At 38.4% G+C, this 144,179-nt stretch overlaps 1 protein-coding gene and 1 pseudogene across 2 annotated transcripts; both read left to right on the forward strand.

The window, feature by feature from the left end:
- The first annotated feature begins 7,625 nt into the window (after nucleotides 1-7,625).
- Nucleotides 7,626-117,239, forward strand: LOC114085489 (broad substrate specificity ATP-binding cassette transporter ABCG2-like). 2 transcript variants are annotated; one of them, XM_027926640.3, is made up of 16 exons: nucleotides 7,626-8,020; nucleotides 82,798-83,019; nucleotides 89,750-89,809; nucleotides 90,446-90,560; nucleotides 91,125-91,277; nucleotides 93,944-94,101; nucleotides 99,296-99,447; nucleotides 100,049-100,153; nucleotides 101,448-101,698; nucleotides 106,027-106,109; nucleotides 109,372-109,461; nucleotides 110,688-110,812; nucleotides 111,862-112,016; nucleotides 114,086-114,175; nucleotides 115,283-115,371; nucleotides 117,027-117,239. In XM_027926640.3, exons 2-16 carry the CDS (start codon nucleotides 82,817-82,819, stop codon nucleotides 117,172-117,174), a joined length of 1,977 nt encoding a protein of 658 aa, XP_027782441.1. In that variant the 5' UTR covers nucleotides 7,626-8,020; nucleotides 82,798-82,816; the 3' UTR covers nucleotides 117,175-117,239. The 2 variants fall into 2 exon arrangements, with proteins under 2 accessions (XP_027782441.1, XP_027782440.1); XM_027926639.2 differs by lacking the exon at nucleotides 7,626-8,020 and adding an exon at nucleotides 72,940-73,398.
- On the forward strand, nucleotides 28,845-30,737 carry LOC114085454 (zinc finger protein 134-like; annotated as a pseudogene).
- Nucleotides 117,240-144,179: the final 26,940 nt, after the last annotated feature.

Genomic DNA, 144,179 nt, shown 5'->3' on the forward strand with positions numbered 1-144,179 from the left:
GGGCGTGCAGTCTTCAGCCGCCTAGTCGCACGGGGAGCGGGCTGGCTGTTGCTGGCGGGCGGGTGGTCCCCAGCTGCCCAGTCGCGCTGGCAGCCAGCGGGCGATTGATCGCCGGCGGGCATGCGGTTTCCAGCTGCTCAGTCGCAGGGGCAATGGGCCAGCTGTCGCTGGTGGGCGGGCGATCTCTAGCTGCCCAGTCGTGCGGTCGGTCAAAGGCGGGGGGAGGACTCCAGCCACCTAGTCTCGCGGGCAGCAGGCGTGCGTTCTGCAGCCGCCCAGTCGTGAGGGCCTGGCCTCTAGTCCCCTGGTTTCTCCTGCTAGTCCTGGTTTCTCCTGCTAGACCAGTTTTCCCCTGAGTGATGCCTCTCGGCAGTTCAAACTGTACTCTGGGCCTGCCGTTTGTTGGGCGTGGAGGGTGGCTATTGAAACCCCCCCCCACTCTATTGTTTTGATTTTTTTCTGCTTACCCCTCCCCCCACGCTGGCAATACAGGTTTCGTTTTCCCCGCTGATGGGAGGGGGAGTTGAAGGTCGGGTGTCTCTAGTTCTCCCCGCGTCTTTATGAAGGTTTGCTCTGATAATCCCTCCCCCGGAGAGCCTAGGAGAGATTTTATGCGAATTCCCGGCTGTATGGGAGAGGAGCTGAGTAAAACGCACCTGTTTTATTGTTGCAATCTGTCGGAGAGTGGCGGTGGTTACTTCAGCTCTCCAAGATGGTGGCCGCTGGTTTCCTTGGTGGAGTTTCCATTGTGGGGGATAGAGCTGTCCCGCTTCCTTCCCTGTCTGAAATCCCGAACTCAGCCCAGGGCTCCGTGAGTGCTCAGGCGGCAGGATTCCACAGAATCTGCAGGAATCTCCCTGCTTGCTGGTCGCTCCTCGGCGGCTCCCTGCTGTCTGTAGCCGTGGGGCGGGCCGCGCAGATCAGTCAGCCCGGATCTCTGGTCGCACAGTTGGCTCGTGTATGAGACTCAATTACCGGACCTCGGTGCTGGAAATCCTTCCTCTAGGTTTCGGTGCACCCCCATTTTGCTGTAAGTTCCTAACAAGATAGTTTTTTGTTGTTCTAACTCGTTATTCACCTGCGCAGTGGCACGGTACACGGGGTGTGATGCACTCTATTCGTGGCCATCTTGGGACATCCTCAGGAAACTACTTTCTTAATAGAAACTCTAAAGCTCAGGAAATAATGCTGAGAGTTAATAAATGGATGGCATCAAATTAAAAAGCTTCTGCACAGCAAAAAACAAAACAACAAACAAACAAACAAAACCATGAAGAAAGAACTTATAGAACAGAAGAAAATCTTTGCTAGTTGTTACTCTTCTGACAGAGGATTAGTGTGTCTAGAATATATATATTAGTATCTAGAATATATATATATATATACATATATATATATATATATATATATATATATATATATATACACACACACACACACAAATGAATGAAACAGATATTTCTCAAAAGAAGGAATACAAATGTCAAGAAAATATATGAAAAAATATTCAAAATCTTTAGCAATTAGGGAAATGCAAATCAAAACTAGACTGAGATTTTAATCTCACACCAGTCAGAATAACAGTCATGGAGAATACAAATAATAGCAGGGCACAGTGGCACCTGCCTATAGTCCCAGCAACTACGAAGCTGAGGCAGGAGGATCACAATTTTGAGACCAGCTTCAGCAACTTAGTGAGGCCCTAAGTAACTTACTGAGACCCTGTCTTGAAATAAAAAAATGGAAGTGTCTGGGGGTATAGCTCCGAGGTTAACTGCCTTTAAGCTCAATCTGCAGAACGAAACAACTAAAACAAACAAACAAACAAAAAACAAATAATAATAAGTGGATGTGGAAAAAAAGGAAAACTTTTGCATGTTGGTGGGGTTGTAAGTTAGTACAACCACTATGGAAATCAGGATATATGTTTCTCAAAAGACTGGGAACGGAACAAGCATATGATCCAACTATACCACTCCTTGATATTTATCCTAAAGAATTAAGGTTATCATACTATAGTGATACATGTGTACCCATGTTTATAGCAGCACAATTCACAATAACCAAACTATGGAACCAGCCTAGATTTTCATCAGTGGATAAATAAAGAAAACGTGGTACATATACACATTCGGTAAATATACATGTATATACATATATACCAAAATGTGGTACATGTACACATATACACATATGTACTACATTTTCTTTATTCATCCATAAAGAAAAATAAAGTTATGTTGTTTGTAGGAAAATGGATGGAACTGGAGATTATTAGGTTAAGACCAATAAGCCAAACTTAGAAGGTCAAGGGTGGTATGTTTTCTCTCATATGTGGAAGCTAGAGAAGAAAAAGAAAGGTGAGTTGGTGGTGGAAATCTCATAAAAATCAAAGGGAGATCAACCAAGGAGAGGTGGAAAGAGATGCAGGAGGTTTAGGGGATGTGCTGGGGAGTGATGTTGGGAAAATCGTTTTGTTATATTTTGTGCATGAATGAATATGTAACAATAAATCCCATCATATGTACAATTTTAATGTACCAATAAAAGATGTGGAAAGAGAAAAAAAAGTATATTTGCATTTTCACATTCCAGATGCTTCATAGAGATTATTGCCACTTTGGAAATTGTCTTTACTGAGGTTTTTGTATGTAATTACATACATAAATGAGTGCATAAAGAATACATAGTTTTGTTTCATGAAGGTGTTGTTATGTGTGTCTTTGTTCTTGGTGCTTTGACAATACAGTGCCTACCTTTCTTTCTGTTGTAATGCTGGTGATCAAGCCCAGGGCCTTGTGCATGCTAGGCAAGCGGTCTGGTCTGCCGCTGAGCTACATACCAGCCCCAGATGCATAATGTTCTTTTGTAAGCATTTGCTGCATTTGGTTAACCTACCCATACTGGTAAACTTGTAGGTTCTAGTCTCCCTCCCTTCTTTCTTCCCTTCTTTCCATATTGAATTACAATTGTCTTAATCATATATTTAATATCATAGAATTATATGTTACATTTGTTGGTGAGGAAAAAATTTCTCAATCATCTTAGCTTTTCTGGCTGGGCCTAGGAATTAAAATGACATAAGACAGACTAACAGGAGAAGAACATGAAGATGATGGTGGCACAATATGGTGAACATAATTAATGCCATTGAATCAAACACTTAAAATGGTTAAAATGGAAAATTCTATGCTATATATATTTTAACCAGAATATAAGAAATGTATAAAAATAGATAAGTGGAATTTCTTTTCTTTCGTAAGAGGTTTCATGTATTTATTAGAGAACCAATCTACAAGTGCAAAGCAGAGAAGGAAACACGTCCAACTGCCTAGCCGGTGGCGACCTTTTCAGCTTGACATGGTAGGATGATCATGACCTTGATACAGCACAAATGTGGGCCACCTCAGGTGCAATTCCTTACAGATGCAGCTTGGTTCTCTTCAAATATCTCCTTTGGCGTACTACCTGAGTTTACTATCAGTTTTCATCTGGATTGATCCAGGGGTGGGCAATTTTGCTTTTGTTTTTTGCCCAGGAATCACTTGATCCTGAAAGTCTGGTGGGAAGACACTGGGAGAAAAATTCAAGCACACACTGTGCTACAGTGAAGCAAAGGCCAAGAGGCAGCAAGTGATAGAATACGTTTAGAAGGTGCTACCCAGGGCAGAGCTTAGGAGGTCACACCCAGTCTTGCCCACCGTGAATGCAAGTGTGTCTTGTGGGTGTGTCTTGGAATTTACTTAATTTTTACTTTATTTTTATTCTAATAAATATGCATTGAAGGCCAACTTTGTCCCAGGTACTGTACAACAGAATGATCAGGATGGTGACTTACAGCATGGCAAATTCAGTAAGAGGTGTCTCCTAAATTGCATGAAATCATCGTGACAACTGTAATGCACGGCTTATCTTTCCCCTCTTTCATGGTTGGGAAGGTTTGGATTCAAACCTTAACTTCATCAGTGAAGAGTGTATTCAGAAGTTCTTAGTAAATATCATATTTTTTCACTTGCTATTTCTCATGTTTTAAGAATATGAAATGCTTATTTAATACGGTGATTAAACTTTTTTTTGACATCAAAAGGTCTCTGAGTTAAAGGGTATATTAAGCTGTTACCCAAAAATAAAAGCTGCTGGTAGCTTAAGTAATTTGTCCTGGTATAATTTATTTTTATATAAAATATTTATTTTTTAGTTGTATTGGACACAATACTTTTATTTTATTTATTTTTATGTGGTGCTGAGGGTTGAACCCGGGGCCTTGCAAGTGCTAGGCGGAGTATTCTATTGCTGAGCCACAACCCCAACCCAGGACAAATTATTTTTATTTTTGGTACTGGGGGTTGAACCCAGAGGTACTTTACCACTAAGCCACATCTCCAGCCCTTTTTAAAATTTGTTTTTATTTTCAGGCAGGGTCTTGCTAAATTGCTGAGACTAGCTTTGAACTTACAATCCTCTGAACTCAGCCTCCTGAGAATTTCTAGGATTACAGGTATGTACCACCAAAAAATATTGAAATTAAGACATTCCACTCCTATATTTTTATATGGCTATTTTATTGTGGAAAATAAATATTTAGTATAAAATTTGTCCTTTTAACCATTTTTAAGAATTCCATTCAGTGGTGTTCTTATTACATTCACAATTTTGCCCTGGAACAAATTTTCTAAGCTCACAGCAGCATGGCCAGATAATAGTTGAAGAAATGCCCACCAGATCTAAGGAGTCAGGGTACAATATAATGAAAATATGAGCAGAAGAAAACAAATTGAATTGAATTTATGTTGACTACAGATAGGAGGGGCAGGACAGCCAGGCACTATGGCACCAGACTGTAATCCTAGCAACTTGGGAGGCTTAGACAAGTGGATGATAAGTTTGAGGCCGCCTCAGTAACTTAGGGAGACCCTGTCTCAAAAATTTTTTAAAAACTTAAATAAATGAATAAATAGGGCTAGGATATATAGCTCAGTGGTAGAGCTGGGTTTAATTCCCAATTCCAAAAAAAAAAGCAAGCAAAGTCTTGGGATGGAAAGTTAAGATAGAGATAGGGGTTTGGTATATAAAGAAAAGTTTTGCTGCATCTAGGTTGGTTAGTTCTAAAAGCAGAATTGATGTGGCCTTGATGGCTAATCTTCAACTTACAGGGAGAGAATGTGGAGCTGTTCTCTTTTTCTTTATTGATTTAGTTTGAAGTCAAACTTTATTGATTTAGCTGTGAATCAAAATAAACGTGTCTTATTTCACTGTTTTCTTTTTTCTTTCTTTGATGCTGGGGATTTGACCCAGGGGAGCTCTACCAGTATGCTACATCCCTAGTTCTTTTTGTTTTATATTGAGACAGGATCTCGTCCAGTCTGGCCTCAAACTTGGCAATCCTCCTGCCTCAGCCTCTGTGGTGAATGAACTATGCCATTAAAACAGACCAAACATATTTGTGTCTTTCCACAATGTCCAAATTTATTGAATAACTATAAATTCACATGCTACACAATTTTCAGTGATTGTAGTTCACCAAATACTCAAATACTTGTGGGTAAACTTATAGTAATAAGCAGGGCAATCACAGATTCTTCAATCTTAACTACTAATATTTGTTACATTCAAGTCACATATCATACTTTACACAAACAGATATATTTTATATATATATATGTATATATATACACACATATACATATACATACATACATATACACACACACACACACACACACACACACACAGTCACAAAGGTGAAGAAAAGGTGAGTTAATGTTTCCACAGGAATTTGAAGGATGAACTGAGAGCAAAGGCAGAGAGCAGGTGAATGCAGTCACTGTAGATGGTCAAATGAGATTAGGAACAAGCCAACCGGTCAAAGAACTTGTTCAGGGTCTAGAGGTGTCAAAACACAGAAACTTTTTCTAGGCCAGAATCCAGACAGACAGCAATATCAGAGTATTAGCTTGGAACAAACAGGCTGTCCATGATCAATACCAGCAGTAGAAATCATGCTATGCAGAAGCCCTAGGAGTGTTTTGGAGGTTTGGTGCTGTGATAGTTTTCTTGGGCAAGGCTGGTGAAGAGTGACCAGGTGATGGGGGCAGTATGTTGCTCTGTCCAGTCTTGGGGTGCTTCTTGTTTTATGGGCCTTGTGTGGGGAGGTCGCCTCATTCGTTGTTCTGGTGTGTTCAATAATCTCATGGGCTGGCTTTTCTTCTTCTTCTTCTTCTTCTTCTTCTTATTATTATTATTTGATATAGCCATGCATCCAAGTGCTTAAGATTAACTTGGTAAGTTCACAGGTGGTTATTTTTATTAGCATGATTAATTTTTAAAAATATTTTTAGTTGTAGACAGACAAAATACCTTTATTTTATTTATTTATATGTGGTGCTGAGGATGGAACCCAGTGCCTCACACATCCTAGGCAAGTGCTCTACCACTAAGCCACAGCCCCAGTGCTGATTAATTTTTTTTTTTTTTTATCAGTTTGTGCCTTTTGGTTGTGCTAGGCATATGCTTGTTTACTTGTACAAACAAGGTGTAGAATCATTCTATCTCAGCATTTATACTCAAAATGGAGTAACTCATGGCAAACTACTGCTTTATAAAATGAAGTAACTCAGGGTTAGGCACAGTCTGAAAACTACTATTCTGTACATCACAGAATAACTCAGAGCTGGGCACAGCCTGCTCTCCACAGTGTCCTAAGTAGCTGGGATTACAGACATGCATCACCACACACGGCAACATTTCCAAATTTTAATGCTGTCCATTATTTGAAAGCTTAGGTAGAACACTTGCTTTGTATTAAAGCTCCTGTGCATCCTGTGTACATGTAAAACCAAACTAACCAAATTTTTGTTAGTGAGCATGTATATTTCTTATAGATAACTTGGTGATTTGCACAGGTTTGAGGATGCTGTGCTAATTTTCACTGGTTACAAGAATTCTATACCTTCCAAAGCTGATGCTAGAGACTTACTAAAGATTTATTAACCATATTAAACATTTTTTTCCTTTGCTTTTGACCCCGTGTATAGCTATGATGCCAGGTTAGAATTATAGCAGCTTTAAGTTGTATAAAATGATATTTTGCTTTCTGTAATATGGTTATAAAATATAGCCTGTTTATTCTCTAAATATTAAAAAAATTCCTCTTTCCTATTTCTTACCTTCTTTTCTGGCCTATAATTTAATTTAGGATAGGTTAGAATTCTTCTCTTATCACAGTTCTGTTGTATTTCTGATTTAGGAAAGGACAGCATGTTCTAAGTGCAGCTTCTCTTTCCTGTTTAGTCTTTGGTGGGCCTTTGCAGTGAAACCTAACTCTGTTTGTGCTTTGGTTTCATTTGCTTCCCTTTTCGAATCAGTGTCATCTTCCTGCTTGTATTTTTTTTTTCCTTCTAGAGGGCAGGGCCTAGGGAAGGAGACCCCCCACTTACTTTACAGATAGCAAAAAATCGGAAGCTTACAGAACAATACCATTGCTAGGATTGTTTTTGATCCTTCCATTTCCAAAATAAAGTTGCCGTTAGTGCTGGAGATGCTGTCGTCAGGATTCATTCCACAAAGAGCAAGATATAAAAATATCTCTCTGACAAGGATTTCCTCCTTTTCCCATCCTCTTGGCATGAACACCAGGAGAGGATCCCAGGCTGATTGGAGGCGTCATGCTGTCGTCAGTTTGAATCCCAGTGGTGGAGAAAGAAATGTGAATTACAACCAGCTAATGGTGGAGAAAAAGAGACTCAGGGAGATGCAAAAGCTCTTTGTGTTTTCTAGATGTTTCCTGAAGGCTGGCTTGTTTGGAAAGACTCATCACTCTGGGAGCAGCTGCATGGTTCACGCTGGAGCTGAGAAGTTTCATCTCAGATTCTTCCTCTTGCCCTGAGAACTAGCAGGAAGGGTCACTCCTGGATGGACATTTGTCTGAGTAGCAGGTTTGGATCCTAGTTAATTAAGTCTCTCAGTCACCGTTGTCCCTGTGCTGAGGTTGGACTGCTTTCCCTCCGACATCTCAATTGGGGTGAGTTTTCTATATTTGTTATTTTATTGTATTTCATTGCTGGGGATCAAACTCAGGGTCTTACATGTGCTATACAAGTGCTCAGCGCTATTTTAGTTTGTTTGTCTTCATGCTAAGTAGAAAATCTTAATTCTTTTTTGATTTCTGCCTTAACAAATGTGTTACTTAAATGAGTACTTCTTATATTTTAACATACGTATGAATCACCTGGAGATTTATTAAACAAACAAAAAAACAATAACAACAAAACAAGGTCGGGGTTGCAGCTCCGCGGTAGATTTCTTGTTTAACATGTGCAAGCGCCTCCATCTGATCCCCAGCACTATAAACAAACAAAAACAAAAACACCAAAAATCCAGCCTGGAGTGGGCCTGAGATTCCCACAGCCTTTCAGATGACCTCCATTCGGTGGCCTATGTTGATGTTTCGATTTCTAGAAGGTGTTGAAAGATGTGGGTGGAATGCAGGAATCTGGCTGAAAACATGATGTATGTCGAGCACTTGAGAAGAAATCAGAAAACATTCCTGCCTTGGTTGTACCTGCCTGGATGGACTGTCTCGAAGTTTTGAAGTTTCAATTCCTAGATGTAGTAAGACAGGTCACTTTAAATGAGAGATGATGTAGAGCTTTTCCTTAGATTATATGGACTACTTTAGGCAAAGTCAGAAATCTCTTTGTAATTTTAGGATTACCTGTCCGTATCACGCTTCATCTGGTGTGGCTGCTGATCACTTTGTACATTTTGGTTTCTATTAAAAATAACGCATGTGCAGGGTGGCTCGGGAGGCTGAAGCAGAAGGATCATGAGTTCAAAGCCAGCCTCAGCAATTTAGCCTGGCCCTAAGCAACTCAGACCCTGTTTCAAAATAAAATACAAAAAAGAAAAAGAGCTGGGGATGTGGCTCACTGACATTTGCAAGAACATGGGTAGAACTAAGGACCATCATGTTAAGTGATATAAGTCAAACTCAGACGATTAAGGCTCCTATGTGTTCTCTCACATGTGGAAGCTAGAAAGGTAAAAGGAAGACAAAGGTGGGGGTGGATCTAAGAATTAAAGGGAGATCAGTAGAGGAAAGGTGGGAGGCCAGGTGGGAAGGGAGAAATGTTGGGGGAGTGATTTTGGCCAAATTATATTGTTGGATTGTGTAACAACAAGTCCCATCAATATGTACACATATAATGCACCAATTAAAAGTGTGGAAAAAAATAATGCATGCTGGAAAAATAACTGGTTTCTTCCCCCTATTATTTGGAATTGTAAGGCATATGAATCTATTATATTTATAAAAATCAATTTGAGTAAAGGTAAAACGAATCTGTTCTGTCTGAGGCCCAAGAACACTGTTTTCTTTTTTTTTTTTTTTAAATCTGAGTAATTCCCTGTCCTGAACAATATATGTACTTATCTGAAAGTTGCCTTTAACACAAGGCAAGAGAGGAAAAATGGATAGGTAGGATGTGTACCTGTTCTGTCTCTAGTTGAGGAAGAATATAGAAATGGTAACAAAAAGGGGAAAGAAAGGAGAATAGTGGTTGGGAGTCCACAGGAGACGGAGCTGCATAAAATGAATAAAAGAAAACTTAGCCTGAAATAGAATCTTTGACATTCCATTCTAGAGCAGTAGTTTGTGTCTTCCTTACTTGGAGAAATGTACTGGGGATGGTAGGTAAGTTTGTTTCTCCCGTGAACTTGCTGAAGCCATTTGTCACTCTGTTCTGGAATCAAAGGTCAAAAGTATGAACAGGTCTGGTGAGGCCTAATATGACTGTACTGAACCATTTCAAAAAGATAGGAGTCTCAGCTTTTGAACTAAGCTTCTAATAACATTCCCCTCTTTCATGGGGTATAACCACAGGAGTTACTAAAAACCGAGGGGCTGGGATGCAACCCAGTGGTAGAATATGTGCTTAGTATATGTAAGGCTCTGGGTGCCATCCCCAGCACCAAAATAACAATAATAATAAAAGTCTAAAGAACCTGATAACACAAGTATCGACCAAGCAGAACTCAAGATGGCTGTAAGTAATTAATTCAATAGCCCATGGCTGATAGGTGTTAAGCAGGTACCTAAAAGCCTCAGTGACCCTAGGTTTAAACTTTTTGAGGCATTGTAAAGCTACAGGTGATTTGAAACTTACACTCAGGTTTCTACGGCCATCTGCCCAACACTCTGGCCGCAATCTCCCAGGTCAGGCCACTTCCTTTTCAGCCCATCTCTTTATTCCAGCTACCTCCTCAACCCACACTACAAAAAAGAGAGTTCTCCTGAGTCAGAAATCATGGTAGTCTGCTTTCGATCACTGTGACCTGAGAAAATCAACTTAGAGGAAGAAAAATTTGTTTCACAGGTTCAGAGGTGTCAGTGTATGGTCACTCAGCTCGGTTGATTCTGGCTGGTGGTGAGGCAGAACATCATGGCATGTGTGGGCCAGGAAGCAGACAGAGAGGTAGAAGCCAGGGTCCCAGCCCCCAGTGACCTACTTCTTCCATGTAGGCCCCACCTCCTAAAGTTTCTATCGCTTCCCAGCACGGTCACCAGCTAAGGACCAAACTTTCAACACCAGAGCTTTGGGAGGGCATTCCAAATCCAAACTGTAACAAGGTATTTGTTCTTTTGAAAAGAGTTGAAACAGAAAATGAAACTTGATCACCACACTATCCCACCTGCCATAGAAAATACTGTCACCGGTCACCATTTCCCACTTGAGTTTTCACAACCATCCAGGAGTGTGGGTCAAGGAGGTGTTATTTTAACATTTGAATAAAGAAATGGAGGCTCCTCTTAACGAATTTGCCAAAAGGTACACAGCTGGTCAGTGGGTGTGCTGGGATTTAAACATAGGCCTATTTGCTCTAACTTTACATGTTTACTGTATTTTTCTTTCTTTCGCGTCTTTTCAAGATCTGTGATGACCTATATTGTTCTGGACTAAGGTTTGTTTTATTTACATTGTGGTTTAAGACCTATACATTAAAAAGAATCCTAATTCTACTTCTTTTGTTAAAATTATTTATATTTAGCTTTTAGTTTTAGAGCAGTGCTTCTCAAACTTTATCATGCTTAAAACTCACCTGGGAACCTGGCTAAAATTCAGGTCTTAAAAATTCTGATTCAGTAGGTCAGGCCTGAGGTCTGAGAATTTACATTTCTCATAAGCCCCCTGCTGATCTTGATGCTACAATCCAGAGGCCATGCTTCTGGAAGACAGGCACAACTCCACTCAATATCATATGGGACCACATTTATGGACTAGTGTGGGGGCTTAGTGTGTTTAATAACACAGATGATAGAGGCAGAAATCCTGGGTTTCAATATTGATACCATCACATGTGAGATCCTGGGGAAGTGAACCCTTCTATGCCTCAGTTTTGTCATTTGTAAGTTGAGAACAGCACATATTACCTACTTCATAAAGTATTTGTGAGGATTAAGTGATTTAACAGTTCTGGTCACAAAGCATCTCTATGTGAGTTTGTTGATGTTATGACTAAGTTTTTCTCAAGTCATAATTGTACTTTAGAAATACCAACAAGAAATCACACAGATGTCAAATACTCTTTGGTGGAGGTATGGAGGTATTAACCCACGTTTAATCTTGTTCTTGTTTGTGTGAGTAGGTGTCCTGGTCTGTCAGGTCTCACTTCTCATGAATGGGAGGGTCAGAAAATGATGCTGAGAAGTTGGCTAGGGTCTGATCGTGCAAGGTCTTACATATCATCCTAGAAGCTTAAACTTGACACTGACAGTGATGAAATAGTCATAGATACAGTAAGTTGGGCCGTTCAATCAGAATGCATTCTAGAAATGTCTCTTGCTGCAATGTGGAGGCTAGTTTGGAAGAAGGTGAAGCTGGTGACAGAAAACTGGGCTGTTGAAATAATCCTAGACAGAAATAATAAAGACCTGAAGTGAGGCGTTAAGGCAAAGGATTGAGCAGGAATCTCAGGGTTCAGGTGATGGAAGGAGAATATGCCATGACTCAAAAAAGAAATATGATACTGTATTTAAAATTTTATTCTTTTCAGTTCTGGGGATTGAACCACAGAATACACACACACACACACACACACACACACACACACACACACACACTTAGAAAGTGATCTAGAGCTACCACTGAGCTACATTCTCACCTCAAAACTTCTTAGTGTATTTTCCACATTGAAGACTTATGAGACCTAAGACTGAGCCTACTTGCTATGTAGTCCCAGCCCGCAGCTCCTTTTAGTTTTTTTTTTTTTTTAAGAAATAGATAGGGACTGGCTTGGGCTGAGGTCGTGGCTCAGCGGTTAAGCACTCGCCTAGCATATGCGCGGCCAGCATTCAATCCTCAGCACCACGTAAAAATAAATAAATAAAATAAAGATATTGTGTTCAACTACAACTAAAAAATAAATAATTAAAAAAAAAGAAATAGGAATTGGTTTTATTTATTTATTTACTCATTTTTTTTGGTACCGGGGATTGAACCCAGGGGCACTTAATCACTGAGCTATATCCCAGTCCTTTTTTATTTTATTTTGAGACAGTGTCTCACTAAGTTGCTTAGGGCCTTGCCAAGTTGCTGAGATTGGTCTTGAACTTGTGATTCTCATGCTTCATCCTCCCGAGCCACTGGGATTATAGTCATGCACCATTGCTCCTAGCTCCTTGTAGGTCCTTGATAGATATTTGGTGAGTGACAGGTGAAGCAGAATGAATCCAGTGCTCCTGTGGTCCACCACGGTCTGTGTGATCTGGTCCCTGCCTCTCTCCAACCTTGTCGCCTTCCACTCTCCTCCTTGTTCTTGTTGCACTAGCCTTCTTTCAAGCCTTTGAGAATGCCAAACTGTGACTTCTAATCCAGAGCTTGGCAATATACTGTCTGGGGGGCCAAACCTGTCCAGCCAGGTGTTTGTATGATTAGTTTTATTAGAGCAGAGCAAAGCCCATTTGTTCATGCACTGTCTACTGTGCACTGGTGCTGCAGTAGCAGGCCAGAGTCACGGGGACAGACCCTGCCCTGTGCCTGTGAATCTCAATGTAATTACATTTGATCCTTTACAGAAAACGTGTGCCATCCTTTGAAACTGCTGTGACATCTGATTTAAAACCCTACCTTAAACAGTGATAGTAAGGAAGACAGTGTGGTATGGACATACAGACACCCAGGCCAGTGGAATAGAGCCCTAAAATAAATTCCACATGTGTATTCAAAAGATTTTTCAATAAAGGTGTGAAGAACATTCATTGGGGGAAAGGATGGTATTTTCAATAAATGGTGCTAGAAAACCTGGATACCACATGCAGAAAAATGAAGTTTATTCTTACCTTATATCACATACTGAAATTGTCCAAGGCCCAAGTATATGAACTAACTATAAAATTATTTTTTTATTAACTTTTTAATTTATATATGACAGTGGAATGCATTACAATTCTTATTACACATATAGAGCACAATTTTTCATATCTCTGGTTGTATACAAAGTATATTTACACAAATTTGTATCTTCATACATGTACTTTGGATAATAATGTCCATTCCATTCCACCATCCCCATACCACCTCCTTTCCCCTCTGCCCTATCTAGAGTTCATGTCTTCCTCCCATGCTCCCCCTCCCTACCCCACTGTGAATCAGGCGCCTTATATCAGAGAAAACATTCAGCATTTGTTTTTTTGGGATTGGCTAACTTCACTTAGAATTATCTAATCTAACTCCATCCATTTACCTGCAAATGCCATGATTTTATTCTCTTTTATTGCTGAATAATATTCCATTGTGTATATATGCCACATTTTTTAAATCTATTCATCTATTGAAGGGTATCTAGGTTGGTTCCACAGTTTAGCTATTGTGAATTGTGTTGCTATAAACATTGATGTAGCTGTGTCCCCATAGTATGCTGTTTTAAGTCCATTTGGTATAGACCAAAGAGAGGGATAGCTTGGTCAGATGGTGGTTCCATTCCCAATTTTCCAAGAAATCTCCATACTGCTTTCCATATTGGCCGCACCAACTTGCAGTCCCACCAGCAATGTATGAGTGTACCATTATCCCCACATCTTTGCCAACATTTATTGTTGTTTGTATGCATAATAGCTGCCATTCCAACTGGAGTGAGATGAAATCTTAGAGTGGTTTTTATTTGCTTTTCTGTAATTGCTAGTGATGATGAACATTTTTTCATATATTTGTTGATTGATTGTATATCATCTTCTGAGAAGTGTCTGTTCAGGTCCTTGGCCCATTTATTGATTGGGTTATTTGTTTTTTTGGTGTTTAGTTTTTTGTGTTCTTTATATACCCTAGAGATTAGTGCTCTATCTGATGTGTGAGGGGTAAAGATTTGCTCCCAATATGTAGGCTCTCTATTCACCTCACAGATTGTTTCTTTTGCTGAGAAGAAATTTTTTAGTTTGAATCAATCCTATTTATTGATTCTTGATTTTAATTCTTGTGCCACAGGAGTCTTATTAAGGAAGTTGGGGCCTAATCCCACATGGTGGAGATTAGGGCCTATTTTTTCTTCTGTTAGACACAGGGTCTCTGGTTTTATTCCTAGGTCCTTGATTCATCTTGAGTTGGGTTTTGTGCATGGTGAGAGATAGGGGTTTAATTTCATTTTGTTGCATATGGATTTCCAGCTTTCCCAGCACTATTTGTTGAAGAGGCTATCTTTTCTCCAATATATGTTTTTGGCACCTTTGTCTAATACAAGATAATTGTAATTAAGACCTTAGAATGTGGAAAGATCTACCTTGCTCTTGGATAGGCAGAATTAATATTATCAAAATGACCATACTACCAAAAGCACTATACAGATTTAATGAAACTGCAATCAAAATCCCAATGACATTCCTCATAGAAATAGAAAAAAACAATCATGGAAAAATTCATTCATCTGGAAAAATAAGAGACGCAGAATAGCTAAAGCAATCCTTAGCAGGAAGAGTGAACAGGTGGCATCACTATACCAGACCTTAAACTATACTACAGAGCAAAAGTAACAAAAACAGTATGGTATTGGCACCAAAACAGACTGGTAGACCAATGGTACAGAATAGAGGACACAGAGACTAACCCACCAAATTACAATGATCTTATATTAGTGTAAAACTATTAAAGTAAAACAGAAAGGAAAGGATTCATGACTTTGAACTTAGCAATGAGTTCTTGGCTATGACACCAAAGCACAGGGAACAAATACCAAACCAAAGCAAAACAAAATGAAACCTAGGTAAATTGCACCTAACTAAAATTAAAATCTTTTGTGCATCAAAAGTTACTTTCAAGCCTTTGAAAATACTTTCAAGAAAGTTTAAAAAGGTACTGAAATTATAGCTCAGCGGTAGAGCACTTGCCTCGCACATGTGAGGCACTGGGTTCGATCCTCAGCACCACATAAAAATAAATAAAATAAAGAAAGATATTGTGTCCATCTTTTCTAAACTTTATATATGACAGCGGAATACATTACAATTCTTATTACACATATAGAACACAATTTTTCATATCTCTGGTTGTATACAAAGTATATTCACACCAATTTGTGTCCTCATACATGTACTTTGGGTAATAATGATCATCACATTCCACCATCATTTTATTCTATCCATCTTAAAAAAAAAGAGAGAGTTAAAAGATAATCCACAGACTGGGAAAAACTATTTGCAAATCAAATATTTGATAAGTGGCTAATATCCAGAATATATAAATAATTACAGTTCAATAATTTAAAAAATCCACTTAAAATGGGCAAAGGACTTGAATAGACAAATAAGATAAACAAATGGCAATAAGTTGACAAAAAGATGTTCAACATCACTAGGCATCAGGGAAATGCAAATCAAAACCACAATGAGATACCACTTCATACCCATTAAAACGACCCTTATTTTAAGAGAAGAAAACACACACACACACAAATGGAAAATATCATGTGTTTGTTAGGATGTGGAGAAATTAGAACATTTGTGCATTGCTGGTGGAAATGTAAAATGGTGCAGCTGCCATGGGAAAACACCATGGCAGGTCCTCAAAAAATTTAAACACAGATGGGGCTGGGATTGTGGCTCAGCGGTAGAGCGCTCGCCTAGCATGGATGGGACCCTGTTAGATCCTCAGCACCACATAAAAATAAAAGCATTGGGCTGGGGATGTGGCTCAAGTGGTAGCAAGCTTTCCTGGCATGTGCAGGGTGCTGGGTTCAATCCTCAACACCACATAAAAATAAAATAAAGATATTGTGTCCACCTAAAACTAAAAAATAAATATTAAAAAAAAAATAAAGGCATTGTGTTGTGTCCATCTTAAAAAAATTTAAACACAGAATTACCATATGATCCAGCAACTCCACTTTTGAGTATATACTTTAAAAGAATAAAGAAAAAAATAAAGGAAAACAGAACTTGGATGGATAGTTGTATACCCATCTTCATAGCAGCAATATTATTTACAACAACCCAAAGTGGAAGCAAGCCAGTATCTGTCAACAGACAGATGGGTAAGCAAAATGTGGTCTACACATAAAATGAAATAATATTTAGCCTTTAAAAGAAAGGAAATTCTGACATGTTATAATATGGATGAACCTTTAAGATATGAATAAGTTAATAAGCTAGTCACAAAATGGACAAGTACTGTATGGTTCCATTTGTATCTGGTACCTGGAATAATCACTTTCATTGAGACAGAAAGCAGAATGGTTGTCACTGGACAGAGGGAGGAGTAAGAAATTGTTGTTTAATGGGCCTGGAGTTTCGGTTTGGAAAAATGAAAGCAATTCGGAAGATGGATGGTGGTGATGGTTGCTCATCAAAGTGAATGTACTTAAAAAAAAAAAAGTACCATAAAACAGTACACTTAATGATGGCCAGAATGATCAATTTTATGTTACCAGTCTTTTACCACAACAGAAATAACTATCCTCGGGCATTAGCATCAACTGACTCCTACTCATTCATCAGTTTCCTGTATAAATAGTGTCTCCTCAGGGAAGCCCTCATATTACTCTATAATTCTATTATTTACACATCAGTGCATTTTTATCATGCTTTTTTCCATTAGAATATAAACTCCTTGCAGGGAAGATGGTGTAGCTCAGTGGTAGAGCACTGAGTGAGGCCAGCTTGTGTGAGGCCCTGGGTTAGATCCCCAGCACAATAAAAGAAAAAAAAATCTATATCCTAACACTTAGCTCTTTTTTTTTTTTTAATTTGTTCTTATTGGTTATACAGGACAGTAGAATGTATTTTGAGATATTATACATATATGGAGTTTAACTTCCCATTCTTCTGGTTGAAACAGTTCTCAAGAGCTTGTTTAGAGGTTCTAGCAGGGGCCACAGAGACTCCCTATTTTTGATAGAGAAGAAAGGTCCTCCCCTATTGGGGAAGGTCAGTCTTAGACCAGGCTGGCACCTGGAACTGTGAGGGAGGAAGGGAACACCCACCTAGCCAGCTAGATAAGCCGAATCAACCCTGAGGTGACATATGTCGCAGCCAGATTGCCCTCATAGCCCCAAAACTTAGTTCTTGGCACACAGTAGATGTGCAATAAGTAATTGTGGAATGAATGAAAGCAATTTGCTAAGGGCTCCCCCTGGAGGTTATATTAGTAAGTGTACATCCTGGGAATTTTACTGTACAATAGTCAGAAGGGAAAGTCAAACTGCAAATTTAACTTTAATAATATGAACTGTACTAGTGAAGGGAGAAGGGATGAAGAAAAATGTATCAAAAATATGTTTGCAAAATATTTTCTTCACCAACTTTCCACATCGGCTCCCTTTTCAGGCTCCCAGTTCCCAGGACCTCAGCAATCCATTTCTTTCCTCTCCAGGCTTCACCTGTTCATGCAGTACTGTCTGGGACTGCTTCGGTGCTTTCATGCTGGAGTAGAGTGGTCAAGACAGAGACTGCCTGGATTACAGGTTGGATAGTTACTATCTGATCTTTTTTTTTTTTAAATATGCTTAGATGACTTTATTTACATCTCAGTGTGGATGTTACAAATAATAATAGTCTGTTTGAGAAAAATCATAGTAATGTTATTAAAGAAGTTACATGTCTGTTAAGAGATCAGGCAGCCAAGGAGAAATTGTCATTTTAAGTCAAAGGAGAAGGGTTTCGCTAATTGTATTATATGGAAAGGAAATTTCAAGTTTAATTATTGATTTTTTTTGGTTTAAATAAGTAACCAAACTGAAGTAGCCTTGTGATTTAGAAACGGTTGATACCCCATCTCTGCAAAGAAAGAATACAAGCCAGAGAAAATCCTAAAGAGGTATTATGAGTATTTTAAATATGTTTAAAAGTTTTGGTAAAAAATGTCCTCTTCCTTACCCAGAGTAGACAAATTCATAGAGACAGAAAATGGTTACCAGGGCAGAGGGGAATAAAAAGTTACAGCTTTGTAAGTGTGGAGTTTCATTTTCGCAAGATGGAAAGTGTTCTAGAGATTAGAAGGTGGTAAGACAATGTGAATGTCCTTAACACTACAGAACTGTGCACTTAAAATGGTTAAATGGTAAATTTCATGTTACATGTCTTACCATAAAATTTTTTTAAAAATTCTTCTTTCATATCAGCTTTCTGATGTGTCACAGTATCTGTGGGTGTCATTATAACATGGATAGTTTGAGCACCTTGGGTGAAAGAATCACCATAACCCCAGCTGATGGTTCTTTAAGGTGGCAAACCCATAGTTTCTTTGTAGATTTCCTTGCTTTCCACATCTTAAAGAAGTTGTAGGTGTGCACACGTGTCAGCCAGCATCACTGATGTCTGGAATGGTCTCTGATCCCAGGCACTGAATGATTTCTTAGACCACAGTGATCAGTTCCGGAACCAAGGCAGGCTTCTCCTAGTGTGGAATGGACGACCGGTTGAGGAGAGGATCATATGGAGAAATTGCTGTTCTCACCAAGGTCCAGATGAGGGTAGAGTTTGAGAATCATGAGGATCACGCAGAGGATCAGGAAAATGATGACAAGTGATGGAATGTCAGGTCCTCATCAGGCTCTCCAGCTCCAGTGCATCCTCGTTTCGGCTGGCTACTATCTGATCTTTAACAGAGAAGTTTGCCCACCAGCTTACGATATAGGCAAATAGACTAGAGATTATGTTTACTCTTCTCCAATAACTTTCAGATGTTCATTCAAGTCCATCAACAAATATTTACTGATATCCAGGTGCAGTGGCGCATGCCTGTAATCCCAGTGGCTTGAGAGGCTGAGGCAGGAGGATCTCGAATTCAAAGCCAGCCTCAGCAAAAGCCAAGTGAACAAAAGCAACTCCGTGAGACCGTGTCTCTAAATAAAATACAAAGTAGGGCTGGGGATGTAACTTAATGGTGTAGTGCCCTGAGTTCAATCCCTGTACTGAAAAAAAAAAATTATTGAGCTCTGCTGTGACTCAGGCACTGTCTCAGGCACTGAGCATACAAGAGGGAGTAAAATAGGAATTCTTGCTCTTATGAAGCTCACCTTCTAGATAAGCATCTCTATGAATTTCTAGATAAGAAAAAAGAAGCAAATAAATAATATAGGATGTTAGTGGGTGAGAAGGGTTATAGAGAAAAACCTAGTAAGGTAAGGCAAAGGGAAGGTTTTTCAGATTTTTTTTTTTTTTTTTTTTTTTTTTTTTGCAGGGGGAGTGCCCAGGATTGAACTCAGGCACTTGACCACTTTGGTTTCTATCTGGCAGAACTAGATATTTTTCTACCCATTACATATCATTCCCAAGGATGCCATAATCAATTAGCTCTTGCCACAGAACACAGCAGGTCAAAGCAGACAGAGTACCTCTTGATTCTGGCTTATAGAGGTAGTTGTACCACATGGTGTACGACAGTGAAGTACTGCCAACTGTCCCTGAGCATGCTGTGATTCTCACTGAGATAATGGCACACATTTCCACTGCAGTTTCACCCAGGATGCCCTCTGACCTAGGGAGCTCTTCAGGGATGCAGTTGCCTGGCTCACTAATGCACTTCCCAATATCCCGATGAAAAGACCTTCCCAGAGGATCAAGTTAGTAGATGGCTGGTTAGGTGGAACATAACAGACCCTATCCCATTCCCTGAACTTTGTAGTCCTTTGTCTGCGTTGTTGGTGTTATGTCTACACCTCAGAATCTGCACACTTAGCTCCTCCCAGTCCTCTGCTGATGGAAGCTGGCAAAGCCACGCAATTCTCTTAGGGGCAGGAGGACTTCTCCCTCCTGGAGAAGGCCTGAGAGACTCTCTTGGGGTCTATTTATGTACTGCTGCCTAATGAATTCTCTAAATCCAAGAGGCTTCAAGCAGCCTCTTGTATTATTATGTCTCATCATTCCCATTGGAGTAGGTTTGAGAATGAGGGAGAGATTGGACCCGTGGAGCAGAGAATTCTTTTGAGGAATTTTGTTGTAAAAGAGAGCACATCAACAGAGCAGTAGTTGGAAAGGGGTTTAGGATAGAAATAAAAGAGAAATGTTGAAAATGAAATAAATAATGGCATGTATATGCTGTGGCAAATGATCTTAGGAGAAACTGCCATCAATGAGTAAAGAAAGAAATTGGGATTTAATAATAAGAAAAGAGATTGCTTAGGTTTTAGACAGGAACATGGACAGCTACTCTAGGTTAGAGTAATTGGGGAGAAGGTGGAGTATGCTGCTAGGGGGTCTGTGTGGAGACAGGGATTTGGAAGTTCCCTTTTGCTTGCTTCACTTTTCTCAGTAAAGCAAGAAATAATCTGAGAACAACTATGCATGAGAGAGAAGAAAATGTGGCAGTGTCAAAATAGGAAATTAGAAGAGTGAGTGGGCTGCAGGATTACGGTATGGGTTGCTAGGCACCCTGGAAGGTTATGGTATTGAAATTCTTGATTATGAACTTAAAATCAGATGAATTGTTATTTCTTTGTATTTATTCACCCACATTTAGCTCCAAGAGTGTAGGCAAAGAATGGGGGAGACACAAATCTAACTAGTTTGTTTTTTGCCAAGGTAGTGACAAATTAAAGGAGAGCAAAAGGTGCTGACGGTATTTGTAAGAGGATGATTATAAAGCATCATTGTGGAATTTAGCAGGCACAGAAGCCAAAGAAAACAGTGGGTAGGGTGTAGTGAAACTTTGGCGTAATTAATGGACTATGGGTCCTTGTGGGGGTCAAAGGCTTGCTGGAGTTGGGTTTCAGCGGGATCTAGGTGAGAAGTTGGAATATGGCGTGCAAAGAGTGAGATGTGTAAACTGGGATTGGCAATGACAGTCTCTGGCAGGAATTTGGGAGTGCATAGCTCAGGGAGAGAACGAGATATCTGGCAGAAAGATGTCCAAGGAAATCAAGGCCAGAGGGCTGGGAAGAGCATCTGGGTGTACACTGAATCACCAAGATTTAAGTCAGAAATAGTGAAAGTATACCAGGAGCTAAAATTACTGATAAAAGGGGGTCTTCTTGTAGTGACCATGAGAGGTGATTGGTGATAAAGTTTCATGACATGATAACATGAAATTCAAAGATGAGATCTTTGTGAAGTTAGTAGATTATCCACTTTGGGATGTGCACATTTTGTGGTGGTCCCTCTTCTCAGAAGAAGAAATATCAGCAAGTGAAATGTCACAAAGTAGAGAGAGCATCAAAGATTGTTTCCATAAAGACTTTAAATGCTTTAACCACAAGAGGGCACCAGAGTCCAGCAAAGAATTATTATTATTATTATTATTTAATCTAAAATTGGGATAATAGTGGAATGCATTACAATCATAATTATCCATTCACAGCACAATTTTTCATAACTCTGTATATATAGTATGTTCACGCCAAATTATGCCATTATACATGAGCTCTCTTATTTATTTTTGCATTACAATTCTTAATATACCTTTATACCACAATTTATCATATCTCTGTTTGTATGTAAGGTATGTTGACACCAAATTCACATCTTCATATATGTATTTTGTATAATGATGAGGCTCTTCCTCCACCATCCATGCTATTTGATTTCTAGAGGTGAAAAGTGATCCACTCTGACTTCAGCCATTTTCCTCCAAGCCAGTGAGGCCCATTCTCCAAGTTTTCATGCTGATCCTTTTGATGTTCAGGCCTGAACAGGGGATGACAACAGCTATGTCATGATTGCCCTCTGGCTACCTGGCCAAGTAATCATAGGATGCCATCTATTGGAAAGCTTATCCTGATTTTAATGATGTTAAAATTGGGGGTGGGGGTGCATTTTAGAATCAATTAAATACAGTAGAAGATTTTTGTTAAGACACAGGTCAATATCTTGCTTCTGTCTGCCCCAGGAAGCATGAAAACTTCCAAACTATGCAAAGTGTAAGTAAGTATGATAGTGAACCAATGAAAACCAAGGTAGAGAAGAGAGAGTCAGAGAATACTCAAAGGAAAAGGATCCTGTGCTCCACATGTTCATATTGCTGACCCTGTGAAGCCTTCACCCATCATCTCTGCCTAAGGGAAGGAGAGCAGGAGGAACATGGCTTTCAGTTCTGCTGCTTCCTAGCTCTTTCTCCTAGGAAAGTATACTAAACCTCTGTGATCATCAGCTTCCCCACCTGTAAAATGGGAAGAGTAGTGTTTACTTTCTCAGTCATTGTGAGCATTAAATAGAATTCTACCTCAACAGATTTCTTTTTCTCTTCCTATGAATAGTAACTTTGTGTGTATCACTCAAGAGGCAGATATTCTGCTTAGTAACTTTGTGTACATCTCTCTCTCCTCTTTTTGGCTTTATAAATTCCCTGAGAACAAGAACTGCCCCAACCTGCAGATGTATCACTGTAATGCTTTGTATACTGCAAATTCTAAAATACACTTGTTGAATCAAAGAGTTAAACATAGTTATATTAAGTGTAATATAATTATGTAATATAGGGTACCAAAATAATTTTTATGTATGAACAGTTATGTCTTGAGGTAGGCACTGAGTTGAAACTGGAATTCAGATTTACTTGATGCATTTGATGTGCTCACGGGACAGAAGATGACATAGTATTTGGGCATCAGCACAACTTCCTAGATAAGGTTGAACTCTAAGAAGACAGACCTCCAAGCAATAATGATCTGGTTTCAAGAGTGACCTGTGGGGGTCTTAGAGTGTGATACTGTAGAAATATAACTGGATTGGCATAACCATTATGGAAAATAGTATGGAGGTTCCTCAAAAAGTAAAAATAGAACTATCTGATGATCCAATGATTCCACATCTGCTATATCCACAAAACAAATGAAATTGGAATCTTTTTTCTTTTTTTTTAAGTACTGAGGATTGAACCCAGGGTTGCTTAACAAGAGAGTCATACCCTCAGTCCTCTTTTATATTTTATTTGGAGACAGGGTCTCATAAAGTTACTTAGGGTTTCACTAAGTTGCTGAGGCTGGCTTTGAACTCACAATCCTTCAGCCTCAGCCTCTGGACACACTGGGATTCCAGGCATGTGCCATCACATGGCTGAAATCAGAATCTTTTTTTTTTTTTTTTTAAATACCTTTATTTGTTTTTACTTGGTGCTGAGGATTGAACTCAGGGCCTCGCACGTGCTAGGTTGAGTGTTCTACCTCTGAACCACAACCCTAATCCCGAAATCAGAATCTTTAAGAGATATATGTACTTCCGTGTCCATTGGGACCTTATTCATAACAGTGAAGATATGGAAATAACCTAAGTGCACATTAACAGATGAATTGATAAAGAAATACGGTATATAGAGATAATGGAATATTATTCAGCATTAAAAAAGGAATGCAATCCTGCCGTTTGTTACATGGATGAACCTGGAGGACATTATGCTAAGTGAAATAAGCCAGACGCCAAAAACAAATACGGCGGGATCTCACTGATGGGTGGAAACTACACAGTTAAATTCACAAAGTAGACAGTAGAATGGTGGATACCAGGGACTGGGGGCGGGGAGGATGAAATGGGGTACAAAGTTTCAATTACACAAAAGTAAGTTTGGGCGATCTAAGGTACAGCAATGTGATTGAGTTAGGGATTTGGAATAAAGAGACAAATACATTGAGTCTGAAAGGAAATGCCCACGAGCCATTGAGATGCAGAAAGCACAGTTGTAAATCTCTCCGGCTGTGCCCTTGTAAAATGAGGGAAAAGCGCAAGCAAAGGAAAAACTGGCACAAAACTGTGCAGCACCACCCTGCCTCCACCTCCAGGCCAGCTTCTAGTGTCACCACTGTTTACCTTGCTTCCCCGAATGCTGAAGTGTAACACCAGAGAAGCACACAGGACATCAGAAAAGACTTCTCCCAGGAGGAAGAAGGTGGAATCCGTGGAAGGGGGAGGTCTTCCCTCTTTTATAGCTAAGGTCTTCTTTCAGCTCTCCCACATTCCTGTCCTGTGTTTTCTTACAGGTAGGAAGGCCCAAAGGGTGGGGGATAGGTGGGTTGAAGGAGTCATCTGGGCAGAAAGGGCCTGGGGCTGCTTTTGATTAGCATTTCCCTGTTTGCTGGGAGCTGCTTCCTTAACATTTCCTTAGGATGGGCTCTGGGCCTTGGGGACCTTAACATTTCACTTTCCCCAAGTGCTGCTCTGGTTTCCTGGACTCCATTCTCATTAATGGCCTCCATTTTATTTATCTTACTGGATATTAAACCCGATTTACCTAACTACACTAACTACTTATCTGTAAATCTGGCTTCACTAGCACCAGCCCTCTGTAAATATGAACACCCCACACCCATGGGTTGCTGTCTCTCCCTCTGGAGATAAAGGTTCATTCTCTGTTGAATGCCTACTGCGTGTCTCTTTTGAGACAGAACACATTGTTCCTTGAATGTTTATCTACTAAATAAGCCTCCGTCTATGCCTTTGACGGGCAGGTGCTGAAATTCTTTTCTGTATGCCAAGAACCCTGAGGGTCCTGAATCAAGTTCCCCCTTCTCTCTGGGAACTCCTCAGACTCTTCTTCAGAGACATTTCTTCTCCCATGACATGACTATAGTTCACAGTACTGTATTGTACACTTGAATTTTCTAATAGATCTTAAGTGTTTTTACAACAACAACAAAGAAGATGTTAAATATGAAAAGTAATGAATATATCTATATTCATTAGTTTGATTACTGTGATTAGCTCACAATACAATTTATAAATACACCAAATCATTAATTTTGACACTTAGATACATGAAGTCTTTATTTGTCAACTACACTATAATAAAGCTGAAAAAAAAAAAAACCCATACATTTAATCTTTGCCCTCAGATCTCGACACAGTGTCCAAAACTCTTGTGACTTCCTGAGTGATAGGGGTTATAGGAACATCTTTTGTTATTCTTTCTTTCTTCTTCTTTTTCTTCTTCTCCTTCTCTTTCTTATTCTTCCCCCCCCCCCCCCCCCCCCGCCCCACCCCAACACAGGGAATTGAACCCTGGGGCACTCTGCCACTGAGCCACATCTCCATTCCATTTATTTATTTGAGACAGAGTCTCAAGAAGTTACCTAGTCTGGCCTTGAACTTGGCACCGCCTGCCTCAGCCTCCAGACTTACTGGGATTACAGGTGCATGCCACCACGCCTGGTTTATCTTTTGTTATTCTTTACACCTTCCTTTCAACCACAACTTAATTTACGCTAATAAAGTGAGTCCTGGAGTGCCCCTAGATAGCTTCAGGGTGGGGACTGGTTGCCAGAGGAATTAATGAAGTGATTAGAGCGTGGGAAGTTTCAGCTTCCTCTGAGACTTCTGAGGAAATCTGATGGGCTGAGATGAGTTGACCACAAATGGACAGTATTTAGTAAATCATGTGTAAATAATGGAACTCTCACAAAACCCCTAATCAACACACTTCAGAAAGCTTCCAGGTTGGTGGACACAATGAAATGCTGGTGTAACAGAGGTCTACTTCAAGCTCTGAATTCGGTTCTTACAGTTCTGCCCCTGAGGCTTATGTTCCCTGTTTTCCTCCCTCTCTCAAATTAACAAGTGAATCACCATCCCCCTCCAGGGTACTCCTGAAATGTAGCCTTTGAAAAGCTTCTTTAAAAACCTCACGGGGCAGAATCACACCTTCTGGCATAGGAGTCTCTGGTGTTTCTCCTCTGCTTGTAAAGCAATAAAACTTCATTTTCCCTGTTTCTTAAAACTGAGTCCTCATTACTGAATTGGTATGAGGACAGGGACCAAGCTTTCGGTGACACTGGGCGGGTGATTGCCTGGAGAGGACAATATGCCCTTCCCCCACCTCTTGCCCGGTTATTGCTTCCATTTGGCTCTTCCTGAGCTGTATCTTTATAATTAACCAGTAATAGGAAGTGAGCAGTTTTTCTGCATTCTGTGAGCCATTCTGGCAAGGTATCTGAGGTGGGGAGTCACAGTGTGAAGTAGCTACTCAGCCATGAAGGGGTGAGTAGGGAAAAGACGTGAAGGGAGACTGAAAAACCACAGGGATCCTAACCCAACAGATAGGCACCTGGAAGATGGGGGTTTGGTATATTAAAATCTCCCCCAGGCTTAATTAAGAAAAGATACCTTTAGGACCCTGTCATCATTATTTCTTGTAACAAGGTCTCCAGAACTCTTCCTTTTCATGGAAACTATGTGAGGACCCCTAATCACCCTGACACCAAAACGTGTAGACCCTCACAAAGAAAGCTTGAGAGGGGTTATTCAAATGATAATAACTTGATTGAGAGGGCAGGAAATTTAGGCAAAACCAGGGGAATTGCATAACAAACCCATTTATAGGACAGGAAATAAAGACAAAAACAAGAGGATTTCGTTTCTTTAAAAACTCCTCTTCTGGGCTGCTGCGGATATAGCTCAGTTGGTAGAGTGCTTGCCTTGCATGCACAACCAAAAAAGAAAAAAAAAAAAAAAAAAACAACCCTATTCTATGAGTACCACACCATCTCTCTCTTAGAGGCTGTCCAAGCAGTTCCTATGCTGTCAGTCAAAATCAGAAGGTGGACTTGGGCAGGACTCTGGAAATTTCCCTGGGCCTCCCGATAAAACTAGAGGGCAGGAGGAGCATCCTATCCCTCTCCTTTCTGAGAGGACCCACTCTCCCTTGAGGGTATCCCTTTACCTTTTTCATATCACTTCTAATAAACTCTTGCCTATAACTTGAGCAATATGTCTGAAATCTTTCTTGCATGATTGCAAGAATGGGATTTGAAGGAAGGTCTCCATACTGCCTTAGTTTCCTGGAAGTCCCCAGCACTGTCACAATAGGAACCCTAGTTTATAGCTGGTTAGATGCAGGTGGCAATTGTGACTGGCATCTGAAGTGGGGGTAGTCTGGTGGGAGTAAGCCCTTTAACTTAACAGGTCTTCTGAGTTGAATTGTAGGACACCCAGTTGGTGTCCTGAGAATTGGAGAATTTGTTGTGCTGGGGGGTGGGAGGAAGGGAGTGCTGCATATTTAGTGTAAGAAGTGTTGGTAAATATGTAATGCCAGATTCGTGGAACCCCAATAGACCTCCAGGAACCAAATCCGATGCAATCACACAAGAATCTTTATTGCAAGCTCAATCCTGGACTCACAAACATTTCCGACGCAGCGGTCCCAGGGAGTGAATCCTGGTCCTTACTCAGTTCAGTGAGGATTTATAGGTTTTTTGGGGGATACTCTATGTGTCACAGCATCACACAGCAAATTATTTCACACTGCGGGAAAATCAAACAACAACTTTTAGCATTGATTAGTACATTCATTGGCGGGAACAAGTCGGGTAAGGGTAATTGGTTAGTTCAAGTGGTGGATACGTTTGAACTGATTGGTTTAAGCCTCGAGGGGTGTAGTGCTAAACTACATGGTTTCCTAACATGTTATCAATCTCAGGAAACTACTGGGAGAATCACCTGGCATTTCAGGTATTTTCCCTGTCTCATGCTGATTTTGTGGTTGCTAGGGGGTTGCTATGGATCTTCAGGGTCAGGCATTAGGCCCCCAGACATTCTTTGGTCTTTCCAAGAACTAGCATAACTGAGTCAGGGACACCTGGCTCCACAGATCTTCCTGTTATTTACAGACAAACAACTCAGCAGGGTGGGTATGAGCCTAGGAATCTCTGTTGGTTTTTCCAAGGACAAGGGTCATGCCCCCTCCCTTTGGACAGGCCTTGAGGTAGAAGTGGTTTTTCAAAAATGGAGTCACATCAGTTTCTCATTCCCCACTTTGTCTGGAAACTTGGGGACCAATCATGGTTCCCTAGTTGGGGTCTATTTGGGCAGGCCCTACATCTTGGTAGGATTCTCCTTCTGGGTCTAGGATTTGATAGTGGGTATGCAGAACCATCATCTGAACTGTTTACTCTGTCCTTGACGAAAGCCACTAGCTTGTTCAAGAGTGGTCCAACTAAGGTTGACATTAGGGTAACTTTAGAGTAAACAGTAACCCTCAGGGGACAGTTTTCAATTTCCCAGACTCACTCAAAATTGGCTTCCTAGATCCCACCTGACTTACCTATCTACACTAACTACCTGTCTAATTCTGGCTTCAAAAACAGTTCAGATGAGAGTCCTACTACTGTAGCCCCCACAGTGTTACAAACACAATGAGAATATAGACCTGTTCTGAAACCTAGGGGCATTCATTCAGACTTTGAAGCCCTGGAAAATAAGTGCCTCCTGCCAGGAAAAGTCAGTGTTTTCGAGAATGCCAGTTTCAGTTATGAAGAAGCACCTTTCGTGCTTTATGAGCATCAGACATTGAGGGAGCCACAGTGGAAAGTCCTTAGAAAATTTATGTCAGAATGTGATCCCATAAAATAGGTGAGAGTTTGAGCTCACGGAGATAAAGTTATGGATCAATTAAATTCAAAGAATCAGCACTGATCACCATGATCAAAGGGGATTTAGCCCAGGTATGCAAGGCTGGTTGAACATTCCAAAACCAATTGATGGCAGTGGACATCTCATAGGGGCCCACAGTGGAAACCGGCCTGCCGGTGCGCTCCACCCAGCGGGAAGCTGCCCTGTTGCTGGATGGCGAGCTGCGGGCCGGGAACCTCTGGGTTGTTGGTGCAAAGTGAAGGATGAAGAGGTGCCTTTGAAGCAGGTGATTTCTGTAGGAGTGTTGCGTACTCCGTACTTCTACAACAGGTCCATCCACCCAGGCAGCTCACCCTTGTGATATGTGGCCCCATCTTGAAAGATATTTTGCTCCTGGAGGAAACACACTGTGGACTTGAAACTCACACATGTGGAGCATATGGGAGACAGTTGTGGTTCACTGCAGACTTTAACTGGAACTTGAAACATTACAGTGTAAAGAAACCTTCACAAAGAGATGAAGGCAATACTTCATGAGGGAAGAATTGCAGAGTCGGTGAAGAACCTCACTTATTAGAACACCCCTTTACATGTGAGGTGGAGCAGGGGAACTTCCAGACTAGCTTGGGCCATTACCAACAAAAGATCAGCCATAATAAGAGCAAGACAGCCCAGAGAACTGCAAGCAGGGAGAGACTGCATATTGGACAAATGCATTATAAGTGCAGTGAATGGGGGAAAGCTTTCAGTCACAAAGATTCACTTGTCCAGCACCAGAGGATCCACACTGGAGAAAGGCCTTATGAGTGCAGAGAATGTGGAAATGTCTTTAGTCGAAAAGACAACCTTATTCAGCATAAAAGAATCCACCCAGGAGAAATGCCTTATAAGTGTTGTGAATGTGGAAAATACTTTAGCCATCACTCTAACCTAATTGTACACCAGAAAGTGCACAATGGAGCAAGGCCTCACAAGTGCAATGATTGTGGGAAAGTCTCCAGACACAAATCCACACTTTTTCAGCATGAAAGCATTCCTACAAGAGAAAATCCTTATGATTGCAGTGATTGTGGGAAATCCTTTGGCCACAAATACACTCTTATTAAACATCAGCAAATTCACACTGAGACAAAGCCTTTTGAGTGCACTGAATGTGGGAAATTCTTTAGTTGAAGCTCTGACTTAAATGCACACCAGAGGGATCACACAAAGGAAAGGTCTTTTGTGTGCAGTAAATGTGGGAAAGACTTCATCAGAACCTCCCACTTTGTTTGGCATCAGAAAGTACACACAGGAGAAAGGCCCAAGGAGTGCAGTTGAGTGTGGGAAGGCTACAGCTTAAGCTTCCACCTCATTTAGCACCAGAAAATACATGCTTCAGGGAGGCTTTAGCTGAGCTGTCCACACAGCAGGATTCATCAGTGAGATGTAAGGCCTCACATGAACATTCACACGGGGGGAGATACCTTGTGGGGCCAGGTATTCAGGAAGCTTTCCAAGGTTGTATTGCACTTCCTGACCTCCTCAAGTTTCTGTCAAAACCCATGGCTGAATTCATCTCAACTTTTCCAGCTTAGTTACCCAACATCTTCAGGGACAGCATGACTAGTACTCTCCAATGCCCAGGGTGAGCCCTGGGACATCTGAGTTCAGAGGGTCCTCATTCCCTTCTGTGTGACAGGGGTGGGTATGAATAGGACCCATCTCTGGTGGCTTACAGATGTTTTCTTTCTTCATGGACATTGTTGATCTATAAAAATTGATTTTTGTTTGAGACAGTGTCTTGATAGGTTGCCTAGGCTGGCCTTGAACTCATGGGCTCAAATGATTCTCAGGCCTCAGCCCTCAAGTAGCTGGGATTATAAGCACATGCCACTGTACTCAGCTTTTACTTGAAATTGTAGTGGATATTTTCAGTCTCCCAAGTCATCTAGCCTGGAAAAGTACTTGCTTCATATTGTTCTGGTTTGTAATAGTAAAGGCCTGATAATTTAAGCCACACACATACAAAAAAAAAAAAAAAAAAAAAAAAAGGAAAAGAAAAGAAAAGAAAGAAAAAGAAAACCGATTAATGTAATTCATTGCATCAAGACACCAAAGAAGAAAAATCACATAATCCTGTCAATAGATGCACTGAATTCATTTAAAATAACCCAACAGCTACTTCTGATAAATACTCTGAGTGAACCAGGAATAGAGGGGAAAGTCCTCATTTAGATAAAGAACAATCTACAAAAAAATCTATAGCTAACAGCGTATTTAACCTTGAGAAACGTGAAGCTTTCTGCTAAGGATACTGGGATGACGTGCTGTTTCCCTGGGTGTGAAGACTGAACACAGGAAACTCTGAGGCAAGCCTAGAAAGCAAGCTTTATTTAAAGCACACAAACAGACTTCCCTGCAGAGAAAGGTTCCAGAGCTGGTGTCCAAAGAAGTGGGAGAGTCCTGCCCCTATTATTTATTTTGGATTTTCTTTGTTATCTTGCCCTCTTCTCCCCTTATCTTACCCCTTTCCTCTCTCCATCTGAGTATGTGAGCAGCAGCCAGGGTGATCCAAAAAGCCAGGGGGAAGGGAGGGAAAGTGGTGGAGTGATCCAGGCAGTAAGGAAACAGCCCAGGAGACATTAATTAACAACTCCTGCAACTCCGTGCAGGGAGGAGCAATTCCTGGCATAGGGAAGGGGAAAGAGCATTTGATTTCCTTTCCTTTCCAACCAGCACCCCCTTTCCCTATCTGACCTAATTTTTTATTATCTATACTTACTGTTCTTTTGTCCTCCAGCTTCACTTGAAGACCAGGAGCAAAACAAAGGTGTCTCTCTTCTTTTTTCTCTTCTCTTTTTCTTAATGGTGGGGGGATCATGCATGCTAGACAATAGAGCTACCATTGTGCTATATTCCTAGGCCAGACATCCCTTCTTTTTATTTTTTTCTCCATGTTTTTAATGGTGCATTATAATTATACATAATGGTGAGATTCACTGTTAGGTATTTGTGCATGCATATAATATAATAATATAACTTTGGTCAATATCATTCCCCAGTATTTCCATGTTCTCTCCCTTCTCTCTCCCCCTAGAGCCTTTACTCTACTCTACTGGACAACCTTTGATTTTCATGAGCTTCTCTGTGACTTTCTTTTCCTTTTTCCTTCCTTAGCTCCCACATATGAAAGAAAGCATATGACTCTTGACTTTCTGAGTTTGGCTTATTTAATTGAACATAATGCTCTCAAGTGCCATCCATTTTTCTGCAAATGACATAATTCCATTCTTCATTATGGCTGAGTAAAGCTCTATTGTGTCCATATACCACATTTTCTTTTTCCATTCATCCATTGATGGACACCTAGACTGGTTCCATAGTTTGAGTATTATGAACTGTGCTGCTAAAAACATGGGTATGCATGTTTCACTATAGTATGCTCATTTTAATTCTTTAGGATAAAACTGAGGAGGGTATAGCTGGGTCATCTGGTGGTTCCATGCCTAGTTTGTTGAGGAAACTCCACACTGAATTTCACCGTGGTTGTACTAATTTATAGACCCACCAATAGTGTAAAAGTATTCCTTTTCATCAACATCCTCTCCAGCATTTATTATTGTTCGTATTCTTGATGACTGCTATTATGACTAGAGGGAGATGAAATCGCAGTGTAGTTTTGATTTATGTATCCCTAACTGCTAATGATGTTGAACCTCTTTTCATATATTTGTTGGCCATTTGTATTTCTTCTTTTGAGAAATGTCTGTTTAGTCCATCTGCATATGTATCAATTAGGTAATCTTTTATTAATTCAGCACTAAAAACAAATGAGTAATCAAGCCACAAAAAGACCTAGAAGAACTTTAAATGCATATTACCAACTGAAAATTATCTATATGATTCCAACTCTGTGATATTCTGGGTAGCACAAAACTATGAAGAAGTAAAAAGATTAGTGGTTGCTAAGAGTTAGGAAGAAGGCATAAATGAATAGGTGGAGCATAGGGGAATTTTATAGCAAAGAAACCATTCTGTATGATAACACAATGCTGGATATATGTCATTGTATTTTGTCCCAACCCATAGGATGTACAACACCAAGGGTGAGCCCTGATGTAAACTTTATACCTTGGGTGACAGTGCTTTGTCAATGTAGGCTTATCATTTGTAGCAAATATATCACGTTGATGTGCATGGGGTGAGTGTCAGAAGATATATGAGCATTCTGGTCTCTAATCCATTTTCCTCTGATTGTGAAACTGTAGCCAGACACAGTGTCGTGTTTGTAGTTTCAGCTATTCAGGAGGCTGAATCACCAAGACAGAGAAACAAACAAAAGAGAACAAAAACCAAACCAAACCAAATTAAAACAGAAAAGAAAAGAAAAACACTGCACTAAAAAATAAAATCTATTTAAAAGGGGAAAAAACTAAAGACATTCAATGAAGAAATGAAGAGACATGTACTCAGATTGGTGTGAAGAACAATATGGAAACCAGCGGCATAGAGAAATCAAGATAGCAAGAGTGCCAGGATTTAGATCCCAGTTCTGTTACACCCTCGTTGTGTCATCTTGGCCAAGTTCCTCAGTTTCCTCTTCTGTCTTAAAGGGGACCCCTATCTCCTAGATTGCTAGTAAGACAAAATGAATTTAATCATCTAAAGTATATAAAAAAAAGGTCTAGTAATTTAATTGTACAATATGCATTAGCTATTATTAGTAAGATGAAGAGACAAAAATGTTAATATAACATTTTATTAAGTCTATCATGCCAGGAAATATCAGTCTAGGGAAAAAGGGATGGATTTCAATCTAATCACAAGCATGGTCCCTAAAATATGGTAAAAAATAGCACATTGTAATAAAATATGATCTATAAAATGTAGTCTCTTTTGATTTACTTATGTAAGGCTATTCAGTTGCATAATTATCATTTTAAATAGAGTCATTCTAAAGTACACAGAAATGCCAAGGTTCAGGAAGAGTGAACTGTCACTATGCACATTATTATTATTTTACTCTCTTCATTTCAATTTGGATTTTTCTATTGGTGTTTTCAGGTTCATGAATCCCTTCTTCAGTGTTTAATTTCCCTTGAATTCCATTCAGTGTATCTTGAATTTCAGACCTTGAGGTTTACACTTTTTAAAATTTTTTAAAAAATAAATGACAGCGAAATACATTACAATTCATATTACACATATAGAGCACAATTTTTCATATCTCTGTATATAAAGTATATTCATAATAATTCATGTCTTCATACATGTACTTTGAATAATGATGACCATCACATTCTACCATCATTTCTAACTCCATACCTCCTCCTTTCCCCTCCCACCCTTCTGCCCTATCTAGAGTTCACCTATTCCTTCCACCTCCCCTCTCCCTACACTACTGTAAATCAGTCTGCTTATATCAGAGAAAACATTTGGCATTTGTTGTTTTTTTTTGGGGGGGGGATTGGCTAACTTCACTTAGCATTATCTTCTCTAACTCTATCCATTTACCTGCAAATGCCATGATTTTCTTTTCTTTTATTGCCGAGTAATATTCCATTGTATATATATGCCACATTTTTTTTCATCCATTCATTCATCTACTGATTGAATAGTTCCATAGTTGTGAATTGTGCTGCTATAAACATTAATGTGGCTGTGTCCACAGTATGCTGTTTTTAAGTCCTTTTGGTTTAGACCAAAGAGAGGGATAGCTGGGTCAGATGGTGGTTCCATTCCCAATTTTCCAAGGAATTTCCAAACTGCTTTCCATTTTGGCTGCACCAATTTGCAGTCCCACCAGCAGTGTATGAGTGTACCTTTTTCCCCACATCCTCGCCAGCACTTACTGTGTTTGTCTTCATAATAGCTGCCATTCTGACTAGAGTGAGATGAAATCTTAGAGTAGTTTTGATTTGCATTTCTCTAATTGCTAGTGATGATGAGCATTTTTTCATATATTTGTTGATTGATTGTACATCATCTTCTGAGAAGTGTCTGTTCAGGTCCTTGGCCCATTTATTGATTGGGTTATTTGTTTTTTTTGGTGCTTAGCTTTTTGAGTTCTTTATACACCCTAGAGATTAGTGCTCTATCTGATGCATGAGAGGTAAAGATTTGATTCCAAGATGTAGGCTCTCTATTCACCTCACAGATTGTTTCTTTTCCTGAGAAGAAACTTTTCAGTTTAAGTCCATCCCATTTATTGATTCTTGGTTTTAATTCTTGTGCTATAGGAGTCTTATTAAGGAAGTTGGGGCCTAATCCCACATGGTGAAGATTAGGGCCTACGTTTTCTTCTATTAGATGCAGGGTCTCTGGTTTAATTCCTAGGTCCTTGATCCACTTTGAGTTGAGTTTTGTGCATGGTGAGAGATAGGGATTTAATTTCATTTTGTTGCATATGGATTTCCAGTTTTCCCAGCACCATTTGTTGAAGAGACTATCTTTTCTTCAATGTATGTTTTGGGCAGCTTTGTCTAATATAAGATAATTTGCACATTATTCCTTTAGGTATCGATTCCTGGGCTTCCACAGGTTTATTTGGTAAAACAAACATATTAGTCTCTCCACCTACTCTCTCCCTCACCCTTTCCAGTCTTTGATAACCACTGCTCTATTCTCTACTTCTCTGAGAGCAGTGTCCAACTTCCACTTATAACAAAGGATGTGGTGTTTGTCTTTCTGTGCCTCATTTATTTCACTTGACCTAATGTTTTCTAGTTCTATTCATGTTGCTGCCATTGACAGTATCTCATCCTTTTTATGATTTTGTACATATATACTATATTTTCTTTATTCATTTATCCATTGGTGGGTACCTAGGTTGGTTCTCTGTCTTGGTTCTTGTGTAGAGTTCTGTAATAAATGGGAATGCAGATGTGGCTTTGACATACTGATTTAAATTTCTTCAGCTCTTTACCCAGTAGTAGGATAGCTGGATCATATGGTAGTTCTCTTTCTAATACTTTGAGGAACTTTCATACTGTTTCTCATAAGGTTATACTAATATACATTTCCACCAACATTTTTTTTTCTTTTGGTTCCAGGGATTAAACCCAAAGGTGCTTAACTACTGAGCCACATCCCCAACCCTCTTTATTTATTTTGAGACATGATCTTGCTAAGTTGTTTAGGACCTTACTAAGTTGCCAAGGCTGGCTTTGAACTTTCGATCCTCAGCCTGTTGAGCTGTTGGGTTTACAGGTGTGTGCTACTGCACCTGACTGTCTTTTATAATAGTCATTCTAACTATGGCAAGTTGATATCTCATTGTGATTTTGATTTATGTTTCTCTTATGATTAGTAATCTTGAAATTATTTTATGTACTTCTTGGCTATTTGTACATCTTCTTTTGAGAAATGGCTATACAGGTGATTTTAGTTTTTATTTGAATTGTTTGTTTTTTGCTGTTGAGTTCCTTACATATTTGGGATATTAATCCCTTGTTAGATGAATTGTTTACAAACATTCTCTCCTAGTCTGTAGGTGTCTCTTCACTCCATTGATTGTTGTCTTTGTTGTGAAGAATTTTAGTTTGATATAATCCCATTTGTTAAGTTTTATTCTTATTGCTTGTGCTATTGGGGTCATATTAAAAAAAAAAAAATCCTTGCCCAAACCAATGCCCTGAAGCATCCTCCTCTGTTTTCTTCTAGTAGTTTCATAATTTTGCCTCTAAAATTTAAGTCTCTGATCTATTTTGAATGGGTTTTTGTATAAGAGGTAGGGGTCTAATTTCTTTCTCCTGCTTTTGTCCAGTTTTCACAGCACCATTAATTTCTTTTTATTGGCACATTTTAAGTTTCCACAGTAGTGGAATTCATTATGCCACATTTGTACTTTTCTCAATCTCCTTTCTCAGTACTTTTCTTCCTTCCCACCCTTCCCCTGATTGCTAATCCCTCCTCTATCATTAACATCGTCATCATCATCATCATTATAAGTGTATTATCATTGTATAGATAAGCAGGATTCATCGTGCTATATTTGTACACAGCATGAGTTGGTAGTTTCATTGCCCAGTACTTCCCTATATCCTCCCATCTGCCCTGCCTCATTCAATCCCCTTCCTTTACTCTGTTGGTTTCCCTTCTATTTTTGTGAGATCCCCTTTCTTTTAAATTTCTGTTTTTCCTCTCTCTCTAGCTTCCATATATGAGAGAAAACACTTGACCCCTGACTTTCATTTAGCATGATGTTCTCCAGTTTCTTTTTTCCCCCCAGAAACAACATAACTTCATTTTTCTCTATTGCTCAGTAAAACTCCATTGTGTATGTATACCACATTGTCTTCCTCCATTTATCTATTGACGAGCACCTAGGCTGGTTCCATAATTTGGTTGTTTTCCTAGCACCATTTACTTATTTTTCTTTTTTTGTTCCACTTAGTTGTACATGTTAGCAAAATGCATTTCAAGTCATCATACACAAATGGAGTGCAACATTTCAATTCTCTGGTTGTACACCTGGCACTATTTATTGAAGAGACTTTCTTTTGTCCCATGTAGGTTCTTGCTGCATTTGACAAAAATCACCTGACTGTATATGTGTGGATTTTTTTCTGGGTTCTCTATTCTGTTCTGTTGGTCTGTATCTATTTTTATGCCAGTGTCATGCTGTTTTGGTTACTATAGCTTTACTTTTTGTTGTTGCTATTATTTTAAAAACTCCCAAGGCTATTTAAAAATCAGACTTAGCTCAATGGACAGAATGAAAAAATGTCCATTAATGCCCCCTGAAAATATTGGATTAAAAAAGAAGTTGGGTTTGGTGGTACACATTTGTAATCCCAGTGACTTGGGTGGCTGAGGCAGGAGGATCACAAGTTTGAGGCCGGCCTGGTGCACTTAGTGAGACTGTCAGCAACTTAGTGAGACCCTGTCTTAAAATAAAAAAACAAAAAGGGCTGGGGGTTTAGCTCAGTGGTAAAGTACCTCTGGGTTTAATCCCCAGTACCAAATTTTTTGATAGATTATATTTTTAGACATACTTCTTTCAATGTAGTATATGAATTTCATAATTATAGTAGATGAGTTCTGCATTGATTTAGTCTTGAGATTAAGTCCTACGTTGGCATAATATTTGCCAGTTAAATACAAAACATGTTTGCAAATCCCAACGGGAAGTCTGGGTGGCTCCAACATTGTTGCTTAGTCACTTAAGAGTTCTGCCAATTCTTATTCTTGGCTCTGCTTTCCTAAAGCTGCTTCCTCTTTGGCCAGGAGCTGTTCATCTTTTCCTGAAGCACGTTTACCACCAGGGACACATTAGAAATGTTCAAAGGATTCCTGTCGTTCTATTTTCTTTAACTTCCACTAGCAGAGAACTTGACAGCCTGTTCTCTTCTCTGAAGTACAATCGTCAGTGATGTTTGTACTTGGGCTCTTCTCTATAAAGTCATTGAAATGTCTTCCAAAGACTCCAACGGATTGCAACATATCGCTTCATCAATATGCACATTATCCCTCTAGGTATAGGTTCCTAATTCTTCACAGGCTTATTTGGTTAAGATGCTAATCTTAAAAAGCATAGGAATTAAGAGGTTCATATTCCAACTGAGGTGCAAAGGTTATTTTCTCTCTTGAAAAAGTCGGGATCTAAAAGTAGGGATCACCCTTCTTTCTATATACACACTGATTCTAATTCACCTGGTGTTAAAATATATATATATATATATATATATACATACATACACATACATACATATATGGCACATAAATGTATACTTCATTCTAAAAATTTGCCCTGCCCCTTCTACTTTTATATAACTATTCTTATGTTTTGCATATGGTCACCAATCCCATCAATTATGCCTTTACAATGTTTAAGAACTCTGATGCTTTTTGTAATCTCTGACTTTACCTTATCTCAGTCCTTTATCATCGTATGTCTGGACTGTTTTCTAAGGAAGACTCTGACAAGAACACTGCCTCCTTTAGTCCTATGCATACCATTTTACACTTTGTCCCAATCAATATTTATTCTAGAACTATCAAACTCTTTCTTCATATCATTGCCTGCTGAAAAGTTATTAATTCTTTTTCAAAGAAATAAAGCTCACACTTCTGAGGCTGAAAGCAAGGCCACTGCTTGAAGCTATTCCCCACTCTTATTCTGTCAGACAGTGAGGCTGTAATACAAAGAGTCAACATGCCTCTCAAAATTATGCCGCCTGCCTCTTCTTTTTGGGGGGGATTCCACAGCAGGGACTGAATCCAAGGGTATTTTTATCACTGATCTGCATCCCCAGCCCTCTTTATTTATTTATTTTGAGACAGGGCCTCGCTAAATTTCTGAGGCTGGCCTCGAACTGTTAAACCATGACACAAAGAAAAGACCACTGACTCCAATTTAAATCGAATTAAAGCAAGATTGTAATTCCGACCGGCTGAGTGTCTCTCCCAAAACCTGTGGGAATAAAAGACAGCACTGCAGCTCTCTAGGAGTACAGTGTTATAGCACAGAAAGTTGCAAAAAGGGAGGTGTCTTGAGAACTTACAGATAACAGAATTTTGACAAGCATAACACAAAGGCAGGTAATAGGTTAATGGTCTAAATGGTTCAGCACTTAGGGAGTAAATTTAGATCCCAACATGAGAGTTTATGAGGTACCACTAGAGTTTCAGAGAGGGTCGTTATCTGGCCAGGGAAAACCAGGCCATGGGTGAGTTCAAGGCACGGGCAGGCATTCCAAGCAAGTTTAGAAATCGCAGTAATTTATAGTAATGCTAAAATTAACTTTTCATGCTTTGTGATGACATGGCTCCCAATCTTAAGAGGGAATTAGGCTGGGTTTATCAGAACTTGCAGTCCTCCTGCCTCAGCCTCCTGAGTTGCTGGGACTATAGGTGTGCACCACCATGCCCAGTTCATCATCATGCTTCTTTTTCTCACTCTCATCCCTTCATTCACACTCTCATTTCCCATCCTTTTGCCTGCTCTCACATTTTCAAACCCAACTTATTATTTAATTCCAACATCCTGGTTAATCTTTTCCAAGAAGCGTTTCCTGACCTCTTGAGCACAGAGGATTCTGACCCTCTTCTGAACTCTGAACACATGCTCTCACTTCTGTTCATTTGGCAACTTATCATTTACTGCCTCTAATATTGTTACTGCTATTTACCTGTGATGAGTCCTTGCTTCCCTGAATGCTGGAGTATAACACCAGAGAAGCACACTGAGGCAAGTGTAGAGTGGAAAGTGGAAGGCTTTATTAAAGGACAGCAGAAACCTCACCCCCCACTTCACCCGCCCAGGAAGAAGGGGACTGGAAAAGCGAATCTGGAGGGGGAAGTTCTTCCCCTTTTTATAGCTAAGTTCTTCTTTTAGTCCTCCCACATTCCTGTCCTTAGTTTCCCTCTATCCTGCAGTAATAGGATGCAGGCAGGAAGGGCAAAAGGTAGGAGATAGGTGGACTGATGGGGCAGGGAGGAGTAATCTGGGCAGGAAGGGCCTGGGGTGGTTTGATTAGCACCTCCCTGTTTGCTGGGAGCTGCTTCATTAACAGTTCCTTAGGATGGGTTCCAGGCCTTAGGGACATTAACATTTCAATTTCCCCAGGTGTTGTTCTGGTTTCCTGGAGTGGTCTCCGTTTTCCTTATTGTACTCAATATTAGACCTGATTTACCTGACTACACTAATTATCCATCTTTAAATCTGGCTTTAATATGTCTCTCAAACTAGTGTTTCACATTGTCATTTGATTTTAGAGATGTTTCCATCTTATCCCCTCAATGAGGTTATGATGTCTTACTTAAGCCTCACATATAATGGTAGGTATGGGCAGAAGATCTCTGTTTTTTCCTTAATCTGCAATTATCAAAGCAGTATTCTTTTATGCATCACAAATAGATTTCAGACATGACTGCTTTACTTGAGACTTCTGCCACACTCCATCACCCAGTGGAGAAATCTGCCAAGGACACTAAAAAATATTTAAAAAACTAGCATTAATCAAGTTTTCCTGGGTTTTTAACACTATAAAGTTGTCAGTTATGACATGAAATCAAATGGGGTTTGTACCTACTGATGATTTTCTAAAAAATCACATTTTTATTTCACCACCAGAGTCCGACTATATGATAGTGTGATATGATTTACAGTCAATAGTATAAACAGGGATGAATTCTAGACTCCTTTTAAACTGAAATCTTAGTGATACAAAATTGTAGTAGATTTGAACAAATGTCCTTCTGCAACTGAGACTAGGATAAGAAACCTGATGTAGACTAATAAGATATAGTAAATCTGACATTTGCTAATCCACTTGGTAGATATTTTTTGTGGGCTGAAAAGCCTATTCGAAAACTTGCATAGCTTTTAGAAATGAATATTCCATGATTAAAGTTACAAATTCAAGACTCTTGTTTTCTTTTGGGGAGGGTGGGGATGGTGGGGACTGGGAATTGAACCCAGAGGTGCTTTACCACCAAGCTACATTGCCAGCTCTTTTTATTTTTTCTTTTGAGACAGGGCCTCCCTAAATTGCTTAGGGTCTTGTTAAGTTGCTGAGGTTCGCCTCAAACTTGTGATCCTCTTGCCTCAGACTCCAGAGTTGCTAACATTACAGGCATGGACCACAGTGCCCAGCAAGACTCTTGGTTTCGATAAGCCCATGAATTCAGTTTACAAATATTATTGCTGTATTTATAAGTCTAGCAAATTTTAGTATTCACTTCCAAAGGGATATTTCAATAATGTTTAATTTATAATCTTTTTTTTTTTTTTTGTACCAGAAATTGAACCCAGAGACATTTAATCATGAGCCACATCCTCAGCCCTTTTTGGTTTTTTTAATTTTGAGAAAGGGTTTCACTAAGTTGCTGAGACTGGCTTTGAACTTGAGATCTTTCTACACCAGCTTCCCAAAACGCTGGGAATTCAAGCATGAGTCAGCACTCCTGGCAATGTATAAATCTTAATTAAACATTTCCAAACACTTTATACTGGGAAGTTGAAAATGTTCAATTTTCTTAGTATGTTGAAGTGGGGAGGTCATGTATTTCAACTCCACGTTTAGAGATTCACTGAAATAATTTATAGAACTCAGCATATAATTCTGCTTAAAGCTAAGATTTATTACAGGAACACAGGAAGATTATAAGGGAGGAAGAGTCTAAAGGAATCCATATCCAGGCTTCCTCATGTTCTTTTCTTCCCTTGGGGGGTCACAGGGCATACTCTTCCCCTACCAATGAAAATACAATGTGTGCAAAACTTTAGGCTAGGAAGTCTACTAGAGACTTGGAGCCCAAGACTTTTTTTCCTCCCAAGACTTTTATTGGAGGGTGTCATGTAGTCATGCTCTGCCTAGTATTTACCAAAATTCTAGACTCCCAGAAGTAAAGTTTGTATTTAGTCCAAACCACATTGTTTTGCCAAAGAGTCTAGACACAGTGAATCATCCTTAACTGGTGACTGGGAACACTCTGAACCAATGTCCAAATACTTGCTGAGGATAAGTCTAGAAGGGAGATCTTTCTAAGAATGAAGACATGTGCTGTGCTAAATTTTTTGGGCACACTAAAGTACTTCCATTTTCTGATTAAAAACAACAACAAAACACTAAACTAAGCCTTCCCAAGTGTTCATATAATTTATATAAAGAGAGTAAACTGAGATAACAAATATGGCCTATCTTCATTCTTTTCAATATCCCTTTTTTCTCCAAACTTGTAAGATTTCAACTTTAAATCAAAAGCCTAAATCAATTGTTTAATTAAACATTTGAAACCAGACTGACAAAATTGGTCTCACATTTTAATAGGGCAAATTTTGTTAAATAGTATAAATGTAGAAGTAATAAATAGGTCAAATTCTCTTAAATATGAAAGCGTTAACTTTTGATATTTTAACACTTTCTATGATTAATTCCAAATATTCCTAGAATGAAAATGCTTTCTCCACTAAGGAAACTATATGTCACCACAAAGCACTTCTGGCAGATGTCCCAGATGCTGGTTGAGCTTGCGTGACTCTGGCTGGAGATTTTTTTCAAGCACTGACCTCAACTTGTGGTTTATGGTATAATTTCAAGATGTGTCCCTGTGATAAGCCTGCATTTATAGTATGCATTACCTAATTGCAATTGCTGAGCAAAGTCTGCAATTTATTCTTGGGTAAGTATTGGTTAATATTGCTTTTCTTTTTAACTGGGGAAAGAGGATCTTAAAATAATTGTCATTTTGATCTAAATGTTAAGCTTTTTTAAAAATTATCTTTCCTTTTTTATCCTTTCATATTCTTGCCATCTTTTAGAACTAAGAAAATTCTTTGAATATAAAAATATTATCTGTATATTGGGTATATGCTTATGGTTTTATCTATTTATTGGTTTTAATTATGGCTTTATAATGGTCATAATTTTCAAGGCCCCATTTTTTTTCTTCTTTCTTTAAAAGAAAAACTTTGTTGGGGCTGCTAGAGCACTTGCATAGCATAAAAACACTTGCATACCATAGTTAACTCTGATTGCTGACTTTAAGCATCATTCAAAATTAGGTAATATATATATATATACTGTTGAGAGCCACAGCCTAAGGGGCCCCAGCAAACTTCCAGCTGCCAGCTGATGATTGGCTCACAGCGGCCCCAGCAACTTCTAGCTGCCAACTGATTGGCTCCTCTGCGGTGAGCTGCTCATTGGGGGACTTTTTTTGGCTCCGACCCAGCCAATCGGCCTCAAGAGCAGGAGGAGTGGGGAAGGGAGAGAGGCTTGTGGGAAGCCAGTGGTGGCAGTTGGGCTCTGAAGGTTTCTCCTGAGGAGCAGTTTTGTTTGGCATGTGTGGTTCTAAAAATAAAGTTCGTTTCTTTTGACAAGTGTCTCCTGAATTGTGCCCAGCCAGACTGTGGCAATATACTATAAATGCAGGCTTATCATAGGTCCAGGATTCAATCCCCAGCTCTGGGGGGGAAAAAAGACACCTCCCCAGTCAAAACAAACCAAACCACCAAAACTTTATCTTTTAGAGCCTTTTTACGTTCACAGCAGAATGGAGCAGAGACTACAAAGAGTTCCTGCACACCCTACCTCCCTACAACAAATGTAGCTCCCATCACTATCAAATCCTGTGCCACAGCAGTGCATTTGTGACAGTCAATGAACCTACGTTGACACAATCACCACCATAATTTACAGTAGGGTTCACTCAGCATTGTACATTCTTCAGGTTTGGACAAATGTAGTATCATAAAGGACAATTTCATGTTCTATTATCCATCACTCTCTTTTCCTTAACTCCTAACAACCACTGATTTTTTTATGGATTACAATTTAGGCTTTTCTCTAGTCTCTTAGTTGGAATAACGCCGTTTGTACATTTTAAAATCATTTTCTCTTATTGAATAATCTACATTTAAGATTTCTTTGTGTCTTTTCAAGGGTTGATAACCCCTTGTTTTTTAGTGTTGAATAGTATTCCCTTGTCTTGATGCACCATGGTTTATTTGCCTACCGAAGGGTATCTTGGTTGTTTGCAAGTTTGGGCAATTATGAATAAAACTGCTAAAAAGATCCATGTGCAATTCTTTTGGCATAAAATTTCAACTTACTTGGATGAATACCAAGGAGCACAATTGCCGGATCACAGGGTATGGTTGTGCTTTGAGAGTGCATTAAGGTGACTTGCAAAGTGGATGTGCCATTCTGTATTCCAACCAGTAGTGAATGAGAGTTCCTGTTGCTCCACATTGTTGTCAGCATTTGATGTTGTTGATGTTTTAGATTTTGGTCATTCCCATAGGTGTGTAGTGTAACTCATTGATATTTAGTCTGAAATTCACTAATGATATATGATGTGGAGCATCCTTTCACAAGCTTATTTTTGATGAGGTGTCTACTTGGGTATTTCCCCCTTATATTAATTGGGAATTATAATTTATTATAATAAATTGAGTTTCTATAGTTTTTGTAAATTTTGTATAGTAGTCCTCTATCAGATCTCTCTTTTGCAAATATATTCTTCTAGTCTGTAGCTTGTCTTCTTCCTTTTTTTTTTTTTTAATGATGCTGCAAATCAAACCCAGGGCCTTGTGCATTGCTATGCAAGGGCTCTGTAACTGAGCAACATCCCCAGACCCCTAGCCCCCTTAATCTTGATAGATTTTTTTTCTCAGAAAAGAAGTTTTTTTAAAATACTTTTTTAGTTGTTGACAGACCTTTATTTTATTTATTTATTTATATGCGGTGCTGAGAATCAAACCCAGTGCCTCACACATGCTAGGCAAGCACTCTACCACTGAGTTATAACACAAGCCCTGAGAAAAAGTTTTTTAATTTTAATGAAATTCATCTTATTAATGACTTCTTTCACTGATTCTGTCTTTGGTTTTGAATTCAAAGGTCATTGCCATACCCAAGGTCACCTAGATTTTCTCCTATGATAATGTCTAGGAGCTTTATGGTTTTGTGTTTGTATTTAGGTCTATGATTTGAATTAATTTTTGTTAAGGGTTTAAGATCTAGATTTATTTCTTTGCATGTGGATGTCCATTTGTCCCATTGACATTTGTTGAAAGGACTGTTTTTTTCTCCATTGTATTATTGCCTTTGCTCTTTTCCAAAGATCAGTTAGGTATATTTATGCGGGTTCATTTCTCGGCTGTTTGTCCCATTGTTTTATTTGTGTACTCTTTCACCAACACTTTGCTGTCTTGATTACCATAACTTTATGTTTGGGTAATGCCATATAAAATGATTTAGGAAATACTCTCATCCCTTGGTATCCATGGGAGATTGGTTCCCGGGCCTCTGAGGTTAACAAAATCCTTGAATGCTCAAGTTTCTTTTATAAACAGTGTAGTAGTTTGTATAGAATCTATGTACACCCTCCTTAAAATACTTCAAACAATTTCTAGATTACTTATAAAACCCATATATTGTTACACAGAGACCAAGGAAGATACCCAGAGATGGGAATGAAATATAAGATTCACTGAGAAATGCTTACAGAGCATCCAGTGGTGATGGGCTGGATGATGCACCTCCGCTCTATGGAGTGGCTTTGGTGTCTCATCAGAATGTAACATCTCCTGTCTCTCATGATGGTTTGAAGGAAATGTCCTTTTCCATGGTTCTCTGATGCATACCAGTTACCACAGGAAGAGGAGTTTCATAAGCTAGGTCACAGAAGCAGTGACATTAATTTGTTCAGTTTGCTTTGTTTCTTGTATGACCAGCATCCCAAGGAGCAGCTGTTTTAGCATGAGTATAAAAAAAGCAGCATTCTACACTAACTTGTCTTAATTTCCAGCATCCATGAGAGAAAATCAGTGTTCTTTCAGATAATATGTATCTGTATATTCCAACCCAGATCAGCTTTTATTTATTTATTTACTTTTTAAAAACTTGACTGGAGTTTGTAGAATGGAAAGGGGCATTCAGGCACATTGTATTTTACTATTTTTTTTAAAGGATGACAATAAGAGAAAAAGTCTGTATATGTTTAGTATAGACACAATTTATTTTCCTGAATACTATTGATCCAAAATTGGTTGAATTTACAGATATGGAACCAAAGGATATGGAAGTCATGCATATGGAGCACTGACTACATTTTCTTTTTTTTTGAAAGAGATGGCAGAAAATCATTATAGTAACTTCCTTTTGTGTTTAATAGAAATTTCCCATGAACCCACCTGGGTCTGGGGATTTCTATTTTGGAAGATTACTCATTTAAAACAGATAAGGTCCTATTTAGAGTGGCTGTGTGTGTGTGTGTGTGTGTGTGTGTGTGTGTAAGTTTTGGCTGATTGTGTATTTCAAGGAGTTGACCCATTTCATCTAAGTTATCAAATTTGTAAGAATAATTTCATTAATAGCATTTATTATCCTTTCAATGACTGTGAGATCTGCAGCGATGTTCATTCTCTCATTTCTATTATTATTATTGTCCCTATTATTATTATAGTGCTGGGAGAGAACTCAGAACCTCACAATTGCTAGGCAAGCCTTCTACCACTGGGCTACATCTCCAGTCCCCATTCTTTCATTTCTGATATTAGTAATGGTGTTTTTTTTTTTTTTTCCCTTAGTGTAGCTAGAGGTTTATCAATTTTATTATCTTTCAATGAACCATCTTTTGGTTCTTCATTAATTTTCCTAATTTATTATTTCTACTTTAATTTTTGTTATCATTTTTTTGCTTACTTTGTCTTTAAGTTGACTTATTTTTTTCCTAGTTCTCCGGGTTAGATGACTTAATTTTAGATTTTTTTAATGTGTGTATTCAATGCCTTAAATCTCCCTTGTGCTGAATCCCACAAATTTTAATTTTCATCTATGTCAAAATGTTTTAAAATTTCTTTTGAGATTTCTTCTTTTGCTCAGCTGTTGTGTGGAAGTGTATTGTTTACACTCCAAAGATTTCATTAACTTGTTTGTCTTTTCAGGTTTTAGGGAAGCTCTTTACCTGTGTCCTCGCTTCTTTAATAGTTCTTTCTTGATATTTTCAGTTGTTCCATTTTTCATTTATATTTAGAGTACAATGACAACTTCCAAGCTCCTTACATGCCTGATCCACAAAGCAACTGGAAATCCACTAATATTTTTTTTTTTAATTTTTAAATTTTGAGACAGAGTTGAACTAAGTTTCCCAGGCTTGTTTGTGATGCTCCTGTCTCAGCCTAGGAATTGATAGGATTACAGGAGTGTGCTACTGTGCCCAGCTCATATGGTTCTAAATGCCAATTTTTATTCTTAACAGCGATAGAAAACTTTTTTGTTGTTGTTTCTTTTGATGTCTAAATTGTTGAATGTGAATTTCTGACTATACAATTACTTAGATAAGATCAACCTAGTTAAGATGCTGGGGCTCACTCATGTGGGTCCAGAAACTGATCTTTTCCATGAACTTGCACTAATGAGGCTCATGGTTGCTGATTCATAATAATTAAAAGAAATTAAGGTATGAATCAGAATGGTAATTAATTGGTTTTCTTATGGAACATTCCTTTCTATGACTGAAATACTCATGTCTTCTATACAAGTATATCCATGTGTCAGAGTAAAGACAATTTGGACTTGAAAGTTTTTCATCCAAGTAATGAAAATACTTGTATGATCTCTCTGCACCCATCACAGAGAAAAATGTGTTTAGAATCTGAACATTTCATATTGATCCAATGTTAAAAATGTAATTAAGAATCTCAAGCTCATATAATTGATTTATATTAATAAAGTCACTATTTGTGGAGTAATTATTCTGTGCTAGAAATTCGGCTAAGTAGTTAATCCTCACAAAATCTTTGGAGATAGGTGGCTATAATTTATTTGGTAGAAAAGGAAAGTTACAAAAATTTAGTTATGGTCACCATCCAGGTCAGTAAAACCCAGGGGCAAGGTGAAATGCAGAGCCCTCTCAGCTAACTATACACTGTATAGATTTGGCTTGTGTGTCTGTATACACTAAACAGAATCTTTGTGTTAGTACATTCTTCATTATAAGTTATTGTAAAATGGTTATAAATGGTTCAATTTTAGCCTTGGTCAGTAAATAAAAATGAATGTGACAAGTTTTCATAAATTATGTAATCTAGAATATTTTAAATATATAAAAGTAGGTAGAAAACATTGCAATAAATACTTATGGACTCACATAAGTGTTTTTTAATACTAGGATTGAATTCAGGGGTGCTTGCAACTGAGCCATATCCCTAGCCCCCACTTTTTTTGGTACTGAGGATTGAACCCAAGGGTGCTCTATCAGTCTTTTCTATACTTTAAGACAGGGTCTTGCTAAGTTGCTGAGTGAGGGTCATGCTAAATTGCTGAGGCTATCCTTGAACTTGTGATCCTCCTGCCTCAGCCTCCATAGTAGCTGGGGTTACAGATGTGTGTCACCACGTCCAGCTTCACATGAGGATTTTAAGATCAGAACAGGTCTAGTTTATACACACACACACACACAGTTCTTTTAAAGCATAAAACAATTAGGTTATTTTTCTTCTCAAAATCCTCTGGTGGTTTCTTGCTGGGTGCCGTGGTGCGGGCCTGTAATCCCAGTGACTAGGAGGATTGTGATTTCAAAGCTAGGCTCGGCAATTTAGTGAGGTCCTAAACAACTTAGTCTGACCTTGTCTCAAAGTAAAACATAAAAGGGGCTGGGGCTATGGCTTAGTTGTTAAGTGCCCCTGGGATCAATTCCTGGTACCGAAAAGAAAAGAAAAGAAAAAAAAATCCTCTGGTGGCCTCTCACATATAAATAAAAGCTCTGGTGAGCACAGTGGCACTCATAGTCCCACCTATTCAGGAGGCTAAGGCAGGAGGATGGCTTGAATGCAGGAGTTTGAGGCCAGCCTGGGCAATAGAGGAAAGCCTTGTCTCTAGAAATCAAATAAATTAAAATAAAAAATTAAAGCTCAAGGAGAGAGAAGATGGTGGATTAGAGGAAGGACACACTTCCCAACCGTTCCTTAGCACCAGACTTCACCAGCAGGAACACTACCTCTCAGCAAGTTGGGTAACTTAGGGAACTCACTGAAACTCAGTACTGGACAGTAAGAGAAACCATAGAGACACAGAAAGTTGGAAACTTGAGCATAAAGAAATAATACTTTAGAAATGCTCCAGTTTGGCTGGTACAAGTATGGCAGTTGTGGTTGCTGAGGGGAGGTGGAGCCCAGGCAGAGAGAGGAAAATGTGAGAGAGAAAAAAAAAAAGATTTTTGGGAAACCTATGGAATACAGAGAGAGGCTGATCTTAATGAATCCAGACTCTGTGGGGGAAGTTGTTGAGCGACAAGCAACCAAAATTGCTCAGCTCACGGATGGTAGTTCAGCAGAATCTGGAGTCACCAGAGTAGGAACCATTTATAAGCACTATGTGACACCCAAGTAGAGGTAGGAGATCAGGAACTCATGAAGGAATCTTCCAACTGACCTGGAAGTCACAACCACAACTGCCATACCTCTATGGGTCCCAGAGTGTGCCTGGATCAGTGTGTCTGAAATAGGTGCAAAAAGGATTGTGCCTAGGGCATCAGGCTCCAGACACCAAAGAGAAAGAGCTCCCTTTGTTGCTGGTGTCACCGAAGAACTATTTTGAAGATGCCCTGAAGGGTCACCCGAGAGCCTCTGCACCCCAGGGCTGATACTGGGTAATTCACATCCATAAAAGTGAATGTGAAACCTGTGGAGGTTTAGACCGGACAACACAAAACTAGAATTGATGGGAGGCACCTGAGACCCAGAGTCCAGCAGAGATTGGCATCTGCCCAGAAACAGGGGTCATGGATCAAATCTCAAATAACCAGTGACAGAATTCTAAAAGTCAGCCAAAACTAAATTCCAACTACCAGGACTTCCAGTTTTAGAACTGGGCACCACCCCTGCTATGGGAGAACACAATTTGTCGGCACTCCCTTATCTATCCTACCCTACCTACGCTGGGAGACAGGAAGCTGAAAGATACTACAACCAGCTTTGGCTTCTGGCTACAAAGGCTGGCAGTCATGTGAGGAACTAAAGAAATTGGACTTAATAATCCCCAGCCCTTGACCCAAGGGTTAATGAACCCAAAAATAAATATAAAGAATAAAAATCCATCTTTGCCAACAGTTTTGACCACCTTGACAGAAACAAATCCTTCTTTCTCATTAAGAATTTTAACTTAAACAAAAAAAGTATTATATAAGTGATATCATACTACATGTATTATTTTGGAACTTGCTTTTAAATTCTACATTATTTTTGAGATCTGTTTATGCTGATACATAGGATAAATTTAGTTCATTCTTACCTACTAAGCATGTGAATAAAGCACCTTTTATGTACCCATAATTCTATTTTTATAATTTAGGTTATTTCCAGGTTTTCCCCACTATTTAATTATAATTTCTATGTGGATATGTTTCTTTTAAAATTTTTATTGATAATTATTGTACACTAATCAATGGGGTACAGTATGATGTTTTGATTCATGTACTTATATTTGCTTAAATGCTACAATGAAAGAAAAAGAATTTTAACTTTTCCATATCCACCATTTTTTAACTCTTCTTTTTAAATTTAAATTTAAAAAAAATTCAAATTTCATTTGACCATTTTTTATCTATTTTTTCACTTTTTTCCATTCTGTGAGATTGAGTGTGTGTGTGTGTGTGTGTGTGTGTGTGTGTTCTCACTGTATGGATGGGTTTGAAAAAATATATATTTATATAATTTTATATTCATTTTAATTGCTTTTTTCTTCATTCATTTATTTTGTAGCCTTGGTTTGACTTATTTTGTAGCCCTCCCCTCTTAGTGGGATAAACTTATATGTGAGTTTGAATTATTTTGATCTTACATTTGCTTGTTAATACCCTAGTTTTTGTCCCTCTTATCGCTCCTTCTTCACTCTCTTCCCTAAGAGCCAAGTTTTCCTGTTTCCTCTTCCCCTCTTTAATTTTTGAATTACCTTCAGGTTTTTTTTTTTTTTTTTGCTTCTCCTTCTTTGTGGCTGTTGTCTACTACCTATCTCCTACATTTTCTCTTTTCTGATGTGTATATTTCAGGCTCTCTCTTGCTTTCCTACCCTATTTCCTCTTCACTTAAGAAAGTATAATCCTGAGCAGACTACCATGGGAGGCCAAGCCCATCGGCCCAGATCCACCTACTGCAACTTATGCAGGACCCAGACCCAAGATGCAGTAGCATTCATTGAGGGACACCAGCAGGGTCTGAAAGCCCAACATCAAGATGAGGTACAGACAACCTGAACAGGCACTATAAGAATATAGGGAGAAAACTGTAATATCTCTGATTCACACTGCAAGAAAGGAAGACACATGGACAGCAATGTTGATGAAATGTCAGAGAAGGAGTTCAGAAGATTCATAATTAGGGCTGGGGATGTGGCTCAAGTGGTGGCATGCTTACCTGGCATGCATGCGGCCCGGGTTCCATCCTCAGCACCACATACAAACAAAGATGTTGTGTCCGCCGAAAACTAAAAAATAAATATTAAAAATTCTCTCTCTCTCTCTCTAGACTCTCTCTCTTTAAAAAAAAAGAAGAAGATTCATAATTAAAATGATCTGTGAATTAAAGAATGACCTAAATGAGCAATTGCAGGCAAAAATTGATCACTCTGACAGTGAGATAAGAGAGCAAATATGGGTACAAAAGATTACTTTGAGAGAGATAGAGACCCTGAAAAAAAAAGTCAGGAATCCTTGAAATGAAGGATACAATAAATCAAATAAAAAACTCAATAGAAGCATAACCAACAGACTAGATCACTTGGAAGAAAGAACATCAGATAATGAAGACAAAGTATACAATCTGTAAAATAAAGTAGATCACATGGTGAAGAAAGTTAGAAACCATAAACAGAACACCCAACAATTATGGGACAGCATCAAAAGATCAAATGTAAGAGTCATCGGGATAGAGGAAGGCACAGAGTTTTAAATCAAAGGAATGCACAATCTCTTCAATGAGATAATATCAGAAAATTTCCCAAACATGAAGAACAAATTGGAAAACCAAATACGAGAGGCTTACAGGACACCAAATGTACAAAATTACAACAGATCTACACCATGGAACATTATAATGAAAATGCCTAGCATACAGAATAATTTTATATTCATTTTAATATAAATGAATATCTCAGCAGATTTTTCAATTTTTCAATCCAGAACCTCAAAGTCAGGAGACCATGAAACAACATATACCAAGCACTGAAAGTAAATGGATGCCAACCAAGAATCTAATATCCAGCAAAACTAAGCTTTAGATTTGATGATGAAATAAAAACCTTCCATGATAAACAAAAGTTAAAAGAATTTACAACTAGAAAGCCTGCACTATAGAACATCTTCAGCAAAATATTCCAAGAGGAGGAAATGAAAAATAATGGTGAAAATTAGCCGAGAGAAGGATTACACTAAAGGAAAATCTAATCAGAGGAAAAACCAAGTCACATTAAATACCAAAAATAAACAAAAATGGCTGGGAATACAAATAATGTCTCAATAATAACCCTGAATGTTAATGGCCTAAACTCACCAATCCAAAGACATAGACTAGCAGATCAGATCAAAAACAACAACAACAATATGCTGCCTCCAAGAGACTCATCTCATAGAAAAATACATTCACAGACTGAGCATGAAGGGTTGGGAAAAATAATACCATTCACATGGTCTGTGGAAGCAAGCAGGGGTTTCCATCCTCATATCAAATAAAGTAGACTTCAAATTAAAGTCACTCAAAAAGGATAAAGAAGGACACTATATACTGCTCAAGGGAACCATACATCAAAAAGACTTAATAATTATAAATATATGTGCCCCAAACAATGGAGGAGCTATGTTCATCAAACAAACTCAAGTTCAAGAGTCAAATAGACCACCATACAATAATTTTGGGAGACTTTAACACACCTCTTTCATCACTAGATAGATCTTCCAAACAAAAGCTGAACAAAGAAACTTTAAAACTCAATAATACAATCAATAACTTAGACTTAACTGACATATATAGAATATTCCAACCTTCAATGAGAGAATATACTCTCTTCTCAGCAGCACATGGATCTTCTCTAAAATAGACCATATACTATGCCACAAAGCAGCTCTTAGCAAACATAAAAAAGTAGAGATACTACCCTGTATTCTATCAGATCATAATGGAACAAAATTAGAAATCAATGATAAAATAAAAAATAAAATCCACTCTAACACCTGGAGACTAAATAATATGCTACTGAGTGAATAATGGGTTACAGAAAACATCAAGGAGGAGATAAAAAAAAAAACTTTTAGAGGTGAATGAGAACAGATACAACATATCAAAATCTCTCGGACACTATGAAAGCAGGAAAGTTCATTGTGTGGAGTTCATTCCTTAAAAGAAGAAAAAGTCAACAAATAAAGGACTTAACACTACATCTCAAAGCCCTAAAAAAGAAGAAGAAATCAACACCAAAAGCAGCAGGAGACAGGAAATAATTAAAATCAGAGCTGAAATCAATGAAATTGAAACAAAAGAGACAATTGAAAAAATTGACAGAACAAAAAGTTGGTTCTTTGAAAAAATAAATAAAATTGACAGACCTTTAGCCAAGCTGATGAAGAAAAGTAGAGAGAAAACTCAAATCACTAATATACGTGATGAAAAAGGAAATATCACAGCAGACACTACAGAAATACAGAAGATAATTAGAAATTCTTTTGAAAATCTGTACTCCAATAAAGTAGAAAATATCAAAGGCATCAACAAATTTCTAGAGTCATATAATTTGCCCAAATTGAATCAGGATGATATACACAATTAAACAGATCGAATTCAAGTGACAAAATAGCAGATGCCATCAAAAGTCTATCAACCAAGAAAAGCCCAGGACTGGATGGATACACAGCTGAGTTCTACAAGACCTTTAAAGAAGAACTAATACCGATACTCTCCAATTTATTTCACGAAATAGAAAAAGAGGCAGCACTTCCAAACTAATTGTATGAGGCCACTATCTTTCTGATTCCAAAACCAGGAAAATACACATAAAAAAAAAAAGAAAATTTCAGACCAATATCTCTAATAAACATAGATGCAAAAATTCTCAATAAAATTCTGGCAAATCGAATACAAAAACATATCAAAAAGATTGTACACCGTGATCAAGTGGGATTCATCCCAGGGATGCAAGGTTGGTTCAACATATGGAAATCAATAAATGTAATTCATCACATCAATAGACTTAAAGATAAGAATCATATGATTATCTCAATAGATGCAGAAAAAGCATTTGACAAAATACAGCACCACTTTATGTTCAAAACACTAGAAAAACTAGGGATAACAGGAACATACCTTAACATCATAAAAGTTGTGTATGCTAAGCCCCAGGCCAACATCATTTTAAATGGAAAAAAATTGAAGGCATTCCCTCTAAAAACTAGAACAAGACAGAGATGCCCTCTTTTACCACTTCTATTTAACATAGTTCTTGAAACACTGGCCAGGGCAATTAGACAGATGAAAGAAGTTAAAGGGATACACATAGGAAAAGAAGAACTCAAATTGGCACTATTTGCTGATGATATGATTCTATACCTACAAGACCCTAAAAGTTCCACCAGAAAACTTCTAGAACTAGTAAATGAATTCAGCAAAGTAGCAGGATATAAAACCAACACCCATAAATCAAAGGCATTTCTGTATATCAGTGACAAATCCACAGAAAAAGAAACAAGGAAAACCACCCCATTTTCAATAGCCTCAAAAAAACAAAAACAAAAACAAAAACCTTGGGAATCAACTTAGGGAAAGAGTTGAAAGATATATAGAATGAAAATTACAGAATCCTAAAGAAAGAAATCAAAGAAGACCTTAGAAAATGGAAAGATTTACCTTGCTCTTGGATAGGCGTAATGAATATTATCAAAATGACCATACTTCCAAAATCACTATATAGATTTAATGCAATTTTGATTAAAATTCCAATAACATTTCTCATAGAAATAGAAAAAGCAATCATGAAATTCATCTGGAAAAATAAGAGACCCAGAATAGCTAAAGCAAGCCTTAGCAGGAAGAGTGAAGCAGATGGCATCACTATACCAAACCTTAAACTATACTATAGAGCAATAGTAACAAAAATAGCATGGTATTGGCACCAAAACAGACTGGTCGACCAATGGTACCAAATAGGGGACACAGAGACTAGCCCACAAAACTACAATTATCTTATATTAGACAAAGGTGCCAAGAACACGCATTGAAGAAAAGACAGCCTCTTCAACAAATAGTTCTGGGAAAACTGGAAATCCATATGCAACAAAATGAAATTAAACCCCTATTTCTCACCATGCACAAAACTCAACTCAAAATGGATTAAGGACTTTGGAATATAACAAAGACTCTGTGTCTAATAGAAGAAAAAGTAGGCCCTAATCTTCATCATGTGGGATTAGGCCCCAACTTCCTTAATAAGACTCCTTTAGTGCAAGAATTAAAATCAAGATTAAAATCAAGAATCAATAAATGGGATGGACTCAAACTAAAAAGTTTCTTCTCAGCAAAGGAAACAATCTGTGAGATGAATAGAGAGCCTACATCTTGGGAACAAATCTTTACCCTTCACACATCAGACCGAGCACTAATCTCTAGGGTATATAAAGAACTCAAGAACCTAAGCACCAAAAAAACCTCCCCAAAACAAACAAACAAAAAAAATGTGGTATACATACAATGGAATATTACTCAGACTTAAAGAAGAATGAAATTATGGCATTTGTAGGTAAATAGATAGAGCTGGGGAGTATCATGCTAAGTGAAATAAAGCCACCCCCCAAAACAATAACAACAACCACAACTACAAAGGCCAAATGATTTCTCTGATAAGTGGAATTTGATCCATAATGCGGTGGTGGGGAGGACAGAGAATGAAGGGACTTTGGATTATGCAGAGGGGAGATGGTGTGGAATGGGAAGGACAGTGGAATTAGATTGACAATATTACCCTATATACACTACTGGTGTGATTCTGCACCATGCACAACCAGAGGAATGAGAAGTTGTGCTCCATTTGTACACAATGTGTCAAAATGCACTCTGCTTTCATGTATAACTAATCAGAACAAATTTAAAAAATAAATTTAAAAAGAATACATAAAAAACTCAAAAAGCTTGGCACCAAGAAAAAAATCTGATTAATAAATGTACAAAAGAATTAACAGACATTTTCTAAAAGAAGAAACACAAATGGCCAATAAATATATGAAAAAATGTTCAACATCTCTAGCAATCAGGAAAATGCACATAAAAATAAAAGCTGGCAAGGATGTAGGAGCAAAGAATTATTGTTCATCGACAACAACATTGTTCATGGGACTGAAAATTAGTACTGTCACTCTGGAAAGCAATGTGGAGATTCCTCAAAAAACTGGGGATGGAGGGCTGGGGTTTTGGCTCAGCGGTAGAGCATTTGCCTAGCACGTGCGAGGTGCTGGGTTCTATCCTAAGCACCACATAAAAAAATATGTAAAATAAAGGTATAAAAAGTAGTTAAAAAAAAAAAAAAAACTAGGGATGGAACCACCATATGATCCAGCTATCCCACTCCTTGGCATTTTCCTAAAAGATCTAAAATTGGCATACCACAGCAATACAGCCACCTCAATGTTTATAGCGGCACAATTTACAAGAGCCAAGCTATGGAAACAGCCTAGATGCCTGTTAAGAGATGAATGGAGGGCTGGGGTTGTGGCTCAGTGGTAGAGCACTTGCCGAGCATGTGTGAGGCACTAGGTTCGATTCTAAGCCCCGCATATAAATAAACAAAATCAATGTCCATTGACAACTAAAAAAATATTAAAGAGAGAGAGAGAGAGAGAGAGAGAGAGAGAGAAGAATGGATAAAGGAAATGTGGTATGTATGTACATCCATTCAGTCATAAAGTAGAATGTAATTATTGTACTTTCTGGTCAGTGAGTTTAAATAGAGAACATCATACTAAATGAAACAAGTCAGACTCTCTATCAAGGTTTGAATATTTTCTCTTATATGCAGAAGCTAGAGCAAAGTAAAGACACAAAGGCAGGGGGCACTGGATAGCATAAAGATGTAGGGGAGATGAGTGGAGTAGGGGAAGGAGATTGAGAGGTAGGGAGGAGAGCCAGGAAAGGGGAGCAAATCTAGAATGAATTTAACAAAATGGCACTATGAGCATAGATAAATATACCACAGTGAATTCCCCCTTTATACATATGTACAAAGCACCAGTGATAAAGAAATAAATGAGCAAAAGGAAGATCGGTAGAGCAGAAGAAGAATAGAGGGAGGTAGGAAGGAAGTGGAAGGTGGGGAAGGTGGACTGAAATGTAGTAACTCAAATCCTGTGCACGTATTATTTTGTCAGAATGAACCCAACTACCATGTATAACTCATGCTGTAATAAAATAATAAATGAATAAAACTCAAAGTTCCTATGAGTCACCAGGCCCTATACTATTTGATTTCCTATTAACCTTCACCCTGTCTCTGATCATTCTCCTTCCTATTACTTGTACCCCAATTACACTTGCCTTGCTTGGCCTTCAAGATGCCAAGCACTTGCTATCTCAGGAACTTTTTGTCTAAATGTCCCTCTATCTGAATTACTCTTAGGATTGTTTACATGACAATAAATAATACAGACCTTAAGCTGGGCACAGTGGTTCATGTCTGCAATCCCAGAGACTTGGAAGACTGAGGCAGGAGGATTACAAATTTGAGGCTAGCCTCAACATTTTGTTGAAACCCTGTCTGAAAATAAAAAATAAAAAAGGACTGGAGTTGTAGTTAAGTAGTAAAATGTCTGGATTCAATCAGCAGTCCAAAAATATAGTAACAATAATAATAATATGGACTTTCATTTACCTCTCATGTTAAAAAAAATCCAAACATAGTCATTCCACAGATGATACAGTTGTTGACTTTCCATATATGCAGGTTCTCCATTCCTGGATTCAATGAACTGCCAATCAAATATATTCAAAAGAGAAAGTCTGTTCTGAACATTTTCAAACATTTTCCCTTGTCGTTATTTTCTAAACAGTATAGCATAACAGGTGTTTACATAGCACTTACATTGTTCTAGGTATTATAAGTAATCTAGAGCTTATGTAAAGTATGAGGATGTACAAAGGTTATATGCAAATACTACACCATTTAAATAAGGGACTTCAGCATTCATGGATTCTGGTGTCCTTGGGTGACCCAGATCCCATCCTCCATGGACACTGAGGGATGACTACATAGCTCTTCCTTAGTTATAAGAACCACACTCCTTCTCTTTTGTTGTTTTGCCATGTGTGGCTTCCATTCTCAAAATCACTTCATAATCCAAGAAAGCAACAGGATTTCTAATCTTCATGTCTAAATTCCAGACAAGAGAAAAGAGGAAGAGGCCAGGAGCACTCTGTTTCTGTGAAGTGTCAGATGACAGAAGAAAATAGAACATGTGATTTTCTAAATAATGATTTTGTAATTAAGCCTTTGTCATATGAAGTAAAATCCCACTTAGGACCTTCATGGCAGACTTAAAGTATACTAGTCAGGTATTATCTTCAACTGAAGTTGTTTGTAATCAGTGTACTAATAAAAATGTTCAGCTTGTTCTTTTCATGCCATCCATCTGTCAGGAGAATTCAGAATTTTTTTTTTTTAAATTTTAACAAAGACTTTTTAAAAATTAAAAATAATGGCACAACCCTTTAGATATACAAAGTATGTATCTATTGACATAAGTACTTTATATGCTAAAATTTATAACGTTTATTCATTAGAAAGTTAGTCAATGAAAACAAGATGTTATCAAAAATAATTTATGGATTATAGCTGTAGTAGTTCTCTAAAATAAACTTATTTCTGCATTTATTTTCGCTGTATAGTATTGAGAAAAAAAAATCTCTTCTGCCCCCCTCTTCTATTTTCATGTGATTCTCCTCCTTCCCTCCTTATTTTGGTCTAGCTTCTGCATATGAGAGAAAACATTCAAAACTTTACTTTCTGAGTCCTGCTTATTTCACTTAGCATGGTGTTCTCCATTTCCACTCATTAGTGAGCAGATCCAGAATTTCATTCTTCTTTGTGATGAGTAAAACTCCATTGTATATTTACACTACATTTTCTTTATCCATTCACCAATTGACAGACATCTAGGTTGGTTCCATACCTTGGTTGTTGTGAATTGAGGTGTTGTAAACATTGATTTGGCTGTGTCCTTATAATATACTAATTCTAGTTGTGTTCTTACAGTATACTACTTTTAGTTCTTTTGTATATATACCAAGGATAGGGCTAACTGGTCATATGGCAGTTCCATTCCTAGTTTTTTGAGGAATCTCCATAATGCTTTCCAGAATGGTTATACTAATTTGCAGTCCTACCAAAAGTGTATGATTGTGTCTTCCACCAACATCCTTGCCAACATTTATTATTATTTGTGTTCTTAATAATTGCCAGTCTGACTGGAGGGAGATAAAATCTTAGCATAGTTTTGATTTATACTTATCTGATTGCTAGAGATATTGAAGATTTTTTTCATATATTCATTGGCTATTTGTGTTTCTTCTTTTGAGGTCTCTTTAGTTCTTTTTCCCATTTATTCATTTTTCAAAAAATTTTGGTATTAAGCTTTTTGAGTTCTTTATATATTATAGATATTATTTTATCTGAGGTGCTGGTGTCAAAGATTTTCTCTCATTCTGTGTGATTTTTTTTTTCATGGTCTTGTTTCCTTTGCTGTGCAGAAACTTTTAAATTTGATACCATCCCACCTATTGACTCTTGGTTTTATTTCTTGTGCTTTAGGAGACTTGTCAAGAAAGTTGATGCCTGTGCCAATGTTGAACCTACATTTTCTTCTATCAGTTGCAGAGTTTCTGGTCAAATTTTCAGGTCTTTGATGCACTTTGAGTTGACTTTTATGCATGGTGAAAGAAAGGGATCCAACTTTTATTCTTCTACATACGGATTTCCAGTTTTCTCTGCACCATTTGTTTAAAACTATCTTTTCTTGGACACATATGCTTGGCACCTTTGTGCCAAGTATCAGATGACTGTATCTATATGTGTTAATCTCTGTGACTTCTAGTCTATTCCATTGATCTTCATGTCTGTTTTGGTAGCATTACCATGCTGTTTTTGTTATTATAGCTGTGTTGTATAATTTGAGGTTCCATATTGTGATGCCTCCAGCCTCACTCTTCTTGCTCAGGATTGCTTTGGCTATTCAGGGTCTCTTATTCTAAATGAATTTTAGGACTTCTCCCTCCCCCTGCCCCAGTTCTGTGTAGAATGTCCTTGGTATTTTGATGGGGACTGCATTGAAACTATATAATGTGTTTGGTCGTATGGCCATTTCAACAATATTAATTCTGCCTCTCCGTGAACATGGAAGGTCTTTCCCTCTACAAAGGTCTTCTTCAGTTTCTTTATTCAGTGGTCTATAGTTTTTATTATAGAGGTCTTTCACTTCCTTGGTTAGATTTATTCCTAAGTACTTTTGTTTTTTGAGGTCATTGTGAATGGGATAGTTTTTCTTTCTTTCCTCCTCCTCCTCCTCCTTCTTTTTTTTTTTTTTTAGCAGATTCATTATTGTAGTAGAGGAAAGCAATTGATTTAAATATTTTGATCTTGTATACCGCTACTCTACTAACTTTGTTTATCAGCTCTTAAAGTTTTCTGCTGGAGTTTTGGGTCTTCTAAAGATAGGATCAAGTCATCAGCAAACAGATTATTTAACTATATGCAAGGAGGACTGGAGGCACAGCTTGGTTTTGAGGCTAAAGAGAAATATTAGGACAGATGAATTCACCTAGTACAGGTGTATTAGCTGAGAAAAATCATCATTTTGTGGTAATAATAGGCATTTACTTGCTAGCTTATGAAAAAGAGAATTAGGCATGCAAGAGAAGAAAGAACATTGAACCCTAGAAATAAGGCTTTAAAAATAGAAATTCACTGCAAAGACAGTTTATTGTTTTAAAAAGAAACAACAAACAAAAGCTCATGATGCTTGAGGAATTGTATTGTGTTCAGTGGACAAAGACTGACTTTGAACATTCACCCTAGGACATTGCTTGTCTCCTTTTCATACAATTATGATTCATGTGCATTTTACATATCCCTTTAAACTAAACTTGTGCATGCATTTATCTAACAAGCTCAGAGGTAGAGCACTTGTCTAGCATGTGTGAGGCCCTGGGTTTGGTTTTTAACATCTCAAAACAAAAACAAAACAAAACTACAACAGAAAAAAAAAAGAAAGAAAAGAAAAAATAATTTATTGAGCACATATTACAAGGCTAGACACTGGGCTCAAAAAGTAGTTCATACTCTCATAAGGGAAACAAGTAGGCAATTATAAAATTGAGGACCAAAAACTAACATATTATAAGTTAGTATACTTAAAGTACAATAATAATACCCATGAAACTTAAAACTTGTTTCTTTGAGAAAATGAATGAAATTGACAAAACTATACCTAAGTTGACTAATGAAAATGGGAGAATACTGAAATTACTAAAATCAGAAATGAAAGTGGGAACACTACTACCAATTTTATAGAAATAAAGATTATCAAAGACTATGAACAAGTGCTTATCAACCATTTAGATAATCTAGATAAAATGAACAAATTGGTAGAAACACACAATCTACTAAAACTGACTCATGAAGAAACAGAAAATCTCAATAAACATATAACCAGTAAAGAGATTGAATGATTACTGAATCATAAGCCTATTAAAACAAACAAAGAAACAACAAAGTACTAAAAGGCTCCAGAGGTGAATTCTACTCCCCCCCACTTGGAACTGGGGATTGAACCTAGGTTGCTTTTATCACTGAGTTACATCTCCATCCCTTTTAATTTTTGAGAGAGTCTTGCCAAATTGCTGAGGCTGGCCTTGAACTTGCAATCCTCTTGCCTCAGTCTTCCCATTTGCTGGAAGCACAGGCATGCACCATTGCACCTGGCAAATTCAACCAAATATTTAAAGAACTAATGACAATCTTTCTCAAACTGTTCCAAAAATTGAAGAGGAGGGCATATTTCATAACTCCTTTTATAATGTCAGCATTACCTTGATACCAAAGACAGACCAAGAGACTATGAGAAAGAAAACGATAGAGCAGACCATTATCATTTTAAATATTGATGCAAAAACCCTCAACAAAATGCTAGCAAACTAAATTCAGCAACATATTGAAAAGATTATACCCCATGACTAAGTGGAATTTAACTGTGGAACGTGAGAATGTTTCAACATACAAAAACTAATTAGTGTGATACACCAACTGATGCTTAAGAAAAGCAAAATAGACTGGAAATTGAAGGAAACTGCCTCTGCCTGATGGAGACCATATATGAAAAACCCACAACTAACATCATACTCAATGGTGAAAGATTGAAAGCTTTATCCTAAGATCAGGAATGAAACAAAGATGCCAGCCTTTGCCACTTGTCATTCAACATGGCATTAGAAGTTCTAGCCAAAGTGCCAGGTGTGGTGGCTCATGTCTGTAATCCCAGTGACATGGGACCCTCAGGCAGAAGCATCACAAGTTTAAGGCCAGCCTCCATAATTTAGCAATGGCCTAAGCAACTTAGTGAGTCCCTGTCAAAATAGAAACAAAAAAGGTTGGGGATGCAGATCAGTGGTGAAGTGCCCCTGGGTTCAATCCCTGTACAAATAATAAGATTTAAAAAAAAAGTAAAACAAAATAAAATATTCTAGCCAAAGAAATCAGACAAGAAAAAAATGAAAGAAAAAGAAAGACCATTCAAATTAGAAAGGAAGAAGCAAATTTATCTCTCCACAAATGTTGTGGTCTTATATATAGAAAATCTTCAACTGTTAGAACTAATAAAAGAATTCAGTAAAGTAGTAAGATGTAATACCAACACAAAAATCAGTTGCATTTATATATTCTAGCAATGAACAATGAATCTTAAAAGGAAATTAAGAAAATTCTATTTACAATAGTATCAAAAAGAATAATATACTTAGAAATAAATTTAACCATTGAGGTGAAAATTTCGCACACTGAAAACTACAAAGTACTACTGAAAAAAATGAAGTCATAAAGAGATGGGAAGACATCCTATGTTCATAGATTGAAAGATTTAATATTGTTATGATGACAATACTGTTCAAAAATTCTACAAATTCAATGCAATCCCTATAAAAATCCCAATGTTGTGGGGTTTCTTATTTATTTTTGGCAAAAATACAAAAAGTCACCTATTCCTTTGAAAAAGAATAAAATTGAAGGTCTCACACCTTTTAATTTCAAAATTTATTGCAAACTACCATAATCAAAACAGTGTAGCACTGGCATAAAGACAGACTTTTAGATGAATGAAACAGAATTAGCTCACAGAAAGAAATCTTGTGTCATATTGATTTTCAACAAAGGGAGCAAAATTGTTCAATGGAGAAAAGATAGTCTTTTCAACTAATAGTGCTGGGAAAATCGAATGATTGCAGCAAAAGAAGAAATTTGGACCCTTACCTTATACTATATTAAGTAAAACAACAACAACAACAACAAAAACCCTCAAAATGGATCAAAGACCCAAACATAAGTGTTAGCCCAAAAATCTCTTAGAAGGAAGCATAAGAGAATATCATCCTGACATTGAATGTGGCAATGACTTCTTGGCCTTCACATGTTGCTTATTTTATAGAATGATTTTCATCACTTGCCTTTGACAACTAAATACCAACAGCAATCACAAGCATTATGAACAAAATGCTACTAGACATTTCCAAACCTCCACTGTGTGGAGCATGTACTACTCCTAGCTGAAACCACTGCAAGGTTTAGAACTTCTTTTGTACATTTTTTATTACTTGTACTTTTAAGTTGAAAATTCTAAAAATGTTAAAAATTATGAGACAGTCAGGAAAATTTGAACAGTGACTGGATATTTGAAGAAGTTATCAGACTTAGGGTATAGCTTATTGGTAAAGCACTTGCCTAAGCAAGGTGTGGGTTCAATTCCGACCATGGCCAAAAAACTTTATCTGGTTGTTTAGGTGTAGTACAAATATTGCCGATTTGCTTGAAAGATACAAGACTACCTAAAGACATTTTTGTGAATGCTAAATAAAGTCTAAAGAGAAAAAGAAACCAACACAAAACCTAAAGATTTTTAAACACTGCCTGGCAAGTAACAGGTACTCAACAAACTTTAGCTGTTATTCTTGGTAATGGGTGAAGCCTGAGATATCTATGTTTTCTGTAAATGCATTGTTTTAGCTTTTTTCAACCCTGTGACACAGGTATGATCATCTTATCTGAGGTAAGAAATGGAGGTACCCAATTTCTAATACCAAAAATGTCAGAGATGAGATGAAACTAGGTCTAATATTAGTGATAATATAGGGAAGACTCAAGTGTAGTTCTGGGTGAGAATATAAACTTTAGTTTTGCTGATATCATCTATTATAAAATTAAAAATTAAGCATGACAATTAGAAATGAAAAAATTCTAAGACATTGTATAATGAGTGAGTCATGAGTGTCATGTAAAACTCATTACACTTTAATTTTAGTTGCCCCAACACTCATCTCTACACATTGTAAAAGGTTTATAGTAGTCAGGTCTATCATAAGACTCTCCACCATTGTTATGACATGGCAAATTCAGGGAAGCATGGCCAGGTGAGGGGGTTTAGGCTCCTGAACGATACAAGTTGAAGTCCCTGTTATTATTTAGTCAAATATTTTTCAAAGGTCTCTTGTGTTCAAGACACTGAGCTAGGTAATATATAGGAAATACTCTGCAGTGTAAGACATGCTTTTTTCCTTCTTAATTTTCACTTATGACACCGCATGGTTTTCTGAAATCAGCTCTAATTAGCTTCTTTGTCTCTAATTTGTAACATTTGGTTGGTCATTAGGTATAGTAAATTCTTCCTTTGCAATTTTTCTTTCATGTGTTATTCCTCATTTTTTTCCAGTATTGCTCTTTATGATTTTCATTTCCAGACTGATATCTGCCTCCCCACATGCCCTATCCATAATATACATGAACAGATTTACCTTTATGAAAAACTGCTTTACAGTGTCAACTTTCTACACTATAAGAAACGTCCAATGGTTCCTCACTCTTAAGACCTTCACAATTTTCTCTCATATTTCCACTAATATATTGCAAAGAATACAACCTTTGAGATGCTCCTTCAGGGGTAGGGTCCACAACCAAATGCTATATGCATTTTCTGAAACAGAACCTATTTAATCACCTTGTTGTAATCTAGCATTTTTTTTCATCTTTCTTTTTCTTCTAACACCTATTCTAGTTTGAAGGAAAGACCAATTTCTCCCCCATTTGTTTATTCACCAAATATTGTAAAGCATCTACAACATGCTTGCCACAGGTTCACAATAATACCACATAAGGCAAAATGATAAGTGGCTGAGTGTTTGGGAGTTGAAAATAATGTCATGCTCCAGTGATCAGGAAAGACCTTGTCAGTTTTTACTACATGATAATTATGCTAGCAGGTAAGAATGGGTACTACTAATTCATGAAGAACAACGGAAACATAAGCTCACATTTGAAACCTTAAAAAAATTAACAAAAGTTATTTACAAACTGGGCACAGTGTCACACGCCTGTAATCCCAGTGACTCGGGAAGCTGAGGCAGGAGGATCCAGAGTTCAAAGCCAGCCTCAGCAACAGTGAGGTGCTAAGAAACTCAGTGAGACCCTGTCTAAATAAAATACAAAATAGGGCTGCAGATGTTGTTCAGTGGCCAAGTGCCCCTGAGTTCAATCCCTGCTACCCACCACTCAAAATGTTATTTACAAAAAACCTGTGTGCATATATATATATATATATATATATATATATACACACACACACACACATCCACAATATTTTGTAACCATTACCATTAGGTATGTGTCAAATGTCAAATATCATCCCTGATCATCCAGGAATTTTTATTTTGCAGATGAACCTCAGGTGATTCCTTTAGTCTCCAATATTCAACACCTTCAAACCCAGGATACCTACTGATATCCTCCATGGTGCCCTTGTGACACTGGTCTTAACATTTTCGTTGTGATTTGTCCATTTAAACCTCTGTCTCCATTTTTCTCTGTGTTATTTCTCTTCCTTAGCCAATTATGCGACCTAATGTATGAGAGTTCTCAGGAAAATGTTGCTTAATGGGTGACTCCAGGACATCTGCTGGAGGGAGATATATTGGACAATGGTTTATTTGTTCACTGTCTTCTCCAACCCTGATCTTCTTGTTCTTTTTGTTTTCTTTGTGCTTTTTTTCAAGATAATCAGGCAAGGAGTGGGGGATGATGTCAGGTTTTGGGCCCCCATTTATGCTACTCTAATGGATGAAGGTTAGTTGATCATTAGAATTCTTTCTCAATCAAACAATTTAGGGGGATATGGCGAAACTGGAAACAATCCAAGAACTCATCAACAATAGGTAGGTAAATGGCAGTGTATTCATACTATGGAATCCTACACAGAGGTTAAAGCAAATGTTTTTACTACATGAAAAATAAATGAATGAATCTCATATATATTGAACAAAAAGATCCAGGCTCAAAAGAGTAACAACTTCATTTATATTCAGCTTTAAAACAGGCAAAACTTATGCATGGTGAAAGAAATCAGAATTCTGATAACCTTCGGAAGGGTTAACGACTAGGACAGAGCGTGAGAGCAACTTCTGGAATATTGTTTTTATGCTTTGAAAAAATCTGAATGCCATGTGAGTTTGCTTTGTAAATATACATCAAGCCAATTGCTTAAATTTTCTGTGCTTTTTTTTTGTTTTTTCTTTTAGTGCTGGGTATTGAACCCTGAGCATGGTTCATGCTAAGCACATGTTCTACCACTCAGCCACACACTCAGTCCTGTCCTTTTTTTTTTTTTAATATATATATATGCATGCTATACTTCAATAAAAAGTTTACCTAAAGAAAAGGCATTTATAGACATTGAACTCTCAATTTTTAACCTTTCAGTTTATTATGAAGGGACAAAAATGTTACATCTCCTACTATACTATCTGACTCCCAGGTTAATTATTGACTTCTGATGAGATACTCCACTATACTCCATTTTATTGGACTTTACCACCTGTGGACTTTATAACCAAATGAATTATTTCATAATTGAGTTCATCTGCAGTGCATTTTGAATGACCCCGTGTGGTATGGTTCTAGCATCAAAGCTCTTCCACAACCCCCACCACATACACCCTCCCATTCCTCTCTGTGTTAATCATACATTGCTTTCTGTTCAATTTCTAGATCTGCTTAAAAAAAAACAACAAAACTTTGACACCTGGTTTTTGGCATTTCTGTTCTCTCTGAGATCATATCTATCTTGACAACTTCTATGTTTGAGGCTCAATCCATCACCCTACCTTGTGTGTTCCTTGATCTTCTCAACCTCACCCACAGGGTAGTCAGAATTTTAGAGTTACTCTTTCCCCTACCCCCTAAGATTCCAGTTTATACTCTGGTGATTTCATCAAACACCAATGTAGGGGCTGATCTAAGGAATTTCTTTTTCTTTTTTTCCCTTAGCAATGGAGTCTTACTATGGTGCATAAGCTGGCCTCAAACTTCTGGTCTTAAATGATCATCTTATCTTGGCCTCCTAAACAGCTGACACTACAGGCATGTACTCATGTGCCTGACTTGATTTGAGGGATTTTATAGTTGTAGTTAAAGTCCCAAATTGGTTGGCTCTAAGATGGTGAGATTGTTAAAAGAGGCCTGATTTAATCACACATGCCCTTTAAAAAGCAGAAGGAAAAGTCAAAGAGATCCAGAGTTTGAGGACTTGACCCGTCTGAAGATGAAGAGGTCACATGTAAAGAAATATAGGCAATGTGAAGGAAACAACACCTTGACTCTTCATGGAAGCAGATTATTCAGATAAGAGCTTCCAGTTAAGAGTCCACCTGGCTGACACTTTGATTTTAACTAATGTAGCCTGAGCAGAGCATAATCTAGCTTAAACTCCTGACCTCCAGGTCTGGGAGATAGTAGGTGTTGCTTTAAGATACTAAGTTAGTGGTAATCTAATATTTGGCAGTAGAAAACAAATATACCTGCCTTCCACTTCCTACTCCTCACTCTCATGTTCAAATAATGTGAACTCATCAAAACTTGGAATTCCAGTGTTAAATACCAAAATCTTACTCAGTGACTTCATTCTCCTGCCTCAGTTTCTCCAGGCTCCATGTAACCCCGTCACATGCTCCCTGTCTACCTGTCAGATAGGTGAAGCCCCCAAATGGCTTCTTTCAGCCTCAGCTGTGTCTCAGGAGTACTCAGTTTGAAATCTTCCTACCAACTCAATAATTCTCAAGGGGTCCTCACATTTGCATCCTCTTCCACTTTAAGGCCTGTGGTAGACAGACTAAAGTCCTCTCAAAGATATCCTTGTTTTAATCCCTAGAAGGTGAAAATGTTAGGCTACATGCAATTAAAATTACAGGTACAATTAAAGCTGCTAAGTAGATAACTTTAAAAAGGGTCATTAGAACTAAAGGAGGGAGCAGAAAAAGAATCAGAGAAATATGTAATGACAGAAATATGATCAAAGATGCTGTGTTCCTGGCTTTGAAGATGGAGAAATGAATTCATGAGCCAAGGAATGCAGCTGACTTTGACAAGCTTAAAAATGTTCTAGAAAGAAACAGATATGTTGACATCATTATTGTAGCCCAGTAGATAGATCAGATCAGACTTCTGACTACTGGTAAGTTAAATAATAAATTTGTGTTGTTTTAGCTCAAAGTTTGTATTCTGTTGTGGCAACTACAGAAAACAAACAGGTTAATTCCAGTATTATTTCTGCTAATCCACTATATTACCATTCACACCTCTGCATTTAAACCGTATTTTTCATCTACTCTTACAGCACAATTGACACAGACTTCTGTGACTATCAGAAGGTGTGAGGGTTTCTTTCCATCATCAAGCAAGCAATCAGACATCAGCTGGGCATCCTCTAATCTAATTCAGTTCTGACACTATCTATTGGAGACACTACAATTCAGAATCCACAGGTTGAGGGCCCCACCTCTTAGAGGTTCCACCATCTCCTGAGTGTCAAGCTGAGAACTAGGGCTTTTAACACATGGGCCACATTCCAAATCCAAATGACACTAAGGGACCTGAGTCTGTCTTCTCTTACTTTTGAATAGCTTGTCCTCTTTGCATGCACGTATGTTCTGGTTTAATTCAAACCAAATAAATATTTTCTTTGAACCCCAAGATAGCTTGCATCTCTATTTTTTTCTCTCATATTTCTCTAATAGCTAAAACTTTGGGAGGAGTTGTTTTCTCTGTTTTCATTCCTTAACTTACTTCTCACTGCTTGAACTAGTATGGACAACGTACCAAATTCATCAGGGGTCCCAGATAGCCCTGAGCATAACTATGGGGAAATCACTCGACATATGGCCTCTCTTCCATTATTTCATTTTCTTTAACTTGGAGCAGTATGCAGATAAATATACTTGGACTCAATATCAATGTTAACCCAACTGCCTCCCATCTGTGATAAGCCTTGTTTGAAAACTGAACTTGCCAAGGAAAAATTGACCCTTGGAAATTCACCACTGGAGAACACTAAGAAATGCAATAGGTCCTACCAACTGATGCCAGGCCTTCAATAGGCATTCCAGTACTGGACTTTGTAAATATGGGGCAGTTACATTTTTCAGATAACATTGAAGAGAGGTCACATGGTGGCAGGCAGAAGGCCTGGTCTGGGAGGCTATGAATGATTTTATCATGGTCTTGTGCAAATTGATCCCTCTGGACTGGGAAATTCATCTGTAAGATGAGGAAGATCTTTGTGGTTTCCTCCCTAAAACCCTGTGACTTAATATGCCAATACACTTAATGTGAAATCAGGGTATTGGAAAACAGTTTAAAATAAAACGCTGATAACTGAAAATACTCATTTCTTTACACTGCAATGTGTTTATGAAACACTGGTTTTAGTCTGAATTCATCAAAATCAGCTTGATTAAAGTATTAGGGTAATGTTAGGAAATAATACAACTTTAGCTAGCAAATAAACTGACCTATTGATATGAAAAAATTACTAAAATTAAATTTTATTGGCACATATTAATTATACAATGTGGCATATTTATACACGCATATAACATAATTTTATCAGTTATCAGTTTCATTCTCCAATACCTCCTCTCACCTTCCCCTCCTCCCTCCTACTTATTCCCTTCCTTTACCCCAGTGACCTTCCTTCTATTTTCATTACATCCCCCTTTTCCCCTCCTTTAGCTTCCACATATGAGAAAAAGAAAAACATGGCACTTATCTTTCTGAATCTGTTTATTTGGCTTAAAGTGATGCTCTCCGGATCCGTCCGTTTTCCTGCAAATGGCATAATTTCATTCTTTCTTTATGGGAGAACAAAACTTCATTGTTCATATATACATATATACTATAGTTTTTTTTTTTTAGAGAGAAAGAGAGAGAGAGAATTTTTAATATTTATTTATATATTTTTTTTAGTTTTTTGGCGGACACAACATCTTTGTTTGTATATGGTGCATAGTTTCTTTATCCATTCATCTGCTGATGTACACCTAGGCTGATTCCATATTGGCTATTGTGACTTATACTGTGAGGTGTGGGTGTACATGTTTTTTAATTTTTTATTCATTAATTTATGGTGATGGTAATTGTACCCAAGGTCCAAGTGCTCTACCACTGAGCTACAACCCCAGCTCCCAGTTTGTTTTGTTTACATAATTCCAGAATGTTATATTTAATTATCCTATTTTTGAAAATGTGCTTTTTCTCAACTTCATGTTTTTTTTTTCTTTTTCCTTTTTTTCACTCTTATTTTTCCTTCTTGGTACCGGGGATTAAACCCCAGGGCACTTTACTACTTAAGCTACATCCCTAGCTCTTTATTTTTTGAGACCAGGTCTCCCCATATTGCCGAGTCTGAATTTGATCCTGGGTGCTAGCCTCTCAAGTCACTGGGATTATGGAAGTGTGCAATGAAGCCCTCTTTTTCTTCTTTCTTTCTTTTTGTGGTGTAGGGGATTGAACCCAGGGCTGTGTGCATGCCAGGCAACACTATACCAACTGAGCTATAGCTCCAGCCCTCCATGTCTTCTTTTCTGAGATATTCAACCATCCCTATTCTATCCTTTTGCACATCTCTGAATAGAAGACCCTAGCTTCTCGCATATGAGGTTCTTCAGGGGATGTCTAACAGAGAAAGTCCAGAAACAAGAACTTGGAAATTAGATCTTGTAGGAGGCTCAATCCTCCCACCGTGAGGCCAGGCCACTCACCCCAACCTCCATAAATCCCGGGGAGCTCCGCACGAAGCCAACACTGGCCATAATTAAAACCATTCCTCCAACAAAATACATTCTTGGCTTCGCGGGGTCCTGGAAGGCCATTAAGGAAAAGGACAGGAGGCCCTGCAGGTTTTGAGCTGGAGCTCGAGCAAGCTGCCAGACTCCTACGACCAGTCTGACGTTCTGCGGCTCCTTCTGGAACACTTGGGTTCCAGGGTTCGAGAGGCGCACGCTCTGCTGGGGTCACCGTCGCCGCTGCGTTGGCTCACCCCGCAACACCCACCCCACCCGCACCCTCTCGGCATCGCGGCCGCCCGGGCCCCTCCCCCCGCAGGGTCCCCGCGCTCCAGGGGGCGCTCGCCACACCGCACCGTGAGAACGCCTCCTCCGGAGACTTTAAATCGACAGAATGATTCCAAAAGAATAATTTCAGCCAAATGTTTGGTCGCATCATGGATATAAGCTTTAAAGCTCGTTAAAAGCATATAACGTCAACATTCTAAAACATTACACCGTCACATCATCAATTTTATTATCCAGGCCTCTTGGCTAAAGCTTCCTAACTTGGGCGAAGAATTAAGTAAGAATAATCCCCAGAGTTGACTTAGCAAATGACATTATGATTTATTTATTTATGTATGTCTACAAATGTAAGAGCCAGAAACACATCTCCATGCAATTACTAGACTCCGGGGATAGAAGTTGGGACTTCCTGGCCATTTTCTCGAACTTTCACACTCCCCAGCGATTCCAGGGCCCCCCGGAAGGAGGTAGAGAAGTACTTTTCAGAACTGTGTGAAGACTATTTAAAGCGTTCGTAGTATTACTTCCATCCAATTCCCCCGCCCCTTCGGCTCCTGATTGTTTTGGCCTTAGGACGCGACCTTCCCATTTCTCCAAAGCTCTTGGACCAGACACCACCTATGACCCTCGGGGTGGCTTAAAAAGCGAGGGGGGGGGGGAACCTTATCGTTCAATCCCGAGGCTCAGGGGCGTAGGCAGCAGCAGCTGCTGCTCTAAACCTCTCCAGGTCTGCAGAGGAGTCCGCCAGCGCCCGCCGATTCCAGAGCGAATCGGTTCAGTCCGTTTCGGAAAAGGCCCGGAGGCGGGAGTTTTTGGTTGGTCCCAGTGTGCTCCAGTACAGCCTTCTCCCTAGGACCAAGGCGTTCAGGCCCCCAAGCGCTTATCGCGGCTTTGCAGGCGGTGCCACGCCTTCCGCCCGGCTCCCCGACCCCGGGAGAGCGGTTCACCGGGGCGAGGCAGCCGCCCGCGCCCCTGCCCCGTAGCCTGAGCCTCGCGTGGCAAAGCCGCGTCCACGCCTCCCGCGCCGCCGCCTAGCCGCCCAGCTCTTAGCCCGCAGCCCTGAGCGGGACCGCTTGGCGCCCTCCCAGGAGCCTCCAGCTGCGACTGCGCGGCCTCAGGGCAGCGGGCGCGGTGGGGTTGTCCCAGTCTCCGGAAGGCTCTGCCGGGGTTGCGGGCGGTGTCCTGGATCGGCGTCCTGGGCGGGCACAGACACGGTCCCCCGAACGCGGGAGGAAAGGGGAGGCTCTCAGTCCTCCACTGAGGTTGGGAGAGGCGAGGAGGAGGAGGCGGGGAAAGAGCCAGGGGTATTTGGGGATAGTGCTTCAGGATTTCGACAGCCGCACGCAGATGCTTGACGTCACTGGTGACTGGAAGTTGCTGCTTCAGGGCATGTTTAGAAGGTCCAGCCGACTCTTCTCAGTGCTTGTATCCATGAGTGTTAATTCTGACTTTGAGCACAGACGTCCTGAGACTGGAACCCTTGGTCACCTGAACTACTGTTGAGCGGAGTGAGTAAATTTGTGTGGCAGGAAAGGTGAGTGGTTATTTGTGTGCCCATTTTGTTAGAAAATAGTACACTGCTCAAATGAGATGATTTTGGTAGCTCCAGTTAATTTCATTTGAAAGTGAGTATGAAATTCAGAGTGGCTTTTCAGAAAATGAGGTGGTGATGCAACTGATTCTGGGTCTGGAAGTGTGTTGTGGTCTGATTGGTGGGTAAAGGTAAAACTCTTGCTGGTCTCCAGATGTGTGAAGATAAAGAGTTGATATTAGATGGATAGAAACTTACCGTGGGAGTTGCAACAAGGAGAAATTTGTTACCATCAGTATTTTAAAGGTGCTATCTAATATATTTTTTATTATTCCTAGAACATAAAGTAATTTTAGATGGCTTTGCTGAAATATTTATTGAGACACCCTTTGTAATTTTTCTGTGGATAGTTGAGTTTTATTGTTTTAAAAGAGACAGGGTCTTTCTATGTTTCCCAGGCTGACCCAGAACTCCTGGGCTCAAATGATTTTCCTGCCTCAGTAGTTGGGACTCCTGTCCCTCACACCTGGCTGTTGTGTTTTAATAAGTAACTTACGACAGTTAACCAGCTTATTACAGTATTTAATAAAAATAATACTGAAAAAGCTCAAGCAATACAGGAAAATATAAGATCACATTGGATTGTAAATCTGTCAGTTAAAAAAATATATATTCTGCCCCGGCCCCCCAGTACTGGGAATTGACCCCAGGGCCCTGTGCATCCTTGGCTACACTGAACCACATCCCAAGCCTCCAAAATAACATATACTTGTAATGTTGCCTCATTTAATTTTCTTGCCTAGTATTACAAATGTAAAAACTAATTCCTTCATCAGAAAAACATACAGATTTATATTAACAAATGAATCTTTGTTCCAGGCCCTGAGCATTATTAATGCAGGAGTTTCCTTAGAAAACACATTCTTTTGCATCAAGATGTATTAAAAATCACAAACCTGCACAATATATTTGTGTATTTATTGTCACTTTAGTATTCATGAGACATGTGAGGTGAGCATAAGTGTAATAAATGGAAAATAAAATACAGCCCAGTGTGAAAAGCTGCCATAGGGAGCATATTACAATGGACATGGACTGACTCAAGGGCCCTCTGCAGTTAATAAAGTTTCATCCTGGAGGCCATAATAAAAAGGGAATAATCTGTAATACAGTTCAGTGACAAAGGGGAAAAATATGCTGGCTCTTTAGAGGAGCTTTCCCTGGCATTTACTTTTTGAGGCAAATGTCCTGTGTGTGTGTCACACAGGGATGCAGAGGAGACTGAGGAAGGCAATGGACAGTACCCTCAGTGCTATCCATAATGTATGCGATAGTGAGAGTGCATGTTCTAAGTGCACTTCCTAAGATGGCTTGTGGTAGCAATTTTTTTTTTTTTTTTTACCCAAAGTGTTATGGGATACACTTGGATGCTAAGACCCTGTGGTCTGATACACTACTATTTTATGGCTGCGTCTTGGTGATGCATCTAGTTCTTATAAAGGAATAAGTGTATGTCATGAGCTTTAAATAATCTGAAATATTCCTGCCAAGAGTTTTACAAATATATTTATTTTAGTTTATATAGTAATTGTACATTAGTGTGGTATTTCTTTTGACTTTTTCATATGTATATACAATGTGTAAGGATTAGATCAGGGTAATTGACATATCTGTTATCTCAGATATTTTTGATAGATGTTTGATAGCAGAAGACTATATCAAGTGGGAAAGTTTATATTATGTAACTTCCTAGGGTAAGAAGTTAGGATCGAAATGTTTTAGCAAAAATTAAAGAGCCTGAATTGCCCCCTTAAATATATTGACAGGTTATATAGGCCTAAAGGAAACTGAAGTTTGTCCTTTAAAACAATTAATGCCCAGCCAGGTGTGGTGGCACTGCCTGTAATCTCAGGGACTTGGAAGGCAAGAAAGATTGCAAGTTCAAAGCCGGCCTTAGTAATTTAGTGAGGCCCTGTCTCGATATCAAAAATAAAAGGACTGGGGATGTGGCTCAGTGGCAAGTTGTCAGAACCAAGAGTCAGATCTCTGAAACATCCCTACTATAGTACAGATGTACTAAAACAATAGGCAAATCCTAGATTCCTGCACTTTCTGCAATTGCATTCTTTCTGTATTTATTAAGAATAGTCACATATTAGAAACAATTTATTAGCTATTAAAAGCATGAGGAACTTCTATAAATACATTATCTTCAGGATTAAAAGAAATCCTTCAAATTTACTTCTATCATTGTACCCTTTAAATGCTCCTAAATCTGTGCTATCAAAATGGCAGCCACTAGCTATAAAGCATTAGGCTACTTTTAGTTAAAAATCTAATGGAATCATTTCAGTCATACCTGGATATAATAGTATTCTTTCGCTCATGCAAACCACTCATGAATCTTCATTCTCACATCTAAGCTAGGAATAGAACCCCTTTGACATGGGCAGTATTGATTTTTATACCCAAGGATAAGTAGCCCCATTGGGGTTACTCCAGCATAGATCTGTTTTTGCTACTTAGTTTTCCCCTAGAGCTATAAATCAGTCATTGTGTCTTGATTTCACATATAGATATAGATCTGCCTTCCCCCAGGAAGATATGCTCCGTGCTTCACAGAATGCCAGCTGCAGAATAGGAGGTTCCTCACTAGGGGCACACATACCTCACAGTAGTAACTGGTTCAGGCCAAGAGACAATTCAAAGGGCTTGAAATTTTCAACATAAAGCAATTACCACCCTTTCCCCCATACTTTCCTCCAATAGAGGATGAGGAGCCAACACTTCTGAATAGTCTACAAATCTATAAGCTTCCTAATCCGATTGCTCTCTCAGTATGCTAGAGATATCCCTCAGGCTTGGTTTCTAGAAGTATTTCATAGCTCATATCAGCTAATCTTAACTGTGATAGAGTAACCAGGAAGATATTTTTTTAATTTAATTTTTTTTTTAGTTGTAGATGGACACAATATCTTAATTTATTTTTATGTGGTGCTGAGGATTGAACCCAATGCCTTACACATGTAAGGCAAGTGCTCTACCCCCACCCCTTTGTGTGATGTTTTCTAATGATTTTTTAAAAGTTTCACTCATTCTATATTTAATTTTTTTTTCCCTGTAAGAAAGAGCTGTCTGCTTTGCCTTATTTACTCAACTGTAGCAGTATGAATTCATGGACATTTATTTTATTATGTGGATTATAATCCAATGTCATCTATTTAATTGGATGCTTAAATTGTTTCAGCTTTGCCAGTGGGACCTCTTTTTTCTTTAAAGGTGTTTCCATTCTGGTCTCACAGAATGTTCCAGGCTTATTTCATATTTTCCATGCCCCATCCGTGGAATGATCTTTTTCTTCAGGACATTCTGGTTATTTTTATTTAGAATTGTAGTAAACACCAAGAGCTGGTCACTATGTGAGCTGCTTGAAGTTACTTGTGAGTGAGTTTGTTCATTCTTTCTCTCTCTCTCTCTCTCTCTCTTTCTTTTTTTTTTTTTTTTTTTTGTGTGTGTGGTGCTCTGGCTAGAACCCAGGGTCTCACACATGCGAGGCAATGACTCTACTCCTGAATTGTACTCCAAACCCTAGAACTACTTTTTATGGATGATAGGTTTTTGATCTACTAAGTGCATCTCTACAAAGACTCTACCTTAAATTTCATACAAAAGATAGGACCTGATTGTAGCTGCCAATTTAGATTCCGTCTTTTTAAGAGAAAATAAATGGATTTAGCAGTACTGAGGAGTTTTTAAAAGTTCCCAGTTTTTCTCATATTAGGAGAAACAGTGTACACGTGAGCATCTATTTATTAAGATGTAGTAAGAAGTCAGAAACATTTAATTAGCTTAGTAGCTTTATCAAACTACATCCTAAATAATAAATCCTAAATAATAACTCTATGTAAGTGAAGGGAAGTTATACAGAGATTTTGTCTTTGAGATGTTTGAAGTGTCTTCAAAATGAGTTTTGCCTTTCACTGTCCTCTTGGGGCCAGTCTTTGAGCCTGCTTCCTCATTCTAAAAATAAAGGTTTTAGACAGTATTTTTGTTTGTCATGCTTTTGCAAACCGAGAGTATCCTTAATGACCAGAACCTTTGGGACACTCTTCTATTTGAATTACAATTTTACTATGTGCTGAGTCAATTCACTGTGTGTTCAATTCATAGTGGTAAATGAGTTCAGTTAAATTTCAGATCTTTATATATTTTAGTCATATTAGCAATGGTGTTAGTCATACTAGCAATGATAGTAGTACTACACACATAATGAGACATTATTTGGTTTGAGAATGTGCCTGTACTCATGGATTAGAGTGTCCCTTGCGATAATTATGAGCTCTGCTACAATTTTGTGTAGTGTACGCACGCGCGCACGCACACACTTTGTACCTTTGTATGTTAGGTTATGTTCTAAAATACATCTAAAATGTATGTTCTGAAATACATCAGAATTTTGAGAAGTGGTGCTGCTGTCCACCTCTCATTTCCTGTTCATTTTATGTCTGGCTGTGGTTATGATTATTGAATTAAAAACCGGAAGGGAAGAAGAATACTGACCTTAAGGTATAGACATCTATTAGACACATATTAGACTCTTGTGGAAGGAATGGGTTGTAGACCCTGTGCTGTGTAGCTTCTGGCAAATTCCAACTCAGACTTGGCTTGACATTTGCTGGTTCCTTTTATTTTCTCCTTGGCACCTCAGGATCCTGAAATTCTCTAATCACCTCTCTCTCCTTGCTGCTCTTCTTCCCACAGTGCCAGTTTGGTGGGATAGCCTTGTGAAGGAAAAGAGAAAGGGTGGTGACTCCTGGGCCTCTGCCTACCTTCCTCCCCCATCCCTGTCCCCCACCCTATCCCTATTCCCCTTCAAATCCTGTTTGCTACTCCTGTTATTTAAATTCATAGTAACTTCTGAATCAGTTCCCCTGTAAATATCAGTAAGCCTTTCTCCAGTTTCTGTGGTTCTAAAGGAAACCATTATTTATTCTTGCCTTGTTTTCTCCAGATTTGGTGGGCTAGGGGAGCTGGGGAAGTGGGGTTGTTTGGGATTGGTTAAAACTAGTAAGAATTCTTAGAGTCAGAGAGTAGTTTGGTGGAGAGCATCCTGAGCATCAGGTTAAATGTCTAGCATCCTCCCGCAAATGGCTCCCAGGAGGTCCTTCCCCTGCTGGAGCTCTGCCCTTCCCCACATCCATCCCACCTTCTTGTGGGGCAGGGGAAGAGTGCTGCACAGTATGTTCCTGCATCCTCAGGGGTGTGTCTGAGAAACCTGGTCCTCTGTTTTATAGTTCCTTAGTGTTGTGTCTGGTGCTGTGCTGAGGTATACAGAGATAAATAAGGATTCCAGGAGCTCTGAGTGTGTTCTTTTAAAAACATAATTGGTATGGTGAGCCATTCCTGATTAAAAGGCTTAAGGGCTTCTCACTGAGCAGACGTATCTTCCTTGGGGTTGCTTCCAATCTGTATGAAATTGTCATGCCCTCCAGATCACTACTACAATGATGTGGGGTCCTAGAGCACCTTAGTGGACTGATTTCAAAACTATATTAATCCAGCAGCCTTGGACTATAGAGACAACACTGGGTGCCTTACACTGGATCCTTTAAATGAGAGCCAACATTAAACCCATCAATCAATAGAAGGGATTTTAAATGCAAGGGATAATTTTTTGAAAATTAAATTTCCTATTTTAATTTTTCCTTTTCTTTGGTGCTTGGGGATTATGAACCCAGGGCCTCATGCATGCCAGGTAAGCACTTTATCACTGAGCCACATCCCCAGCCCTTAATTGTTCCTTTTCATTTTTAAATTGAAGCAATCACCTGACAGTAAGTCAGGTGAGGCATTCTAACTCCTTTTCAGGATCTCTTGGCAGTAATCTTAATCCATGGTTTAAGGAGATATTTGTTTAAGCAGCAGCCCTAATACTGTGAGGCAGAGTGCAATTTTCCCCTTTCTAGAATCATCCCTAGAGGGAAAAATGTAAGGGAAGGCCTTGATCTCTTTGTCTGAGGCTGCTCTCCTTCCTACCAACAGATGCAGTGGTTATAACTGGGCAGCTGTCTAGCTGAAGACTTAGTATTTGCCTGTGTACTTTTCTGATATATATACAATCTTTGTTGCATGAAAACTGAGTTTTGGTAAGAGAGAATTGGCATTTTAATGCAGATTATCATATAATAGTTATAGTAGTATATAGTGAAGAAAAAAGTTTCAATGTTTCAGAAAAACTAAGTATGGTCTCACAAATTAGAAGGCAACATGAAGGAGAGGGTGATGTAAGTAGACCCCCAGAAAAGGAAAGCTAGAAAAGGGAAGCTCCCAGATCACTGGGGAAGAACCTTTGCAAATTGGCTGGGATGTATAATCAGCTCAGAGTATTGGGTGCAGGTGGGTTGTGAGATCATTTGAATGCTTTTATCTAAACACTGAAGATCTTTGCAGTAGGCCTAGGACATAGAGGTGAGTAAAATCCTATTAGCATTCACAGGAGCTCTGGAAGCTGGGAAACAGAAACAAATTGGGAGGCTGATGTGACACAGGGAGGTCTAGATGTAATGAGTGTTTTTCTTTACATAAAAAGACTAATCCCATGAGAGCTGTGGGGGGGGGGGGGGGGGACTAGTGCTGACCACAGAGAAATATACTTGAAATCAGTTACTTTTTTTTTCCTGGAGTCACCTAAACCTTGTATGCGGAATTAACTAGAGATTGGGTACTCTATGGAGCTGAGGTGGTGTATTTTCTTTACCTTACTATATATTTTTTTTAAATTTCATCCTAGTGTAATAACTTGTATCATATTAATGTAAGAAATGCAGTATGTTTACATTTTTTTTCATGGTATTACACATGTGAGCTGGATGTTGGGCTGTGGTTAGACATGTCTACTCATTTTTTTTTTTGGACCTGTGTTATGAAGGCCCCGCATCTTTCTGAGGAAGATTGTTAGAACTCTCATAGAAACTAAGCAGCTGTTCCCTAGAGCTTTTTCAATCAGTGGCTTAATGCCTTTTTTAATTTTTAAAATACTTGGCCGATATATCTGGGAACATTGATTCTACTCCATTTTCTCCCTCTCCCAGTCTCTAATTACATGTATGCTGAACCTTTTTCAATCAGGAGCTTCTCCCCCACACCATGGTGATAATTTTCATCATTAATAATTTTCTTCCTAGACATTTTCTTGATACTAGCCTTTTGATTCATTAATTTTCACTCATCTATTAAATTCTTTTTTTTTTCAAGTTATAGATGGACACAGTACCCTTATTTTATTTATTTATTTTTGTGTCTGCTGTGGATTGAACCCAGTGCTTTACATGTGCTAGGCAAGCACTTTACCACTGAGCTACAACCTTAGCCCCTCATCTGTTAAATTCTTAATTTTTTCCCCCCAGTTCTGAGGATCAAATCAGGGCTTCAAGCGTGTATCCTACCACTGAGCTACGCCCCAAGCCCCTTCTTTTTCTTATAAAACACAATCTTCCTGTATTGCCCAGGCTGGCCTTAAACTCATGATCATCCTGCCTCAGCCTCTGGTATCACTGGGGTAGTAGGTGTGTGCCACCATGACCTGCTTGACTTCCTAGTTTTGATGATGATTATTATTTTTTTTGCTGGGGAGTGTGGGTACTGGGGATTGAACTAAGGGGCATTTGACCATTGAACCACATCCCAACCTTATTTTGTATTTTATTTAGAGACAGGGTCTCACTGAATTGCTTAGCACCTCACTTTTTGCAGAGGCTGGCTTTGAACTCTCAGTCTTCTTGCCTCAGCTTCCCAAACTGCTGGGGTTACAGGCATGCGCCACTACGCCCAACGATTTTTAAATTTTTTAAAAGCAGATTGTGGTTCTTTGGTGACAGTTTTTTTTTCATTTATTTTCTTAAATACATTATCTGTGGGTCTACCTCTATTTTTTCTGTTTTTGGAACTTTGGATCCTATTTTCTGGCATGCCTGATAATTTTGGATTGAAAATGTGGATGATGATAGCTTCTTTGAGAATGGATTTAACTTCTAGCAAAGTCTGAGCAGATCACTTTGATAGAGCAGGGTCTGGTCTCTCTTGTTTTTCCATATTCCTAGGTCCTAATGCTTCTGGGATCTTGAAAGCTTGGGGTTTTCAGTGGTCCTGGTCTTTGCTGGCCTGCAAGTCCAAATTTTGTTTCTTTCTTTTTCTTCTTTACTTAAATTTTAATTTCAATATTTATTGCTTAGTTTCTTTTTTTTTTTAATGAATTAATTTTAATTAGATCTTTCTTGCAAGAGACTGCTGAGCAATTTGATCTGATACATTAGAGGCTTCTGGAAGATGCCTCTAGCAGCTTCTTTCTGCCTGGTTGTCCTCAGTGCTGCCCCTTGTGTGGACAGTTGGTGGGGTGCTGGACTTGCACCAGTGCTATCCCCTCCTTGATCCTTTTGGATCCCTCATGTCCTGGCTGCTTTTGGTTGCTCTCACCAGAACCCTGCACACAGCTGCTTGTCATCTTTTGTCTATGTTTCTGGTTGTTCTAAGGAGGATGATTAGTTTAGAGCAGCTACTCTACCTTAGGCAAAGAGAAAGTTCTTCATGGATGATTTTGGCTTTTCAAAAAGAAAAGTAGGATTATTGAAGTGAGCATTTCGAACCTCTTTCACAAGTTCAGTTCACCTTAAGGGTTTACTCTAATTAAATCTTTTTAAGGGACCTTTTGTCACTTGTTTAATGAAACATTTTATACTTCACTCACACATAGTATTCAGTTTTGCTTTAGATGCTTAACCATTGGTTTGGTTTTCTTAAATCATTTTCACACTTAAATCTTCCTAGAATTTAAATGTTTGCCCATTAAAGAAATGATGATATCATTGCAAACAGTGTTGGAATTTACATTCTTTACTGAATGAAGGTGCATAAAAATCAGAGATGTGAAGTATAGGACTATAAATTCAGAGAAAATTTCCTGTACCAGACTGCTTAGCTAAGCCCTTTTTGGTAATAATGTTACAAACTCCAAAAACAAAACCAAAAAAAAAAAACAAAAAAAACAAAAACCCCAGAGGATGTATGCTAGAGATCATGCAAGCTGTCCCTGAACTGAAATCATAATGTGCTTTTCAAGCCACCCAAATCTTATCTGTGTTTCCTACCTTATGAGTTTAAAGTAATTTCCATACTATTTACTTATGAGGAATTTAATTGACATCTAATTGGAGTGTAGGTTTTCAAACTTGTGTCTCCCTCCCATTATAAATTCTAAGGTTGTTCTTATCACAGTGATGTGGGCTGTTCATTAAAGGAATCTACTCACTGCAACACAGTTTAAAACAGACTTGGTTTAAGCGTATTGTTATCTAGGGTTTACAATCTCATTTATCTGAACTGTCAACATTGCTTTTCTCTCCACAGAAAGGCAGAAACTCTCCAGATGACTTCCAATGATGATCAGATTTGTATCCCAATGTCACAAAGAAACACCAATGGCCTGCCTGGGATGACCTCCAGTGACCTGAAGACATTTACTGAGGGGGCTGTGTTGAGTTTTCATAACATCTACTATCGAGTAAAAGTGAAGAGTGGCTTTCTCCTTGGTCGGAAAACAGTTGAGAAAGAAATACTATCGAATATCAAGTATGTGCTTGAGCTTTATTTATTTATTTATTTTTTAGGTGTAGATGGACATAACACAAGGCCTTTATTTTTATGTGGTGCTGAGGATCGAACCTGGGTCCCGCCCGTGCTAGAGTGCTCTACTGCTGAGCCACAATCCCAGCTCCAGTGCTTAAGCTTTTTAAAAGACCATTTTATGGACCTGTAATGAACTTCACAGGTCTTGCCTATTACTAGAAAGCCGCTGTGAGCCTTTGTGTATAAGTCTTTGTTTAAGCATATTGACACATGTTTTCTTTTGGTTAAACTAGGGCTGAAATGATTGGATCACTTGTTACAGATATGTTTAACTTCGAAAGGAATTGACAAACTATAAAAATGGTTGTACCACGGGCATGGAGTTTTGTTTGAGAAACTAAACCATTAATGTGTCATTTAGCTTTTCTTATGAAGTCTTGAGTTTTGATGGAAAGAGGCCTAGATGTATGGTTTACTACTTCTTGATTGTGGGGATATAATTATAACTTTGGCACTTTAGTCCAAGCAGTGAAGTAGTACTTTCTGAGTAGTACTTTGTTAGGTACTTGTGCATTTTATGTACTTTTTATTCTAGTAGCAAGGAGGTTGAAGTGAGAGTATCATGAAAATACTTTGCTTTGCAAATAGACCTCTTTTAAATGAATGGCCTGTTTATAGTAGTAAATAGTCTATAATGACTTGCCCAAAACTTTCCACAAAAATGTCAGATAGAAAATATTTAAATATAAAACAACTATACTTTTAATTGAAGTTATGAAGTTGAAGTGCAAAGTGGTAATAATTTAGGATTAAAATCAATGAAGTTATTTCTGTTTTAAAAGGACCCAGCAATTAGAGTTTTCATTCAGCAATGAATTCAGAATTCAGAGTCTGGTGTTGAAGAGTAGGGGGGAAATGAGTGTTTCTATGGAATCTACTCACTACCAGGTACCTCTATGAGTTCACAGATGCTGGCCATTAGGGGTGTCAATGTCTTTCTGATTTCTAGAAAATTATGCTTCCCAGCTATGGTGATAGGAATTTGAGTTTGCTTAGTCAGCATAATCTCTGTGTTTAGTTAGTTTAATAGGGGCAATAATTACTGATAGAGGAAGCAAGCAATTTCCCCTGACTCTCCAAAGCTGGGTGGGGTTATAAAGAGTGCCTTGACCTCCAAGTGGCTGCAGACCTATATGGGAATCAGAGGTTTGCCATTTTATTTTATTTTTTTAGTTGCAGATGGATATAATACCTTTATTTTATTTATTTATCTTTATGTGGTGCTGAGGATCCAAACTAGGGCCTCACACGTGCTAGGCAAGCACTCTACCACTGAGCTACAACCCCAGCCCCAGAGGTTTGTCCTTTTATCCTGATGTTTTTATGTGACTGTGGTCTTTTCTTTTAATAAATACCAGCTCCTTCAGAGGGCAAGAAAATGGCAAGCTAGGGTAGAAAAATTGGGGGTGTGAGAAGGAGAGAAATGGTAACTGTTTGAGGGTTGACTGGATTGAGGCCAGGGGCGCTGTGCAGGGTGAGAACTCTCTCCATGCAGCACCGCCTGCTGTCTTTGTCTCTTTCTTGTGTTGGTTAAGAAATTCTGACCAGAGCATAAGGAGAGGAATGGTGGATGGAAGGCTTTGATCTTTTGCTACATAGTTAGATAGAATTCACTTATGGAAAGCTCACAAGCCTTTTGTGAAAGACAATCAAGAAAATGTTGCTTCTTTTAGATTTTGTGCTGAAAGTGCTAGAAGGTAAAGAGATTTGAATATGTGTAGTTTGAACAGATGTAAAAAGCACAGGGTGTGAAGATATATTTACCTTGCTTTTTTTTTTTTTTCCGGTGCTAGGGATGGAACCCTGGGCCTCTACCCTGCTAAGCATGGTGCTCATCACTGAATAAAGATATAGATTGTGTGTGTGTGTGTGTGTGTGTGTGTGTGGCGGGGAGTGGGGGTGGTTGGAGATTGAACCCAGGGTTTTGCATGTGCCAGGCAGGTGCTCCACACTGAGCCACACTTACAGCTCCTCTTGCTTATCTTTTCAAGCTAGTAAATTAGTGACTTGATACCCCAAATATCTCATGCACTCAAAGCTTCACAACATCTTATGACTCCATGTTGTGCATTTCAGCAAAGGAGGAGGTCATCCTCTTGTGTTTTCCTAGCCTTATAAAATTGCAGTCAAATCTTGCAGTTCTTTCAATATTAACAGTTAAAAGGATAGTAAGGATTGGTATTCTTGCCTACTCACATTTCTGCTTTAGGGATCCATGAGAAAGGTTATCCTTTTCTGGCTGCAGTATTTTCAGTCTTTCCCCTGTCTGCTGGCTTCAAATGATAGTTTCTAGGGTATGTGAAGAGTTACTCTCATTTTCTTCCTTTCTTTTTTTTTTTTCGTGTGGGGTGCTGGGGATTGAACCCACAGCCTTGTGTATGTGAGGCAAGTACTTTAGCAACTGAGCTATATCCCCAGCTCCTACTCTCATTTTCTTAGTTTTGATTTGTGTTTGATAGCATCATCACCATTTACATTATTAACTATATTCCAAAAAGTTAATGACAGTATTGACTTTAAAATTTTTATTCTTCCTTTTCTTTTGTCAGAAGAAGATAGAACAAGATTTGAGAAATGAGAATTCAAAAAATTTTCCTACCTTATGAAAACTCTCTTATGCTTACTTTGTCTCCATATCCATACTTGAGCATTCCCTCACCAGTGCTGAAGATCTATTTTAAAAAATCATCTGTTCCAGTAGATGTGCAGATATCGTATAATCACGAGGGAAATTCATGACCCTCTTAGAGAGTTTTCCCTATTAATAATTTACTTTGAAGTAATTTCAAATTTAAACCCATATGAACATAACCTTTCACCCAGATTTCCTTTCAGTATTTCACTGCATTTGCTCCTGTTACTGTGGTCTTTTTGTGTCAGTTGTCATAACTGGTTTTTGGGAACCGTTTGAGAGGAGACTGTCCATAGGATGCCCCTCTATCCCTAGCTCCTTCAGCATTACTTTCCAGAAAGAAGGCCCTCTCCTGTGTGATCACTCAGTTTTTGTCTGGCAGCATCCAAGGGGAAGTGTAGTCTCAAAAAGAAGGCAGGAGGTGTTGAGTGCCCCTCGTCACCCACCTGTGGTCCTCATGTAGATGACTGACCACCACATTGTGTCCATTCAGTCTTGTCCAGCCTGGTGTTTTCTAGTCCCATCTCATTCCAGGTATTGTTAAAATTGATCACCTGGTCAGATTGCTGTCTGCCAAATTCACCATAATGTTCCTTTTTTCCTCTTTTACTTGATTAGTATTTTGAGGGGAGATGTTTTGACATTATTTTGGAAAGCTGTTCCCCTTTAAACTTAACTCACCCACAGTAGCCCATGTAGATGACTGATCCAGAGAGCTACCACTATGACAGTTGCCAAAGGGTGGTTTTCTAATTATGTCATCTTATTGTTTGAATTTCTACTAATAAGAAAAAACCTTCATTCATTTTCTCTTCTTTCAATTACTGTAGAGACTTATGGTTTTATACTTCCTTCAATAGTATTCAGTTGTAATGCATGATTATTATTCTTTATGTTGATGCTACTAATACTCCTGATTAGTCAATGAGAGATCTGACAAGGTGGGTTCCTCTCTTCATCTCTCATTATTTCGACTTATCTCTTCATATTTTGATATTTCCTTGGCACAGCAAGAAATTCTATACTCATTTTATACCTGCCCTGACTGATCTAGAGTCACCTAAAGTTTATTTTTGTAGAGGATGGTATTTACAAACAAGCATCTGGGTGATTTGAATGCTAATTGCTTTTGGGATGTCATTGCTTCCAGGCCTTCTTGACAGACTGACCTAGGGAATATATGTGTGCATGTACAGATACACATGTGCATATACATATATCTACAATTTTGTTAAAAAAACAAAACAAAACATATGCCTAGTTGTGCAAAATGACTGGTGATACAGATATGTCTATTCTCAGAAACCTTTTGGTCTAATGGGGAATTCAGAAAACTAGAGCACTAACACTACATCTTTCTGTTGTAATGGAAAGATTAAAAGATACCTGTGAACCCCTGATCCTAAATTGTAGAACTGGGCACGTGGAGTTTCAAAAGTGAATATGTTGTTTGTGTGCACCTGTGTGTAGGGAGGTAGGCCATGCTCTTAAGAATGGAAATGACCTTTCTTGTCTATAAACAAAACAAGACCAAAGGGTTGACCATTGTCCACTATAATGTAACAAATGTGACAAAAGTCCTTAAGGTAAGTTTTGTGTACTTTTTTTTTCAGTGTGTCTTATGTAATGGGGGAGAGAAGGAGATGTAGGTGGCAACATTATGGTACAGTTCTTGTTGACAAGGTTTTACAGTGTAATAACAGCACTTTGCACACAAATGCTGTAAAGCAATAAATAAGGGGGCAATGGCTTGTGAGAGATGATAGAAGGGTGGAGGGGAGGGTGGGGAGACCAGGGAATTGTGGACCATAGACTAGAACAGGAGTCAGCAGACTCTTCCTGTAAAGGACCAGATCATAAATTCTTCAATTTTTATGGGCTGTTTGTAGCACAAAAATTGCTATACGCTGCACAACTAAAATAACATGGCTCTGTTCCAATTATATTGTTTTTGAAAACAGAGAGCAACCAGCTACACTGTGCTGATCCCTGGACTGGAATGTAAACTCCAGGAGGGCTAGGGTTTTGTTTTTTCTCTTGTTTATCTGCTTGTTTTGTTCTGGGCTCTCTCCCATGCAGGGAATTGAACCCTGGGGCTCCTACTTGCTAGGCAAATACTCTTAATCACTGGACTACATTCCTAGATCTGGAAGAGTATAGACATTTAATAATTGTGCTAAGTAGATGGGGGTAGAATAGGCTACTGCTCCAGATTGGAACTCTTGTATTTGTGATCATACATTTTTGTTGTTTTCTGTCAAAATAAGCCAAAAACAGGAAACTGTAAAATTCTTTGTCTTAATACATGCACATTAAGTTTGTGGTAGAATCATTCAGGATGGCTTGGTTTACTTTATATAAAATATCTGCTTTACTTGAATAGGTATTTTATTTTTAGTAGAATTTTATAGTTATACATAGCAGTTGGGTTCATCCTGAAAAACTCATACATGCATGGAATTCATTTTTGGAACATGATCCCCCCTTTTCCCTCCCTTGAGTAGGTATTTTAAAAATGTGGAAGGCTTTTCTGGCAGTAAAACCTGAGTGAATCACAAGCTTGTTTCTGGTCATTTCATAAGTAGGTACTTGGTAGCTATTAATAAAGAAGATGCACCAGTACTAAAGATAAATGCACCTTGAAAGTTAACCCTATCCTGAGTGTGTTTTTGCACTGAATGGGGGAAAGGCCATCAGAAGAATAAGAGATTTTTCTGTTATGGTTTACTCCAGGTTTACCAGCTTCTCACTGTCTTCGTCTGATGTTTGAGTGAGAGGTTCCTCAGTTAATGAGCAAAGTGAAAGATACATTTCACCTCAGTTCCCAGTGGCTATGGTACAGTTATGAAATTGATCAGGTGTCACAGGCTGTGAATGCTGAGGTCCTCTTGGATATAAGAGCCATGATGAAGTTGTATTGGGAAGTTCATTACTCATGACAGTTGTGTAATTGTAGGATTGACCTCTTGGGAATTATTAATCTGAGAATGAATTGTTGTCAGCTTTGATCTTGCTCTTGGACTTGATACTCTGTGGAATATATCTGGACCTATTTACAAATCCTAAAGATAGACTGGGTGAGGATACTAAGGTTCTGAATGGACCAAGTGTGGCCTCTATTTCTTCATGCCCATATACCTGCAGTAGCTCTGCTATGATTTTTTCCGCCTTTCTGCTCTGTGTGTATATTCACTACTCTCACACATCCACCTATTTTGTTTGAAAATTGGTGTCTATTCTGGCCCTGCTCATCCTTAAAGGACATCCCCTACTGGAGTGATGTCTCCCAATTGTAAACTGATCATTTTCCTGTCCACTCTTGGACACTTAACAAGGAAGGGAATTATCTAATTTTACTATGCACATTTTGCTTTTTCTAACTGGTGATGTTTTTCTTGTCTTAAGCACTGGTGATACTTTCTTATCCTCTAGAGTGCTTCCTTCTAGGCTTTGGATTTCTACTTTAGATGTTTTTTGATCTGATTAGATTTTAGTAGCGCAAGCACTACTACTGATATTCTACCAATCTGTGATTACTTAACTTGACTGGGTTGCAAGTGAGGCTGTTTGAAGATACTAATTATCAGACATTTCTCAGAAGCTGTCATGTTTTACAGTGTGTTAAGGGGGAGGATTCATGAAACTCTGTTTCTTATTTCAAGAAATTTTTGTTGTTCTTTCTGGGGATGGAACCCAGGGCTCCTGCATGCTAAGCACTGGCTCTTCCACTGAGCTATATTTCCAGGCTAATTTCAAGGATCCTTGAACATTAGATATATCATTTTCCAAAAGGGATGAGTGGATCAAAGGAATGTTTAGGCACCTGAGCCATCTTTATTATTGATCCTGACTAGTGGTTGACATCCTCTACATACTAGGCTTCTATTAACCAACAATTCATTTTTTTTTTCTCTTTGAGTTAGTTCTTGTTTTCAGTCTGCAGTTTCATCATACTTCATTGAGTATATTCCATGTAGACCACAAACTAGTAGAACTTTGTTTAAAGTGGAACAGTAATTCAGTATGTTTCTGTGTTTACAGTGGGATCATGAAACCTGGTCTTAATGCCATTCTAGGACCCACGGGTGGAGGCAAATCTTCGTAAGTATAACAGAAAGTTTAAGTAGACATATTCTGTGAAATTTTAGTGTGCTTTAAAAAATCACTTTTATGTGGGTATTAAGCATTTGCTGTGTATGCCCAGTCTGGTTCTTAGGTTCTGTAGATAACATTATAGTTAGGCTAGCTTATGGTTTTATCCCAAGGAAGTCTTATTAGCTCAGGTTTATTAATATGGCATGATAAAGTGATTGACATACAGCAGTGGGCTATATTATGACCTAATGGGAAGGAATAAGAAGGGGAGATGGAGCAGAAGGTGTAATTGAAGACATGAATCTCAGGAAAAGAAGCATATTTTCTGGGTTGGGACCACCAAGGTCAGTCAGCCAGAGGTCATTTGGGAGGTTAATGCTAGATAAGCCAATGTTGTTTTCCTGTTATATTTTTGAGCTTTCTTATTACATAATGAAAAGGAAGGTGAGAATTTGAATAAATATAAACACATATCTACAGGTGTGTGTGCTTTAAATACATATAAATGAATTATTTGGGTTAAATCATAGATCATTTGACTAGTTAACTTTTTAACTTGAGTCGAATTTGGATTCAAAGTAGCAGAGAGAGAAGACCTGTTTTGAGGGGAAAAAAAATTACTACATATATGTCCTTTTACAGATTGCTAGATGTTTTAGCTGCAAGGAAAGATCCACATGGATTATCTGGAGATGTTTTGATAAATGGAGCTCCTCAACCTGCCAATTTCAAATGTAATTCAGGTTATGTGGTACAAGTAAGTATTAGTGATTTCACCTGTTGTGGTTCCTCTGTTTCTGTATGGGCAAATGCCTTATAGTGTAGTGTGCTTCCAGTTGATTATATAACATGGAACCAATTGACATGGAACCAGCCTTCTTAAGATTCGGGGTGGGTTTAAATGGAAAGGCAGAGAGTACCTGGAATAGGATCCCTGTAGTGCAGTGCCATGAAGTCTACCAGTTTTACCATTTCTTAAAGAGTCTACTGTTGTCCTTTTTGCTCTTCTTGCACATTTTTCCTTCTCATAAAAGACAAGTTTGTCACATCCTCTTACAAAGCAGTCAGGAAGTGTCTGGTTATAGTCATCATGATCACCCTGCTTCATCTGGGTGTACAGAGGAAGCACAAAAATGTTTCCTGTGGGAGCTGAGGCTGTCTGTATGTGGAGAAACTGAAGTTTGTAGAGTTGAATGTTTATCGTTAGCTAGAACTTACCTTGGTTATATTGTTTTCATGGATTAAGTTAAATACACTAGAGTGATGGTTTTAGACTCAATGTCGTAGAAAAGTTTCATTGAAATCCTGTTTTTCCCTTCAGGATGATGTTGTGATGGGCACCCTGACAGTGAGAGAAAACTTGCAGTTCTCAGCGGCTCTTCGGCTTCCAACAACTACGACAAATCATGAAAAAAATGAGAGGATCAACAAGGTCATTGAAGAGTTAGGTCTGAGTAAAGTGGCAGATTCCAAGGTAATGTGAAAAAACCTGATAGAGTCATAGGTAGGAAAGAGGACCTCCCTGTGTGGACAATGTGACCTTAATCAGAAGTTTTCTAAGGTGTGTGTGGTCAACAGTGGCTGCTTTCTGTAATGCTGAGAATGGGTGACAATACACGGGGAAATTAAGTGGAGAAATGATCTTAATGATGATTGGATCCCGGGATGGAATGTGGCCTGTGTGGAGAGTACCCCTCGCACGGCCTTCTCCATGGACCTCCACCCTCATTGTCAAGCCATGGCTCATTTGATGCCTTTGCACTAACTTTTTTCTTCCTGTTTTTCTCTTCCCTCTTTTAGCTCTTCTTCTCCCTCTCTTCCTCCAGGGGGCTTTGTTCCATTGCTTTTTTGAGGTATATTTTTGGAATTGATAAATGATGAGAATCCAAGGGTTATTGCTGTTCCACTTTGGTATAATTTGGTTTTCATAACTATATTCAGTCACATTAGGAATTATCATTTGTGTAGTGACCAAGTTATTTTTCTATAGCATTTCTTTGATAGTTTTTTCTCTCATCCCCTCCTTCCCTTTCTCTCTTCTTCCCTTTCTGTTGCCAATATTTATTTCCACACTCTTACATGCCAGACTCTTTTAGGTTTGAGAGGTACAGTTGTGGTCAGAAGTAACAAAGAATGGACAGAATAGCTCCCCCTTTGGTGGGTTGTGCAGGATCAAGAAGAGAAAATGAAAGGAACAAGTGAACTTTACAATTGACTAGTCAGTAAGGAAGCTTTATTGAGCAGATATTTGGCATTTTGGGGGATTAGGAGCCATTTAGAATGTACAGCTATACTGAACCCTTGTCATCTTCTTGGACATTGGGAAGACACCCTCCTCCCCACCCCCACTGCTTCCTATACTTTCTTGCAATCTTTATGTAAAGTATATTTTGTTTGGAAGAATAATCCTGTGATGCCATCATTTACCACTCCCCCCACCCCGAGTGATATTTTCTTTGCTTTATCTCTATTTATTTGATTTTTTGTCATTTCAGTTAGGCACTTTCTTTTACTCTGTTACCATTTTATTTTTCTCAGTGCATGTCAGGACTCTTATGCTAGGCAAGTGCTCTACGCTTGAGCTGCACCCCAGGCCTGTTCTTAATCTTTAAGCACTCACTGCCTGAACTTGCTTGTTTAGATTTCCAGACCATATATAAAACCAGCTGTTGACTTCTTAGAATTCCTGTAATCCTGTTGATCAAAATTTTTGACTTTTTATGGAATTTTATACGTAACAGAAATATAGAGAAAATAATCTGATTACTATAATGACATGTTGTAAGATGATTAATATTATAGTTTAATTCCTAATATTTTTCACCTAGATTTCTCTCTTAATATTTTTTTAATTTTTATTTATTTTTTTAGTCATACATGACAGTAGAATGCATTTTAACATATAATACATACATGGAATGTACATACATCAATCATATTGTCTATTCTATTCTGCTGCCCTTCCTGCCCTCCCTACTCCTCCCCTCCTCTCCCATCCTTTCTCTCTATCCAATCTAATGTTCTCTTAATATTTTACCCCATCATTTCTACAACAATTTCTCTTTTCATTTTTTAATTGGTGCATCTACAGCTATTTCTTACTGAGTTATTTTAAAGAAAGTTATATAATATTTTGCCCCTGAATACTATTTATGCATCTGTAAGAATATGAGGTTGGAGGTGTAGCTCAGTGGTGTTATGTGTTCTTATAACGTGTGAGACTCTGGGTTCTTTCCCGATGAAAACCAAAACAACAAACCAAACAAAAAAATAATTCAAAAAGGACATTTCCTGACCTTAACACAATACCATTATCAACTAACAGAATGAGCAGTATCTTCATATCATCAGCTATGTTAAGCCCATATTCATTCACGTTCCTCAAATTGTCAAAATGTCTTTTTTAGTTCAGTTAATAGGACTCAGTCCAGGGCCATGATAGCACTTGATTATTATCTCTTTGGAGACTCTTAATTTCAGAATTGTTTTCTACTTGCTGTCTCCCAAACCTTTACACTCCCCTTCCTAAACATTTTCTTGTTGAAAAGATGGAGCTAGTTGCCTTGTGGAATATGCCTTCTGTATTTGTCTAAATGATGAATCAGGAATTCTCTGGTGTTTTAAGGTATAGACAGGATCCATTTGGAGAGTGTTATGGAATTTGAAAAAATGCTTATGTTGTATGGTAAAAAGTGAACTTTCCTGTTTCCAAGCCTGCTCTGTTTTTGGAGACTTTAGGTGGAGGCAGTGTGTGTGGGTGTTGTTAGAAGACAATAAAATACTTGAGTTGCTTTCCCTTTTCCTCTCCTATCTTTATCTCCTGTTTTAAACTGTGATATTACTATGTCAGAGTCATATTTTTAATGTTCTAACTTATTGGCTTAAAACTAAACATCTGACTTGATGAGGAACATTTAGAACTATTCAGAGAATGGGCTTCATATTGCACCTAGCAGCTCTTCCCTGAGCCTTAGTTTACTCAGAAGCCTATTCCATCTCCCAGGTGTCCATATACTTTGCTGTCCAGATTAATGAGGATAATGGGATAAAGTGTCTCTAGTAGGGCTGGCACAAATTAGTTCACCAAATGGGAGTGACCATGGTTATTCTTATTAATAATGGCGATAATCTGTGTTTTAGGTTGGAACTCAATTTATCCGTGGTGTCTCTGGAGGAGAAAGAAAAAGGACCAGTATAGCAATGGAGCTGATTACTGATCCTTCCATCTTGTTTTTGGATGAGCCCACAACTGGTTTAGATTCGAGCACAGCAAATGCTGTCCTTTTGCTCCTAAAAAGGTAAATGCTATGGGAACACTATTCTTTCATTTATTTAATATTTAATCACTTCTGTGTAGCAGGTATTCTTGGTGAAGGGGATTCAGAATTTTTTCCTTCTCTGTTAGAAGGAAATTGTCAATGAACAAAGTAGTGTTATTAAGAAAGATGAAATAAGAGCTTAAGGAATGATGGCTGTGGTGGGTGCGTGAAGCTCTTTTAAGTAGCAACAGGAAAGACCACAAGCACATGACCCGTGGTGAACGAGAGAGATGTAATGAGACCTGCTGTATCTGCAGAAGAGTTCTGGTTGGAAGGAGTGGTCAATGGCCCCAAGTCACAGCATGCCTTATGTGTGTGAACATCAGAGAGACCAGAGGGACAGAACCCAGTGACTAATTGGAGAGGAAGTTGCCTGCTGTATAGTTATTAACAAGACCACAGACTGGAGGCTCAACAACAGAAATTACTTTTCTTCCAGCTCTGGAGGCTAGAAGTTGAGATCAAGGTATCCACAGGGTTGTTTCTTTTGAGGCCTCTCTTATTGGCTTCTAGATGACCATCTTCTCCCTCTGTGTCTGTGTCCTAATCTCTTTTTAACTGGACACAGTCAGATGAGGAACCTCAATGACCTCATTTAATCTTACTGACCTCTTTGAAGACTCACTGGCCACATTCTGAGGTTACAGGTTTTTGGGAAGCCATAGTTCAGCCTATAACAGTTAGAATATAATGTGAGGTGGAACCTGGTGGCAGGTTACACAGAGCTCAGAGGCCACTCTAAGAAATATGGCTTCTTTTGTCACTTGGGGATTTGGGAGCATTTTGTGGGTGTCAGAACAGAGTGATGGTGTGGGGAGGGCTGTATAGTTGGGCATTGGGTGAGTGAAGGGCAGCAGCAAGGAACTGCTGAGGCAGGACGGGGCCTGGATTAGGATGTTCATGGTGAGGCGGTGAGAAGAGCATGGGTTCTCCATGTGTTTTGAACCAAGAGAACGAGGATAATGGGATAAAGTGTTCAGGAAGTAGACCTAGCGTGTGAGGAATGACTCCTGAGATTTGGGGCTGGAACAAATGGAAGAAAGAAGTTAAAAAGATGGCATTGCCTTTTATCTAGAAAGGAGACTGGAAAAACATTTACAGGAGCAGTGTTAAAAGTTAAATTTGGGACATATTCTTTTCTTTTTCCCCTTGGTAATGGCAGTTGAACCCAAGGGCACTTTACCCCTGAGCTATATCCTCAGCCCTTTTTATTTTTTTATTTTGAGATAGGGTCTCACTAAGTTGCTTAGTGCCTCACTGAATGGCTGAGACTGGCCTGGAACATGCAATCCTCCTGCCTCCGCCTCTCAAGTTGCTGGAGTTTCAGGGGAGCATCTGCACCTAGCTGGACATATTCTTCAAAATGAATAGAAAATAATTTCAAACTGACAGGAAGGCTCCAAGAATAGTGCAAAGAAAATCCCTACCCCCCACCTAGACTCCCCAGCTGCTACATTTTCTTGCATTTGCTGCCCTCCCTCCATCTCTGCTCCCTCTACATAATTGTTTTCTGACATCATGCTCTGTCTCCTCTTAACACTCCCCAGTGTAAAATCCAAGAGACAAGGACACTCCACCATATCAGCCTCCCAGTGAGGAAGTCAGCAATGATGGCTTCACAACTATCAAGTCCTTTCACTCCAGTCAGATGTCATCACCACCTCTCCCTGCAGCATGTCTGTTTTCTTTCTGCTTTAGAAGTTTACAGACATACACCTTTTCTACCTGTTCCTTGTTTTGTTTTCCTAATATGCAAGAGTTCCTCAGTCTATCCCTTTCTCTCATGTCTTTGATAGTCCATTTCATGGAGTGACCCTTGGCTGGTTCTGTCCCAGTGTTCCATGAGCTGACTTGGGCATGAACTGATGCTGAGCTGTCAGCCACATACCCAGGACTGACCCATCACAGGTGGTATGTAGTTTGATTCCCTGATCATGTTGCTGTCTTCTGGGAAATTATTATTTTTCCCATTGTAATATATTGGTATTTTATTGGGGAAGATAATTAGCTATTATGCCAAGACTGTGTCCCTCATAACATCTCTCCCACAAATTTTAGCAGACACCAATAACTCTGCTCTGCTCTAACAGGTAATTGTTGACATTGTATCTAAGGAAGAGGTTTTCTTCCTTCCCTATTCATTTTCTGTGTGATATGATAAGTTGGAATCTGTTATTCTTCACTGTTTTAATGATCAAATTGATCCTGATTTTGGCCAGTGGAAGCCAACTCAGTGTGACTTTTGTGTTCTTTCAACTTCTCCCTAATCGTTCTTTCAGCATTTCTTTTTTCTTTATGATCACTATGATGTTCTATGTTCATGTTGTAGTTTTCTCCTTTCAGCCATTTATGGACGGATCCTGGTTCCTTTTGGGGTAGTTAGTTAGAACCCATGATCTGGTTGCTCAGTGTGCTCACTGCTATTGGAGTGGCATGCTACTAGACCTTTAGTAGGCAAACCTAGGAAACGTGTGTGTGTGTGTGTAAATGTAGACATATGTTTCTACATTTCAATTGGAAATATATTGAATATAAATATATATATATATATATGTCTTTTTATAGAAAGACAATGTAAAGATACAGAAAAGCAATAGTTACAGATGTATGTATATTAAATACATATTCTGTTAAATACATGTATACATGAGTTCATGATAATATTTTAATTCTAAAACCTCCATGTTACTTTGTTTTTGTCATTTCCATGTTTGTGAGTGACAGGGAGAGATTGCCATTTTCTCAAATATTCATTTACTTACTCAAACAAGTAATTTAATTGTTTAATGGAACCAGTCTCCCAATAGATCTTACCACTCCCTTTGTCCACTACCCTTGGACACCTCTTCGCCTTTGTTTTTAAGCTTCCAGATACCACCTTCATTACTTTCCCTATCACTAACTTGCTACTTATGTTGCTCACACTCTCTTGAGTAAGTCTCTATGCTAAGAGAGAAGAAATGAAAATAATAAGATTTTAGATGTCTTAAGTCTGAGATTTCAGTTGCCCATGTGAAGAAACATCTATGATATTTTTATTTGTCTATAGACTGTGTAAAGGGTATTCATTAGAGACTGATGAATTGGTACAGAATATCCTAGTTTTGTGATTTGCTCTGCTTAGCACACAGGCACCCTGTCCCATGCAGGGAGCTCTAATCAGTCCTTCCCAAGCACTGCTCTGAATGCTCATCACCTGCAGCTGGTTAGAATGCAGATTTTGTTTCTTTAGGTGCCAGGTAGAGCCCGAGATTCTCCATAGGAGATTAAGGGGACATACTGATACTGTGCCACCACACTTGAGAGTCAGAGCTTCCATGCAATTCCCCTTCTTGCTTTGAGTTCATTACCAGTTCCCTGTGGTCTCCCCGCTAAAATCCCAGATTCTGAGTGAAGGGTTCATCATGGGCCTGTTTTGCTGTAGTCTTTTTAGTGAGCTTCTTCACCTAGCAGGCACACTCCTTGCTTTGTAACATTGAGCTTCTTATAGTTCCCTGCATAGATCTTTTTATTTCATACCGTGTTCGTTCATCTTGTTTTTCTATCTTCTTCTTCACTCATTCCTGTTGAGCCTTTTGATATTTTACCTACATTATTTTCAGACTGGATTATAGGTCTCCTGTTTTGCGTACAAGGAACCCTTAGCTATTTCCATTCCACATTCTGTAGAGATCACTGATCCTCTGTCCTGATTCTCTTTGAGGCAGAACACCCTTGTATATGCTAGCATATTGGACCCACGCTAGCATAGCATTGACGCTTACCAAATGCTTAATTTGAAATGATTCTTCTCATAGCCTTTTTAAATGACAGTTTTAAACAGTGGTTTTGGCCTTGTTTCCTCTGTCTGTATGAAATAACTCCCTGGAAAGGTAGTTTCTGTTTTTGCCATGGAATGAGACCAGAGATCAAATCTCAGCCTTGCCTTTTAGTAATTGTGACCCCTGGGCCAGTTGCTTGACCTTTATACCTGATTTATAGAAAGAAGGAAATGATCATATGGGCACTGCCTTATAATAATACCATTATGAAATTGAAACGAGATTATTACTAAAGCATTTATCAAAGACATGGCAAGTGCTTAGTAAGTTAGCTGTGTCATCAGGCAGAATAGTAAAAACCAATTCTTAAAGAGCCAGAAGACTTAAGTGATCAATGAGAACTGGGTGTACAATCATTGTTTTAATATTTAGTCTATAATGAGTTCTCAAACTTGGGTCTACTTAGAGATACCGGGGGTGCTTTTTAATAATATGGATTGCCAGTACCATTCTTCCCCCACCCCCCCCTGCAGAAATTCTAATTCAGTGTCTGGGAAGACTGTCCAGGAACCTGCTTTGTCAATAAACATTCTAGTGGCTTCCAGACTGTTGATGCAACATACTTTAAAACTTTGGGTCAGGCACAGTGGCACACACCTATAATCCCAACAGCTGGAGAGGCTGAGGCAGGAAGATCACAAGTTCAAAGCCAGCCTCAGCAATTTGGCAAGGCCCTAAGCAATTTAGTGAGAGCCTGTCTCTAAATAAAAAGTTAAAAGGGCTGGGGATATTGCTCAGTTATTAAGCCCTGCCCTGGTTTCAATCCCTGGTACCAAAAAACAAAAGCAAAAACCAAAAAAATACTTTGTGTTTTGCTCTTTTTTTGTCCCGAGGATTGAATGCAGGGTCTTATATATGTTAAACATATATACTTCTACTACTTCTACTACTACTACAACTTCTACTACTGGACTACACTCCCTACTGCCTTATTTTTTCATGAAAGCAATTGAATTTAATTTCTCCTCCTAACAAGTTGGTTATATAGGATGAGATGAGACATTTGTAAGAGAAAAATCATGTTGAATTGGGATCAATGGAAGTAACAGTGGAAAGAAACAAAAGTATTTTACCAAGAAGTGCAAGGTTTAGGCCAGCCACCATGGCACACGCCAGTAATCCCAGCAGCTGGGGAGGCTGAGTCAGGAGGATCACAGGTTCAAAGCCAGACTCAGCAACAGTGAGGCACTTAGCAACTCGGTGAAACCCTGTCTCTAAATAAAATACAAAATAGGGCTGAGGATATGGCTCAGTGGTTGAGTGCCCGTGAGTTCAATCCCCAATACCAAAAAAAAAAAAAAAAAAAGTGCAAGGCTTAGATGCTTAACAATACTTTATTGTCCCTCTTTTAGGATGTCTAAGCGTGGACGAACAATCATCTTCTCCATTCATCAGCCTCGCTACTCCATCTTCAAGCTGTTTGACAGCCTCACCTTATTGGCCTCAGGAAAGCTCATGTACCATGGTCCTGCACAGGAGGCTTTGGGGTACTTCGAATCAGCAGGTGTGGTCGACCTTTTCATGCACTAGTTCCTTCATTCATTAGATGAGGAAGAGCAGACATAGGAAGAGCAGAGAGGTCAATAGGAGTGCTGTTTGAGTTCTGGATTTGGGAATATGGCAGCATGAAAGGTGATGATTTGGACCTCTGAGTTTAAAAGGTGTAGATGCAATCATTTCTGACATGTGCACTTCCATTCTGAAATTCCCTAGGTGAACTCAGCACAATGTACTAGGAAGTTAACTTTTTTTTTTCTTGGACTTAGAGTTAGATTTTTGAAGAAGTCATGATAAGTACTAGTGATAGCCGTTTTGGGTTTCAGGATTTATGATAGGTAAAGACTAATACAAGATGTTTTGAAGAGTCCAAAATTGCTTTGGAATATTGTTTTTGTTTGCTTTTTGCTGGGAGACGGGGTTTTTGAAACACTATGATTGAATATATAAGAGGATAAATCAGTGAGGGGAAAAGAGAGCAAGAAGATGAAGGAGAAATCTGTTAGATTTTCTCTTCCCTTTCTCCTCACCTCCATCACCCTCTGAAAATGAGTCTTCCTTATTTCCTAAGACTATGAGGTTGAGTTTTGGAGTGTTTTCTTTTATAGGTTACCGTTGTGAGCCCTATAACAACCCTGCAGATTTCTTTCTGGATGTCATTAATGGAGACTCTTCTGCTGTGGTATTAAACAGAGAGGTAGAAGACTCTGAAGGTATGTGTGTCTCTTAGATTCACGGATTTTTGCCTAATTGATTTGACTGATGTTCAACAATGCGATGGCTCATTGAAACCTGGCTTTGTGGATGCTGTGTCCTGTGGGTGTTTTTATGTGCATGTATGGTACTATCTGTTATAAGGGTAGTTTCCACTAAAAGTCAATATTTTCATTGTGTATGGTATTTTTAAAATAGAAACTTGACACTTTATGCATTGGCACATAGTAAAAAGCAAGAATCAGATTTTTATATAAAGATTTATAACTCTGTATGATAAGTCTGTTTAAAAAAATTAGAGTTCACTGGAAAGTCGTATGGAGATTCCTTAAAATACTAGGAATGGAACCACCATATAACCCAGCTATCCTGTTCCTTGGTATTTATTGAAAAGAACTATAAGCAGCATAGGATAGCAATATAGCCACCTCAATGTTTATAGCAGCACAATTCATAATAGCAAAATTATGTAATCAACCCAGATATCCATCCATAGATGAATGGATTAAGAAATTTTGATATATATTCACCATGGAGTTTTACTTAACCTTAAAGAAGGATGAAATTATGGCATTTGCTGGTAAATGGATGGAAATAGAGAATATCATGCTAAGTAAAATAAGCCAGACTCAGAAAACGAAGGTTTGAATCTTCTCTCAAATATGTGGAAAGTAGAGCAAAATAAAGGAAAGAAGGCGGGAAGGATTGGATATCATAAAGTTACAGGGAAGATCAGTAGAGAAGAAGAAGGAGATCTAGAGGGAGAGAGGAGGGATGGGAAAGGGGAGGAAATGCAGAATGAACTTTTAAAAATCATGCTATGTGCATGAATAAATAACCACAGGAAATTTTGCCTTTATGTATAAGTAGAAGAAAATAATTAAAAATAAATAGAGAAGTGAAAGGAAGATCCATAGAGTAGAGGAAGGAGAATGGGGGGGGGGGGCGGGAATTGAACCAAAATTCAATTCCATGCATATATGATTTTGTTGGGATAAATCCAACTACTATGTTTAACTATAAAGCTCTAATAAAACAAAACAATCATGACAACAATAACAAGAGTCCAAATAGGCAAAGGTCATTGAATTTGTTGTATCATAAGATCATGGCATTGTCCAGTTCAGTTACTTGTGTTTTTCTGATGTGTAAAGCAATGACAAAAACTAATAACTTTTAATTACTCAACCTTTAAAATTAAGAAGCTGTGCAAAAAGGGGTCACAGAAAATGGAGTTAAATCAGTTTTATCTGTCAGTAATATTTCCCTTCTTTGTCCACTTTTATTCTAAAGCAAACAACTCTGAAGAGACTTCCAAGAAAGAAAAGCCAATCATAGAAAAATTAGCTGAGTTCTACACCAATTCCTCCTTCTGCAAAGACACAAAAACTGAGTTAGATCACCTCTCAAGTGATCAAAAGAAGAAGAGGAGCTTAGCCTTTAAGGATATCACCTATGTCACCTCCTTCTGTCATCAGCTCAGATGGATCACCAAGCGTTCGTTCAAAAATTTACTGGGTAATCCCCAGGCCTCTATAGCTCAGGTAACCTGACAGATTGTTTTCACTGTGCCGTGAAGTACTCAGGTGGGAGCTATTTGGTTCTGGTGTGGTCCACTTCAGGAATATGTGTATCTTCTACCCAGCCCTCCATCGACTTGTCATCCCCACCACTCCATTTGAGATGTAGAGATAGTGAATAGAACAAGTAAAAATTTACTCTCTCAGAATTTTTTGTTGTTTAAACAACCCATAATGGATAGTCTTAGTAGAAATTTTCTTTTTAAATATAAAGTAAAGGCAATGTGAGCCATATATGTGGTTTGCTAGTAGCTATGCACTGTCATTCACTGATTGATTCCAAAAGTTCAACCCAAGGCCATGTTTTTGTGTTTTGAAGACTCTAATATAGTAGTGGACAATATGGATAAAAATAAGTCTCTGCTCTTGTAGCTTATTTTCCTATGAGAGCAGAATAATGATAACTGAATAGAGAAAATATATAGCATGTCAGATGGGCCTATGAAGAAATTTCAGCAGAGAAGGAGTGGAAAAGGGAGGGAGAGAGAAGGAGGTGCAGAGAATAGGATTGGTTTACAGTTGAGATCAGGTGCTGAGGTTGTTCAACACCTGAAGTCTGTCTGGCTGTCCACCGTCTGAGGGAAGAGCCTGTATGCAAAGTGATGTTCCTTATGATTGGCCTTCCTTATTGAGAAATTCTTATCTTTGGAAAGCAATAGATAGTTCAGAGAGTTTGCCTATTCTACACAGGTAATAACCATCCTTAATAAGGCTCTCTTAACAGTGAGATCATGTTTTCTTTCTTCTTTTGGTTGGCTCTAATGTAGTTATTGATTATCACTCTGTAATATTTTTCTATTAGTCTTTTAAAATTTTTTTTTTTTAGTTGTTGGTGGACCTTTATTTTATTTATTTGTATGTGGTGCTGAGAATTGAACCCAGTGCGTCATGCATGCCAGGCAGGGGCACTACCACTGAGCCACAGTCCCTCTGTTATTCTTAACCCCTGTAATATTTTTCTATTATTCTTAACCCTGTGTCACACACAAAAAACTAGTATTCCCAGTTCATTTATTCATCATTTTTAAGAAAATCAGTTATCTGGTTGTTTTGGAGTTGCTGTTTTCATTATCAGTCACTGAGTTTTTGGTTAAGTGTGAAAAGGTGGCATGTTGTCGCTCTAATGAAATATACTGACTTCTTAGCATGAGCCTCTCGTGTATCTGAGAGCCTGCATCCTTATTTCAGCTGTGCTGTCTGTCCATTGCTCCAAACATTTTTGATTCTTGTGATTTGGCATTCCTGTCAGAACTCAAGCTCTTTTGTGTCCTGTCAACCAAGAGTAACATTTTATTCTTTGGTAATAGATTTGATGTCATTTGGGAATACATCAGGTCAGTTAGCTCCATCAACCTTGGTGGCCCGTTGTTCAACAGTTAGATGATGAAATGAGTTGATTCTTTAGTATGATTTATGAGTTAGGTTTTTCTTACTTGCCTCTAAATTGGTTTATAAGTGTCTTGTTCAAGACACACATGTAATAGTTGTGGGCAGGGCATAATTAGAACACACCTATTTATAATGCATCTGTATTGTGCCTGTTTTGGGTCTTGGCTTCTGTAAGGTGCAGACAGCAGGCCCAGAGCCTGCAGGTTGCATGTTCAGCCTACTTGCCTCATCAGTCAACTGGGTTCCACAAAAGGAATTCTAGCCATGTTCACTGACACGCAGTCTCTCGAATAAGGGTAGATATTTATAGCTCCTGGAGCTTACTGGGACAACCGTTGTTAAGGTTTGTCGCTACTAGAGTGTTAGGCAAGCCCTAAGAATTGCAGGCCATATATGCTCTTTTTCTAATGTATTCAACCTTGTCATTTTAGCATGAACCAGCCATGGTTCCTACATAAACAAATGAATGTGGCTGTGTTCTGATAAAACTTTATTCATGGACATTGAAGTTTGAGTTTCACATGAATTTTGTATTGCAAAAAATATTCCTTATCTTACCCCCACCCTCAACTATTACAAATTGACCCAAACAATTCTTGCTCATGGACTTAACAAAAATAGGGGGGCTGGCCCTATTTGGTCTGTGGACTATAATTTACTGATCCTTGATGTAGCATCCTTAATCTTGTGTGTTTTTTTATTTCTCTAAGTTTTTAATGTTAAAATGTTTGATGACTTTTGGCTCATAAATCTTGTATCGACATATTGCTGTACTTTGGTTTGAACTAGTTATTTATTTATATAATTCAGACTTAGCCTTTAACCAGAGGTTATATTTGGAAGACCTTGAAATCAGTGGATTGTCCATATAGAAAGATTTAACATTCATTTATGTGCCAAATGTTTTCTGATCTTTGGAAGACTTTTTTCATTGATCTCTTGAAGAATCATAATTTCTATAGCATATTAAACATTTGACTATGAGTTCATTTTTTTTTTAGTGATAGTTACAAATATCCCTTAGGACACACCCTGAGAAATATTGGTTAAACATTTTTTAGCAGATACAGAATAACATCATTGAAGAATTTTTTTTTTTATCCTTCTGTTCAGAACAGAGGTCAGATGTGGAAAGTTTGGAATAGGGTCATTTGTACCTTTTTTTTTTGTGTGCAATGTTTAGTTTGCCTGGTGTTTTTAATTTTTTCATCCAAGGAAGAATAATAGACACACCTTGCAAAAGCATGATATGAACATGGGATAGTTTCATATTTTGTCAGTGTGTTAGAAAATTGGCCTGAGTTTTTGAACTTTGATGCCTTTAGAAAACATCCTAATGATAATACTGACAATGTTAGTGTATATCAAGTTTGAATGCAAAAGAATATGGAGTGTCTAGTTTGAAAGACTGACAAAGAAAAAGACTTAAGTCTTTTTATACTGTGTGAAAGTATAGAATCTCACATACAAGTGCATGCTGCATGTTAATAGGGCTATCTGTGTTTATTTTGCAAAATTGATCTATTCTAATGAAATAGGGTATATTCTGAGGAGACTGAAAATATGACAGGGTAATGGATGTTTTCCCCCTAAATTTCGGTCTTATTAATGAGGAGACTTTTAAGGATATCTTTAAATAATATTCTTTCCAGACTAGTTTTACAAACTGGCCTTTTCAGATTATGAGTCTTTTTAAATTTTATTTTATTTTTTTATTTTTATGTGGTGCTGAGGATTGAACCCAGTGCATCATACACGTGAGACAAGCGCTCTGCCACTGAGCCACAATCCCAGCCCTGACTGTCTTTCTTCTTTTGTTTGCTTCATGCCAAAAAAAATGTCCTTCACGAAGTACTTCATGTCTTGATATTGTTATAGCATTGAGATTTTTGAATAACTTTGAATTTTCTTAGACACATGGTAGGGTATTTTGTTTTCTTTAGATTACCATTTCTTATATTTTTATTATTATCCTATGAATGATAATAATAAAATAGAATTCTTTACACAAATTATATAATAATGGAAAATTAATCCTTTGCTAGTTGAAGCATCCTTAAAAGAATTTTTATCCTAAATCCCAAAGTGCTTTGTCCAGTGTCCTTGGAACTCTCCATGTAGACTGAGTAGGTGAAGATGGGTGAGGATGATCACGTCTTGGCAGCTCAGGTGTGATGTGTTGACTGAATGCTTCAGTGACTGAGGTTGAAGGAGAAGCAGTAACAGAGGAGATGGTAATGGAAATACTTGGGTGCTCCCAGAGAGAGCTGGCTGAGTGCTTTGGTGACAGGGACAATGCACTTTCCCATGCAGACTCTGACTCCCCAGGCCTTGGAGAGGTGGAGTCCAGCTCACACCTTCTTCCTTTATCGTGCAAAATTCCATTGTTTGAATTTGTGTGTGTGCTTTAAAATTTTTGTTTATTTTTATTGTTAAGAGTAAAGACATCCTGTTTTCATTTTACTGTCTTGAAGTATGAAACTGCATGTTCACTGACACAAAGGTTGAAAGTTCAGGCCCAAACTCCAGGCCACTTAGATTTGGTTTTATTTCCCAAATGACCTAATTAGGTGTTTGCATCACTTTGCTTCCTGTGTGGCATTTGTCAGTTCAGCACCTGAGCTGGACCCGGAACTGGCAGTCATCTGCTTTGTTGTTCTGTCAGTTCTCCAAACAACAAATACCTTGATTTGCTGGTTGTTTAGAAAGCAGTCTAATAACATATACTGCTTTATATTCTCCCAGGGACTGTGGTCAAAGCATTAAAAATGTTTATCTCAATGGAGAGATCTGATTATATTGCCATGTATTGTGTGAAAATGAATGATATGTTAAAATTGTTACCTCTAATCAGAACTCTTTTTTTTTGTTGTTCGTTTGTTTTCATTCTTCTTTTTGAAAAGGTTGCTGTCACAATCGTATTGGCACTAGTTATAGGTGCAATTTACTTCGGGCTAAGCAATGATTATAGTGGAATTCAGAATAGGTAAGTAAATCTGGATCTTGATTTAAAATAAAAATGCTATTACTTTGTTCAATTCATGAACATCCATTAAGAATTTGAATTTAAGACAAGTACAGCCTAAATGGCACTATTGTCTTTTGGGGTTGGGTGAATGAGTGAATTGAAAACTGAATGGAAGAGTTACTTTTGTTTTTCACATGCACAAACACATATTTATGTCTCTTTTGATACAGAACATAAAATTTGCCTTTTTAACCATCATAGTATATAGTTAAATAGCTTTAAGTATATTGACATGATTGTTCAAAAGTCACCACCATCCTACTCCAGGAACTCTTTTTTAAATCTTCCCAAATGGAATTGACATACCCATTAAGCAACAGCTCCTCATAGCTACTTCTCCCAACTCGTGGCAAACACCATTCTTTGTGTTTCTGAATTTGACTACTCTAGGAACTTCATGTACACGGAGTCCTAAGTACTTGTCCTTTGGTAACTGACTTATTTCCCTTAACATAATGTCTTCATGGTTCATCTGTGTTGTAGCATTTCTATTTTAAGGTGAATAGTCCATTACCCCCACACATACCACATACCATTTCATTTATCCATTCATCCATTGATGAATATATGGGTTGCTTCCTTCTTTTGGTTGTTGTGAATAATGCTGTTATGAGTATACAAATATCTGTCTGAATCCCTGTTTTCAATTGTTGGGCATGTTGCCAGAAGCAGAATGGCTGTGTCATATGGTAATTGTGTTAATTTTTTGAGGACCTGCCATTCTGTCTGCAACTATACCATTTTCCATTATCAGCAGTACACAGAGTTTCAGTTTCTCCACATCTTCCCCAACACTTAGTATTTATTCTTTTTAAAAATATACAATAAAGATCTACTGGATCTTTTGAGAAATGCCTATTCAAATTCTTTGCCCATTTTAAATTTGTTTTGTTGTTGTTGAATTGTAGGAGCTCTTTATATTTCTGAGATTAATTCCTTCTCAGATGTATAATTTCCAAACATTTTCTCTAATTCTGTGGGTTTTTATTTAACTGTATTTATGATGTCCTTTGATGTACAAGTGTATTCAACTTTGGTATAATTCAGTTTATCTATTTTTCTGCTGCAAGTTAGCCAATTTTCACTGTTTGGGATTTGTTTGACTTGAGGGTAAGATAAGCTAGTGGGACTCAGCTTTTCCTAACTGAATAATGGTTATGTTAGTGTTATGACTCAGACCTAGTTTCAGTTATAATGTACCCGTAAGAATCTTGATCCATGATGAGATTCATTTATTTGTTAATTTTTCATTTATTTTTGAGATGAGGTCTCTATGTTGTCCAGGCTGGCCTTGAATTCCTGGGCTCAAGTGATCCTCCTGCTTCTGCCTCAGTCTTCCAAGTAGTTGAGACTGTAGGCTTATACCACGGCACCTGGCTTTACAGTGAGACCTTGTAGTGCCTGTATCATGTTCTGAATATAGGTGTTGTGCTGCATCACAGACCTCAGAGTTCTTGTCACTTTGCTAGGCACTGGGCTCTCCTTGACACCCACAAGCTTATGTGACCTTCCAGAGATCAAAGATGGCATATGGTATTATCCTTATTTTACTGTTGAGGATGGTTGAAGATGCTTATGTTGAACATATGTTGATGTCTGGAAAAGACTGATTAGTTTTGAAAGAAAGAATAAGGATAAAAGTAGATTTCATTCAGATAATCAAGTAGTGTTAGTCTACAATGAGATGATTTTTGCAGCTGTTTTCAGAATTAGGTCATTGCTTATCTTTTTATCTTCCCTGAGGGTTGGGATCTCTGGATTGTTTCCATACTTGCTAGAAATGGATGGTTCGTGCAGGTTGTGTTATCCTAGAACAGCATATCTCTGTTCTAGAATCTAGGAGCTCTGGGCTTTTTTTGTTGTGTAGCATGAAGTGTTTGGAAAAATTGTTGACAAACCTGTACTTAATTGGAATTATAAAGATGAACTGGAAAGCTGGACATTAATGGTGTTGGTAAAAAGATCCAAAGAAATAAAGAAGAACTTTAGCTTTTTCTCCAGGTGTCTTCTGGAGAAATTATATTAATTCGTATTTTTTTTACTTAAAATTGCTACCTTCACTCTGCACCCTCTCATGGCAGAGAAAAATCTGTCTGGTGCTTCTTCCTCTTATGAGAGCATGAATTCCATCATGGGGCTCCACTCATGACCTCATCTAAGCCCTGTTACTTCCCGAAGGTCCCATCTCTAAGCGTCAGCACACTGGAGGTTCTGGGCTTCAATGTAGGAATTTAAGGGGAACCCAGTTCAGTAGACAGCAGCTTAAGAATGTAAAAAGAGCATGCTACAGGGACACTGCTACATCGATGTTCATAGCAGCACAATTCACAATAGCAAGACTGTGGAACCAACCTAGATGCCCTTCAATAGACGAATGGATAAAAAAAATGTGGCATTTATACACAATGGAGTATTACTCTGCATTAAAAAATGACAAAATCATAGAATTTGCAGGGAAATGGATGGCATTAGAGCAGATTATGCTAAGTGAAGCTAGCCAATCCCTAAAAAACAAATGCCAAATGTCTTCTTTGATATAAGGAGAGTAACTAAGAACAGAGTAGGGACGAAGAGCAGGAGAAGAAGATTAACATTAAACAGGGATGAGAGGTGGGAGGGAAAGGGAGAGAGAAGGGAAATTGCATGGAAATGGAAGGAGACCCTCAGGGTTATACAAAAGTACATACAAGAGGAAGTGAGGGGAAAGGGAAAAATAATACAAGGGGGAGAAATGAATGACAGTAGAGGGGGTAGAGAGAGAAGAGGGGAGGGGAGGGGAGGGGAGGGGGGATAGTAGAGGATAGGAAAGGCAGCAGAACACAACAGACACTAGTATGGCAATATGTAAATCAATGGATGTGTAACTGATGTGATTCTGCAATCTGTATATGGGGTAAAAATGGGAGTTCATAACCCACTTGAATCAAAGTGTGAAATATGATATATCAAGAAATTTGTAATGTTTTGAACAACCAACAATAAAAAAGAAAAAAAAGAATGTGAATTTCAATATATGCTAGAATATGGAGACAGAGAGACCTCAAGGGGCCTCATGGGGTCATGCTTCCTTCTTTGTTTTAACCAGAATGACTCTTGTTTCTTTTTTCCTTCTTAAAATCTGTTTAATGTTGTATCATTTGTGGGAGGACTTCTGTGGATAGAAAACCAACCAAGAGTGTTGAGTCAGCTGAGGTGCTTTTGTTCCATTCTGTCCTGGCAGAGCAGGGGTGCTCTTCTTCCTGACAACCAACCAGTGTTTCAGCAGTGTGTCGGCCGTGGAGCTCTTTGTGGTGGAGAAGAAGCTCTTTATGTGAGTAGGTCTCCATTCAGGGAAGGGGCCTTGGTGACTGTTAGTCAGATTGATCATATCTGGAATTGAGCCAAAGATGCGATCCTCAGGATTATGAGTGGTTTTCTTCTCCTTTACTTATTTCTTTAAATTGACAAAATATAAATTATATACATTTATAGTGTATAACATGAACTTTTGAAATATGGTTGGGGATTACTAATATTAACTGAGAAAAAGCAGTCAGAGGTGAAATAGAAAATCAAGTGTGTGGGGCCTGCTAGCAAGGGAAAAGGTAATTTTAGGCTTAGGTTATGGTCAGCAAATCCCAGTGGTCCAGAGAAAGCAAGCAACAAAGGAACTGAAAATTAACTTTTATTTTTTAACAAAATAGTAGGTTATAGTAACCCTTGCAAGAAAAGTTTGAGAGGCTTTGGTAGAGATTAAGAGGTGGGTTAAGCAGCAAATTTGGAGGTAGGAGGTAAAGCTGACGAAGAATGTGACCAAGTGTAGTCCCTCAGTGAATGGGGGAGTGGAGAGAGCCAAAGGGCAGCCTTGCAGTAAAGAGCAGACTGGGTTTGTCTCTATTTTCCAAAGATGGAAGGGATTTGCTCATATTGACATGCCAAGGAGAAGAATCATCAGAAAGGGAAGGGATAAAGACCCCAGTGGAAGAGTTTGGAATTATGGGGAAACATGTCAACAAGAAGAAAGATGAGGGCTTAGTAGATGACAGGACTATAAGTGGAGATGTGATCATTAAAAGAAGCATTTTTTTAAACATGAGAGTAGCAGAAGTAGAGTTTAGGGATCTGCTGTAGCATTGGGGCCTTGGAGAATATCAATGTCACATTCTTCACACTCAGAATTGGGAGAAGAAAAGCCCCTGTTACACTGAGATTAGCCCCTCAAGTGCTGCTGTTCAGGCAGAGCCAGCCTCAGAGGAGCAGCAGAGTCTCTAAGGAGAGTGAGAAGATGCAGACTGTGTCCCTGGAGTGGTGATGTGGGCTAGAGTGGCTGCAGCTGGAGGGCTGCTGTCATGAGAGGGTCCCAGCAAGAGCCTTGGGGGGCTGATTCCCCAGGGAAGCTGCATCTGAGGAGGAGAGGGTGTGGGGAGTCAGCCTGGAGCCTGTGGGCAGCTGCAGTGTCAGATCTGATGGCAGCAGGAGTCTGCACAGCAGCATCTCATCTGGGCTGTGCCTTCTCAGACTAATCTGGGATATGTGGTGTGTTTTTCTGTTCTGTAGACACGAGTACATCAGTGGATATTACAGAGTGTCATCTTACTTCTTTGGAAAATTGCTTTCTGATTTATTACCCATGAGGTTTTTGCCAAGTGTCATATTTACTTGTATACTGTACTTCATGATAGGTAAGTAACAAGACAAAAAGGGCGTGTTTTCAGTCTTGGATGTAGATGAAACCAATTTATCTACATATATTTTATTACTGTCTATATCTTTTTGTAGAAATATATAGAGTGATCTAGACAGAGGTAAAAAATATTAAAATATACATATATATTCTCCCCCACCCATTCTCTAATCAGAGGAGAATGGTGACTTTGGGGGTTTAATGATTTAATAAAAATACTTGTTTAATAGATACAGACATTCATTTTACATTATGCTCACACTTCGCACCAGATTCATTGCATCAGAATTCCCATATATTTCACTAATAGGCACATATACACACATAAGAAATATGTATTTTAGACAAAGTGCTATATAATAAAACCATCATTTAAGTGTAACCCTTCCGTTTTACACATAGCAGGTGTGTTGTAAAAAGTTGGTCATGGAGTTTAGACCCTCAGGTTCCTAGTAGGTGTTCTTATGGCTGTTCCAAAATCTTCAGACTGCATGACCCAGAGCATTACCTCATAATAGTTTATAAAATAGTTTCAGAATCCAAAATTAGTCCTGTTCTTAATCACAGAGCTATGTGGTGATTCGTTGAGGGGGAGTCAGGTTATAGAGACACCTCCCCTCCCCTAGATATAAAAACCACTTTGAGGTCATGAATCCTGATCCTGGCTTCTTCAGTAATGCAGTTGTAGCCGACAGTGAGTAATGTGGGTATGTGGGTATGAGAGTGTGCTCTTGATGAGTTTCCTGTGACAGGAGAAGGCAGGAGAATTTGGCCAGTTGTGCTGCCTATACTTGTTTAATTCAGCAACTCAGAAATTGCTCATAATTATGTATAAGGGAGCACAGGTATTAGTTATATGGGATAGTGTTATGTAGTAAATGTAAAAAACAATCTGTATGATAACTTTATGCACTTACATGGAGGGAAAGAATAAAATTGAATCATATATAACATTTTTTGCTCCGATGTTAAAGTCTGTTTGCACAATGAACCACCCCAGCTACACAGTGGCCTAGGCAGCCTCAATGACCCCTTCTTTTCTTTCAGGATTGAAACCACAGGCAGACGCTTTCTTCATCATGATGTTAACCCTTATGATGGTGGCTTATTCGGCCAGTTCTATGGGACTTGCCATCGCAGCCGGTCAGAGCGTGGTGTCTGTGGCTACGCTTCTCATGACCATATGCTTTGTGTTTATGATGGTGAGTGTGAACAGAGCCTCTCAGGAGAGGGAATTGTTCCCCTATTCCTTCCTGCCCCTTCACCTGTCCTATAAAACCTGCTTTGAGGATTCTGTATGTGGGACTCAGATACTTTCATGAAGCCATATGCTGAAATATAGTTTGGATTAGTGGCTTTCCTTCTGGCCCTTTTCTGCCTTTTTTTTTTTTTTTAGTTATTTTTTAGTTGTGGATGGACACAATACCTGTATTTTATTTGTTTATTTTTATGTGGTGTCAGGGATCCAACTCAGTGCCTCACACATGCTATGCAAGCGCTCTACCACTGAGCTACAACTCTGGCCCTCTAATGTGCTTTTAAAAGACAATTCTGTTGATATTTTAGAAACCTTGATAAATAAGAACTTTAAAAAAAAACCAGAACAATGATTGGCTGGTTCCCTCATAAAAGACGACAGGTTATCTGCCAGTCTTTAATGCTGGTGTTAGAGAACTTCCACCTGTTTACCCACAGCAGAGTTTGGTTGCATTCACTGCCCTTTGATCCAGATCAAAGCAAAGCTCTGTGAGAGGCATAGAGCAAATCCAGATCAAAGCAAAGCTCTGTGTGGCTCAGGGGAGTCTTACTAGGGCCCCTCTTATATTTTGAAACCCTTTCTTGGATTCTGAGAATCTCTTATATCAATTTCTTTCTGGATTTTTTTTTTTTTTTTTTGCTTGATGGCTAATATTCCTAATCTTAAAAAACTCCCTAGGTTTTACACTCATATAGACTCACTGGATTAATGGAACCAGTCATCTTTTTTTTCCTTTTCAGACATTTTTTTTTTCCTTTTCAGACATCAAGGATTGCTTAGCTTATTAATGAAAATGTTAATATTACTTTCTGTTAGAGTTGCAGTACGTATCTTTAAATATGACATAATTAGCTCAGACTCTTCTCAGAATTTAGTTCTTCCTTTCTGAATTTGGAAACTACCAATGTAGGTCATGGTACCTACAATGTATCAGTGTAGCACATGGTACATCCAAGAGTAAATATCCAAAGGCACATGACAACATTGTCATTGTTCTGCACATCTCAGTGTATCTAGTATCAGTTAGGACAAGTGTTACATGGACCTTGTAGCTGTCCCTGGTATGTCTCAAGCAGTCCTTCCTGGCATCTCCATTGCTTTCTGGTCACTTTAAGTGGAGGTATTGACCATGTTTTCCGATGTACTTCACTATATTATACTTTTTATCAGTTCTAGGCATTGGGTTATCTTAAGCCTGGATTCAGAACCCCCAGTTATTCCTAAACTCATGGACATACACTGCAAATCCTCGTAAATAATGAATCTTATTGTGTGGGTATAGAGGGGGGCATCTGATACTTAGGATTGTTCTGGATTTGTTCTTAGATTACAAGGTTTATTAGGGTGAACACATAGTGGTGGCTTCATTAAAATAATAAGCACACTTGTTTCTTCGTGTCCATGAGTTCTGCATTTAAAGATTCAGTCAACCGCAGGTAGAAAATACATATATAAAAAAATTGCATCTGTACTAAATATGTACAGACTTTTTTCTTGTGATTTTCCCTAAAGAATACAGTATGCTATTTACATGGCATTATGTTGTATTAGGTATTATAAACAATCTGGAGTTGACTTTAAATAAGTACAGGGTGTGTATAAAGTATAAAGGAGGTGCATGAGTTATATGCAATTAAGGGACATGAGCATCTCCAGATTTTGGTATCTGTATGTGGATGCCAAGAGGTGACTGTACTTCTTAATCTTCCCTTACAGTTACAGAGAAAGATTAGAATCTAGTCTTGACAAGAATTTTCCAAATAAGTGGAATATATAATATAAACTATAGGTTTATTGTATTTCCATTAAACATGAACTGCCACAGTTATGCAGAGGTATACACATGCAAAGGAGGATGATGAGTAAGTGCTTAAAGTAGTGGAAAGAATTTCAAGAAAGAATTGGTCCTAGCAGAATGTTTAGAAGGTTGTAGAGTTCTTGAAGAGGATTCTGTTTAGAATTTTTCATGAAACTTTTGGACCTGTTCTGACTGTTCAGTTTTGCTTTTTGTAGCTTTTTTCAGGTCTTTTGGTAAATCTCAGAACCATTGCACCTTGGCTTTCATGGCTACAGTACTTCAGCATTCCTAGATATGGCTATACGGTAAGTTGTCCTTATCTGCGTGAGTGCGTTTCCACCGGGGAACAACCAGAATCAAGCCTGACCCTCTCATTTCCCCACCCATAAGCTGTGAATATCTTCCATCTAGGAACTGTCTTTCAGGAGAAATACATCAGTTTTTCCTTTTAGCCTTGTTTAGCAAAAGGTGAGGGAGTCAACTGGGTATTTTCCCAAGTCACACCATTGTCTGAGGAAGATGGCAGGTTGGGGAGAAATCTCATAGTAAAGGGAAAAGATTGACTAGTTGGTGAAAAAAATATTGTGTTTCAGTTTGATAAGGAAATAAATGAGAAGATGAGAGACTAGAATTCACAGTTTATGTTAGAAGGAAAACAAGGATTATTTAATGCTCAGAGCCATATTAGTTTTAAGGAGCTAATCAGCTCCAAAATAACCTGTGTCTTAACACACCACGACCAGGTTTCTAACTTTAGTTGTTTCACTTTGGTAAGTACTGTGTGAGAGACTTGGTATGTTTTTAGAAATAACAGTAGAATTAAATTCAAGAACATTGTTTTAGTCAGCTTTTTCATTACTGTGACCAAAACACCCATCAAGAGCAGATTAGAGGAGGGAAAGTTTATTTGGGCTTGTGGTTTCAGAGGTTTATAGATGGCTGATTCCATTCCTCTGGGCACGAGGTAAAGCAGCAATCATGGAAGAAAGGCCCAGCAGAGAAAAGCTGCTCAGCTCTTGGCAAAGTCAGGAAGCACAGAGAGAGAGAGAGAGAGAGAGAGAGAGAGAGAGAGAGAGAGAGAGAGAGAAAAAAGGGAAGGAGAGAGAGGAAGGTGCTGCAGGGGAGAATCGACCCTTCCAGAGCATACCTCCAACGACCCAACTCCACCAACCATCCAACCATGCTCCACCTGCTCATGGTTACTACCTCGTTAGCCCATTGAAACTAGGATGGACCGATTAGGTTCAAGTCTCCTAATTTAATCATTTACTTCTGAATATTCCCACTACCAACACAGTAGGTTTTTGGGGATACCTCGTATTCAAATCATAATAGACATAGTTGTGATAATTCCTTGGAAACCTTTTGAAATTTACAAGTATTACCTTGCCTCACTCCCCTTTCTATTGTAGGCTTTGCAGTATAATGAATTTTTGGAACAAAACTTCTGTCCAGAATTAAATAAAACAGAAATCAGTACCCGTCCTACTGAAAATTCAATGTAAGTATGCATGCAGTGTCAGAGCATGAGATTACTTCTACTGTGGAGTGGTGTAGAAAGGCCCCAGGACTTAGAACTGATAGGAGTCATTTCAGTGTCAACAAACATTTCTGAGCTTAATTTTTTTACTCATAAAGTAATCATTGTGCCCTAATATACGTGAACGTGCTGTACAACTCCTATCTTCTAACAGTCAAAGTTGTATTTAACATGGAATACTATTTCCTGTGTGTTGCTTGCTTGTTTAGGCCATTTTAAAAGATACTTTTTAAATAGTCTTGATTTTGATTTTGTTGTAATTTTTTTCAGAACAATTTGAAATGGGCTGCTTTGATAGTTTAGCAAGGGCTTATAGCTTTGAACTATATATGATACCTGTGAACCCAGCCACTAGTAAGATCTAACAGGGAAAAAATAGTATAAAGAAGGAAGTTTGTTTTTGCATAGTGTCATTAAAACAGAAATCAGGTTTTAATAAAATTATAGGATCTAGTTTTAAAATTTGAATAATATTTTCTATGGCTGTTGTTAATGGTTTGATTTTGATGCATGAATTAATGAGAGAAAAGAAAATACTGATATCCTCAATCTCTTCTAAATGTTCAAATAATTGTTAGTAATAGGTCACATTTCTATTTTGAGTACTAATAAGGAAAATCTGTGAAGAAGGGTTTTCTTTACCCTGCCCACTCTTTTTTTTTGTTTGATCTGGGTGTGGCATCTTTGTAACAGAAACTCATTGCCAGGATACTGGTCAGGATGGAGTGCTTGGGAAGAGTGTGACCAGATAAGGAGGAGCCACTGAGGGCTTCATGCTCATATAAGGCTCATCCTCACCAAAGGAGGAAGGAAACTCCTCTTATAGCAAGAGAGGCCACCGAAGTTTCTGGAATGATAAATTCTTAGAGGTGCACAAGAATGGCAGCTGGCAATAACTGTGGCTGCACCAGGTGTTTTTAGTAACAGCTGATTTTCAAACCTGTGGCAGGAATGTTCCATCCTGCTGTGCTCCAATTGCTACCTAAGGGTTGAGTCTGATTCCTGGGCCTCCTGGTCACGTCCTATAGCTGGGTTTCTACACTCCTCCCTAGTGTCTTGGTGCAGCAGTTGACCAAATACTGCTCTGACTGGAAGCTTTTACTCCCTTTGTTCTTAGATTTAGCATTCTTGCCTGTATTCTTTTGCTGGCTGTCTTGTTGGTGATCACCTTAGCAAGGGCTGTAAGTGTCATTAGTTTAAGCTAAGGGTTGCCCATCAGAAGTAAGTGGAAGATTAACTTGGTAAAGTTTCCTTCAAAGAGAGCAGCATCCTAGATTTGTTAATGAATAAATCGGAGGAGGCTAGAAACTTGGTCCATAGCATGACTCTGTAAATTTGGCCAAGGTTGTTAAGCTTCCTTCCCTTCCTATTTTAAATGTGTATCATATATATACTCTTGGGATTGTAATAGCTATTAACTAAACTGTTAGGTACAAGTTACTTAGCATAGTATCTAGCAAAATTGTAAGCATTCAGTGACTGTTAGCAATTATTCATGAAGGGATTATTATTAACAATTTTGTTACCTCTAGGCCTCAATAAGGAGCAGAGAATATGCTGAATAAAATTTGACAGATTGTAGGAATGACATTATATTGTTTTCTGTTGAATTTCAGGTGTACTGGTGAAGAATACTTGACAAATCAGGGCATTGATCTCTCACCTTGGGGCTTGTGGCAGAACCATGTGGCTTTGGCTTGTATGACGATTATCTTCCTCATGATTGCCTACCTAAAATTGTTACTTCTTAAAAAATATTCTTAAATTCCTATTTACTTTACTGTGAATTACTCTCGCATTAAAAAGGAACACCTTTAGTATACAATGAAGTTTTTGTTGTTGTTGTCTTCTGTTAATTTGCCATCATGCTGTCATTTAGCAATAATTATTTTGTAACATTCACAGGAATCATGAAAAACTGAATTATGCATTTAAAAAACTAACAAAATACACATTAGTTTATCTCATCAGAGGGTAACCTAGAGAAAGAAATGCAATCTAAATTATTGATCTGAGAATGAAGAATTGAATTCTAGAAACTATTGACCAGTTATTAATATTTCTGGTGTTGATTCTCTCATGGTTAAAGTTAATAGATAGTTTAGTACCCCTCCAGTGTTTGTTTGTTTGCCTTTGTGGTGTGAGAGATAATACTAGCACAATGGAGGCCAGCACTCTACCACTGAGCTATATCCCAGCCTGCCCTCTGATCATAATCTACGAATCTATGATCTTCCAATGTCCAATAAATAACGTATAGTAATACTGTATTAAAAGTATGGAATCTAAAATATGTTGGAAAACCTTGTCAACCATGATGATAAAAAAAATGTCTTTAATCAGCTTATTAATGTTGGTGGAACTTATTGATACTTCTCTAGGGGAATTATAACAATCTCAATTTTGTGTTCTAGTCTACACAGGTACATACTTAAGTTTCCCACTTTTTAATAAACTTCATTTTAAAATAATTTTAGAATTATAGAAAAGTTGCAAAGATAGTGTGGGAAGTTCTCATGTGTCCTTTGCCAAGATTCCCTTAATGTTAACATTTTATATACCAAACCATATGAGTCAAAGCTAAGAAATCAGTGTTGGGATGTTATTGTTGATCAAACTGTACATTCTATTCAGATTTCACCAGTTTTTTACTAATATTCTTTTATTGTTCTGTGACCCAATTCAGGATGTCACATTGCATCTAGCTCCCCTTTCTAAAAGCAAATACTTGTGGAAATTAAGGGAGCTGGGAGATTACCAGAGTATAGACCCCCCTCTGCCCCAGTAACTGTGGTCATATTAAAATGCCATAATTTTTATTTTGGCAAGAAATGCATAACACAAAATGTATCCCTTTTCATTTTTAAATTAAGGGACAGTTTTTTAAGTGTGAGTTTACTTTTCTATAAAAGGGAAAATAAAATGTTATTTTATACATGTTCACTTAAGAATATGTATATATTTTCAATTTTTATTTCCTTGAATGTCAAAATTAATCTGTAGTGGAGGGACCACTTAATTCCATTCATAATAAAGAAAATTATAGTTACAAGTCAATGCCATTTGCTGTTTGTATTCTAGCTACTCAGGCAATCAAAGAAGCCTGCTGCTTTGAAAGCCTCCTTGGTATCTGGGGGAGGGAATAAGAAAGGTGAGAAAAAGTGGTTAGTTAGGAAAGATGTTCAAGAGGAAGTACATATACCCTGAACTTTGGATTTGAATATTTATTTATAATATTTATTTATTGTGGTGCTGGGGATTGAACCCAGGGCCTTGCATTTGCTAGGCAAGCACTCTACCACGGAGCTACATCCCCAGCCCTTGCATTTGAATTTTATTAACATATGATGAATCTATATGTGTTTGAAAGGTAGCATCACTCATTTGTGAGATGTCTTTTGCTTATTCCAGTGCTTGCCCCATGTCATTAGAGCAGAATAGACAAGGTGACAGGAATGGATGCAGTTAATGGGTCCTCCAGCAGCTGGGCTGCCTCTATGGTCCTGACTTCTCAGGAAACCAGACCAGCTAGCAACTTGGTGGCAAAATGATAATGTGCAATCACAGAATGATTGTCTCTTATGTCTGTGGGATAAACATCCTAAAGGATGTGCTAACTTTATAGAAATGTTTTTGTGTTGTCTGTGGCTGTTTTTGATCACCAGTAGCAAAGTAGTTGGGACAAAGGCATTTATCACTTACAAAGACTAAGCTATTTACTATCTGTCCCTATAAGTTTTTATACTTGTACATTAAACCAATAGGGTCCTTTACCAGGGTCAGGACCATGAAACAAGCATATTGGTGTCTCCTAGTATCATTTCAGTGAACTCATTTGTTGAATTTATGTTCCCATCTCTGCAGATATAGGCCCTGCTGGCTAAGAGGTTCTGAACCTTAAAGAGTAAGGTACAGGGTCACCTGGAAATATAGTAAGGGTTTCAAGGAATCTGACAATATCTGCCACAAGTAGTTACTTTAGGATTTCCACACTGGTGGGATAGTAGCAAAGAAAGGAGTTGTAATATTGATCACCTCCAAAGCCTCTGCTTACTGCTACATAATGGGCAGAGAATTCAGAGAAGTAACTGTGTTTCCACAGAGTCTTGGCAGCCAAGCTCTCAGGATTGAAGGTGTGTATCACTATACCAGGCAAGCAGCTTAGTAGAGCTGAAGTACTGGCCAAGAATAAGGAAATTCTGGAAAGGATGGCAGAAGAAAAATAATAGTGATCAGCCTGTGACCAGCAGCAGCAATGGGGACTGGCTAGTTCCACTGACCCTCCCATACTGTGTTTTCTAGAGATTACAAATGGCCTCTCACTCAGTCCACAACAGCTTAAGGTGGGCATGGGAGGGTCTGCATGGTACAAAGGGTGGGCTAAAGTGGGTGCTGTTGGTACTGTCACGTCTCCTCTGTGTTCTTCCACTTTTGGTTGTAGCCGTGGTGGGCATTTTCATGTGAGCTGAGCTCATTCTGACAGCATCCCTCCTGTACCACTCTCCACTTTTCTGCTCTCTGCTCCCAAACTGCAAGAATCTCAGCTTGTATGCAAGTGTAGTGGGAAAGTGCTGGGCTTAACACCCTATTAACACCCTCCACTAACAGGGATCAGGCCATGGAGAAATGCCTCAGATTTATGTTTTGCAGACAGAGATGATGGGAGGAATTTTTTCCTGCTATCAGAAAAGGAATCGAGTCCCTGTTGCCTACGGAGAAAACTTCAGAAGCACAGCTGTATATTGGCATTTCCTCCTCCCCTGACTATGTTTTCTATTCCATTTTCCTAATAAACTATTCCTAAATAAACTATCTGAAACAAGTTCTTGTCTTGGCTTTTCTCTCAGAGAAACACAAACTGAAACACTCCCACTGAGACCAGAAACAAGCATGTCTATGATTGCCACTACTGTGACACAGAACTATCCTTATTTAAGTTGAAATGCTCTATGGATTACCTCACAAATTCAGGCCTTGTAAAGAAGTTCAATGATTAAGTTATAAAATAATCAGTAACTTTCCATTATAATAGCAATATCCCACTAAAAATACGGAAGACAAGATTATGTTCATCATAAGAATAAAACCATAAAACAGTGAAGTCATAGTGGCAATACAACTATTCATATTAGTGAATGTAAAAGATCTTGGATGAATTTTAGAAACACTTAAAAGACATAAAGGAAGATCAGCGTAAATGGACAGTTACGTTTCTGATATTGTAAAGATGTGAACCCTCCCTAAACCAATAAATTGAACACAATTCCAATTAAATTTCATTGGGACTTTTTCCTCTGTTTTCCCCCCAGAAACCCATTAAACTTTTTATAACAGAGGAAAACAAAAGTTCACAAAAAAGCTTAGTTGATTTGGCAAAGTAAAAACAGGAAAGAGGCATCACCTTATTGCACATGAACATATTATTTAAGACAGTAGTCAAAATTGTGTAGGAAGAGTCATAGGTTCATATAAAAGTAAAATGACACATGTAAATGTGAATCTGAAATCTGAAATATATCAGTGATACCATGAAATAGTAAGGAAGACTTCATAGAGTGTTCAGACAATTGGTTCATGATATGGAGGAAAAAAAACCCATGGGCCTTATATACAATTATTATTTTATTTTTTAGTTGTAGTTGGACACAATACCTTTATTTTTACTTGTTTTTATTTTTATGTGGTGCTGAGGATTGAACCCAGCACCTTGCATGTGCTTGGTGAGTGCTTTACTGCTGAGCCACAACCTCAGCCCCACAATTATTCTTAACATGTAGTAAATATGAAAGATAATTTATGTTTCATAAATAAGGATTTGAGGACCTTATGAAGGTCTCCTAAAGATCCACAAGAAAAAAAAAAGTGGAAAATTGGTGGATTTTACTAAATGAAAATGAAAGAAACATTGACAAAGTTAACTGATGAATGAGATATTAACAGGATCCAAAACTAGTGAGAAATTAATACTTAACCATACATCAAGTTTTTATAACTTAACAAAAATCATCTTGACTCAACTGATAAGTAGGCAATGAATAAAAACATACTTGTTTCTTATTCGATTAAAATATAAAAATTTAAAGGTTTGACTACACAATTTTTAAAAAATGGAACTCAAGTGCTCAACAACTGTGTGAGGGGATGTTCAACCTTATGAGGAATCAAAAATGCAAAGTAAAATGAAGTCTCTCTAAAGCCATTCCTTTAACAGATGAGGAAGCTGGAAGGTACCAGTGCTACTGAGGGCGTGGCTAAAACTGGAGTCTGGGAAGGTGGACTGAGACTGTAGACAGGGTGGTCACTCTGGGGGGGCAGTCTGACAGTTCTGGGAAACATATACACTGGGGTTCCAGCACTCCATCCCCTATTTTATGCTCAGAGGAACTCGTAAAAGTCAACAAGATAATTTTGTACGTACAAAGATGTTTAAGTGGAGACATTAGAAGCAAATGTTCACTACAGGCATGCGTGAGTAAAATATGATGGCTCCAGGCTAGGAAATGCGACACAATCATCAGAATAACTTGCTAGAGCTGTTATTGAAAACTTGGTCCTTGTCCCCAATGCCAATTCAATAACGAGGACACAGTTTTGAGAAAAAGGAAAAAGAAAATTTTTTGCTTTGTTGGCAAAGGAGAAGCATGAGCTCTCTTGTCCCAGAGCCTATGATTCTGCCCATCAGGGAGAACACGGTTTTTAAAGAAGTGATCCATTCCAGGTGTTCCCTGTGGGGGGTTGTGATTCACTTGTTAATTTGGGAGGCAGCTATTCCTTAGATCTCCGGGCCCCATCCCTAAAGTTTGAATTATTTGGTTCTTGTGGTGGCTGTGTGCTCAGCCTAGGATGGGTAAAAGGTAATCCTGCCCCTCACTCAGGTTAGGGAAGGGGAGGGGAGAAGAGGAAAAGAAAACATGTCCATGTTAAAATATGCCTCAGTGGTAGAGCAACAAGGGCTATCTTCAAAGTATGAGGTGGATCACTGTCACAGAGCTACAATACAAAATGCACCTTAAAACACTGTAAGGAATAATGCAATCCAAATATAAATTCACTTTTATGTTTAAACATTTTAAAAGGACTTCCTTTTCTACATGTCCAATGTTATCAGAATTGGCTCCTATAGGGAAAATGGCAGAAATGGATGTAATTTGGAGATGGAGAACAAAATGTAATGTTGGTAATAGATAAAATGCATAAAACATTAGGTTGGTGTGAAAAACATATGGCACAACATACTGCAAAAATATAAATTAATATACACATAGATGGTATTATTAGAAATATTAATGATAATGAGTTATTGACCAAAAAACTGCTTTGGTTTATATCAAGTAAAGCAAATAAAAGAGAATACAAGAAGAAAAGGAAATGGAGACAGACATGCTTCACTAAGCAGTGGAGGGACCCATTTTCAAGAAGAAAAACGGCGAATGGCTGCTACAAGGATCTGAGTTTTACAGGGTTAAGCAGGGCCACATCACAGGAGAAGTTTATAAGTTACTTCTCGTGGGCTTAAACTCTTGGTGGTCAGGGGAACTGGCGCAGATAAGAGAAATTGCGAAAGATCAGAGTCCTGGGTTTCCTTTTACCCCCAAGGGGTTGTAAGTTTCCACTTCCTTCTTAAAGATTTGGGATCAATTTTGCTTAGTCATGTTCAAGAAGAGGTATCAAGATTGAGTAGGACACTTATGATGGCCTTAATGAAAAAATTTTAATTTTGATCCCAAAGTGAGACTTGGAAGTTGTTTTTATCTTAATTGGTCCCAAAGGGTCAGTTATAACATTAAATTCAATTGCATATGAGTTGAGGCACATGGGAAAAAAATATAAATGAAAATTCTTTATACTAAAATTATTAAAGACAAACTGACAATTTGAGGCCTCTTCCAAATCTATGTTATGTTTAGTGTCACCGTATTAACTTATAATTGATCTTTGGGGGTTTTCTCAACTGATTTCAAATAAGAACTAAAATAATAATAATAATAATAATAATAATAATAATAATAATGTGATACAGTTAGTCTTACAGACATTACATGTAAGAAAACCACCACAATAAAACATAGTACTTATCATTTATCTTAACCAGTCATATAAGTTCTAGCATAATGTTAAATTTTTAGGGAAGTTCACCCTGAGGAAGGTGATTGAAATAAAAGACTCCTATCTTAAATCTGCATATTAAGTGCATGAATTATTCCTGAGTGGAGAAGAATGCCCTACTTCCCTTCACACACTGAACAAAAGTGGCAATACAGATTTTGTGGTTGAAAATGAAACTCAGAACCCTCTGACAGTTCTCTTGTAGCTTTAAAAAGCTACTTCACTGTCACCTGAGAAGATCTGGGCAGGGTAGGAACTGGGCATTAACACTCAGTATACTTTTCGAAGTTTTATTTTTATTTTTTTCTGAACTCAATGTTCACATCTTGACTTTTCATATAAGAAAAAAAAATCATCACTGATCCACAGGCAAAAGTTATGCATAATAAGTTCAGAAGATTAACTATCAGTCCCATTGACCAGCATCATATGGCAACCAGAGCATATAAATAGGATCCTTGTGATGGCGATTGGGACAGTCACCTTCTCACGGATCAGAAACATACACACCAACACTCCATTATATGTGGATTTTGGTGCTCCCATTTCCATTTCCACCTTCCTGGGTGGCCTGGGAGGAGGCAGAGCTGGAGCTTTCTCCAGCTCTTCCCACACCAGTTGCTCTATCTGTTCCCTGTGGATTTCACTGTCACAACCCAGTCTTTCATCCTAACTAAGGAAAAGAACCCAGGGTATTGCTGGTGGGGTGATGCATGCTCATAAATAGAAAATGCCTTAGGAAATCTGGGGGTCAAGCAACCTGTTTCTAGTTAGGTAAGCCTGGAGAGTCACAGCAAATATTAGCAATTCTTAGTCACTGGAGTAATTTTTCAAATAATCGTACCCTCCAGTGAAGGCAGGGCCATCAGTGTTTGGAGTATTAAGAAAGTCACACTATTACTGAAGATAAACCTAAATAGACCCTCCAACTTCAATTCCTCTTAATTGACTTAAAAATCTCTAATTTTGGAGGTTGTATAGCTAGGCAATACATTATTAGTTTCACTACCTTTGCTGTAAATAACACCTCTCACCTGTGGGTTAAGGTAATAGTTACTCTTCAGTAATCTGAAGGTCACTTTTGCTGAAAGCACTGGCTCTTCACTTGGTCTGCAGATGTTGGATGGGTGACTGGAATGGGTCGAAAATGCTTGGTGTCTCTGTCCTCAGATTGTGTCTCTCTCCTTTGTTGCCTTAACCTTTGAGTCAGATTCTGCTCAGCTCTATTGAACAAAACTGTAATATAAGGTTAACTTGATCTACACTTGCCTAGTCCTGTCCCTCTTATGGCTGAAGACACCTACCAGCTGCCATGAGTGTTAATACTAGACCCTAAAAGGAGTAAAAGAGGTGATACCCAAGCACCTGGAAAAGTCTCTGCCTATTCCCAGAAAAGACAGGAATATTCCTCCCCATTGTAGCCTATTCTTTCCCCTCATTTTTTTCAACCTCTATCTGTAACCCCTCACCCCCGCTCGAGTTGAGAAGCTGGTTTGTGAGCAAAGCTCCTGTTATGGTTTAGATGGGAAGTATCCCCCAAGCCTATGTGTGTGACAACACAAGAACACTCAGAGTTGAAATGATTGGGTTATGAGAGTCTTAATCTAATCAGATCATTAATCCACTTGAATGAATGGGTTAACTTGTGGCACTGTAGGCAGGTAGGGTGTGGCTAGAGGAGGTGGGTCAATGGAGATGTGCCTTTGGGGTTTATGTTTTGTCCTTGTTGAATGGAACTCTCTCTCTGCTTCCTTGTTTCCCTGTCCTCAGCTGCCTTCCTCCTCCACACTCTTCCACCTTGAGGTTCTGCCTCACCTTGGGCGCTGTCGTGGTGGACAAAGGTGTGATATATGCAGTCAAGGGGAGAAATAAAGAATGTCCACATGCTATGCCCTTTTCAATGCTTTATTCACTCAAAATCACTCAATACAATTTCACTCTGTAGGTTCTTAATCAAGAAATGACAATCCTTAATGTTGGGCACTACAAACACAATACTTCAGACTGATAAAAGCAATAAACACAGCTAATTTAAAGCAAACAAATTCTAAGTTAACTCTAAGCACCGCAAACACCTTAACCATGACAGATCTATTACAGACATTCCTTCTGCATGCTAAGCTTAAGTGCTAGATTTCAAGTCTTAAGTCTTAGGTCTCAAGTGCAGCAGATGCACACTCACTCAGACCGCAGCAATCAGGCCAGGAACCAATGGAGGCTTCTCCTGGTATGGAGTGGACAGCTGGCTGAGGAGACAGACGGTCATAAGGAGAAGGCGCCTTTCTCACCAAGATCAAGAGGATGCTGTAGGGTTTGAGAGCAGTGAGGATGATGCAGAGGACCAGGCAGATGATGAGAAGAGTAGGGATGGCGGTCTAGGTCCTCATCAGGCTCTCTGGCATGTGTGTGTGCATCGGTATCAGCTGGCTTGAATATCTGTTCATTTGCTCCAATATTTATACTAAATTTTGGGGCTTCTGCACACCCTTTTGGTCCCTATCAGCTGTTACCAGGTTTCTCAGCGACATCCTACATCTTAGAGTCAGGACATAGGGTCTGGTGGTTTCTGTCCTGATATTACCTTTCTGACTCTTATCAGGGTTAAGGCACATGGCATGTTTATATCAAATGACTTAACTCTGACTCTTATAGGGGCTGTGGAAAGTGACTTGTTTTATCAGGGTATGCCCGATGACATATTGGAGGGCTCTGTGGGCTTGCCTGGTGGGACTGCAGGTTTATTTCAAGATGGAGTTTTAAAATGGAGTTGCTTAGACTAAGGCCATCCCTATAGGCCCAGAGAAATGAAGCTGGCTGTCTATGGACTGAGACCTCTGAAACTGTGAGAGTCAAATAAACTTACCTCCTCTAAAATTGTTCTTGTCAGATCTTTTGGTCAGAGTGATGAAAAAGCTGACTAAACCAGTTCTATCGCCCCCCCTTCTCTGGCTACTGAAAAGCCTTTCTCCCCAATATTCATCTCTTGGAAATTGGTTTTCCTATGGGATAAGCTTCTGAACTTGAGTTTGGTAAAAAGTCCTCCAGATTTTCATTTGATCTGCAATTATGGAGGAAGATAAACATCTCAGGTTAAGGTTTACAGAACATAAAAAATACCTTGATATTTTATAGAATTAGAGTGTTTTGAAGAAAAAAAAAACATGAAAATGAAGAGTGAATGGAAATAACATTGTGAATGTCTGTAAGCGTATTTTTTCCCCTCATCTTCAACACTTCATTAGGAAGCAGTCATGGAGTGCATCTATATCCAAAAGCACCTGTTCACCAGTCAGGTGTTTTCTAGCCTACGACCACTTACCTCCACCACCCCATTCACTAGCCCCCCAGCACCTCTGGTCTCTTCATGATCTTCAGCTTCAGGGTCACAGTGTTGATTTTGGACATGATGCTGCCAAATGTGTGCCTTGTCATTGTATTTTCAGCCCAGTTGGCCTTTCAAATGCAAATGCTGAGTGTTTTTTTCTTAAACAGTAGGATAACCTGAATCCCCCTCCCCTTTTCCTTTTCTCTTGCTGCGCTGGGGATGGAACACAGGGCCTGCTAAGACTGTGCTCTACCACTGAGCTACATCCTCATAAGTGTTCTTAGGCCTTGGAGACAAACTCCCATACTGCTGATGGGAGTGTTGACTGGCACAACTTTCTTGCCAGTTTGTGTTATATCTGAAGTCTTAAAACTCCACTGGAGATGTTTTTTCTCCTTCTGGGGCTATGTCTACTCTCTTCATCCTCTTCCTCCTCAGAATCATCCAGACTTCTTGGAAAACTTGGACTGCTTGTGGGATGTGGTAAACAGCTGTGGTCCAGGTCCAGGTCCTCCTAAAGAACACAGGGTCATCAAGTGAAGAAAAGGCACACTGAGACCTCACAGGATTCCCCCAAGGTCTTGGGTAAGTAAGAAATGTGCATGTACTAGACCAGGATTTGCACACTTCCCAATTGGCTTGACAATTTTCACAACATATTTTAACTATCAACAAGGATTTGCTAGCTTTTTCTTTGAACAATAGAAACAGAGCAAATAAAGAACAATAAAAACAGAGCAAAGAAAAAAAGCAAATTAAACTATATTTATCACCTTCTTTTCATAAAGATAACGATTTTACAAGCTTTGAAGTAGGAAGGATATAATAAGAATTTTGACTAAGTACAGAATTATAAAAATGTTATTCACTGTCTTTGTGTTTACATTTCTCTATGACTATTGAAGTCTGTGAACTCTTGGCACTCTTCTGTGGAGCAGTGTTTAGAAAACACTATTCTACACTTTCCCTCAGAGGAAAGAGGATTTTGTGAGTAGCATTCATCTACCTCAATTACTGTAATTGTGTTATTGTTGTTGTTTAGCCATTTATATTTAAAAATTATCGGTAAAGCTTTTAGTTATTTTTTTCTGATTTATTATTTCTCATTTACATTTAATTTATTATTATTTCTCATTTATATTTAATTTATTTATCCATCTATCTATCTATCCTCTATCACCATCTGAGACAGGTCTTGCTATGTTGCCCAGCTGACTTTGAACACCAGGGTTCAAGGGAATCTCCTGTCTTAGCTTCCCAAGTAACTGGGACACAGTTGTGTGTCACCACATCTGGAGGTTATTTAATGTTAATTACTTTGTAATTATTTAAGTGGAAGGCAGATCCTAGTTTTAGTTTACTATGAATGTTAATAACTTAAAGATCAACAAACCAACTTGAATAAATTTATTTATGTTTCATTTATAGTAGTAACTAATATAAATACAGTTCCTAGTGGAAATTGGCCACTCACTAAGTGTGTGTTAAAAGCATAATGAATATATTCTTAGTTTTCAATAAAACTTTTGTAGAAGAGATATATGGAAAGAGTCAGGGTCTTTCAATAAATCAAGAAGAACCAAGACCCTTTTCCTCGTATACATATTCAAGTTTAGTTAACAGAAATAAAATCTCTACATATTCCATAACTTTCTACATCAGAATATATAGGAATATGTAACAGATTTTGAGAATACCAAGAAACTTGAGTCATGGATTAATTATTTATCTTTTATATTATCTCATAGTAAGTAGCTTCCTTGTATATGTTAAGTATGTTAAAAACAAAACAAAACATAGCACAAACAAACCAGTGAAATACGAATGAGAATTTTTCACTAATAAATGAGAGGCAGGGCTGGGGGTAGTGGGAGACTGCTAGCCTAGAATGTGAGCAGTTCTGGATTGGTCTCCAGCACTCCGAAATAAACCGACAAACTAGAGGCAGAGTTGGCTTTGCATGGTTGTGCAGGACTGTAAAAGTGGCCATGCAGGTTCAAATTCTGCAAAGTGAACTACATACTCAGCAGGACAAATTTTAGTTGTTCTGTGACATTCAAAACTTTTTTGTCAAAACGTTAAAAAAACCCTTAGTGTAGGATATAAATCTGTAGAGGAATTAAAAAGTAAAAGGGAAATTTCCTTAGTGCACTGAAATTTAAAACATTAGAAACATTGAAAATTGAAATGTTTTATTTCTTTACAAAAAACATATGCGGAGGGGCTGGGGTTGTGGCTCATTGGTAAAGCACTTGCCTACCACGTGTGAGTCACTGGTTTGATTCTCAGCACCACGTAAAAATTCATAAATAAATAAAGGCCCATCAACAACTAAAGAATTTTAAAAAGGGGCTGGGGCTGTGACTCAGTAGTAGAGTGCTTGCCTAGCATGCATGAGGTACTGGGTTCGATTCTCAGCACCACATAAAAATAAAATAAAGGTATTGTGTTCACCTACAAGTAAAAGATATATTTAAAAAAACATATGCGGAGTAATTTGAACAGTGGTTGCCTTCTCATATATTTAATTGTATCCTTTACAATGTGAATTGAGTGTGTTTTCTATGCATTGGTGAATTGTCACACTCTTTTAAATATGGTTTACCTTCCAACATTTTTCTTTTGCATTTTGATTATTGTGAAATATCTCTAATAATTAATTCTTCCTTTAATATGAAAAATGTTGCTTGTGTAACTTTCTCCAACTTCATTCTTTTAATCACACTTTCCTTATTTACATTGACAAATTGGCTTTCCCTATGTTCTTCTGGGTGTTCCCAGGATCTCTCAAGTGGTGACAGAGTCCACATTCCCATGCTCAGCTATTTTTCTATATATCCATTAAATTTGCTTTGATTCCACTTCCCATGTTACCATAGTTACATCTCTTTGCTGTGCTTTCATCTTTACTGACCCATTTTTTTTTCAATTGTAATTTATGTAAAATGTCACATAGGTTTATTATCAGGAGACCAGGAAGCAATACTGAACACTGTTGCAGTTGTCTAGTGACCAATCAGCAACAGGTGATAACAGTGTCACAGCTGGTTGCTGAGCTTGATGCACATCTGTTACTTAGGCAATGATTTATAGACTGAAGAGCCAGCAATGGAGTTTGTACTTTGTGCTGTCACTCACAGTTACTGTATTGTGATAATTGAAACTGCAACTCTAATGTTAAACACTTGGAGTTATGTAACAAAACTGTGGTACTTGAACTTTGTATCAAAACTGTGCACAGAGCTTTATATGCACAGGGGAGATTTGCTAAAACGTAGACAACTGTGATGCAAAATTCAAGATAACAGGAATCTTCAGTCCCATCCAGGGGACTTTGTTTATAAAAGCTGAGGTTATTCCCTTAAAAAATGATCCACAGACTAAGTGGTGCCAAGTCTTGAAGCAAATGGAAAACAGAGCGAAGGAGCCACTACATCTACCCGTATGGCAGGGAACAATCCGTGCACTTCAAATGCAGTTATTTTTGTTGTGCAAGTGTTTATTCTTTGAACCAAAGAGAGAATCACACTGAGAAGAACAAAGCTGCCTTACTTTCCTGTCCTACCCTTCCACTTAACAATTGGCCGCTTCCTGAGAAGGTGTGGAAGCAGAAGTTCTCAGGCCCGGAATTGTGGCCTCAATCCAGGGACCTTTTCCTTTGACTATTTTATAACTGCACTGGAAAGTCAAGGTCGAAGGGTAAAGAGGTAAATATTTTCATTCAAAACTTTTCTTTTTTAAAAATGGCAATTGAAATAGGAGAGTTGGAAACATCTTTACACCATCTTCCCTTCTCGTTTATTCTGAGGGAGTGTCAAAACATACAAAGGAGCTCAGCTCTTAGGTGTCAAAAAGATGATTGAAAATTGAGTTGAGGGCTAAAAAGAATTGCCTGATTTTAAGTCCAAGCTAGTACCACATCTATTAAGCCTCCAAGATAGAGAACATTTAAATTATCACTTAAATATAGCAATCTTGTCTTTATTTTAAACAATTTCAACAGATTCATGTTGATTTAGAAATTTGACTAAAAAAATGTTCATTTTATGTAGGAAATTTTAAAAAAATTTCTGAGAATTAGAGTTCATCCTGTCCTTCTGATAAGATCTGAGAGTTTCATTTCAGCTTTATGCTGGGCTAAGTCAGATCCCACAAGTATCTTTGATGATGGCAAAAAACATCCGGTTAGCTGGGTGTAGTGGCGTGTGCCTGTAATCTCAAGCAGTTTAGGAGGCTGAGGCAGGAGGATCGAAAGTTCAAAGCCAGCCTCCGCAATTTAGCAAGGCCTTAAACAAATTAGTAATATCTTGTCTCAAAATAAAAAAATTAAAAAAGGGCTGGAGAATTGGCTCAGTGTTTAAACACCTAGGGGTTCAATCCCTGATACGGGAGAGGGTGGGGAGAATTGCCAAAACCATGCTCTTTACCATTGTAAGCCTCATTTTAAGATTTATAGGGTTGTTTTGCATCTATAAAATGGGAAAAGTAACAGTATGTCCCTAGATATTGGTGGTGCCTGTTAATGGGGAATCTGCACAGAGCTCAGGACAGCCCCTAACACAGGGTCAGTCAGTGCTGCAACACTCACACAGGGTCAGTGCTGCAACACTCACACAGGGTCAGTCAGTGCTGGAACATTCACAGCTGCTGTCATTCAGTGACTGCTGTCTCACTTCTGGTCTCTTCCCTTCTCCAGTGGTAATTCTTTGTATTTCCACATCTGTTTCAACAGACTTTCTCAGAACACTGCACCCAATAGATAAGGACTCCCTTTAACATGCCCTTTCTTTTTAGCACCTAACCATGGTTGTAACCATAGAGTGGCATATTTGATTATGTCTGTTTTCCTGATAGATTCTTCATCTGAGTGGGGCTGGCTGTTTTTTTGCCATGGTATCCTCAGTGTCTGCCAACTGCCTCACAGTGTATTCAACACATTAAGCACTCAAACACATGCACGCACGCACATGTACGCGCAAATCTGTTGGCTTAGTAGATATTTATTAAATGATTCATGAGTGAAACAATGAAGACATTCTTCCTTTAGTGAGCTGCTAAATCTCTACCAATTTAGGAAGAATATTGTTTAGGATTCTTTTTTTTTTTAATTTCTATTTGTCTTTTTCAGTTATATATAACAGTAGAATCTGTTTTGATGCATTTATTCAAACAAGGAATATGTCTTATTCTAATTAGGATCCCATTCTTGTGGTTGTACTTGATGGTGAGATTCACTGTGGTGTATTCATATGTGCATAGGAAAGTTATGTCAGATTCATTCTATTGTCTTTCCCATTCCCATCCCCTTTCCCTTCTTTTATTCCCCGCTGTCTACTCCACTAAACTTCTATTCCTTGTCCCCAACCCCCACACCTTGTTGTAGGTCAGCGTCCACATATTAAAGAGAACATTTGACCTTCATTTTTTTTTGAGTATGGCTTATTTCACTTAGCATGATAGTCTCCAGATCCATCCATTTACTGGCAAATATCACATAGTCATTTTTGTTTAAGATTCTGTAGCAGAAATGAGACTAGAACGTAGGATACATATAAATTCCTAGCTAAATGCTCTATTCCAAGGGCTGATACTTGCAGTCAGAGTAACATCTCTCACCTTCTCCCTCCATTCCAGGCATCTAAGATTCTACTTTGGTTTCCAAATGGCTAACAGATGCCTGTTTTAGTTGAGATGGATAAAAGGATCCTCTGAAGAGATTTTGAAAAGTAGATGGTGGCTAAGAAAGGCTCTTGAGTGTGGAGAGAGGAGTTTCAGCTTCTTCTTCCGCATCCTGCCTCACAAAATCACTTAATTGTGGGATGGATCTCTGTATAGAGAGGTGTTTCCCTGTGTGTGTGTGTGTGTGTGTGTGTGTGTGTGTGTGTGTTCGCTGAGGAGTGTGTGTGAGGGTGCTTCCTGGCTCAGCTGAGCCACATTACACCACTGTGGATTCTTTTTCAATAGGAAATAAATCAACACCAGGCAAACAGTTCAGAAAGGAGGCTAACCCTGCATTCACCTTGTCATTTCCTTTAAAGACAAGTTTAAATTGAAAGTAGCTTCCTTGTCAATCATTTATCCATCTATTATGTATCATTTATCCATCTATCATCTATCTATGGGGGTGCAAGGAGACCAATTCCAATTCCTTTTTTGTGCAGCACTATAAACATTATTTTCACATAAAGACAAAGAGAGCTTCTTTCCATGTTCTGATTGATCGAATAAAATGACTGATTTAGAAGGTGCTGCCTTCTACAAAAAAGCACAGCATTCAAACAAGTCCTCATTTGAGCATTTCAAATGGCCATAGTTATGTCCTTCATTTGGCAAATTGATCACTGAGAACACTAGGTGGTCTCAGGTCAGCTGAAGGATCTGCTGCAGGACTCTCAATATCTGGTTCTGTTTTCTTACGTGCCCCAAAATCCAAAGCATCACCAGTGTGAGAGGGAGACAAAAGCTTGAGATTCCCCTGATTTTTTTTTTAATATATAATAGGAAGAGGAAGCACAGGAGGCTTAGTTTTAAAAACCATCCACGATGCTTGCACACAGCAAAATATGAACAACCTTGAATGAGAACCATTGTCCCTGTCAATCTTATTCCAGGATATCTAATAGTCAACCAGTGAATATCACGTACCAACCAGAGATACTTGGACTGACTCTTCGTAACTTTGGAGTTACGAAAAATGTGATCATTCATTTACAAAGGAGCTTTATACAATTTCCTGAAAATGGAAGTGATATTGTTAGTTTTTTAAGTTGATTGTTCATGTAAGGAAATTCTGAAATGATAGTGTTAGATGAAGTATGCCCACTGCCAAAGTTGAGCTAACTTAATGTAACACTACTTAGTGGACAAGAGAATGTACAAATGTTAGGACAAAGAACAAAGCACCTTTAAAAATAGTTAACATAGTATAACAATGTTAAAAGTATTAATTTGAACCAAATGAAGAGATGAAAAATCTGTTTTTGATTATAATTTTAATCAAATTCATTGTTCATTGTTAAAGTTAATAGGTGCATAATCCTTGTAGGCCTCCCGTATGTATGAAATATGAGTAAGTAGAAACCAAGTATCTTGACATGCAATAATTCCCTCAAATACTGCTCTTGACATCCTGGATCTGGCTTGCTTTGTTAGTTCCTTTTTTTTAAAAAAAAAAAAAAAGGAAAGAAGAAAGAGAGAAATGAAAAGTCATGCTTGCAAGTGACTGTGAAAGTGCTGACCTTAGTGTGAGGTCATTCTACTTTTGAGGCAAAGCACTATTTCAGCACTATTTATGAAGACAAAGTTAAAATAACCCCAGTATAAACAAAGGTATATGTGCCCAAAAAATGCTAAATGTAAGATGGGGTTGGTGGTGCACACCTATAATCCCACTACTTGGGAGACAGAGGCTGGAAGATCCTGAGTTTGAAGCCAGCCTGGGCAACTTAGCAAGACTCTGTCTCAAAATCAAAAGGACTGGGGATGTAGCTAAGTGGTAGAGTATATCTAGTAAGAATGAGGTCCTGAATTCAATCCTCAGTACAAAAAAGAAAGAAAAAGAATACAAAGGTAGTGAAATAAAATGGCCCCCAAACTCAATTAGCTTTTTTAATCTTTGCAAAGTTGATTTGACCCAAAATGATATGGAACTGAATATATAGAATGTAGAGTAGAGGTTACCAGGGGTTGGGTAAGGGGAAAAATGGGAAGTTCGTATTTAATGTGCTGGTTGCATAACTTTGTGAGTGTATTTCATGCTACTAAATTGTGCACTTTAAATGGTTAAAGTGGTAAATTTTTAAATTATTTTTGCCGTAGTAAATAAAAAAATGAGAGGAGAGATTGATTGCCTTACTTTGCCTTTCTGCTCTTCTCTTTTCTTTTTCAAATCCAGCAACTTCTATCCCTAATTCAATAAGGGTTTTTTGAGTGTCTACCCATGTGACTGTTCTCAGAGCTGAGAGGACAGCAGCGATAGAACAAAACTGCTGCCTCATGTTGCTCACGTCTTACATGATGATTAATACAGTGAAAACGTGTTCAGTTATAATTACAATGACTAGTGATATTTCTGCAAAAAAAATTATTAGAGGGGAAAATCCCTAACAAATAAAAGCTAATGAAAAAATTTAGGAAATCCTCCTCATGTATTATTAACTGTCATCGACTGTGCATCAACTAAGTGGGGACAGATTTATGTGATTGCCTTGAATTAGCCCAAGTTCTGAAATGCTGGTATTCTATCCCCAGAAGTCAGGCAGGGCTGGAAGCCATATGCAACCTCTCTGTGCCTGACTGTAAAGTCAACTGGAGCACTGCTCTAGACAAGATCCTGGAGCATAGCTGCCCAGGTAGTGCAATTCACAGCCCAGGAGGCAGGACACCTGTGCAGCTCTGGGGAGAAGCCCTGTGGAAGGGCCTCTAGAGGGATGTCAGAATGGAGTTATTTCTGAGCCAGGCATGGTGGCACATGCCTGTAATCCCCGAGACTTGGGAAGCTGAGGCATGAGGATTGCAAGTTTGAGGCCAGCCTCCAAACTTAGCAAGACTCTCTCAAGATAGGAATGGGGATGTAGCTCAGTGGGTTCAATCTCCAGTATAAAAAAAAAAAAAAAAGACATGGAGTCATGCTTTCTGCCTCAAAGAATTTAATGGTCAAGTTTTGGGAGGTGAAGCAAGAAGCAAAACACAGCAACCTGAGACACAAGATGAAAGAAAAACTCCAGAATTTTACTTAATGGTCTTTTATAAATTGCCTCTGTCCAGTGAAATTTTCTAGAAGGCTGATGTTATGTTTTGGCTATGAGGTATCCCCCGCAAAGCTCCTGTCACTGTAGGGATGATTGGATTGTGAGGGCTGTGATCCAATCAATCCATCCTAGTTTGTAACTGTAACATCCTAGTTTGTAACTGTAAGCAGTTGGGGCATGGCTAGAGGATGTGGGTTACTGGGGCCTGCCCTGGAAGGGTGCATCTTCCCTGCAGCCCCTTCTCACCCCCTGTTTCCTGAACCCACCATGAGCTGAGCAGCTGTTCTCTACTGGACCCTTCCACTTGGTGTGCTGCCTTACCTTGGGCCCAGAGCAATGGAGTTGACCATCTATGGATTGAGACCTCTGAAACTATGAGCCACAGATGAAGTTTTTCTCCTCTAAGTTTTTCTTGTAGGGTATTTTGGTCACAGTGATGCAAAAGCTTATGAAATTAGTTGATATAATTCAACATTACTTAGCATAATTTCTATTCATTTGAGATCTTGGATAAAGTTGTGGTGCTTTAGTTACTGTTTCTCCTGAAGCTGAGTAAGCAGCTTGAAAAACACAAGGTGAAATATGTGCCCTCTGATAAACTTCAGGTGTAAACCTCAATTCAAAAAAATACATAGCTGTTGGTAAGCACCTTCTAGAACAGCTGTTCAAGAGAAACTTCTGTGATGATGGAAATGTTTTACTATTTCCATTTTCCAGTATAGTAGTCATTAGCAACACATAGATGTTGAGCACTTAAAAAATGTCCAGTGGACTGAGAAAGTAAATTTTTAACTGTATTTAATCTTGATTTAAACTTAATTATAAATAGCCAGCTGTGGTCACAGCCACTGTCTGCATGGCACAATCAGAACCTGAGCTGGTGACAGGTTGGTGACTGCTTCAGAATAACTGAAATCTCCTACATCTCCAGAATTGAGGCTCACTGTACCTGAAACATCCTAACCTTTCACACACCTGGAGATGCACGTTGTGTCTTGAGAAAGAGGGAAATAAATGAGTGAGGAACTCCTAGGAGGAAGTTGTCCTAGCCTAAGTTCTGAGTACAGCTTCCCTCTGGCCTCCTCCTAGAACAGAGGTGATTCTTTTAGCAAGCATTTCCACATACAGTATCTCTCCCTCCCCTGGACATGATCTCTTTCTTTCAGTTCCTTTTCCTCCTTTGGTCACCTTATATCAGGTTGAAATTCAGATCTGCCCCTATGTTAGAATAGCTTTGTCCCCCAGCCAATGTAACATACTGAAAAGGTCTCTTTATACATGTGAAACCAAATATATACAGGACCCAATCTTGCAAAAATTCTGGAATCAGGGGAAGGTATAACTATAGTGAGAAGAATGATCACATGAGCCCCACTAGTTTTACTTGATGTAAAACATGGAGCAGTTTTGGCTGGTTACCTGAATTTGGCCACAAAGTCAAATCCAAAGTCTTCAGTGTTTTGTAACTCACGCTAATGAAAAGAAAGAAAAAATATTAAAAATCAATTATGGCATTTTCTGGTAAATGGCTGGAGCTAGAGAATATCATGCTAAGTGAAATAAGCCAATCCCCCCAAACCAAAGACTGAACATGCTAATTCACAATGAGGGTGTGTGCAGGAGATTGATTGACATCTTGGCAATTCACACCCATCTCAGGTGCTGTGTGGGATCACAAGCAGAGCAAGTGGAAAGGCATACTTACGTCGCACAGCCCAATCAGCGTGCAACACCAGACCAGTCCCCTCATATGGCTCAAATGCGCGTAGCTCACACACACACAGCCCATGGATGGCTCGTGACAGGTAAATGCTTAGCACTATCACAAAATGCATAAACAAGATATTGTCTATATTTCCTTAAGACTAGAAATTCAATGGGTTCATTTATGTACGGACATGTGCACACACATGTATATGAGAGATGGTGTAACAATCTCAGATTAAATGGGAATGCCTTCTGTTCTTTCTACCACCCGTGTATAGCATTTATCCCTTTGCTTTCTTGGCCTGATCTTGATTTTTGTTTTTGTTAATGGCATTTAAAATTTTTTTAAAAATTATTTTTTTCCTCTCTTTACAATAGCAGATGTGTATATACACAGCAGGGTGTCTGGGGCCAAGAGGAACACAAAGAAGTGAACTTGGGGTAAGCCTTGACCTCAAGAATCTCATGCTGTGGTTCAAAATCAGATAAACACATACAGCTAAATACAAAACAACTACCAAAGGGTTGGCATTATGCAACATGAGAAGGGAAGGGCCAGATATACTAAAAAGGAGCGCTCAGAAGAGGAAATACGGGACTGGCCTTACAAGATGGTGGGAATGAAAAACAGAGAAGGCTCGAGGAAATTTGTGGTGAAATATGTGAGCCAGGAGGTTCCCTTTTGCTCATTTCTGTCTCTTCACTCATGACAGCACAAGTTTCCCCATCCACCTTGGGCCTAGGCTATATGTCTGATCACGGGGACACTGGCCCCGTCTTGCCATCCATTAACATGTCATGCAATTGTGGATGGTGCCAGAGGTTAACTGTAAACTTTGCCCACATTGCAATGGGTGGCTGTGGAAGGTGCTGCACCCTAACTGTCCATTCTCTGTCTTGCCTTATGAATGATGACCAAAATCTACTTTATACGCCCTTCCTGAGAGAGTAGTCCAGTGCACGACTCAGATGACTATCAGAGCAAAGACTTGCCCCACTTGCTGCTAAAAAGTTGACTCACTGTGTTCCTTTTCTTATCAGTAAAGAGTTTTTAGAGATAGTCATGTATTTTTGGGAATGAGGTAGGAATATTTTCTTAGTGCTCTCTGAGATATACTAAAAAATGTTTTTGTACATGAACTCATCCGAGAGGCATGGGGAAGCTGGGTAGGTTGAGTGAATCCAACAATAAACCCTTGACCCAACTCTCACAAGGTACAAAGTATTATTCAGTTTTCACTTTGCACAGGAAATGTTTATAAGAATATGGGATAGTCTCATATATATATATATATATATATATATATATATATATATATATATATATATATATATATATATATATCAGTATTATATTAATCATTAACTTTCCTTGGAACTTTTCCTCCAAAATAGTGAATGAGAGGAGAGATGAGGAGAGAGGTGATCATGTGGGTGTTATGCCACTTCTGATTTTCTTTGGGATTTTTGTCCCTATCTACAATAGATATTTCTTTTCATGACTGAACATAAGCTTTATGAAGGCTGAGGGTTTTTTTTTTTGTTCTTATATCTCCAAAGCCTTGAACAGTACTAGCTAGATACATACTAGATGTATGAAAAATATTTGTTGAATTAATCATTTTCACTCTTTAAAACCAAGAAATGAACATTATTTGAATTTAGACTTCTTTTAATAGTCCCCTCCCCCAAGAATACTGCTAGTTTTAAAACACCTTTGCTTGGGCCAGATGGCTGACTGATGTAAGTCTGTAGATGTTGAGGTATTTTTCTGGAGAAACTAAATAGGAAAATGGAGAGAACAATTTCAGAGTGATTTTGAGATATGATATTAAAATGCAATTTCTTTTTTATATTTTAGGTGGACTTAAACACATTTGGGCTGGATAAAATAGCAAACATTGGCTATCTTTATAGTTTTGATGGTGCTGTGGAGCATAGGGTACATTTTGGGGGTGAGCAGGAAGCATGCCCTTATTTCTAGTTGGTCAGAAAAACTTTCAGCAAAGAAATGGGATTGTAAAAGCCTTGTTCTTCATAAAAAGCCCATTCTCTGAATTGTTGTGTTGTCAGGGTTCAGAATTAGACAAAAATGAAAAGCAAAGAGAAGCAGGTTTTTAAGGAAATACTTGCAAAATGCTGTGGCTGCAAAAGACACAATCCTCAACTTCTATGATAGCATCAGCCATTTTTTCTGGGGTGTCCATAGTGGGTACAGGCGGTTCACTAAAGTGAGCAAAGAAAACTTTTAAACATTGCGTCTAGCCAGAAAGTGTTAGAATGTTATTTGTGTAAATTTTATGCATGTGTATATTTTTGTAGATATATTTACCATCCCAACACACACACACACACACAATTTAACAAATATAATAATTATGGTATGCTGTCAAAATTTTCACAGAGAGGCATGTAAGATCAAACCATTGAATACTACTGACTAGTCTTTTATCAATAAAAAAATTATTTAGCACAGAAAAAAGAATTTTGTTGTTCATTAGGATAACATTACACTTACCTATTTATCATTTTTCTCAATAATTTAAATATAACTAAATCCATAAAGATCAAAAAGCAAGGTTTGCATCTGTGAGAGTGGCAAACAATAATGTGTGCCAGAATAATTTTTAATGTATATGGGCTGCACTCTGCTATCACTTAGTACAGATACATCTTGAAAAATTATGTCCAGTACTATTGTATCTCCAGTTTTCCTTCAATACAGAAATTCTTTTGTAATTTGGTCCTTATTAATATGCGGGAATGTGGGAAGCAAGGTATGAAGTGTGTGATGTTATATGGCCGTCATGAAAGTTGGGGTGAAGCTCTGCTTGTACCAAGTTCCAGTGAGTTTCATACTGTATATTTTTTTGGGGAGGGTGGACACCAGGGATTGAACTCAGGGGCACTCGACCACTGAACCACATCCCCAGCCCTATTTTGTATTTTTATTTAGAGACAAGGTCTCACTGAGTTGCTTAGCACCTCACTGTTGCTGAGGCTGGCTTTGAACTAGTGATCCTCCTGTCTCAGCCTCCTGAGCTGCTGGGATTACAGGTGTGCACCATGGCACTGTATTTATTCTGTATTAATTTTAATTTTAATTGTAAGCTGTTTCTGAAGTGCACATGCACATGGTGGCCGGGGGCGGGGGGTAACAGGGTGACCTAAGGACTAAACAAGTTTTTGTATATGAAAAGCACTTGGAACTGTGGCTAACACACAGTAGCTTCTAAAAGTAAGGCATTGCTATTATTATTATTATTATTACTACTACAATTGTTATTGCTATGCAGTACATATCCATGTAGTTCTTTTTTCATAAGTGCCCTTATTTCACTTAGCATGATGGTCTCCACATCCATCCATTTGCCAGCAAATGTCATAAAGTCATTCTACTTTATGGCTGTGTATTATTCCATTGTGTTTATTTTCTTGATCCATTCATCTGTTGAAAGGCACGTAGGTTGGCTCCATAGCTTGGCTATTGTGAATTGTGCTGCTATAAACATCAATGTGACTGTGTCAGTGTAGTATGCTGATTTTAACTCCTTTGGATATATGCCAAGGAGTGGGATAACTGGGTCAAGTGGATGTTCCATTCCTAGTTTTTTGAGGAATCTCCTTACTGCATTTTGTACAGATTTGCAATTTCACCAGCAAAGTATGAGTGTACCTTTTTCCCCATATTCTTGCCATATTTGTTATTATTTGTATTCTTGACCATTGACATTCTGACTGGAATGAAATGTAGTTTTAATTTGCATTTTTCTAAATGCTAAAGATGTTGAACATTTTTTTCATATATTTGTTGATTGTATTTCTTCTTTTGAGGAGTGTCTGGTTAGCTCCTTTGACCATTTGTTGTCTGGGTTGTTATTATTATTAATTTTTGATGTTAGGTTTTTTGAGTTCTTCGTACATCCTGGATATTAATGTCTTATCTGAGGAGCAAGTGGCAAAGATTTTCTCACATTCTGTAGGCTCTCTCTTCATACTCTTGATTATTTCTTTTTCTGTGAAGAAGCTTTTAAATTTGATGCCATTCCATTTATTGATTTTTTATTTTACTTCTTGCACTTTAAGAGTCTTGTTAAGGAATTCATTTCCTGAGCCAACATGATAGAGTGTTGGGCCTACATTTTCTTCTAGCAGTGTAGGATTTCTGATTTACTTCCTAGGTCCTTGATCCACTTTGAGTTGAGTTCTGTGCAGGGTGAGAGAGAGGGGTTAAATTTCATTCTATTACATATGGATTTCCAGTTTTCCCAGCACCTTTTGTTAAAAATGTTATCTTTTCTTCAATGTAAGTTTTTGGCATCTTTGTCAAGTGTGAGATGATTGTATTAATGTGGGTTTGTCTCTGTGTCTTCTATTCTGTTCCACTGGTCTTCAAGTCTGTTTTGGTGCCAATACCATGCTATTTTTGTTACTGTAGCTCTGTAATATAATTCGAGGTCTGGTATTGTGATGTCTACTGCTTGGCTTTTCTTGCTAAGAATTGCTTTGTCTATTCTGGATCTCTTATTTTTCCAAATAAACTTCATGACTGCCTTTTCTATTTCTAGGAAGAACATCATTGAAATTTCGATGAAAATGGCATTAAATCTGTGTAGCACTTTTAGTAGAATGGTCATTTCGACAATATTAATCCTGCCTATCCAAGAACTTGGGAGATATTTCCATTTTCTAAGGGTTTCTTCAATTTCTTTCTTTAGTGTTCTATAGCTTTCATTGTAGAGGTCCTTTGCCTCTTTTGTCAGGTTTTTTTTTTTTTTTTTTTTTTGGGTGGCTATTGTGAGTGGATTGTTTTCCTAATTTCTTTTTTCAGCAGATTCATTATTGGAGTATAGGAACAAGATTAATTTATGGGTGTTGATTTTGTATCCTGCTCCTTTTGCTGAATTCATTTATGGGTTCTAGAAGTCTTCTGGTGAAGCCTTTTTGGGTCTTCTAAATATAGGATAGTCTTTGGCAAACAGAGATAGTTTGAGCTCTTCTTTTCCTATTTGTATCTCTTTAATTTATTTCTTTTGCTTAATTGCTCTTGCTAGAATTTTAATGACTGTGTCAAATAGGAGTGGTGAAAGAGGATGTCCCTGTCTTGTTCCAGTTTTTAGAGGGAATGCTTTCAGTTTTTCTCTGTTTAGAATAATGTTGGCCTTGAGTTTAACATACATAGATTTTACAATGTTGTTCATTCTATCCCTAGTTCTTCTCGTGTTTTAAACATGCATGGATACTGTAATTTATTAAATGCTTTTTCTGCATCCATTGAGATAATCATGTGATTCTTGTCTTTAAGCTTATGTGATAAATTATGTTTACTGATTTCCATATGTTGAACCAAACTTGCATCCCCAAGATGAAACCCACTTGATCATGGTGAATTATCTTTTTAATGTGTTTTTTTTTGTATGCAGTTTTCTAGTATTGATAAATGCATTTTGGGGAGTGAAGGGAAGGTAACAATAACTGTCACAAGGAAGGGTAATTGACGAGCTAATGCTCATAGGTAATGTATCATTTACGGAGATTTCTGATGGTCATTTCTATGGCAGGATTGTGGGAAGTATGGACATAGAGTAATAAATGTAATAAATGACATGGAATAATAGTAAAACAGCTATGCCAATCAAAACTTTTAAGCATGTAATAATTGGATACTTTGTTAAATGCTTAAATGCATGACAAGACTTAGTAAAGGGTCATCTCTTATTGCTGAAGGAAGTTCATTTTTACACTGAGGCCTCTGGAAGGAAGTAATTGAGATGTTTAGTTAAGTGATTCACATGAAGGGAAAAGAAATTGAACAATTGTTGGAAGTTAAAATAGAGTCAAGGGTAGGCATGGTATGGAAAAGTTGCTGCATTCCTGACCATATCACTTTGCCTTAAGAGATTCTAAATCTTATTCAGAGAACTTTGATGGACATACCTGAAATTTAGTTCTCTATGGACTATTTGAAAGAAATTTTAAACTGCAGGAGGTTTATTCTGTTGCTCACAGCATTTTCAGGATGCTTTTTTCTTGAAAGAACTTGACATGTGCAGAAAAATGTTAATTTATTCTAGCGCTTGAAGAAAGTATCGTTAACAAAAACCCAGAATAAATATTTTTCTCCCCCATATCTTATATGGCATGCCAAAACCGAATATGAATTCCTGAATCACTCTGATGATTAGGGACTTAATCATGAGAGCTTACTACAAATGCTTCTTCACTTTATAGTGAGAAAGGTTTCTCACCTTTCAAATTAGAAAATAATTTTTAACCTAGAAGTGGGTGAAATACCATGGATAATTTAGATTATTTTTAGGGAACATCAAGGTCCAGGATGGGAGATTAAAGACTGTAATTAATATGTTTTAGAATAGAGTAGAAAATTTTGTGTTAAGGATCACAACATTCAGATAATTCCAGAAATTCCTGAAATACTGTAGTTTTTGAATGTGAATTTTCAATATATTTTCCACCACATAGTAAAAGACACAAAAGATAACTCATAGGCTGCCAGGAAGAAATCAAAAGAAGTGACATAGGAGATCAGCTTTACAGACTGAAATTACCAAGGAGGAACCACACTGCCTGTTGTTGGAATTTCAACAAACTAATTGCCTGCATTTCATCGAGAAGAATTAAAACAGCAACACATTTATATAGTGAAGGAAGGGGGTCTGTCTCTTCTTTCCTTGGATTATACAGTAATAAAACTGTGCTCACAGCTCAGGCCAAGCTAGTGGCAAAGCATTTTTACCATGACTAATATCTACATTATTGCAGAATCTTGTGACATAAGAGAAAACAGAATTCCCAAGTATTCCCATCCCATAGCATTTCTGGCTCCTCAGGCTTTCCTCTACTCTTCGGGCATTTATACT

The sequence above is a fragment of the Marmota flaviventris genome, chromosome 7 (genome assembly GCF_047511675.1).
Source record: "Marmota flaviventris isolate mMarFla1 chromosome 7, mMarFla1.hap1, whole genome shotgun sequence".
Taxonomy (NCBI): Eukaryota; Metazoa; Chordata; class Mammalia; order Rodentia; family Sciuridae; genus Marmota; species Marmota flaviventris.

Bases quoted from the DNA above. Each gene is read 5' to 3' on its own strand.
- LOC114085489 (XM_027926640.3), top strand. From the start codon at position 82,817: ATGACTTCCAATGATGATCAGATTTGTATCCCAATGTCACAAAGAAAC. The intron at 106,110-109,371 runs GTAAGTAAATCT...CTGTCCTGGCAG, and splicing joins TATAGTGGAATTCAGAATAG to AGCAGGGGTGCTCTTCTTCC. The intron at 115,372-117,026 runs GTAAGTATGCAT...GTTGAATTTCAG, and splicing joins CGTCCTACTGAAAATTCAAT to GTGTACTGGTGAAGAATACT.